This window comes from Macrotis lagotis, chromosome X (assembly GCF_037893015.1).
Source record: "Macrotis lagotis isolate mMagLag1 chromosome X, bilby.v1.9.chrom.fasta, whole genome shotgun sequence".
In the NCBI taxonomy this organism is placed as follows: Eukaryota; Metazoa; Chordata; class Mammalia; order Peramelemorphia; family Peramelidae; genus Macrotis; species Macrotis lagotis.
This window is the reverse complement of record NC_133666.1, coordinates 82,147,758-82,265,722: the sequence shown is the minus strand read 5'-3', so window position 1 is coordinate 82,265,722 and position 117,965 is coordinate 82,147,758. Positions and strand designations below refer to the sequence as shown.

At 38.8% G+C, this 117,965-nt stretch overlaps 1 protein-coding gene across 1 annotated transcript; it reads left to right on the top strand.

The window, feature by feature from the left end:
* Positions 1-30,477: 30,477 nt before the first annotated feature.
* MECP2 (methyl-CpG binding protein 2) lies at positions 30,478-105,359 on the top strand. Its single transcript, XM_074202907.1, has 3 exons — positions 30,478-32,274; positions 97,374-97,724; positions 104,114-105,359. Exons 1-3 carry the CDS (start codon positions 32,249-32,251, stop codon positions 105,222-105,224), a joined length of 1,488 nt encoding a protein of 495 aa, XP_074059008.1. The 5' UTR covers positions 30,478-32,248; the 3' UTR covers positions 105,225-105,359.
* Positions 105,360-117,965: the final 12,606 nt, after the last annotated feature.

Here is a 117,965-nt window from a genome sequence, read left to right as displayed (position 1 = left end):
AGCCAACTTGAAGTCCAGAAGACCTGAGTCCAAATCTGGCCTCAGACTTGTACTATCTGTGTGGTCTTGGGCAAGTCACTTCACTCTGTTTGCCTCAATTTCTTCATCTGAAAAATGAGTTGGAGAAGGAAATGGCAAACCACTCCTATATTTCTGCCAAGAAAACCACAAAAGGGATCAACAATGAGTCAGACATGACTGAAGCAGCTGAACAACAACCAAATGACAAGCACTGTAATAAGGACAAAATGCCAGACACACACTTGCCAAAAAACTATTTTTGGAGAACTCACACAGGGCAAGCACTCACGAGGGGGTCAGAAGAAGCAAGACTGAGACACCCTGAAGGTCTCATTGAGGAACTTTAGAATTGATTGTTCAGCAGGGGACATACTTGCACAAGATGTGCCCTCCTCAGTGAGGGTGATGCCCTCTATGAGGATGGCAGAATTGAAGCAGCTCAAAGGAAACATTTTTACATGGTTTGGGGCATGTTGTGTCCCCTCTAGAGTATGAACTCCTTGAGAGAAGAGTCTTTTTTTGCCTTTCTTCATGTCCTCAGCACGTAGCACAGTGGAACTTTCAATGAATGTCAGTTGACTGAAAAACACACTTATAAATTATGTCAGTATACCAGCATCCTGACCACTACTTCAAGCCACCAACCATGGATGGAAAAACACTTTACAAGATGCAAAATGTTATATACACCTGAGGCATGGCAGAGTAAGGATGATGGTGATGTTAATGATGCTGTCTCAACTCAATGACTGCATTTGTAGATTTTTTTTTAGGGTTTTTTTTTGCAAGGCAAATGGGGTTAAGTGGCTTGCCCAAGGCCACACAGCTAAGCATTATTAAGTGTCTGAGGTCGGATTTGAACTCAGGTACTACTGACTCCAGGGCCGGTGCTCTATCCACTGCACCACCTAGCCGCCGCCATTTGTAGAAGTTAAAGGGGAACCAAAATCATGGAAACGACTGGCAAAAGGAAAGAAAACTGGCTCCTAAGACAAAAGGAATCTGAAACTACTTAATGCCAAGAAGAGAAGGCTTATTTCAAGACTAGGGAGGGAACCCTAAGCAACCTGGGGACTTGTGTCCCTCAACTAAACAAAAGGCTTCTATATTATAAGTACATAAATTGTCCAAGATCAGAAAGAACATTCACCCCATAAGACAGAGATTATTGAATTGAGCTCCATGAACATTTAAATTTTTTTAAATAACTGTCATCTCAATATAATTGTTTTCCTTTGTGATCCTATGTATTTTATTTTATGAATTTAAAAAATTCTTCTGAGAAGGAGTTCATAGGCTTCAGCGGACACCAGAGAGGTCCATGATAAAAAAGGCTTTGGGGCAGCTAGGTGGTGCAGTGGATAGAGCACCGGCCCTGCAGTCAGGAGGACCTGAGTTCAAATCCATCCTCAGACACTTAATAATTACCTAGCTGTGTGACCTTGGGCATGTCACTTAATCCCACTGCCTTAAATAAATAAGACTAAAAAAGTAGTTCTAAAAAGGTTTCAAACATCAGCCCTAGGAGGCAACATGGGAACAGATGATTAAGAAAAAGGAGCAAACCTCTGCTCTGCTTGGTTTGAAGACAAGGAACTGAGTCAGAGGAACTTTTCAGGTCCCTTCAGGGTCTAAGATTCATCTTATTTTATATGTTTAAGTTTCATTTCCTCAGCTAGATTCCAAGCTCCTTGTGAGCAAAGATTATGTGTCCTCCAAAGAACAACTGAGCATGGGGATGGGTCTACTTTAGGCACTCAATAAAGATCTATGGATACTATCAACTTCTTTTAAAATGTGTGCTCCTGGGGTGGCTAGGTGGCACAGTGGATAGAGCACCAGCCCTGGAGTCAGGAGGACCTGAGTTCAACTTCAGCCTCAGACACTTAATAACTACCTAGTTGTGTGGCCTTGGGCAAGCCACTTAACCCCATTTGCCTTGCAAAAACCTTAAAAATAATAATAATAATAATAATAATAATAATAATAATAATAATAATAAAATGTTTGCTCTGCATTTACCTGTCTCTAATGTTGCCCTCCTTTGATGCCTTCTCATTTCTACCAAGCCAGGAAGGCTTAGGGTCTGGGCCCAATGATAGATAGTATGTAGAGTGGTCAAGGACAAGCCTTGCTAATTATACATTGGCCACAGGGTAACACGTTTTCCAACCATACTAACCCTGAAAAACAATCTACCAAGACATGAAAGGCTCATTATCTTCATTGGCAGAGGTCTGTCAGACCCATGAAAGCTTTAAATCCTGAAGTCATTCATCTCCACCCAGTTACCATGATTTCATATATCTTGGAGTCCAGGCAAATCTATTTAGTGGTCTCTTGGCAGCTAAGGAATTTATTAAATCTTAAGACTGAACTCCATGACAATGTTGGTGATGACTCCCACACTTGAAGCTCCCATTCCCTGGGAAGATAATTGTCACTGGGTAGAGAGAGAGGTAGGAGGCAGCTAGATGGCTCAGTGGATAGAGTGCTATACCTAGAGTTAGGAAGATCTGAGTTCAAATCTAGCCTCAGACACTTACTAATTAATGTGACCCTGGACAAATCACTTAACTCCTGTTTGCCTTAATCCACTGGAAAAAGAAATGGCAAACCATTCTAGTATCTGCCAAGAAAATCCCATGAACAGGGGTCACAAAGAGTGGGCATGACTGAACAACAATAGAGGGGTGTTGGGGAAACATGAGCCAATCTTATGATGAGCATGAACTCATTCCCCTTTTCAGAAAAGAGTCTGGGTAAACTCTGAATCTACTCCAACCTATCTAATTCATTTTTTCCACAAAGCCCAAAAGACAAATTTAATCCAACATCCAACTCTATAAGCTCTGCCTCTAAAGCAAAACAAACTAATCTCCTTTATTTAACACATCCTGTGGTCTCAGCCTCAGAATGTTAGAGCTGGCAAGAACCTTATGATATGGAACCAAAATAATTCTTTTTTTAAAGCTTTTCTTGATGCTTTTTTGTTACATCCTTGTAACTTTCCCCCTTCTCCCATAGAACCCCACTTTTCAATAAAGAGTTAAGTAATATAAATTAAATAAAACAAATCATTACATGGATCATGTCTGATAACACTGACCCATTGTGCCCCTTATAGCTCACTATCCTTTTGCCCAGAGGTAGTCCTTTCAGGCAAGATGGGCAAGAGGTCTGAGGTCAAATGTCCTTCTGTGTCATTTATATTATTGTAGTTATTGAATAAATCATTCTGATCTTATACTTCCTTCTGCATTAGCTCATATTAGCTCTCTCAATTCTTCTTATTCACATTTCCAGCAACTCACTAATATTCTACTATTTTCATAAACTACAATGTGCTTATCCATTCCTCAATCCATGGACACTCAACTCACTTTACTTCCAATTATTTTCCACAACAAAAGAGTGCTACTATTAATGCCTCTTTAGCATTTATGCATACTAGCAGAGAGAGATCTCTGGGTCACAGGATTTGGATATTTTGGTCACTTGCTAAATATAATTTCAAACTTTTTCATAATGATTGACCCAATTCTCAGCTCCACCAGTGGTATATTAGTGTATCTATTCACAATCTTCGCAACACTAAGTATTTTCATCTTTTATCATTGTGGTCAATCTGATGGCCAACTCTTTGATTTTATAGAGGAGGAAAGTAAAGCAAAAGAGGGGAGTAGACTCATAGCCTTGTCCAAGGTCACATACAAGTTTATTTCCTTTTCAGTGTGAATCTCCTACTCCCCATCCTCTTCTAAGCTGTAAGCAAGTTAATGAGAAGTGTTCTAAATCAGTTCACTTCATGGTGGGAAGGGGGAAGACCTCCTCTTCACCTCCCTGACCCCCCCTACCTTCTGTTCAATTAAAGGTCCAGAGCCTGATGAAAAGCGACACCTAGCCACCAGTGATTCTCTAATCCTCCTTGGAATATCCAGTTCACTCTGGGCTAGTCAGATTAAAGACAGCTCCAAATTGTAATCCCATGGCCTGGCAGGAGGGGGATGAGGATCTTCCCTGGTTTGGTGGGTATCAGAAGAAAGGAAACTGTTTGCAGGAAGATGGTGAGGATGAGAGGGTAGGATAGGCCAGAAGATAACATCACAGTTATCTTCCCTAAATTCAGAAGGCAAAAGTAATCATGTTCCCCAAAATAGGGGAAAGCCAAAGAAAGCTCATTTCCTTACCAAACTCAGAAAAGTACTTAGCTGAAATGGGAACCTAAGCACAGATGTCTGTGGAGAATTAAATCTCAAGGATAAGTGCAGAGATGTCCTAGTAAATAGTTAACAACCAGCTTGGGGGGGGGGGGGGGAGGGGGGAGGGGAAGTATGTCTAATGTACTTTTGATCTTTAATTTGCATCATTAACACCCTCTCATCACTTTCTTAAGTTTAGACAACCAACAAAACAATAAATCAAGCCCTGATTTGTAGTGTTTACCAATTTCCAAGAAACAAATGATCACACAAAATATTTAACAATTGGTGCTCCTAAGCTGCTAAGAACTAGTTCTATCCCACGCCTGGATAAGGGTATCAGTCCTGGGGGAGTAGGAATGAGAAGAGATGTTAGATATTAAAATGTACATATTCTGACCTAGTAATAGTGATATTACATCTATATCCCAAAGAGAGCAAAGAAAGAGGAAAACAACCTATACATACAAAAATAGTTATTAAATAGTTATTAAAGTTCTTTTTGTGGGAGAATAGAACCAGACATTAAGGTAGGTGCCCTGCTACTGAGAAATGACAACAAATGTGTATGAAATATTATTATGTCATCAGAAATGACAAAATATACTGCTTTAGAAGAAACTGGGAAGACTTATATGAGCTGATACAGAGTGAAGTGAGCAGAACCAAGAGGGGGGAAAAAACTTTGAAAGAACTCTAACCAAGGCAATGATCAACCACAATTCCAGAGGACTGGTGATGAAGCATTCTACTCACAGTGTAGATTGAGACGTAATTTTTTTTAATGTAGCCAATGTGTGAATTTGTTTTGCTTTGACTAGGTATATTTGTTATGAAGGTTTTAATTTTTGTTGTCCTTTGATTGAGGGTGGGAAAGGTAGAAAATAAAGCAAATATGTGCTTATTAATGAAAAATAAATGAGTCTAATGGGCTTTTCTCAGGTCTCATTCTCTTTGATCTTTCTGCAGCTTTGTTTTTGCCAGGGAGAGAGATTAAGTGACTTGCCCAAGGTCACACAGCTAGGTAATTATTAAGTGTCTGAGGCCGAATTTGAATGTAGCTTTTAACATTGTCTACTATTCCTCTTGGCTTGAATATTTTGTTCTCCTTTGGCTTCTGGGATGCTGTTCTCCCTTGGACAGTTCCTTCTCATCACTTAACTCTATTCCACCAAAGGAAATACCTCTAGGCCCCAACCCCCAAGTCTCTGTCCTGGACTCGACTTCATCTGGCCAATCTTATTAAGTCCCATAGTTCAATCTTTTACAAAGATGGCTTCACCAACTATGTATCCAACTCTAATCTTTCTCCTGAATTCTAGTTCAGCATCACTAACTGTCCATTGGACCTATTGGCATCTTAATTCAATGTATCCAAAACAGAACTCATTTCCTTTTCCCCAAATGTACTGTTTGCACTATTTCTATTTTTCTTTACATTGCTTTTTGCTATTTTGTGAATTAGCCTGTCACTCTCTTCCATAAAATTTTACTCCAAAGATCTACAAACTTTTTAAATTACAGACCTCTATCAGTAAAAAAAATTTAACATGTACCTGCAATATGAATTTATTTGCAAATTATATATAACCTTTTATACTAAGAATATTTTACATCATTCAAAGTGTGTTACCCATATAAGATATGTATACCCACATGGATATTAAACATATAAATAGGTGGTAATCCTTGTACAGTTATTGCTACAATCTTGCTCACCCCTCTCTAGGGGAATCTGTGAGTCTTTGTTTGAGAAGAGAGTGAGAAGGATTCACAAGGCCCTAGTGTCTGAGCAAGAAAGATACTGGAGTAGATTTAATGTCTACCTATCTAATGGTAACATTCAAAATCACAATCTTCTCAAGGGTCATTATTTGCCAGCATCTTAAATTATTTATTCCACTACTTTTAGTTAGCTCTCTTTCAAATATTCATAGTGACAAATGTCATCTTCCCATTCCCTTCTTTTTGGAGCCCATGAGACTCTAAAGTTGAGATATGCCCCTCTGATATCCTTCTATACTTGAATAATAATATGCCACATATCTATTTCTATGGTTTCCATTTATTAAATATTATAACTTGATAGAGGGCAGCTAGGCAGTACCACAGTGGATAGACTGTCAGCATCTGGAGTTAGGAAGAACCAAGTTGAAATCTGAATACAGACACTTAACTAGCCGTGTGATCCTAGAGTAAGTCACTTTTATTTATTTATTTTTTTTTTTTAGGTTTTGCGAGGCAATGGGGTTAAGTGGCTTGCCCAAGGCTACACAGCTAGGTAATTATTAAGTGTTTGAGATCAAATTTGAACCCAGGTACTCCTGACTCCAGGGCCAGTGCTTTATCCACTGCACCACCTAGCCGCCCTGTAAGTCACTTTTTTAACCTTGCTTGCCCCAGCTTCCTCATCTGTAAATGAACTGAAGAAGGAAACCACTCCAATCTTTTCCAAGCAAATGCTAGGTGGAAACACAAAGAGTCAGACATGACTGAAAATGACTGAACAACAACAAATAATTAGAATATTGTCTGTTTGAAACTGTTGGCAGGCATTTCTCCAAAAAGTTTCTCAAATCCTTCTTATCTCAATGCAATCATAAACCTCCTCAAACCTCCTTTCAATACTCTAAATCCTTGATTTTCAAACCCTCTATTCACAGTCAGAGTAAACAGATTCTAATTTTCTTCAAATTTTCATCCATTCTCCTCTTACCTCTACTTCCTTAAATCTTCTCTCTTGCCTCCCAGTAGACTTTAATAAAAGCCTACCCACCTCAAAACTAACCTTTCTTTTTACACTCTTGTTCTCTCACTTCAATCTATGCTCAATACTTTCTAAAGTCTATCCCTCTTAATTCTCAGGCATGGTCTAACCTAATATTCTCTTGAATCTCTCCTGTAGAGATTTCCTTTATATAACGTCAATTAATTGCAATACTTTTATTCTGGAGTCAAATAGTCTATTTCAATTTAGATGACTTTGCTACTAATTTACCCAATAAAATTCCATTGAATCAAACTATTTTAAGTTCTTATTCTCTGATAGGTGAAATAACCTTCTACTAGAAAATGCAACTGCCACTCTCCAGGAAGGAAAAAAAAAGAATATTGTATGCCATTTGTCTTAATCTTGATTCTACCTGCAAATTTCCAAAAATACACTAAGATATTTAATCAGTTAAGAAAAACTTTAAATCATAATTTGGAAATTCACGGTAAAGTTATTGTATTCCAGTTACAATTTTTAGTCTAGTTTATAAGTCCATAAATTTCTACAAATTGGGGGAAAAAAGATTTCCCTTCTTTTCTCTGCAATCTTCAATCTGGCCAGAATTGTGAAAGCAGAGAGGAAGAAAAAAATCTTAAGTTCTCTTCCTTATCTCCCACTAAAGTCTAAACAAAAAAAAATCAGTGAGAATAAGTTCCTTCTTAAAATCTCTCACTGTGAGAACTCTTAGAGGTATGAGACTTCACTGGTCTCCCTGACCCATCTAAATTCTCTTTCTGTTCTGTCTCATGGCAGTTTTTATCACTAATGAAGTATTGCTCTTTAAAGTTCTCCTAGGTAAACAAGACCTTGTGACAACTAGAGAACTTCTAAAGTGGAAGCCCCATCAAAACCCATAATATTAATAAATGATCATCCACAGGAGAAAACATGCGAACAAATATATTCATAGAAAATTCTATTCAGTATAAATAGGAAATAATGAACAGAGGGGAGGTATTGGAATTAAGAGAGATGGGGGAAAGTTTCCTATGGAAGGTAAGATTTTAGTTGGGACTTAAAGGAAGCCAGGGAGGTCATTAGTCAGGGCCAAGAAGGGAGAGCATTCCAGGACTGAAGGACAGTCAGAGAAAATGTCCAGAGCTAAAAAATAAAGAGAGTTGTTCATGGAACAGCCTTTGAGCCATTGTCACTATATTGAAGAGTATATGTCGGGAAGTAACTTATAAGAAGACTGGAAAAGTAGGAGCAGGTTAGGTGATAAAGAGTTTGAAAACCAAAGAGAGCAGTTTGTATTTGCTCCTAGAACCAAGAGTTTATTGAAAGGGGGAGGGGGGAGTGTATGACATGATCAAATTTGTGTTTTAGGGAAATCACTTCGGTAGCTGATTAGAAAATGGATTGGAGTGAGGAGAGACTTGAGACAGGTAGAAACCACACCCCACCCCAAGCAAGGCTATTACAACAGTCCAAGCATGAGGTAAAGAGGGCCCTGCACCATAGTAGTACCAGCATCAAGAGGAGAGAAGGGATGGGGGTTGGGGTGTTTGAGGGATGTTGAAAAGATAAAAGTGGCAGACTTTGGCAATAGTTTGAATAAGGCAGGTGACAAATAGTGAGGAATTCAATAAGTTGTGAGCCTGAAAGAGAATAATATTGTCTACAGTAATGGAGAAGGGAGGACGTAGGGAGGGTTTAGGGGGAAAGATAATGAGCTCTGGTTGGATAGATTTGTGAGTCATCTACATAGAGATAATAATTAAACCCATGGGAGCTAAGGAGGGAGAAGAGAAGAGAGCTCAGAACAAAACCCTGAGGGATACCTACGGTTCAAGGGTGTGATCTAGAGAGGATTCAGCAAAGGAGTTTGAGAAGCAATGATCAGATAAGTAGGGGGGAGAACCAGGAGAGAAGAAAGTATCAAGAAGGAGATGATGAACAGTGTCGAGGAGAAGGAGGATTGAGTAAAGCCACTGAATTTGGCAAATTAAAAAATCATTAGTAATTTTGAAGAGAGCAGTTTCTGTGGGATTATAAGATTGGCAGACAGATCTTAAAGGGATATGAAGAGAGTAAAGGAAAGAAAGTGTAGGCACGTATTGTAGATAACATCTTCAAGGAGTTTAGATACAAAGGAAGAAGAGAAATAAGATGATAACAGGGATGGAAAGAGCAAATGAGGTTTTTTTCAGGATAAGGGAGACATGGCCAGTGAAAGGGTCTTTGCCCCCGACCCCTGTGACTGTACCCTTATACCAAGTTCATCTTTACTTTTTCCTTTTTGAGGAATAGCTCTCAGGTGTTGAGTTGGTCATTATCTGCAGAAATGCTAAGACAGATTCGGACAGATGAGAACCTCAGCATCTTGACAGCATCAAGTCCTGTGACCTCACTTGTCCCTAGATATAGCTTCCAAACTAGTGCTGTATCAAGTTCATCAGGGCAGGGCTGCTACAGCAGGTATAGTTGGTTCCATAACTAGGATCAGAACTGTGTTTGAAAGTCCCATCATTGATTATGCCAGGAACTCTACCTAGAGCAGCAGTTCTCCCACACCATCCTGGACTTTGCCCTGTATGAGGCCATGGGCTTTTTTGCCTGATATTGGACTTCCACTTTGTCATGTGATGGAGCCATTTCTATCCCCATCATTTTTTTTAGGTTTTTTGCAAGGCAATGGGGTTAAGTGGCTTGCCCAAGGCCACACAGCTAGGTAATTATTAAGTGTCTGAGACCGGCTTTGAACCCAGGTACTCCTGACTCCAGGGCCGGTGCTTTATCCACTGTGCCACCTAGCCACCCCATCCCCATCATTTCCAAACATTCCTCTTCTTCTTTTTCCTAGTCCTTCCAAATCTCGTCCAGTCTGTGTGTACCTCTCCTTCCATCTTCCCAGGCAGCCCTGGGGAAAGCCATTGACTCAGAGTTTGAAAGAAGGAAGACAAATAAATACTGTATGAAGAAGATCAAGAACAAAAGCAAGGACAAGAAGGAGAAGAGGAGAAGGTAATGGAGAAGAAGAAGGAAAGGAAGAGGAAAAAATAAGAACCTAAAGAACAAGATCAAGAAAAGAAGTGAGAGAGGATGAAGAGACAGAGAGGCAATCTATTGGGAGGGACAGATGAAATGGAATTAGTTGAACAAGTAGAAGGGTTAGTTTTGGCAAGGAGTAAGGTTGCTTCAATATGTGAGATAGAGATGAAAGAAGAAGAGAAGGCAACTGAGTGATAGGAGATGCAAAAAAGAAGAGAAGGAACTCACAACTGAATAGTCTCAATTTTTTTCAGTAAAATAGGAAATAAGGTTCTCAGCTGAGAGAATGGGAGGAATGGGGAGCCATGGGAAGTTTGAGAAGAAATAAAAAAGTTTGAAAGGACCATTGTTGAAAGTGGGAGAATGAGTTGATAAGAGAAATATAATAGGATTGCATAGCATTAGTGAAGGCCCAGTTGAGGTTGTATAACAAATCCATTTAGAATGATTTTATGTTTTTCCCCACCTTCATTCAGAAGCATATGTGTAGAAGCAAAGGCAATGAATGGTGAGAGTGATGCAAGACTGAGGCTTGGCTGGGCATAATCTGTGATATGATAAGGGGCAAGATGGTGAGATGAAGCTAGAATGGTTTGTGCCAGGGAGATGGCCTGGGAGAGAAGTGAGGGATTGTCAAGGGATTGAAGGTCACATTGTGGATGAAGAGTAGAGTTTTGTTAGAAAAGGTAGAGGAAAAAGCAAAAAAACCAATGAATGATAACAGATATAGGGATTTCAGAATTCTTGAATGTGGGTGATGGAAAGATCAAGGGTATCATCACTTTTGTATGTGATTGAGGTTAGGTAAAGGAATAGCTCATGGGAAGTGAGTAGATTGAGACATTGAGTGGTTAGGGTGTTTGAGAAGGACTCAATATGTATGTTGAAATCTGCTAGTGTGATGGGAGGAGCTAAGGATGAGAGAAAAATTTTGTAAGTCATTGTAATTCATTGAGGAAGGAAAGAGAGTGACCTAGGGTTCTGTAGCCAACCAGGATTTTGATTGGGTGGTAGACATGAAGAACATGAATCTCAAAGGGAGAGAGGCTACTGAGTGAAGGAGGAAGGGGGAGAACCTACAAATGGCAATGGGGATCAAGAAGTATTTTAATCCCCCCCCCCATCTCGACCAGTGAACTGAGGAGAATGAATGAAGGTATGGCCAGTATTGGAAATGGTGACTGGGGAGGAAGCCAGGTTTCAGTAAGAACTAGTAAATGGAGTAGGAGAGGAAGGTGAGTTTGTCACCTATAGCATTCCAGAAGACATTGTAGGGCTGAATGGTAAAACTTGAAGGTAGGAGGGTTAAAGAGGGATGGGATTGGATGGTAGGAACTGTTGAATTGGGTTTGGATGATGATCTATAGGAGTTCAGAGTCACTGCAATGTGAAAAGGTATAACCCAGCAGTTAGTTCATCACTGAGAGCAGAGCATCACTGCTCAACCCTCAAAGAAGAGACCCAGTAGGAGATAAGGGGCCTGGCTTTCAAGTATTTCATTTTTTTCTAACAGTTCACCTGAACTAAGAGTGTGCTGGCCCCAGGGTCACACTTCCAACACCACTATTCAACACAATTCCTGCTTAATAAATTTTTCTTGACTGGTGGTATTGTTTGTCTTTCATTCTTGAAGTAGTCCATCACTGGTGATGTCTTGACTTGTGCCTGAATTGGATTGAAATGAGGCAGAGTTGCATAGTGTTCAGCCTCACTTTTTCCTCTAAAGTCCCCCAAGTCCAGTGACAGGACTTAACTGACTGACTGATGATGTTTGTCCTTCATTTTTGAAGCAGACCATGACATCAGGGAGGTGATATCATGACAGGCACATGAATTGGATTGGGGGGGGGGGGCTGTGCTAAGTCACTAGCCTCACTTTCTCCCCCAGAGCTGTCTGGGTGCAGTGTCCAGATAAGAATCAGGACAACTAGAGATAGCCCTGGATGTAAGGCAATCAGGGTTAATTGACTTGTCCAAGAACAGACAGCTAGTAACAGTCAAGTGTCTGAGACTGAATTCAAATTCCTGTCCTCTGAACTCCAAGGCCAGTGCCCTGTCCACTGTATCACCAACTGCCCTAAACTAATTGACTAAATATCAAAGAAGGGATTTGAACCCAGGTCTTCCTGGCAGCAAGGCCTGTTCTCTTTCTTCTGCATCAGACTGACTCTCAAATGAATAGTCAAGCAAAATACATCTGGGTTACATGGGTCATGTCTTATTCTGTACCCATAGTCCATCATTTCTCTGCAAAAAGATGGGATCTATGAAAATGACTTGTGGTTCCTCCCATATTCTTCCCTGTTCTCCTCTATGCCTCTTCCCCATTGAAGTAGTCAGATGGAATTGTTTTGGAGAAGCTTGGCAGTTTCTCCATTTAATTTCTCTACTTCTTGAACCTCTGTAACAAACACTGGCACAGTGACAAGGGCCTTTGGGGGGGGGGGTCTTTTCACTGAGGTTCAGCACAGCTAGGCAATGAACAAGTGTTCCATGAAATTTCATTTCATGGTGCCTCTGGGTACATAATAAACCTAACTCTGGCCATGGTTCCAAAGGAAAAGAGAGGAGCCAGGAAGCCTCCAAGTAACTGTGGCTAGGAGAAGCAATGAGTCCAAGCAAGGCCAAGCTCTATGGAGACACAGAATGAGGAGGGGCAGAAATGTGGGCTGGGCTGGGAAATAGCAGGGCCAGAGAAAGTCATCTCCCCACATGGAGGCAGGAGTCTGGGGGAGATTGTGTCCAAAATATCTCTCTGAGGGGAAAAAGAGGAGAATGTATTTGCTCAGGAAAGCATGGGAGATTGTTTCCCTGTTGTTTCATTGCTCATTTCAGTCACTATGAAATGTTGGACTCTGGAACAAGGTGGGGACAGCAAGGGAAGACAGCTGATTAACCAGCCGAAATAAATTATATGATGGAAATAAGGCCCCAAGCTGAATCCCAATGCCGATGAATTTCAGAGTAAGCAGAAAATGAGTCCCAAAGGTCCTTTTCAGCTCCGAATCTTGCATTCATCTGAGAAGAACCTATAAACCTTCCTCCCATTTAGCTGCAACTCCTTTATGTTGCTGCTTCTTCTTTCGTCTCTAGCCAGACTGTGACCTGGGTGTGGTTTGTTTCCTCTTTCCTCCTGTGATGAGTGCAGCAGCTTATTCATCATTGGACAAAGAGCTCAAGTGTAGAGAGTCTCAATGGCTAAATTAGCATTCAAGATGATTGCTGAAAATAGTGTGCTTCCTAACTCACTTTCCTTTTTCAAACTTCAACGAAATGTTTTTTAAATTTAAAAAAAAAAAAATTGATTTTGGCTCCCTCCCACCCACCCCACCCCCATTGAAAAGAAAAAAGAAAAGAAAAAGAAAAATCATTATAACAAACAGTTCTAGTCGAGCAAAATAAATTCCTGCATTGACTCAATCCAAAAAAATGTATATCTCATTATGTAGCCTGCACTCATTACAGGAGGTGGGTAACCTATTTTCCTTTTCTTTTTTTTGGACTTAATTTTTTTTTCAAATTGATATTTTATTTTTTCAATTACATGTTATGAAAGTTTTTTTAACATTCATCCACATGCATATGCATATTTTTAAGTTACATAATGTCCTTCCATTCTCCTTTCCCACCCCACCCCTCCTTTCAGTGGTGAACAGTCAGGTGAATATTGTACTACACATTTATGTTTAAAATGTTTATTAATTAGCCATTTTCGGTATGAGGAATTAGAATTAAGGGGAAAGAAAGAAAACCATAAGCTTTTCCTTTTCTTTAAATTAATTTTTTTCCAATTAACAAAATCTATTTTCTCTCCCTCCCATTCATTCCCACCTTTAAAAAAATAGAAAAAAGGGGGCAACTAAATGGCACAGTGGATAGAACACTGGCCCTGGCGTCAAGAGGACCTAAGTTCAAATCCAGCCTTAGAAATTTAATAATTACCTAGTTGTGTGAGCTTGGGCAAGTCAGTTAACCCCACTGCCTAGCAAAAACTAAAAAAGAGAAACAAAACTTTCAGTTTTTTTTATTTTTATTTAATTTTTCCCAATTACATGTAAAAATATTTTTCAACGTTCATTTTCTATAAGGTTTAGAGTTCCACATTTTTCTACCTTCCTCCCTTCCCCCCACTCTGACATAGTAATCTGACATAGGTTATGTATGCATAATCTTATTAAATATACTTCCATATTAGTCGTATTGTGAAAAAAAAGTTAGAGCAAAAGGGAAAAACCATGAGAAAGAAAAAACAAAACAAATTTTAAAAAAGTAAAAATAGTATGCTTTGGTCTGCATTCAAAACACATAGCTCTTTCTCTGATGGTATTTTACTTCACAAGTCTTTTAGAATAATCTTGGATCATTGTACTAAGAAGAACTAAGCCTATCGTAATTGATCATTACACAATGTTACTTTTTCTGTGTACAATGCTCTCCTGATTCTGCTCATTTCACTCAGCATCAGTTCACCAAAGTCTTTCTAAGTTTTTCTGAAATCCACCTCCTAATGACTTCTTACAGAACAATCATATTCCATCACATTCATATAACTTGTTCAGCCATTCTCCAATTGATGGACATTCCCTCAATTTCCAATTCTTTGCCACTACAAAAAGAGCTGCTATAAATGTTTTTGTATTTTAATGATCTGTCTGGAATCAGACCCAGTAGTGGTATTACTGAACCAAAGGGCAGGCAAAGTTTTATTTCTCTTTGGACATAGGTCAAAATTACTCTCCAGAATGGTTGGATCAGTTCACAATTCCACCAATAATGCATTAGGGTACCATTTTTTCCACATTCCCTCCAACATTAATCATTTTCCTTTTTTTGTCATATTAGTTAATCTGATAGGTATGAGATGGTACCTCAGAGTTGTTTTAATTTGCATTTCTCTAATCAATAATGATTTAGAGCATTTTTATATGGCTATAGAAAGCTTTAATTTCTTCTGAAAATTGCTTGTTCATATCCTTTGACCATTTATCATTTGGGGAATGACTTGTAATCTCCAAATTTGACTAAGTTCTATATATATTTTAGAAATGAATCCTTTATCAGAAAAACTGTTATAAAAAATGTTTTTCAGATATCTGCATTCCTTCTAAGCTTGGCAAATTGACTTTGTTTATACAAAACTTTTTTAATTTAAAAAATAAAACTCTTGTAAAAAATATACACAGTCAAGCAAAACAAATTCCTTGGCTATAACCAAATATGTATCTTTGATTGAGCACCTTTCTGTCAGGTTGTAGAGAGCATTTGTCATCATTAGTCCTCTGGAATCAAGGTGTGAGTTTGTGCATATGTGTGTAAACATGTACATGTATGTGCATTTGTGTATACTTACATATAGTTTCATATGTATAATTTTTCTGATTTCTGTTTTGCTACCAACTTGGATAAATGAATTTCCTTGCTGCTTACTATGTGAGTTCATTATGGAACTGGTTTTTGATGGTCATGTAGAGAATGTGAATGTAACAGAAATAAAATCTGTTAAATGGGTAGAGATTCCCATTGAATCTTGAGACTCTACCTCCCTTGGACACTGTTGATTATATCCTGTCTCCTCTTGACCCTGTTGTTTGTATCTTATCCCCCATTTTCCCCTTCACCTAACCTTGGCTGTAGACATTGGTGGGCAGGAAATGACAAATTGAAAGGACAGGAAGGACCAGTACCTGGTTTGCCATTGGGGGATTAACTAGCTCCAAGGTGAAAGACCATTTCCCAAGCACTATCCTATGTCCAGCCTACAATGGATGGGTGTTCCTCTGACTTTTCTTTAATCTTCATGTGGCCTGGTTGACCCAAGCCACATGGCTGCCTGTCTCTCTCTCTCTCTCTCTCTCTCTCTCTCTCTCTCTCTCTCTCTCTCTCTCTCTCACCTTTCCCCCCTGGCAGCTGACCTGCAGTCCACATGGCTTTTCCTTCCTAACTTTCCTATTATTTTCTTTGTGTTGCAACTTCTTTAATAAATCTCTATTTTCTTTTGCACTCGCATTCTTAGGTCTCTGAATTGTGATTCTTCACAGCAGATAATCAAACGCAAGCAGCAACAGTGGGAAGGATGTCAAGTCTTGAATATACATCTTGGGACTCTCCTTTTCCTATGAATGAATAGCAATCATAAGTTTAACTTCAATATAAAAATCATATCACCTAGACTAACAATATTTAAGGGAGCAGACAGATATAATTCTAGCCTTGTACCCCCCTCACTCTCTGGAGAGTAGAGTGGTGGCCTCTGGCCACAACTTCCTGCTTCCCTACTAGCAGGAATTAAAATCTCCTTTGAAGAAGGATGAGGGGGAGAAAAAGCTAGAGATAGCCATTCTGCCTTCCTTTCAGTGACACGAGGACACTCCCATGCTACCATGGAGCTATCCATCCCCCCATGTGAGGGATAAACTAGCTTCAGTAACAATGTCAGATATTATCATTACACTGAGCAAATTGAAGTTTCATTCCCAGTGAGTCATTCCATAAAAGTCAAGATCAAAACTGCAGGGTCAAACTCCACTCTGGGATGATTAAAAAAAAGTTCTGTATTGAGAACTGGTAAAAACAGTTTGAGCCCCTGCTCTGCCATTCACTCACTATAGACCTTGGCAAGACCTTCCCCTTCTCTGGGTTTCAGTTTCTAAGTCTGTTAGATCAACAAAGTGGCACCCAGGTGGGGGCGGGGGAGGGAGCAATCCTATTTCACATTTCCATAGATCACAGTGGGAAGGAGAGAATGTGAGTAGTTTGTTGTTCAATCAGTCCAATTGTGTCCAACTCTTTATGACTCCATTTAGGGTTTTCTTGGCAAAGATACTGGAGTGGTTTGCCATTTCCTTCTCCAGATGAAGTCTCAGAGCTGAAATTACTTGCCCTAGGTCAACTAAGTTATTTTGAAACCATCTTGGAAGTCTTGGAACAAGGATATGGAGGTGAGGGGAAGGGTGACTCTCACTCGCGCTTCCAAAGTTTTCTCCACCTCACCACTGGAATACACACTCTCTTTACTCTGGTGTAAGCTTTCCAGGTTGCAGTGACAAAGGAAGACCTCAGGGTGGTGATATAGCACTACCCATGAACATTAGGCATTAGGGTAGGGATGGTGCATAGCTGAGATGGGAGGAGAAGAAAAAGGAAGGACGGCAGGAAAAGAAAAAGGAAGGACTAGAAGTCACCTAGGAAAGAATAGAAGAAAGGGAAGGATGAGAGGAGCAACAAAAGAACTAGATAAAGGGAGGTATGGTTTCCTCCTGAGGTTTTGTCCCCAGGGATGACTGAGTCTCATCAGACCAACTGATCCCACTAGAGAGCCCTCTACTGACTGGTACTAGATTACCAATAATTTACTAAAATGACCAACTAGAAAAGACAATTTTCACTTTACATAAATTTGCATTACGGAAATTTAGCATTAGTAAGGAATTCTGGGGGGGGAAAATCTTTATTTCAAAAAACTCTTTGTTAACTTTCTAGTACAATACTGTTCTCTCTCTGGGTCTGTGTCCAGTCCCCATGCATCTGTCCTCCCCGCCATGTTCTTCCTCTTGTTCAGGATGCAAGACCCCACTCCACCCACGCCCATCCCCATGTTTCTTCTGCTCTCACTTCTCGGCATTACATATAAATCTCTTTACTTAGAAGTCTGTAGAATGACCCACTTATATAAAGAGAGAACTGTCTGTATAGTTGTAAGAACACTGGACTGGGGAGTCAGAATACCGGAATTTAATTAACTATATGACCTTAAGCCAGTAATAACTTACATCTCTGTTAAACCCTTTTGGCTAACCTAAAGAGCTCTACCATACTTCCCAAGGCTAGGCCGGGAACTCTGAGACTTTCCAGCTAGGTAAATCTACCAAAACTTGAAGGCATATAGGGTTCACTCAGTCTCTGTTTCCCTAGCATCTAGCCCAGGACTATGCACAAAGCAGGTGCTTCAAAACACTGATTATACTGGACTAGAGAAATTCAAAAGAAATACCAGACCTTTTAGGAGGAAGCCTGTGGGAAAGGGTTTGATTATTTTAATTAGGGTAGGGGTCCTCTCTCCTCCTTTCCCTAGCTTTATCATGGATTAAAGTATAGACCAAAGAACATAGTAGATAATAAAAATTTCTTGAACTAAAGAATGAATATGTTCTCCATTAGTATTCAAAAATCCCAGAGATTGCTCCCTCCCAACTCCTCTTATATTCCTTGTCTCCTCTCCATTTTCCTAGTTACTGACTTAATTCATCACTACTCCCTTGGACTATTACAACAACCTCCTAATTGGTCTGCCTGTGTCCACTAAATTCATTCTCCCCATAGTTGCCAAAATAATCTTCCTAAAGCACAGGTCACTCTCCTGCTGAAAACTGTTCAATGATTCCCTACAGAAAGAGGAACTAAGGCAATATTTGAATTCAGGTCCTCTAGACTGCAGGTCCCCAGTACTTTATCCACTAAATCACCTAGCTGCCAAGGTAATCCAATATGAAATAAGGCTGAGAAAGTAAAGCAGAACCAGGACTTACAGTTTAAAAGCCAAGCAAAGGAGTCAATATTCATTCATTGTTCAACAGAAATCATGCTAGTTTTTTGAAGTCAGAAAATTCATATCCACAGCTTACCTGTACCACTGGTCGCTGTCCCTTTGGACTCTTCAAATGATATATCCCCAGTTGACTAACCCCAGTGGGTCATTTTCTTCTTTTGGCTCATTGTGCCAAAAAGCCAGAGAGTTAGTTTCTGAAGGAAACTTTCTAATATACTCACTGTATAACTTCTACCTAGATTTCATTAAAGACGTGTAAAAAAATCTTCAGCTCCCATACAAGTGTAAGGGTGTGTTGAATTGATTTATTCAGTTAAGTCACTGAACCCCATCTGCACTGCCCCCCTTTAAAGCAAGTGAGATATCCTGATATCTTAACAAGGTGAGAATAAGTCTCAATCATAGACTTTAAAAGTGAAAAAATTACTTGGAACGAGAGTAACATTACTCATGAATCACAGGCCAGCTTTATTTGACACCCCAGAAAATGACAACAAAAACTCATTGGAATCAATAAACAGATATTGAAAACTCATCAAGTACTCAAATAGCCTGGCAGCTATGTGATTCCCTAGGTCTTCTGAAGTGACTAGAACTGAGAATTGTTACTAGGGTAGTCAGTCCTTTGGCATTCTACTGGATCTCTAGCCCTCCCAACAACTTTCTGTCCAGTCCCGCTCAGACTCAGTGTCATTCTGGTCATTCATTCACCAAAAGACTGGTGAACTCTGGGGGCTTGTGAATAAGTAGTTCCATTGCTTTTGGATGAACACTGTCCAATTAACTAAGTGATTCTGCTTTCCAAGTAGGATATTGCTGGGAAAAGTTGTGAACAACAAGGCTCTCCTTTGTCCAGGGAAATATGCTTCCCACTTTTTAGAAAATTCCATTCCTAAAGTTATGAGGTTAGGAAATTCTAAACTTGGGCTACATGCCTCTACAGAAACTCCATCAATGCCTTGACTGCTGCTATCTCATGGGCAGGAAATGTTCCCTTTCAGGAACTCTAGTCTCTGATCGTATTCAAAAGATGGCTATAAGGATCTGCAACTCCCATTTGAGAGGCAATGTGGTGTAGAGGATAGAAAACTTAGCTGAGGAGGTTGGAAGACCTGGTTCTCAATTCAGCCTCAGGTGTCGTTTTAACTATGTGACATCATGCCCTCTTTGGGCCTCAGCTTCTTTCTGCCAACCCTGAACAGAAAACAGCCATTCGCAGAAACAAATGTAAGCCTGAGAGGGGAGTTCCTAAACTGACACCTTTTCTTCTACCTTTCTGTGAACCTTACCAACCCTCCACAATACAGCTCAGATAGCATTGGTATAAGATGAACAGCCAATCTGTTGCCAAAGCTAGTCAATTTCATATCTGTAATCTCTCTGTCTCTCTCTGTCTCTCTCTCTCTCTGTCTCTCTCTGTTTCTCTCTCTCTTTCTCTGTCTCTGTCTCTTTTGTCTGCAAACTCCATCTTTTACCCTCTACTTTTGTCTCTCTCATACTACGAAAACACAGAGACAAAAATAATTTTCTCTTTGTGTATTACCTGCGTTTATGTCTGTCATTTCATCTGTCCATGATTTTCTCTATCACTGATTCAATGTATTACTGTCTGTCTGTCTCTCTCTGTCTGTCTCTCTCTTTCTCTCTGTCTCTCTCTCTCTCTCTATCTCTCTGTCTCTCTCTCTTTCTCTCTCTCTCTGTCTCTTTTGCCTGCAAACTCCATCTTTTACCCTCTACTTTTGTCTCTCTCATACTACGAAAACACAGAGACAAAAATAATTTTCTCTTTCAGTGTATACCTGCATTTATGTCTGTCATTTCGTCTGTCCATGATTTTCTCTACCACAGATTCAAATGTATTTCTCTCTCTCTCTCTCTCTCTCTCTCTCTCTCTCTCTCTCTCTCTCTCTCTCTCTCTCTGTTTTGCAAGGCAATGGGATTAAGTGACTTGTCCAAGGTCACACAGCTAGGTAATTTTAAGTGTCTGCTATTACACTGTTGGTGGAGCTGTGAACTCATCCAAACTTTCTTGAGAGAAATTTGGAACTACACCCAAAGGGCAACAAAAATGAGCATACCCTTTGATCCAGCAATACTACTACTGGGTCTATACCCTGAAGAGATTATGAAAAAGGGTAAAAACATCACTTGTACAAAGATATTCATAGCAGCCCTGCTTGTGGTGGCAAAGAATTGGAAATCAAGTAAATGTCCTTCAATTGGAGAATGGCTTAGCAAACTGTGGTATAAGTATGTCATGGGACACTATTGTTCTATTAGAAACCAGGAGGTATGGGAATTCAGGGAAGCCTGGAGGGATTTGCATTAATTGATGCTGAGTGAGATGAGCAGAACCAGAAAAACACTGTACACCCTAACAGCAACATGGGGGTCATGATCAACCTTGATGGACTTGCTTGTTCCATCAGTGCAACAATCAGGGACAATTTTGGGCTGTCTGCAATGGAGAATACCATCTGTATCCAAAGAAAGAGCTGTAGAGTTTGAACAAAGTTCAAGGACTATTCCCTTTAATTTAGGAAAAAAAAGATATCTTATTGTCTGATCTAGTTATCTCATACTTTTTGCTTCTTCCTTAAGGATGCGATTTCTCTCTCATCACACTTAATTTGGATCAATATACAACACAGAAACAAAGAGTGACAGATTGCTTTCCATGGGGGGGGGGGAGGGAAGAAGTAAGATTTGGAGAAAAATTGTAAAACTCAAATAAAATCTTTAATAAAAAAGAAAAAAAATGTAAGTCTCTTAGGTCACATTTGAACTCAGGTCCTCTTGACTCCAGAGCCGGTGCTCTTCCACTTCACCTAGCTGCCAGTAACCTCTCTGGTACGGGCCCTCAAGGCCTCACACCTGTGCTATAGCAATAGTTACTGATAGGTCTACCTGCTCAAGTCTCTCTCTACTTCATCCTGCCCCCCATTAGGGTCATCAAAGTCATTAAAGACTTGCTAAAGAGCAAGTCCTACTCATCACCCAGCACCTCCTACCTTTCCAATCTTCTTCTAAAACCTTACTCCCATACATTCTTTGGCCCAGTGACACTGACCTCCTGGATATTCCACAAACAAACCCTTTCATCTCAGCTTTAGGCATTCTTCTGTGACTGTCCCCTGTGCCCAAAATGTTCTCACAATAGGGAAACCTAAGAGAAATAGAGGGAATTAGCACTTATCTAGTGCCTACTATGTTCCAAGTACCATATTATACTTTAAAAATAATGTCATTATAATCTAGTATTAAAACTAGAAAAACCCAAAGATCCTCACTTTGGGAGCAAGAATTCACTATTTGGGTGCGGCTAGGTGGCACAGTGAATAGAGCACTGGCCTTGGAGTCAGGAGTACCTGGGTTCAAATCCGACCTCAGACACTTACTAATTACCTAGCCGTGTGGCCTTGGGCAAGCCACTTAACCCCATTGCCTTGCAAAAAAAAAAAAAAAAAGAACTCACTATTTGACAAAAACTGATGTAAAAATTGAAAGACAGTCAGGCAGAAACTGGGCACAGACAAGCATGTCACACCATATACTAAAAGAATGTCAAAATGAGTCCATGATTTAGACATAAAGGATGATAGCATAAGAAAATTAAGAGAGTATAGAAAACTTTGACTTGTCAGATCTCTAGAAAAGGATTCATGTGAAATAAAGTGGATAATCTTGACTACATGAAATTGAAAAGGTTTTGGGGGGTAGCTAGGCTGTGCAGTGGATAAAGTACCAGCCCTGGAGTCAGGAGTACCTGGGTTCAAATCCGGTCTCAGACACTTAATAATTACCTAGCTGTGTGGCCTTGGGCAAGCCACTTAACCCCATTTGCCTTGCAAAAACCTAAAATGTTTTGGTTTGTATACAGACTCCATAGTTCTGTCTCTAGATATGGATGGCATTTCCCATCACAAGTCTTTTAGAATTGCCTTTGATCAGGAGCAGCTAGATAGCACAATGGATAGAGCGCCCTGGAGTCAGGCAGACCTGAGTTCAAATTTGACCTCAGATGCAAGTCACTTAACCCTACTGCCTTGCAAAAAAAAAGAAAAAAAATTGTCTTTAATCATTGTATTATTGAGAACTAAGTTTATCATGGGTGATCATCACACAATGTCCTTCTAAATGTGTACAATGTTCTCCAGGTTCTATTCATTTCACTCAACATCTTTCTGAGCATTTTCTCTGACTGTCCCCTATGCTTAGAATATTTTCCCTCATCCACTAACTACTGACCTCCATGGCTTCTTTTAAGTCCCAACTGAAATCCGAATTCTTCATAATTGCTGTGCCTTCTCTGTTATTTATTTTCTATTTATCTTGGTTACTTTCAATCTAGTTTAGCCCTCTGTCAAGATGGTTTTTTTCAGAATATGACTGCTGTTCATGCTACAACTCTTGGAGAGTTGAGTAGTAGCTGGATACCCAAGGTAGATGAGAAGCCCTTAAGAAGGCTTGGCAGCCCTCACATCAAAAGTGCAAGCCTCCTTGAACACCAGGTTGAGGGTATAGACCTCAAACCCATTGTCTACCCCAAGCATGTGAAGACTTCTCCCAATGAAATGGGCCAATGGGATCAATTTATTCTAGCAACTATGAAGATGGCTGAAGTAGATGCCATGGACCCACTTAGAACTTGATCAGACATCAAAGATGCTACAGTCATTCGCTGCACCCCCAACCATCTCTGGTTGTCTTGACTTTTGTCTTGCCACTGGACTTTGACAGCTGGAAAGGAGAACAATGCTGATGACTTTATGTAACTGTCTCACTCCAATTCATGCACAAATCAAAACATTATTCCATAATGTCACTGGTCATCTTCAAGAAAGTACAATCTTTCCTGTATTGAGCTTGTTGTGTATATATTTGTTTACAGGTTGTCTCCTCCATTAAATTATGAGTTTCTTGAGAGCAGGGACTATCTTCTGTCTCTTTTTGAATCCCCAGCATTTAGTACATTGTGGGTACTAAATAACTGTTGATTGATTGCTGAAATACCAGCATTATTTGATTTGGTCCAGTGTTGGGGTGCACTGGAAAAGAACCAGCCCTGGAGTCAGAAGTACCTGGGTTCAAATCCGATCTCAGACATTTAATAATTACCTAGCTATGTGGCCTTGGGCAAGCCACTTAACCCCATTTGCCTTGCAAAAACCTAAAAAAAAAAAAAAAAGATCTGATTTGGTCCAGTGTTCTAGCCTGTTGAGAACTTATGGGATCTGACTGACATCCAATGTATCTGCTTTCCTGCCTAGCTTCACATCATCTACACATTCAATCATCCTATGCCTTTATTCAAGCCATTGATTTTTTTAAAAAATTGTAAATATGAGGTTGTATTGGAGATTTGTAGTAGGTTTAGAGATCAAAAGGAAGAAATATATGAGTCCAAAGGAAGGACTTTTCCTCAAAATTTTGCTTTGGACTAGGCCTACTTATGGACACTACAGTATTTAAACAATACATTATAAAATCTCATCCATATTCTCCAATGGCATGTATCCTAGCTATTTTTGTCCATAATTTGCTGTAAATCAAGTCAATATGCTGGATTGGGTGTGGAGGAGTGCAGTAGATCTTTTTCTGGACCTCTACACATTGAATGCATACCAACAAAATATATAGGCTTTCCATGCTCTTACTATACTACCAAATTAAACCCTATACTCTTCTTACCCTGAATAATTCTTAGCTGATGTCAACTGACAACAAGAATTTATTAAGCACTTTCTGTATGCTAGACATTATGCTAAACACTAGGAATACAAGGAGAAAGCAAAGTAGTTCCTTCCCTCAAGGAACTTAAATTCTAATGAAAGAAGATAATACCTCAAAGGAACCTGAGAAAGGGCTGGGGGAAGCAGGGAGGAGGCTCACAGCAAAGAGGAATGGAAGAAAAAGATTCTTGGAGATGAGTCAACAGAGGATACTCATAGACCTGAGCCTCCTCCAATTCCACACACATTTATTAGTAAAGATGTTACAGTCACTGTGTTAGAAATCGGGGTGTCACGCTAACAGCAACATTGGGTGATGATCAAATATGATGGACCTATTCATCTCAGCAGTACAATAATCAAAGACAATTCTAAAAAACTCATGATGGAAAATACATCCATATCCATATCCAGAGAAGGAACTGTTTAAATGCAGATCAAAGCTTAATATATTCAAGTTTTAAAAGTTGTCCTATATATTGTCTTTTTTTCTCTTTAATTTTTCCCCCATTTTGATTTAATTCTTCTTTCACAACATGATTAATATGGATATATATTTAACAGAGTTATACACTCATAACCTCCTTTCAGGGGAGGGGAAAGGAAGGGAGGAAAATGCGAAACTCAAAACCTTACAAAAAAAATCATCATTGAAAACTGTCTTTGCATGGTAGTTGGAAAAATAAGTAAAATATTTTTAAAAAAGAAATTGGGGGGACAGCTAGGTGGCGCAGTGGATAAAGCACCGGCCCTGGAGTCAGGAGTACCTGGGTTCAAATCCGGTCTCAGACACTTAATAATTACCTAGCTGTGTGGCCTTGGACAAGCCACTTAACCCCATTTGCCTTGCAAAAAACTAAAAAAAAAAAAATTGGGTTGTCAGCAACAAAAACAAAGCCATCCTTGCCTTCGGAGACCTTATTTTATCGAGAATGTCTGGCATGTAACCAAGTAAAGAAATACAAAGCAAAACAAACGCATTTCAAGAGGAAAGACTGCTGATTATCTGGGAGCACCTCATGTAGGATGCTATCCTTAGCTGGCCAATTGAATGAAAGAGTTCAGAGCTCTTCTCAAAAGAATGTTAGAGTTCAACATGCATAGAAGATCAGAGATGGGAATATCTTAAGTCAGTCCAAGTATGTGGGAAAGATGTAAGTCGACTGCCGAGGGAAGTTGAAGTCTTGACAGGGTTTTGGAATGAACCTGTTTGCCACTAACATAATCAACTCCAAGCCCTGTTCAATCTCTAATTAGCTGAGATCTGGCCCTGGAGCTAGGCTGTGGTAGCTGGTTCTCAGACAGCATCAGCAGCCAGGAACCCCCATCTGGTGTGCCAGCCATGACACACTGCTCCATCATCAGTCCATAAAGGACTCCCTCCCAGCTCATACCAGGAGCTAACAGGACCAAAAGGCCTTGCAAGCAAACTCAAGCCAGTGGGCATAGGCATTACTCCAAATGTTCATTTGAGTTTCCTGGCCCAGAGGTAAACTTCTCTCCTGGAGTTGGCCACCTAAACCTTCATCCAGGATACTGTATCACCTAAACATGTAGCTGTATTTGCCACTCCATGGATTCTGAGAAGGCAGACAGGTGCTCCACAGTCTTCCTGCTCATAGTGAAACAACATCTATGAGGCAAGCTGAACAAATCATCATACCAGGCCCCTGGGTGGAGAAATTTGGAGTGGAGAGTGAGTGAGGGATGTCTAGGATAGGGATGGTCTTGGTGATATTGCTAGGGGCAGTCTGCCACTACTCTCCTCAGGCCCAGGTCTACACAGGGAGAACAGGATTGAGCAATTTGAACACCTGGCACAGTCCTCCTAAAATGTGCCCGAAAATCATTTTTTAAAGACAAATTCAGTTGCAGGGGAGGATCGGCAGAGAGATATCTTAGGACACTGCTGGGTGACTACTTTTGATGAGGGGAAAGGTAGGTGGACCATTTAGTAACTTCCTATTATTTCACTATTCTTGTTCTCTAGGCACTGAATTCAATTGTTTTTACATTGTTAAAGGAGTCTAAGTATTGCCAGTACCCTTTGATTGTAGGTACCCCAAGCAAAGTCCCAGTCACTGAGTCCTTGTTCTAGCCCTAAGATCAGCTTTCCATAGGCAAAGTGGGTGGCAGCTTCTGGGATAAAATTTGAGGGAAGTCTAAAAGATCTTGACTGTATGAAATTCTCCTCACTTCCTGTCTAACTGATATTTGTCTTTTGGGCTAAGATATTGAATGCAAAATTAAAAAGCTAGGAATTATGGTAGGAAGGGGTTTTTTTTTGTTTTGATTTTGGTTTTTGCAAATTAATTGGGTTAAGTGACGCCCATGATCACATAGCTAGGTAATTATTAAGTGTTTGAGGCTGGATTTGAACTCAGGAGCTCCTGACTCCAGGCCACTGCTCTATCCTCTTTGCCATCTAGCTGCCCCCAGGAAGGGGGTTTTAAAAAGCAAGTAGGAGCTGCCCCCCCACCATCTCTCACTCAAATTCTTCTACCTTGAGACCTGGTATGATGACAGTTCAACCTGCCCCAAAGATGTTGACCCACTATGAGCAGGAAAATGATGGAGACCCAGCCTCCTTAGCAAGAACAAAGGGGAATATTCTACCACAAGTCTATGTGGATGCAGTATTACCCCAATTATGATTCAAATCAACACTATCTACCACAGAGGCCCATGAGAGAGAAATGGTAGACAATAGAAGTAGGTCCTTATGAATTCAGAATTCTCCTGTTGATAAGGGCAAGACTCCATGGTTGCTGGGCCACAGTTTGGAAAATCTCACCTAGGCTTACCTACCTTCAGTTAAGAGGTCAATCAGTGGAATAGATTAAGTACACAATACTCAGTAGTAAATGACCATAGTAATCTAGAGTTTAATAAAGTCAAAGATGCAGGCTTTGGAGGTAAAAACTCATTATTTGATAAAAAAAAAATTGCTGGGAAAACTGGAAAGCACTTTGGCAGAAACTAGGTATAGACCAACATCTCACACTGTATATCAAGAGAATCTCAAAATGAGTACATGATTTAGATAACACAAGTATCATAAGCAAATTAGAGGAGCATAGAAAAATTTACCTGTCAAATCTATGGATAAGGGAAGAGTTTATGAGCAAACAAGAGATACAGAGGAGCCTGGGAAGTAAAATGGATATTCTCAATTACATGAAATTAAAAAGATTTTGCATATGCATATAAACACACACACACACACACACACACACAAACATAATACAGCTAAAATCAGAAGGAAAGCAGGAATCTGGGGGAAAATCACAGTAAGATTTCTCTGGTAAAAGTCTAATTTCACAAAAATATAGGGAACTGTGATAAATGTATGAAAATAAGAACCATACCCCAAGTAATAAATGATAAAGGATATGAATAGGCAGTTTTCAGAAGAAAAAAAATCAAACTTATCAATAGTCATATAAAAAAAGATGCTTAAAATCACTAATATTTAGAGAAATGCCCATTAAAAAATAACTCTGAGGTACCACTTCACACCTGTCAGATTGCTAATATGACAGAAAAGAAAAATAAATTCTGTAGGGCATGGAGAAAAATAATGCACTGTTGGCAGAGTTGTAAACTGATCCTACTATCCTGAAAAGCATTTTAGAACTATTTGCAATGGAGTATAAAACTGTGCATACCCTTGACCTGGCAATACTAGGTCTGCAGCCCAAAGAAATCAAAGAAAAAGGAAAAACTTATGTGTACAAAAAATATTTATAGCAACTCTTTTTGTGATGACAAAGAATTAGAAAATAAGGGAATGTTCATCAATTGAGGAATTACTGAACAAGTTATGGTATTTGATTGTAATTAAATTTGTCCTTCATTTTCAAAGAAGGCTATGACATTAGGGAGGTAATGCCATGACAAGCATGTGCTGTAAGAAATGAAGAGCAGGGGCGGCTAGGTGGCATAGTGAATATAGCACCAACCTTGGAGTCAGGAGTACCTGGGTTCAAATCCGACCTCAGACACTTAATAATTACCTAGCCATGTGGCCTTGGGCAAGCCACTTAAACCCATTGCCTTGAAAAATCTAAAAAAAGAAAAATGAAGAGCAGCATAGTTTCAGCAAAATCTGAGAAGACTTATATGAACTAATACAAAGTGAAGTGAGCAGAACCAAGAGAAGAGTGTACACAGTAATAGCATTATTATATAATGACCAACTATGAAAGACTTAGTTACTCTGATCAAAAGAATAATTCATAATAATTCCAAAGGATTCACAATGAAAAATACTATCCATTACCAGAAAGAGAACTGATGAAATCCGAGTACTCCCCGTTTTTTTTTACTTTTCTTGGAGGGTTTTTTGTTTCCCAACATGACATATGAAAATATGTGGTACATGATTTCACATGTGCAATGTATGATAATCCTCTAATTATCAAGGAAAACTGCCCTGATACCCTCAACCACAGGATGTGGTTGAAAAATTGAAAGAATCCACTGATAACCAGGTCAAGGAGAGAATATTGCAAGCAACCAAAAAAGAAACAATTCAGATATCATGGAGTCAGGATAACACAAGATTTAACAGTTTCCACATTAGAGATGCAGTTGACTTGGAATATAATAATCCAGAGGACAAAGAAGATAGGATTACAACCAAGAATAACCTACCCAGCAAAACTGAGTATAATCCTTCAGGAGGGGAAATGAATATTTAATGAAACAGAGGACAATCAAGTATTTCTGATGAAAAGACCAGAGGTAAATAGAAAATTTGACATTCAAACAAAAGGCTCAAAATCATACCAAGGTATATATGAAAGAGTAATCATAAGGGACTCAATGTAATTAAACCTTTAAATTCTGATATGAGGTGATAATACATGTAACTCCTAAGAACTTTATTAATATTAGGGCAATTAGAAGGAGAATGCATAGGCAGAGGGTATAAGATGAGTCAATTATGTTGTGATGATTTCCAAAAAATAGAATGTAGAGGTGAGAAAGAAGAATAACCTGGGAGAAGATAGAAGGAAAAGGTAGAATGAGGGAAATCTTCTCACATAAAAGAGGCACACAAGGAAGAGATTTTATAGTGGAGAAGGAAAAGTGGGATAGGAAATTCTTGAACCTCATTCTCATTGAAATTGGTTCAAAAAGGAAAGAATACATATACATACTCAGTTGGGTTTATTCAATAGGGAGATAGAGGAAGGAGATAAAAGATTGGGGCAGGGGAATAATAAGAGGGAAGGGTGGTTTGGGGGAGGCAGTGGTTGGAAGGAGAATAGTGGTTTGAGGAGGGTAAGAATAAGAGAGAGAGAAGAGACAAGGAAAGAGAGAGAAGGATAACAAAGGAAAATGGGTTTGAAGGGAAATACAAAGTTAGTGATCATAATTGTGAATGTGAATGTGATGAACTAACTCATAGAACGGAAGAGGATAGCAAAAAAGATTGAAAACAGAATCAACAACATGTTCTGTACAAGAGACACCCTAGAGACAGAAAGACACATGAAGTTGAAACGACAGACTGGAGCATCTATTATGCTTCAGCTAAAGTGAAGGCGAGGTAGGGGAAAGGGCATCAATCATGAACTCAAAGCAAAATTAGATCAAATTGAAAAAGATAATTAAAGAAACTATGTTATGAAAGAGACAACAAACATAGATAATGAAGTAATATCCAAAAATTTTACTGTAAGTTTCTCTGATAAAGACCTTATTTCTCAAAATATATATCAAACTGAGTCAAATTTTTAAAAATAAGAGCTATTCCCTAATTGATGAATGGTCAAAAGATATGAACAGGCAGTTTTCAGAAGAAATCACAGTTATGATATAGTCATATAAGGAAAAAGCTCTAAATCATTATTGATTAGAGAAAGGCAAATTAAAACAACTCTGAGATATCATCTCACACTTTTCAGAAATGACAAATGCTGGAGAGGATGAGGGAAAATTAGGTACATTAATGTACTATTGGTGGAGTAGTGAACTGATCCAACAATTCTGAAGAACAATCTGGAACCAGGCCCAAAGGGTAATCAAACTGTGCAAACCCTTTTATCCAGCAATACTACTACTAGGTCTGAACCCAAAAGAGATCAAAGAAAAAGAATAAATGCAAAAATATTTGTAGCAGCTCTTTTTGAGATGGCAAAGAATTGGAAATTATGAGGATGCTCATCAATTGGGAAATGAATAATAGGTGGTCCTCCTCTTTGCAGGTTTGTCTAATTATTGAATGATACTGTGGTGTGGGGTTGCCAGGAACATCCCATTTCCGTAATGATCTTTGGGCAGCTGCACCCTTTCGTAATAAGATATTTCTTAAAGGATAGCCTTGTGAACTTAAACTGCTCACACAAAGCATTTAACTTGGCTATAATCACATACTTTATCTTTGTAGTTGTTTGCCATTAAAGTATATATTTATTTGTATGTATATCACTACCTAGTTGAGTGCCTAGGATAATTCAGGGTTCAGTTGCATTGTTTGATTTGAGTGCTAGAAGTCTTCAGTAGGTCTGCCTACAAATCACTTTTTGATTGGTTCAGTTGTTTGGAGTTTTTTTGTTTATTTGTTTTTTACTTAAATCTGGATTAGATCAAAGCCTTTTGGAGCTGGAAAGTACCTTCCTTAGAAAACATCTAGTCTGTAACTGCAGCTTTACATGGGAAGAAAGACCCAGAGAATTTAACTAATTTGCCAGAGGTCACCTAATTAATATTTGCTTATCCGTCAGTTTCATTTTTGTTTATATAATTAACTTTACTGCCCAGATCTCAAAGCATTCTCTAATCTTGAATTCAAGAGAAAGAAGCATTCTTTTCTTTCCCACTGTTCTGGGGAAGTGATGGCTTAGATGATGTAGTCCTTTGCTGAGCTAATGTGCATATAATTGTTCCCATGAACAGTTTCCAAAGCACATTCTGGTCCTCTTTCATGTAAAGATAAAGGTGCAGTACTTGGGTAACAGGGACCCAAGAGATTAGCTGTTTTCTTGGCAGTTTGGGTCATAATAAGAAAATGAGGACGGATATCTTAGTAATATCTAAAAATACAGTCATCCAAGCAGCCCTAGACCTCTCTTTTGGTAGCTGAGCATTTTATTCAAAACCGAAAGGGAAAAGTAATAATTAACTTGGAATCTTTTCGTTATTGCAATATAATAGTTTTTAAAGAGGTTTCAATGTTGTCCTGGTAGTAAAAGATTAAAATATTTTCAGTGATGACTCTTAATTGCCTAGGTCACCACGTTTTCATGATTGCTGGTGATTATTTTGAGTTCAGTCTTTCTTAGAATTGTAAAGCCCATTCCCTTCAAACAATTCTATAGTAGTTTCTTGTTTAAATGTATTGAGTTGTTCAGTCTTGTACTGTTTGGAAAATATGGCCTGCTTTGTTTTTGGATTTAAAATGTTCCTTGTGGAATGATCCCTTGATATAGTATGTTGTCTATATATATACATACATATATATGTTATATATATATTTATGTATATTCACTCTTTGAGTGTTTCTGTTTGGTTCATGCCTAGAGATATAGGGGCATGCTAAAGATTGCTGCTAATGAATGACCTGTTCTATAGTGTCAGGGCTTTGCCACAGGTAATAAAATGTATGCTGTTCTCTCTCTCTCTCTCTCTCTCTCTCTCTCTCTCTCTCTCTCTCTCTCTCGCTCTCTCTCTTTAACAAGAATGGATATTCTTTTCATTGTAGCAGTATACATATACTCACACTTGTGGTTTGTATTTAGCTTCCTGTTAGGAAGTCACCTTTCCTGGTGTACATAGGATTTTTCTACATTTTTATCTTCTAAATATTCTAACTAGCCCTGGGGAAGAAGATCTTGAAGCACATGGGGGCTTTCAACTTACCATTTTCTTTGTTTTAGGCTCCATAAAAACACAGAATCACCAGTTCCTGCTTTGATGTGACATGTGACTCCCCAGAACACATCTTGCTTCTGTAGACCAGCTCCAGCAGGATTCCATGGTAGCTGGGATGTTAGGGCTCAGGTAAGTAACCTTCTTTTTTTTTTTTTTAGTATATGTCATGGTTTGGCCAACTGTTTAAAAAAAAATGTTGTGCTACACTTGGACAGTATAAAAATACCCCAAAGACTAAAGATATAATAACTGTGCCAAACTGCGCCATATAATAAAAAAAATTTACTTCCCTGAGCCCTGAAAGGTCAGTTTTTGTACGGTTACTACCTCATAGTATGTGTTAAGGAGTAAGATTAGAGCAAAAACTGGTGATCTGTAATTTGAGTTCACCTTTCAGCAAGTCAGTTAAGCTTAAAATCACCGATTGCTGACCACCTGCTACAATAGTTTGACATGTGTGATAATTTTTTTAAAAGATCTGTGATTTTTAATTCATAGCTGCATAGTTCATTTTTGGGAATAGTAATTATTAGTAGTATAGCTCTGAGAATGTTACTTTCTCTAGGTTCTCACCAAACAGCAGAGGACCTAGCTGTGGGGGGATGCTTACCCCATAACTGCTTAGGTGGCCTTGCTGAGGTGAGAAGCACACAGAGATGAGTACACTGAGTAAAGTCAGGGAAATAACGTAGAATGCCTTTTGAAAAGTTTAAGTAGTAGTTAAACTGGAATTTGGTGCCTTTGGCATCGTTATGAGGATTATGTTTTGGGGGGGGTAAAATGCTTTCTTAATGATTTCTCTATTGTGTTATGCACAGCATCTCCATTTTTTAAAAAAAAAATTAGCTATCATGCCACTTTTTATAATTTAACAAAATATGTAGTAATTGCCATAAGTTTCTTGGGAATCTGTACACTTGGAGCTCACACACCCGGTATGTTGAGGCACAGATGATTTGACAGCTTCTTTTCCTCTCTTCATGGTAAGTCTCCCCTGATGTTGCCAGTTCATTGAAGAGATCTTAACACTGACTTAGGACCAGGCGACACTTTAAGCCCTTCATTCAATCTCAAAGGTGTGTTGTTAGGATTGAATGAAAGAATTGTCCTAAAGCATTTAATTTAGCACCATGCCTGCCACATAGTGATTTATAAATGTTAACTATTATTATTTTGTGTTGTACCATCTTCTCCCAAAGCCCCACTATACAAGTGTTGTGTTAGAGGGCAAAATTGATGCAAAGAAATATCTTTTTTTCCTATGTAGAAAGAACCATGTATAAGAAAATGGGTAGCATTTTCATCTTTCAAGACCCAAATTTGGCTCTGCTTATGAGTCTTATGATTGAAACAATAATTCACACCATCTATTGCCGTGGAATATGATCTGAGCTTTGTTCACTGGATTCTCTGTGATTCTCTTTCCCAACTGGGGTAATTTTGTGACTTCTGCTGTTTTATCTCAAACAAGATTTCCTTAGGTTTTAGGATTTTATTGTTCTACAGATTGTTGGGGTTTTTTAATTATTTTTAAACAGTAGGTAATGCTGGTATTTTCAGGGTTTCCTTCTAAGATTTTAGAAAACAATAGAAAAGTTTCCTATACTTGTATTGTGAATGGGAATACTTGTATTATTAAAATGTTAAATTGTTAATGAGAGAATACTCTCAGGGTAGAAAAATCTGTCTTTAGTAATAAACATATAATGTTTTTTAAAATTGTAAACTGCTTTTAGCAATAATTTACAGAAATTAGAAATAATTTAGGAAAACTTAAATTATCTTACCCTTATTCTAGTAATAACTGAAATGGTATTTTCAAATCCTTCTTTTGGAGGATAATGGGAGTTTGTACTAACCACTTGTAAACCACAAAAAGGGAACATGTTACACGTATAAATTTTTTAAATCTCCAAACTCTTTAAAATATGAACATTTATTTTTGTAGTTATTTGCAGCTGGAAAATGGGTTAAGTTTATTATACTATCCATTTTTAAAATGTCCTAGGGTTTATTATACTATCTGTTTTTTAAATGGTCCTAGAAGCCACTAGAGTTTGAAAACTGGAATTTAGTTAGATAAATTAAGACTTTCTTTAGTTTTACTGCTTCTCAACAAATTCAGAGTTGAGGGTATAAGCATAGTTCCAGATGCTTTTTTATAGTTAAGTCTTCTAACATTATTGTCAGTTGTCAACTGCTTTTTGAATGTTTGCCCATGTGTCTAAAGTGTTAGTGAGTTTAAAATTATTCCTTAAAGTGTTTTTATTCTGATTTACTTTAAACTTTAAAAAAGTTTTCTCATTTTACAATTGCTTTTTTAATGTTTATAACCTTTAAGGGATTTTTTTTCCAATCTTGACAGCAGAAAGGTTGATAGTGCTATGGTGATATTTCTGCTAACAGACGACTGTGGTGTATAAGTGACCCAGTAAAAATATTGGTTATATTGCATGAAGACCATATTAATTTTTGTGTCAGCTATGTAAGATTAGAATTTTTCTGTTTGACACAACTTGTATCTTTTGAAATGAGGCTAACACAAGCTGATGAGGAATCTTTTAGTTCTTTACCAATGACCTTTTCTCCATAAACTTTGCAAGTACAAACTGGTTTTTGTCAAAATAAAAACTTTGTTGTTCTTGAGGCATGGTTTTATGTTCAACATTCCCTTTAATGTTACAGATGAATAGTTTAGTATTGATAGATGGAGGATTTGTTTTTACAGTTTTTGAAGGTGTCTTAAATATGTGGTATGGGAACTGTGTCTCTTGAGTTTCGATTTGAAACACAAGATATACCAACCTTTTTTGTAAAATGAAGGCAGTTCTTTGGCAAATAAAATTTTTAGGGGATCAATCCAAATTCATGTATCAGCATCACAGAATTACCTATTGAAAACACTACCTGATGTATCACTCTGATTCTAATTTAACCAAAAAAACAAAATCTTCCTGGGAGGAGGGAAAATGAGTTCTCTTCTCTTCTTTTCTCTCCCCTCCCCACCCCCAGCCTTTGAATTGCAGAAAATTCTGCAGTGTAGGATAATCCCTTAGATTTATGACTGCAATAGCATTCACCTGATGGGTAGAGCCACTGCTGTTTCTCCAGCATAAACAAATCCTTTTTTTTTTTTCAGCAACTTACACTCGAAAAACCTTCTTGACATCTAGAGTGCTCTATGCACCATTTTTTCTTATGTTCCAAACCTCTTCCACCTTCTTTCCTAGTGCTTGCTAGAATCATGGGAAAATTTTTTGAGTTGATATAATAGTAATACCATCGTCATTTTCAGAGGATTCTGTTGACACTAATCTATGTGCAATAAATGAAATTTTTTTATTTGCAGGGTAAATTTAATATATGTCCAGGAATTATTTGAATTACAGAAAAATCAGACATAAAAATTAAAAGATATTTTGTTGAATTTATACACATTGGTCTCATTCAGAAGAGAATAATTGGATTTATGTGTTCACAAAATTTTTTCTCCCACAAAAAAAAAATTTTAGTAGAAAGTAGTTATTGTGGTAGACTTATAAACAGGGTAACCAAATAATTATCTTTGAATTTGAAAGTGAACCCCTGTAGGGTGCATGTTCCTTTCTAAGCTTATGCCCTAGCCATCTGATTATGCCACTTGGAGACCTTATTTCCTTTGCTCTGCTTGGTATTGTCATTGAAAGAACAGCTAGAACATTTTGGTTTAGAGGAACTGTACTTTGTTCTCTAAATGAAATTTAATTTTTGATGATTTTAAAACATCATTTTCATTTGGAGCTTCTTGTGCTGCCTAAGCTTTGACAGTTGTGTTGGTGAATTGTTTTTAAATAATTATCTCATATTTAGTTGCTAATTTCCAAATTTAAATAACTGCTTGTTTTTTAATATGTGTTTTCTAAACAATATAAGGAATTGGTTCATATCAAGGCCTGATGTCCTGTAGTATTTTTGCTGTTTGAGATTATAAAACCTGGCAAAAAAGTATAAATATCTGTGAGTGTGACAGTTTGCCTTGACTCTCAGTAACTGTGGAATAACAACAAACAGAAATGATTGTACTAAGCCTGAGATAACAGCTCTTGCAGTTCAATGTCATTCTGAGGTAGTCACTATAACAATTCCTTAGCAGTCTAGAAATGTTAGGAGGCCTTTTAAAGTTGTCTGTGTGACCCTATAAGGGAATGACTAAAGCATAGTGTTAAATCTCAGTCACCTAAATGAGTTCTCTCTCTTTCCACCAAAAGTGTGGTAAAGACTTTTGTTTACAATCTCATGCTATTGTCTCAGTATTTCAATTTCTACAGACAGCTTGCCTCTCAACCCATTTTAAGATGTATGTAATCCAGATCCAATTTTGCCATTCTTAATACTAGCTTTATGCTTCATTTCTTATGAAAATTATATTACTTTAGGATCTGTTATACACACAAAAAAAATCAACCATTTTAAATTAGGTTATACTCTGAAAAGCAACTTTGTGAAAATCCTTTTTTTTTTTTTTTGCACGCCATCCAAATCCTAATGCTTTGTCTTAAGTCAAAGGATGCTTTTTTTATAATGGCTGGCGCCACCAACTCCACCCAGAACCCGAAAATGCCACTCTAATCCTTTTGTCTCTTTCATTATCTCCAAAAGTAAAGGTTGTGCAAGGAGCACTTGGCTTATGATGTGTAGAGCACAATGTAGTGCCTTCTGCTATAGTTGTAGCAGTTTCTTCTTCCTTGTATAGGCCAGTGACATGCAATATAATACAGAAAAAAAGGTACAGGGAGGGTAGGTCTGGGCAGGTGTGGGTGGAGCCAGTTTATTTTGGGGGGCACTCCCTCATGGTTAAAGTCAAAAATAAGAGAACTCCTCTCTATTACAGTCTGAACAACCATCCCATAATGGAATGTCTGGTCAAGGATTCAAAACTCCTCCAGTGGCACTTAGTGAGGCCATGACTAGAGTGAGTTGCTTAATCTCTGATAACTCTACATGGTCACTGAACCTCCACCTGTCCCTCCGTGGTGTCCAGTCCAGCCACATTACTGCTGATCACTTCAGTGTCAGAATTGTTTGAATAAAAAGTGTCAAGTAACATTGCATAGTAGCACTTATGGCGTGATCTGTTGTATGTTTGCATAAAAACATTCTACCAACAAGTGTGCAATAGAGAATCTCTTTTTTCTTTGGCTTTTGTGGTTTCTTAGCCATCTCTAAGGCTTGGGGCAGAAACCACAGGACTTGAGTACTGAGAAGTAATTCAAATGGTGCAACAGTAAGCATAATGGAGGTTGAGTTAAGGGGGTCTCTCTTCTCATCTCTTTCTCTTCCCCTCCCACTCCCTCTCTCCTCCACTATCTTTCCTCTTTTCTCTATCTCCCCTTCCCTCTCCTCTAATAAAATATAAACTTTTTCTCATCTTCTCATCCTCAGCACTTGATACATATTTGGGGCATAATGAATACTCATTGACTTGATGTTCATACCTTGACTACTGACTCTTGGAGGGGTGTGTGTGTGTGTGTGTGTGTGTGTGTGTAGTCACATCAAGTTCTAGTTAAATCGGATCATGCCTTGGGACGTTATTTTCCTTTCTTTGACTGATTGATTTATACAAGTTTCAGCAATTTGAACCAAATTGTGTTTTCTTTTGCAGTTGTGCCTTGAGAGGAGAAATGCTATGTAAAAGCTCTGTGTGTTTGCAAAAATTAAATTGTTGATAAGAGATTTATTTGGAACACTTAAAGCTGTAATGCTATAAAACCTCAGGAGGTGTGTTTGACCTCTGACCTTCTGGATACTCTTTGCTATCTACTGGATTCATTTACCTCAACTCTTCTACTTTTTAGTCTCTGAAATGGGGGTCACTGAGGGAACAGAGAGAGAAATGCAAGAAGTCAGAATTTTAGTATGTCTTTATTTTTCAGCAACTCGGATTGTAGTGATTATGATAGCTTAATAATGAAGTAGTGAGCTCCATTGGACCGGAATGTTGAAGGTATATAACCTAAGAAGGTATTATTCTTTTGAATTTCTCCCCTGCTCTAAACAGATATAACAAATGGAGTTAACATAATACTAAATGAATTTTTATAGTTGATGTGATCAGTATTGTAAATACAATTATAACATGATTGAAAATTAAAACATCTGATTTCTGTCTTCTCTACATCATGATATTGAGAAGAGCTGATTTTTCATTAAGAAAGATCTTAAGATAGAATTTGACAACGTTCCTTCAAACTTGGCATCTAAACCCCAAATATTTGAACCAGATGGATTTTTTCACCATTTAGGTACAAAAAAGAACAAAAGGAGGTGGAAAGAAGGAAGCATGTTACCACAGGATATTTATTTCCAATTTCAGATAGAATCACAAATTAGTGCCACACAGGGCAGTTATTGAATGCCTGTTATATACAGGGAAGAACAAAGATTAAAAAAAAACAACATAGCCCTCCCTTGAAGGAGCTTATTTATATACAGCAGATACATAATTGGTTTACAAAGTAAGGGGCAAAGGAAAGAACTAAACAATTTCTTTTAGAAAAATTTGAAAAAGAAGGAAACCCATTCAGCTAGGAGACATTAGGGAAGGTTTCCTGAAGTGGCCTCCAAGCTGAGCCCTGAATGAAGAGTTTTTCAACAGTTAGAGATAAGGAAGGGAACACATCCCAGGTTTATGGGAATGCATGCAATATGAGATGTGGGAACAGCTAAGTTGTCCCCTTTGACTGGAACATAATATACAGAAAGTAGAATAATATGAAATGAGACTGGAAAGATGTAGTGAGGATGGAGAGGAAGTAGGGTATAGTAGAAAGAGCGAGAGACTTGAATTTAAAAGAATTTGGTTCTAGGCCTAGGCAATTCATTTCCCCTTTGTAGGCTTTCATTTGTCTCACTTGTTAAAGGAAGGAGTCAGACTAGCTAATTTTGGGCCCATCCAGCTCTGACATTGAGGATCAGAGAGGAGGCAAAGAGGAGCTGAGCTATATGCTGGCCAGCCCCATTCTGCCCCCAAATCAGTTCCTTTTCCCTACCCTTTTCTCATGTGTGGGTAGGGAGCTGAACCTGAGTTGGAACAGCTATGGCGGTAACTAAAAAGCCCAGAGCTCTCGAGGGAGTCCCAAGTGCCACCAACACTGAATGGTATTTGTTGTCTGCTCTCACTATGACAGTAAACGACACTTAGGTAGTTTCAAGAAAGATTACACTGAAACCAGGGACTGTGATGAAATCATTGACTCTCAATTGGCTTCTCGTTGCTACTAAGCCATCCTTCTGCACCTTCCTGATCAATTCAGTTTCCCATTCTCCATAGCAGCCCTTCCAAGCCTCATCCTTCCTCAAGCCTCCGATGACACCCCCCCCCCCCCACCTCTCAGCTGATAATCTTTTCTCATATTTTACAGAAAATAATTTTCTTCATCCTCATTCTCCTTGGACCTTTTTGCCTTTGACTCTGTTGATCCCTTTCCTCCTTGATACTGTCTTCTCTTTAGATTTTCAGGTTGCTATTTTCTCCTACCTGATTCACTACTTTTCTGTCTCTTTTGCTGGATCCTCTTACAGACCACTCCCTGTAATTCTAGATGTCTTTCAGTGTTCTGAACTGGGTCCTCTTCTCTTCATTTCATCTTTCACCTGCCACATTTCTCTTTCTTATACTTGGTGATCTTATTAGCTGCCATGGATTTAATGACCATTATGCTAATAATTCTCTCTCTCTTTTTTTAATTTTATTTAAGGCAATGGGGTTAAGTGACTTGCCCAAGGTCACACAGCTAGGTAATTATTAAGTGTCTGAGGCCAGATTTGAACTCAGGTACTCCTGACTCCAGGGACCATGCTCTATCCACTGTGCCACATAGCTGCCCCATGCTAATAATTTTCAAATCTACCTTTCCTGCCCTAACCTCTCTACAATGGTCTCCAGTACTGCCTTTCACATATCTCTAATTGCATATCCAGTAGACATCTTAAACTGAATATGTCCAATACAGAATTTATCTTTTCCTCTGAATTCTTCCATACCACCACCACTTCCTTATTACTATCCTGACATGTATTCACTTTTCAGTCCCTGCTTGGCCTCCTTGCTGTTTTTTACAGATTAATTATTAGTTATTTCTGCCTGTGGTAAGCAGAGGGACTCAGATAAATCTGATTTTGCAAGTTTCTTACAAATCCATTTTTTTATCATTATTACAGGCCTTTTCATGATTAATTACTAAAGTCAATGAAACTAACTCTAAGGTTGAGGAGTAATTGTTCCCTGTTTCTCTGTCTATACCCATAGTGAAAGATTTAAAATAGGGAAATGACTATTAGAGATATCAGAGATCATCCATATATGATTTAGTCATGTCTCTGAGAATATAATGAGTAGATGATCATCTGTGTCATTGACCTTGCAGTTGTCCTTTTCTAGGAAACTTCAACAGAAAAAAAACAGTTTTATCTATTGGTTTTGAATTTTTCCCTCTTCCTACTTTGAGAAGTCTTTTAAAGAAGGTGAAATATTTGGGTGAGAGACATTATGGAGGCTTTTAACCTTGCTTTGCCTGATATCTGTTCTGTAACTAAAGAGTTTCACTTTCTGAAAGTATCAACAGGAAGCTTTCACCAATTTTCCATTTAATTTCTTCTACACACTAAATATCTAAGAAGTAGAGAAAAGCAGCACATGAATCTTGAGAGGGGGGAAAAACTAAATTTAGGAAGAATCCCATATAAGTAATGAGTAGCTCTTGTCAAAGTTTTTCCAGTTGCTACATTGCATATTGAGGGATTGGTTAGGGAGAATCATGTGCTGAAAGAAATCAAACTTATTTCCATCAGTTGACAGGTAGTTAATTTACAGTAGACTCTTATTTCATGAGAAGCCTTGACAGATGTGGGGTTATTGTCATGTCAGAAAGTCCTGAGTTCTAGTCCTTCCTCTGACAGACTAGTAAGTGCCCTTGGACAAATCACTTAACATTCAGGTGCCCCTGTAATTCTAGAAAATTCTTTAAGTTACAGAGTAATATCACATAAAATTGTTGTGAAAATCAGATGGAATAACATATTTGTAACCCTTTGTAAACCATAAAGTTCTACTCAGTGTTAGTGATCACTATTATTCCTGTCTGTATCAGTAGAGGGAGTTTTCCACATCTGTTCTCTATGCTCCCAATAAAATCACGAGTCTGCATACTCCTCTCTCTCCCCTCCAATGAGTTTTAGACTTCACTTCCCAAAAGCCTTGGCTTTTACATAGGCCAGGTTTAAGGAAGTTGTCAGTACTAACAACAGAGTCACAGACTCCAGGCCCTGCCATGAGTATGTGACAGAGGCTTAGAGAGGTACAAAGGGGCTTAGCTTAGTGGCTTTTTTCTTATTCTGACTTGTTTCCAGTGCATGATCTAGAAACTCATTATTGAAATTAAAGATTTTATTTATTTTGAGTTTTACAGTTTTTCCCACAATCTTACTTCCCTCCCACCACCACCACCCCTAGAAAGCAATTTGCCAGTCTTTACATTGTAGAAACTCATTATTGAGGCCTTTCAGCTTTGTTGGACCTTTTTTTAGGGAGATTGGATAAGGATGACTGGCTTGCATATCCAGGCATATCAGATTTTCAAGTTGATAACTAATGTGTTGCTTAATTCCTTGGATGTGGGATTCTTTTAGGAGAGAGCTCTAGATCTGGAAAAAATGAACTGTATTTCTTCTCCCCTTTATACTGTTGTCTTTTATTTAAACAATAGGGCATGGTAATTCTTAGACCTAGATAATTGTGTGATTACTACTTAATGTGGTTTTTACTTGATATTTTACAAGAAAATTGACATGTGGAAGCTACAGGAGATGATAGTGGAACTGGACCAAATGAATATTGAATAGTAGTGTCTTCCTTCTGTATTCGTGATAATGTACACCCTTGAATATCACTGGCATCATAGAGAAAAAGTCCTACAACTTCTGATAATGCTCCTTCTGTTTTCTCCTAACTGTGACTCTGGCCTACGTTGGTCTTCATTTTGCTGGGATTGAATGGAGATTTTTTGTTGTTGTTGCTTTTTAGGTTTTTGCAAGGCAAGTGGGGTTAAGTGGCTTGCCCAAGGCCACACAGTTAGGTAATTATTAAGTGTCTGAGACTGGATGTGAACCTAGGTACTCCTGATCCAGGACTGGTGCTTTATCCACTGTGCCACCTAGCCACCCCTTTAATAGAGATTTAATAGAACTGCTCTCCTAAGAAGTTATCTTAATAACATTGCTCTTTTTAGAAGTCGATGTATTTCTGACTGGCCCAAAGTTTTGTTAATGAAAAAAATTGATCTTTATTAGGAACTTAACTTTCTGAGAAAATAGTGAGTTAAATAAAAACTTTTAAAATGAGATTATTTGTTCTTAAGTTTACAGTTAAGAAAATTTTATGAGTAATTTATGATTCTTTTGAAGATTAAATCTAGAAAATGATAGGCTTTGCAACACAATTTCTCAACTTTTATTTCCTCCCTGAGTGTGTTTTGGTGTGTATTAAACTGTGTTTTGCTAGATCTTGGCACAATTTTGTTTGGGGTTCACTTCATGCTGTTAAAGTGTAGTGTATTTTGTTTGCTTCTGCAAGCTTTCTAAGCAACTAGAGTTAGAAGGAAGAATTTCTTGGTAGAACCCCATAGAAACCTGAATAGTCCATTATTAATTAAATAAGAGGATATTAAGAGAGGAGTTTTCAGAAATCCCCAACGTTGTTTTTTCCAGCCAGTGAATGAGACTCCTTCAATAAGGCTGTTGTAATGAGTGCTTGCAGCAGGGGCCCTGGCTTTTGATTCACACTGCGCCTGAAAGGATCAGCTTTCTCATTAGAAAACTCTAGAGATGAGGGAGTGCCAGAGTTAGGCTAAAGTTAGTTTTATGTTTGGGGGTGAGATAGAGTGGATGGAGGAAAAGAAAGGGGTCAGTTAATAAGGGCAAAATATAAAAAGTGAAAGATGGCTAGCTCACATACTCAATCAAATGCTGTGTTCATTAGAATGGAAACATTATTAACCAAAACAAACTTAAGAAATGTGAAAAATGAGCTGTATTTCTTCTCCCCTTTGTATTATTATCTCTTATTTAAATGATAGAGCACAGTTCCATTAGGGATTGTAAAGTGCCGAGGCCTTTGACTTCTTGACTGCTGGTTTATTTTGTGGCTCTTTCTTTTTAAGACCCCAAACAGAGGCTCCTTAGTTACTTTCAGAAGCTTGATATGTTTAGTAGAACTGACTTTCTATTTCAGGGATAATCTTTTGAGTTTGCAAATACTTGTCTATTCTCTCTTAACCATCGAGCATCTAATTTAGCCTCCACTCTATGCCAGGCTCTGGGATCATAATGAGACAGACATTTTTCCAAAAATGATGCCAGCTATCCCTAATTTTGGATAATCCCTTCTCCAATCCCTTAGCTTTTTGGTATCAGTGAATGAAAATGCATTTGAGTGCTTAACTATGTGCAGAGTACACTGAGGATTCAAATAAAAAGACAAAGCAAACCCTGCTCTCAAGGAGTTCACACTCTAGCTACACCAAAGGTGTCCAAATGACTTGTGCTGAACAGATTAAAAATGTAATTGGAAAGCATTTATCAAAAGAAATAATTCTACAATTGATTATATTCATTTGTAGTTTTTTTAAGTCAAGATGAGATCCACAGGTAACTTTTTTCTATTTGAGTTTGATCCCACTGGAGGAGCCAACATACATCTTAAGAGGTTTCAGATACAGGTCAGATGGAAAAGTGTCATAGTCCTTAGGGCACAGTGGCAAAGCAGATGATAATTATTTTTTAATATTATTTTTACTGATAAAATCCAATCCAATTTGCATGTTGAACCAATTTGGCTTGAGTGGTGAAAATTTTCTTTTCCTGGTCTTCAGTAGCTCTGGCTGCTTCAGTATGCAAACTTGCAGCACCTGGAGAAGAGTAGCCATGTGATATTTCCATAGAAGTTGTCAAAATAACTTGTTCATAATAGAGTTCCAAACTTTACATGGGTTATCAGGGCCTTTCAGTGGGTTTGAAGTGGAGGGGGTAGAACTGTTCACATAATTTCAGGGGTAATTTTAAGACTTGAAGTTTGGGGTGACCTGGATACAATTGAACTAGGTTAAGAAATCTAAGTAACTTATTTCTGCTTTAGTATCTTTGGCAAGATAAGATTATCTCTTATTCTGTCTCTCTCTCTCTCTCTCTCTCTCTCTCTCTCTCTCTCAAGGCAATGGGTTAAGTGGCTTGCCCAAGGTTACACAGCTAGATTGGATTTGAACTCAAAGTACTCCTGACTCTAAGGCAGGTGCTCTATCCACTGCACCACCTAGCTGCCCCTAAAATTATCTTTTAGAAGGACACTTTTAACCTTTAAAACAGTGGTGCTTAATTTGTTGGCAGTTGCCAGAGAATGAGGTGTTTTCACATGTGTGAATTTTCCAGACAACTGAACCTTCCCATTTGGTACATTGGCTTTAGTTATCTGGAAGTTAGTTATTGGGAAGTGGTGTGGTGCAGTGGGGGGAAAAAAACACTAGATTTGGAGTCAAAGGACCTGAGTTCAAATTCTAGCCACTTTACCTCTCTGGCCCTCTTTAAAATGAAGAGATTTGGACTTAAATGATCACTAAGGCTCCCAGGCTAATGAACTTTGTGAGTTTTTGTATATGCTTTTTATAGTTTTTCTGGCTCCTCCTTCAGTATTGGGGGTTTTTTTTGTTTTTTTTGTTTTTTTGCTGTTGTTGAAATGCCTGTTTCTAGTTGCACCCTACCACTGGGCAAGGGTGGGGAGTATAGCACTGAGCCTGAAGTCAGAAAGTTCAAATCCATCTTCAGACACTTATTAGCTGTGGGACCCCTCTCTTAAGTTTCTTCCCTATCTGTAAAATGAGGATCATAGTAGTACCTCCCTGCAAGAATTGTTGTGAAGAGTAAATGAAAACATATTTGTAAAGCATTTAGAAAGTGCTGGAACGTGTTGTTGTTCAGTCATTTCTTGCATGTCCAAGTCTTCATGTCCCCATTTGGGGTGTTTTTGGTAGAGATATTGGCATGGTTTGTCATTTCCTCAGCTGGTTTTACAGATGAGGAAACTAAGGGTGGAATGACTTGTCCGGGGTCACCCAGCTAGGAAGTATTTGAGGCCTGACTGGAACTTACTGTCTTTTTTTAATTAATATTTTATTTGTTTTTCAAATTTATACAATAGTAGTTTCTACCTATCAATTTTATAAGGTTTTGAATTTTACAATTTTTTCCCTTACCTCTCCCCTATAGAAGGCAGTCTGATAATCCTTACATTGTTTCCATACTCATTGATTGAAATTGAATGTGTTGAGAGAGAAATCATATCCTTGAGAAAATAAAATATTAGAGATAGCAAAATTATGTAGTACATAATACACCTTTTAAAAAAATGGGAAGACTGGTCTTTGTTTAAACTCCACAGTTCTTTTCTCTGGATACAGATGGTATTCTCCATCACAGGTGCTCTAAAATTGTCCTGATTATTGCATTGATGGAATGTGCAAGTCCATTAAGGTTGATCATAACCCCCATGTTGCTTTCAGAGTGTACAATGTTCTTGTGGTTCTGTTGAGAAGAGGAATCTTTCTGACTCTGGACCTGGCACTCTGTCCATTGTACCACCTCACTGCCCCACCTGGCACATAGTAGATGCTTAATAAAAACTTGCTGCCTTCTAGATTTTCTTTCTAATCTGTGGAATGAGAGACCCCAAGTAATTTAATTTTATGTGAATTGTTACAGAGCTGACAGCCTCAGAAGGGCTGTCCTAGAAGTCAAGTTTGCTGTAAAACTTATTTCATGGACCTTGTGGCATAGATTCTGGCTGCTCAGTGGCCTTTTTTGCTTCCTTTTGAATTCTTCAATGGGTCCCAAGGAGATTAATTTGTCTGGTAAGTAGATGTGTTAGGGTTTAGAGATAGTTTTCTTATTCAGGTGCTGAAATATAGACATTCTATAGCTCTTACTGTCTATCTAAAAAGAAATACCATCTTGTTTGTGCCAAGAGTATATTGCCACATAAATAACCACATAAATTATGTCTGAACACCACTCTTTCACTTTGGTAATTGATCATAGCCCAACAGTTGGTGTTAGAATTAACAGAGGAGAACTTTCTACATTTCTCTGTGTGTTAAGTAGGATACATGTCATACTAACTCCATAAAAATAACATTTATTCTGTATTGTAAACACATTAAACAGGGATTTTTTCAAGTTGTTAATAAAGTTGTATGTTCCTTGCCAACAATAGCCTTTCTAATTTGCTTTTGGATAATGAACACAATAGTCTTTTGGTGCCCATAAATTAAAAACATAGAACCTTACTTCAGCCTCCACTTGCTATTATGTGATATACAATGATCTGTACTGTTAAATCTGTTGACAGTTAGTGAATGAGGTATTTTCTGTTCAGTGGAGGGAACAGAAGATTGTTCCCATTTTAAAATCACATTTTTAATAACCTGAACAGAAACACAGATTTTCTTATTCAGAGGTTGTAATTAAAATTCATGTTTAAAATGGTTTTGGCATTTTTAAGCTAATGATTTCCAACCTTTATGTATTATCACCCTCTACTTTTCATAAGATAAATTATATAAATAATTTTAGATTCTATACAAGTAAAATTAAATATTTATCCTAATTGTTATAACACTGAATTCTTGAACATACATATTTTTATTAAGAATGTGAAGTTACTTGGCAGTCCTTTATATTCTGCACATGTGTAAATTGTAAAAGTAATATTTTTGTAATATTTGGATTTTATTAGGGAAAATGTCATTAAACTTGATGTCATTGATGTTATTGCTTCTTGTAAGTCTTTTTCAACCATTAAGCTAGATGATATTTTATCTTTAAAATATCTACAGCAGAAAACCTTGTTTGACACCCAAAAACCCCACAAAAAACCTTAATAAGATTTTCACAGTTATGCTTATTTCAGTGCAGTGACTTAGGGTGAGTATTCAATGTTCTTGTTCAGCTGGAATAAAATCAAGTAAAATGCAGCATGTCTCTGTGTGGCAAACGAATGGGCTCTTAGTTCATCTTTTAGAATATCAAAGTCTTTAAAATAAAATTAGAGTTGCTCCTGTAGGTTGCTGGTCAGCTGATTAAGCAGGGCTAGCTTTGCTTGAATTTCATCTGCAGAGCCAGTATTTTTAAAATTGGGAAGTGTTAAAAAATATTTTGAAAATGTATCCTTGAGTGCAGTTAGGTGGTTGTAGTTGATAGAGCACCAGCCCTGGAGTCAGGAGGACCTGAGTTCAAATGTGGGCCTCAGACACTTAATAATTACTTAGCTGTTTGACCTTGGGCAAGTCACTTAACCCTATTACCTTGCCAAAAAAAAAAAAGAGAAAATGTATCCTTGATATTTGTTCATGAATGTGGTCACTTTGTCTTTCCGAATCAGTTTGTAGTTCTTGCAATGCCTTATTTAGTAAACTTAGCTTTTCTTTTTTCTTTTTTTTAATTTTTTTGAGGTAATGGGATTAAGTGACTTGCCCAAGGTCACACAGCTAGGCAATTATTTCATGTCTGAGGTCGAATTTGAACTCAGGTCCTCCTGACTCCAGGACCGGTGTGTGCTCTGTCCACTTCGCCACCTAGCTGCCCCTGTGAACTTAATTTTTATTTTTCTTTTTTTTTTTAAGGTTTTTTTTTTTTTTGCAAGGCAAATGGGGTTAAGTGGCTTGCCCAAGGCCACACAGCTAGGTCTGAGACCGAATTTGAACCCAGGTACTCCTGACTCCAAGGTCGGTGCTTTATCCACTATGCCACCTAGCCACCCCTAAACTTAGTTTTTCAAAAATATCCACCAGATATTCAAGTCTCAAGAAGAAATTTTTATTATTTAATGATGTTGCCTCCTCTTTATTACCACTAAGGAAAATGGCACAAATACCCACAACAAGAGTGACCTACCACTCCAGTATTTCAATAGAAGTTGTTATTGTTGGTCCTTAGTTCTCAAAGACCATGACATCAGGGAGGTAATGCCAAAACATGCGCATGAATTGGATTTTAGTGAGGGGGGTACTATGCAAAGTCTCCAGCCTCTGGAGCCTTCTGGATCCAATGACTAGATATGAATCTGGAGATGGCCCTGGATGCAAAGCAATCATGTTAAGTGCAAACAATGGTTAAGTGACTTGCCCAGGGTCACGCAACCATTAAGTGTCAAGTGTCTGAGGTCAAATTTGAACTCAGGTCCTCCTAACTTCAGGGTCAATCTTCTATCTACTGTTCTGACATTGAATGAGTGCTGTCATTGAAGAGTCCAATATTAATTCTTCAACATTATATCATTTACATGAAAAGTCCTCAATTATATCGAAATTTTCTCTTAATATGGTATTTCCATGAGTTTGTACAGTAACAAATTTCCCAACAGCAGTTTCAACAACCTATCATATGTAAGTAATCAAACAAGCATCTTAAACTCCATCTGTTACTTCATCTGATTGCAGTACAAGATAGGAAGATTTTTGTTTCTCATTTACTTGATTGCAGAGGTCCTAAGCTGTGTGGATGCTTCTCTTTATTATGCTCCACCAGATCACCTGTAAATGAAACTATACTGAACTGCTTTGCACAGAATTTTCCAGGTACTATCAATTCATCCAGAGCACCAACATTTCTTTTGTGGAATAAGTTCCTTTGCACTGAGAATTTCTGTAAGCAATTTTTTATGTCAGTGGCCCTTGGGCCATATAAAGTCCTCGAAATCATTTGATCAGGAGCTGCGAAAACAACCACAAGCAGGACTCAAAATTCAATCAATCTAGGAGCTTTTTAGGGGGCAAATTAATTAAATGTTTGACCAGATATAGCAGCTGAATGATGTTATCAATATCCAAATGACCCTTGGCAGAAACAAAGGTTCCTCACCCCATATAAGCAGTCCTTTCTACAGCAGAGCCCTGATTTTTTTTTTAAAGTTTGTTTTGACTTATTAAAAGAATCATCATCATCATAATGATGGTTAACATTAATATAACGCTTTGGAGTTTTCAAAACACTTTAAAAATTTCCTCATTTGGTCCTCACAACAACCCTAGGAGATAGATACTATTATTAACCCTCCTTTTATAGATGAGGAAACTGAAGAAGATAAGAGAGTAAGTGATTTTGCCTATAGTCACCCAGCTAGTGAGTATCTGAGTCTGGATTTGAATTGATTGGGCTTTTGGTCTCTCGACTCAGGATTCTATCAGCTGAAACAGATAACTATGTCTGAAAGCACCTAATTTTCCCTGGAAAAATTGTCTTTGCAGCCCATCTTGTACTTCAGACTTTCAAGCTTGTAAGTAGTTCCACACTAGTCACAAAAGCAGTTATATAAAAGAAATGTAGTTCTCTTCCCTCTTCATCATTAATAGTACTTGTGAACCTCAGTGATAAATATCATAAATAGCATTTTCTGGATTTGAGCTTTTATTTCATATTTCTGTACTTCTACTCCTTAAACTTTTATCTTTGCTTATACTAGGTTTACCCATGTCAGTGAATTTTATCTTTAAATTAGTTGGGTGTTTCTCATGTAGGAATATTTCATTTTTTAATAAATTAGAAGTAAAAAATTTAGACATTTAAAGTTGAAAATCCCAGAATATTTTCTATAATTCGAGTAATTTCATTTTTTTAAAAGATGCAGGAATTATTATGTTGTAATTTAATGGATCATTGTTAAGAAATGTAACATTGGGGTGGCTAGGTGTCGAAGTGGGTAGAGCACCGGCCCTGGAGTCAGGAGGACCTGAGTTCAAATGTGGCCTCAGACATGTAATAATTGCCTAGCTGTGTGGCCTTGGGCAAGCCACTTAACCCCAATGCCTTGCAAAAAAAAAACTTTTTAAAAAAAATTTAAAAAAAAAGAAAGAAATGTAACATATTGTGGTACTTTTGTCTTCTATACCAAGAATTGTAAATTTTTGAGTTTGTATACTTTGTGTTCAAATAGAGCAGGGGATACACTGACTCGGCTTACCTATGCCATGATCTACTCAGATTCATTGTGATAGTGATAATTGATGTTAGCATGAAGGGTTGACATATAACAAACCACATTAAATAATTGCCACACAGCCCTAGAAATTTGTCTGTTAGTTTCATTTTTGTTGGCTTTGATTTGAACTTTGTTTTCATTAAAAAATGTAAATAAATTTATATGGGAGTTATGCTCACAAATATTTAATGATTTTTGGCCATTGCTTTGTGCTGGATATCTCAAATGAGGAGAGGAGTTGCCTACAGTTGGAAAAAATTGACCTTGTTGATTAACAGGCAAATAAAATTGAAGTCATTTGTAATTGAGTCAACTCTCAGATACTGTACCCCCACCCTCCGGTATGTGTCAGGGAAAATAGGTAGAATGAAACTAGTCTGTCTAATGGTTTTTGTCTTCTGTAATTTCTGCTTTTTTCCTCCTGGTACAGTTAGTCTTAGTTCTCACACGTGCCTCCATCATCATCCTCTTGGTTTATTTTGATATATGAACATCTCTCTTTATGCAAATTAAGTTGCATTTGTTTTTTTCCATACATCTTTGAGTCAGACTTTTGATAATATGAGTTCAGATGGTATTAAAGATTGGCAGACATGAAAAGATTTATATCGGACATAGTAGGATGTAGAAGTTTTATTCTTATGAAGTCTTTTCAAAAGATAAATGAAAATAAGTTACCTTAATTCTGTGCTGTATTAAATCCCTTAAAAGAGAACCCAAGGATCAGGTAAGTACTATTAACAGACAATCATTTGAATTCTTTTAGTGAAGATGTAATGAATGAATAAATTCTACACACTCTGTAATGCTGAAGTGATAGAAAATGACAAGTGCTTCCCTGAAGAGAATTTAGAAAAGAATCTCTAAGTTTACAAAGCTCATTTCAAAACAACAACAACAACCCACACTAATTAGAGCAGTTTCCAAAGAATTTTAAGAAATGGAGAAGATAGCAGTAAATGGAGCTAACAGCAATCAGAAATTGGAGGATGGAGAGGTTCACAAAACTGCATATAATAGATTTGCAAGAAGTTTTAAAAGTCAACTTTTTTAGGCTTCTACCTAAAAAGGAAGCCACTTCTATAGAACACCCTACAAAGTGACCATCTACTTGAATACCTCCAGTGAAAACTGGTAATTCCCTACTCAGTAGATAATGTCAAATTTCTCTTAATTTAGATTATGATTTCTAAACACAAATGTAGAAAAATTAATCAGGAAATGAATAAGTTATTTCTATAATTCTTTAAGGTTAAAAAGCACTTTTCTTAAAACAATCCTATGGGATTGTTAGAGGACATAATATACCTATTTTATAGATGAGGAAACTGAAAGTTATCGAATGATTTGCCTGAGATCAACAGGCCATTAGGAATTTGAGCCCTGTGCAAGTGACTCTTATTCTTCTAACTGGCTTTTCTCTATACCATGCACTCACATTATGTTGAGATGGTTTTACTATATGACCTCAGTCAAGTCACTTCCACTTGTGTCTTAATTTCCCAAATTGAAAAATGAGAAATTTGGTGTAAATAATCTTTAAGATTCTGTTGGAGCTTCAACATTCTGTGATGCTTTTATAATTCTTCATTGAAATAACTGGTCAGTTATAATGCATTATTTGGTATTTCTCAGAATTCTATGATTGGAATTGAGTTTCTTTCAGATTTCAGAGCAATTAAGAATTTCCTGTCAAAGAAAGAGATGATCGTAGTCCTGATTTAAATGTGATAATGAATGTTATTTCATCAAGAGTAGGTGAGAATTTGGATCAATGTATACCATGAAAACAATGTAAAGACTGGCAAATTGCCTTCTGTGGAGGGTGGGGGGAAGGAAGTAAGATTAGGGGGGAAATTGTAAAACTCAAAGTAAATAAAATTTTTTTAAAAAGAGTAGGTGAGAACAGATCTCTCTTGTTAGCCATCAAAACTACTGCTCTGGTATTTGTCTCAAAAGACTTTGTATCTGACTTTCTGCAGCAAGAACATGAAAACTGGGCTTTTTCCTAGGTAAGTAACACCCCAATTTTCCTTGTGGATGAAACCCAGAGTTTAGACAAATTTGGGAACAAGCAGCATACTTTTAGAGAAGACTGGTTTTTAGGAAGTACAGCTGTGTGTGTGTATGTGCGTGTGTGCATAATATGTATAACTGAATATAAAATATACAGATACATGACTACATATCATATTGATGATAAGCCCCAATCAAGTTTTAGATAAATGAGATTCGGTAATGCGGAGTATAGAACCTGGGTATGAAATGGATATTGGACTTGGAGACTGAAAACTTGGGTTCAGTCCTTCCTCTGACACTTAGTTTTATAAACATGATCGAGTTTATGGTCAACTTGACCTCTGAGTGTCAATTTCCCCATCTGTAAAATGTGATTACTCATAATTTTAATTGCTTGGGGCACTGGGAGGTTGTGATTTGCCCAAGGTTAGACAGGATTTATTAGACAGAAATCTGACTTGAGCCCAGTGAAATAAAATAATAATTATTATTTCAAATGAAAGGCAGTATTGCTAAGTTGATAGAGTCAAAGAAACAGTTCAAGTCCTGCAACAGACCAAGAGGGCACACTAATTTATTTTTGAGTTTTCTGCTATCTTTTGTTTTTCCATCACCTATGTTTCCCAGTCTATACCCTCCTCAGCCATTCCTTATACAAAGAACAGAAAAAGGAAAAAAATTATTCAGCAAAATTAACCAACAGATTAACTGAATCTTATGTTATATATAGTGTTCTATTCTCATGGATCCCCAGCTCTGCAGAAAAGGGAGGAGGGGACAGTATTTTTAGGGCTCTTTAGGGGACCAAGCTTGATCATTGCATTATTACAAAGTTCACTTTTGATGACTTGGCTGTTCTTTCTATTCTAGTTGCGTATATTGTTTCCCTGATCCTCTTCCTTTATTCTGTATCAGTTCATATAAGTCATGATTTTCTTTACTTCTCATATTTATTAATTTATATAGCTTAGAAATAGTCTACTACATTCACATATTCCAATTTCTTTAGCCATACCTTAATGGATTAGCTAAGAAAGGGACTGTAAAATGTCCCATGTACATCAAAAAAAGAGAGGTCCCATATATGCCAAATATTTTCAGCAAATATTTTAATGATGATATTAGACATTTTAAAACATACACTGTCTCTGGAGAGTGGGGGCCTGGTATAGTGGCTAGAGACCTGGCATACAAACCAAGAAACCTTGACCAGTTTTTTAGTCCTGCCTCTGATCCATCCTGGCTGGCTGTGTGACTGTGCGCAAGTTTAATTTTCCCTCTTAGTGCCCTAGGCACCCTAGGATTATAGATTGCAGACAACATGCTAAGAAGGATTTGCCTGAGCTGGTGTTCCCTATATCAACGAAGCCCCATATTCAGTCCCTATCACTGTCTACTAATTGTTTAAGTCCCTTGAGTTGCTATGGCTAAGATATTCCCATTGACTCTGCTGAACTTCACATATTGAATGGAGAGTATGGTGGCAAAAGGAACTAGCTTAGAACTTAAAAGTGCAGATACATGTATACACAAGGAGATGGCATCTCAATAGAAAAGCTCCTATGGCCTGGAAGTGTGGCCCTGCCACTTTGGGTGGAATTTTGTCTTCACACTGTTTAGGAATACATGAATTCAGCTTTTCGTGACCAACCTGGCCAGCTCAGCACAGTAAAAGCCTCCTGGAACAACCTCCAGGGCAATTATTCATCCAATTATCCTCAGCAGCCGTAGCAGCACTGCCAAGACTGGTGGGGTTTGAATACTGGCTGCATCATATTTTTTTTATGTAACGAATTTTGCTCTTTTTTCTGAGGTTCTGGTTTTTTTTTTAATCTTGTTCTCCACAATTAAGGAATCTGAAAACTACATTTTTATTTCCTTGGATTTTCCTGGAGTCCTTTTTCACAAAAGAAGTTTTTTAATTCATTAAGATATTGTATTAGAGCATCAGCCCTGGAGTCAGGAGTACCTGGGTTCAAATCCCGTCTCAGACACTTAAGCCACTTAACCCCGTTTGCCTTGCAAAAACCTAAAAAAACAAACAAGCAAAAAAAAAGATATTGTATCAGAGAATTCCTGTGTTTCAGTACCCCAACAGCCACAGGTATGGAATGGCTACAAGTCAAGAGTGGGAGGATTTGGGGGTAATGTGGCTCTTGGTGTTTCACCAGCTTCCTAATTGCTCGTTTCAATTTACATGGAAAAATTATCTTGGCTGGTACAGAGCATCTTGTCTCATTTTAGGACCTATTAAGGGTTAACAGAACTTAGTCCTGATGTATCCATCTACCACTCTGGAATTAGGGAAGGAGGGAATACAATCTAAGATTAGTCGATCTGAATTGAAAATAGGATGTTATATACAAAGGCAATGGAAGAGCGCAAAGTGGAATTTGGTTTATCCAGGATCCCAGTTGAACTCTTCTTCAATAGGGTAACTATTACAAATACTGTTTAAAGACCTCAACAGTTAGATTATAAAATCCCTTGGAACAGAGCATGAGTCATGTAATTATTTCATTCATCAAGAATTTATTAGTAATAGTACCTGTGTCCTAGGTCTGAGATTACAAAATATAAAATGAAAAACTGTCTCCATCCCTCTAGAAGCTTACCTTTTACAATGGAGAGATAACAAATACATAGGTAAGTTAATAATAATATGATTTGAGATAGAAAAGACCATTAACAACTAAAAGGGATCAATCAGGAAAGCTTCCCTATGGAAAAAATCAGGAACCAATTTCCTTCAGGTTGAATTTTGAAGGAAGCTAAATATTCTAAGAACCAATAAGATCTTCCAGAGTTCTAATACCACCCCCTAAGGGTTTGGAAACTCTCCTGATAAGGTATTTTGTACTTGGGATCACTAGAAAAGCAACCCCCTCCCCTCCCCTCTTTGGATCTACACCATGCAAAAACCTCTTAATATTGGAGGACCAGATTCATTAAGTGTCTGAGGTTGGATTTGAACTCTGGTCCTCCTGACTCCAGGGCAGGCACTCTGTCCACTGTGTCACCTAGCCACCCCCTGGTCCATTGATTTTTAAATTTTGTTTAAATGGAAAGTTGAACTTTACCAAGTGTTTGTTGTCATTGCCTTAAGGGTATTACAAAAAAAAAAAAGTGGGTTTTTTAATTGTCTTTAGAATTCTGAGATTCTTAACTTTCTTGAGTATCATCATGGGCCCGTTTGGAGGTCTGTAAAGGTTTTTAAGTGCGTAAAATATATAAGATTACAAAGAAAACCAATTATATTGAAATATAATTATCAAAATATCAAAGAAAAAGAGATAACTGACCCCCTTAACCCCCAGCCCCCATTAAAAACCCCTCAGTCTGTGCAGGACTAGAGCTCCATCATGTGGCCAGAGGTTTTAGTGGCAGTGGTGTCCATATATTCTGCTAGCTTATCTTTGTAAACATAGCATACATATATACTTTAAGAAAAAATGAGACACTGGTTCCTCATTCTCATTCTTCTTTGGCTCCATGTAATGTGATCAAGGATTAAAAAGTCAAAATTCAATTAGAGCTGATCATTAAAAAGATGTATAGAGGAAACTTTTGAAATAATTGGATAACTCATTCCTTAATTGTCTATTTGAGACTATGGATGTAGTAGTCACTCTTTTAGCCAAATTTTAATGCATTATTTGGTGGTGCTTATACCTTTCTGATCCAACAAACGTGGCTAGGAGCCTTAAGAAGACTGTGTACTCTCAAGAAATTAAAAATAGAAAGTGGTCTCAATGTAACATGTGGCTCTTGTGACATGGTTTGTGTTAACATTAGTCAAGTACCAGCTGAAGGTGGTCTGACCCTACTAAAAATCTCAACAATGAAATTCTACCTTTGGGAGATCTGTTTGAAAAATCAAAGCCTTTCGTTGAAAAAAAAAAAATTAAAATATATTGCCAGCTTGAAAAAAGATTTTGAGCCTTAAGAATTTGGGTAAATACATGAGGTTATGAATAGGCACAAACTGGTACTGCCTTTTAACTACTGAACACTCTGCTTTTGAAAGTCAAAAGCAGGAATTAAATTACATTTATCAGTTAAAAATAATTTGGCTGTGGATAGAGAACCAGCCCTGGAGTCAGGAGTACCTGAGATCAAAAAAAACCTAAAAAAAATAATTTGGCTAAATAAATCAGGAAGGAAAAATAAAGTAATCAAATGAAGAAAAAGAATGATTATTGCATTTTTAAATTTCTGTAGCATTTCAGATTCTCCCCCAATGTTCTATATACTTATACATGGTATTGCACATAGTGGCTCTAGACTTTCTCTGCCAGCAGATTTTAAGTTCTAGCAGGTCTTCTCAATCAAGAACAATTTCTAATAGTTCCCTTGATGGCCTTGTTTCTCTGTTGTCCAGAGACCAGCCTAGCTAATCATAAGATTCCTCACCAGCCTAAGGATTGTTTTGGCCATAGTTATTAAGATCTCCTCTTGGTTCCTTGGAAAACTTGGAAGAATGATGGATAATCTGTGGATGGGATTCTCTACACCATTAAAATTTTGGATATGTTGGGATTTTCGGGTTGCACAATGGCCTAGTTCATTAGTTAATCTTTATAATATCGAGTCTGTGAGAATTTATTTTGCCCAACTGTACATATTTATAACAGTTTTGTTTTTCTTGTTTTCTCATTGAAGAAAAAGGAGATGGGAGGGAGAAAAAGGCAGCTTTTCTTTTAAAAAAAATAAAATAAAAATTTAATGAAAAAAAGAGAAGCCAACACCATTAAGTCAATTAATATAGGACTTCGGCTGCTAGACCAGTACTTGCCTTTGGTTTGTGAAGATGGTGGCCACTTCTATTCTTGACTTTGAGTCAACAAGGTAAAGAGAATGATAAACTGCTTTCTGAGAAATCCCAGTATTTTTGAGGAGCCCCTGCAGAGCTCAGGATTTTGGCTTAAACTCAAACTCAAAATGTACTTACTCAAAGTCAATAGAACTTACTCCTTTTAGTATGGTTTTATTTCTTATTTTATTTCTTGCAACAATGCAAGGAAAATATAAGATGTAACTACTATATATAAATTTAAGCTACTCTCTTATTGCCCAAATGATGATGGACATTTTAGAGAACAAGGAGATGAAAATAATATCAATACATAGGAAAAAGACAATCCCAATTCTGGAAGGGTATGACAGAAAGTGAGAATGGGTGATAGAATAGCTGTTATTAAATACTTTCCATATTATTAAAGAATACAATTCTAAATTAGTTATTTGGGAGCCATTAGCTAACTATCTGGTAGAAACCAAAAGATGAGAGTGATAAATTTGTTACTTTACTCTAATTAATAATAGTGTACACTCAATGATTTACAAAGTTCATTGTTCCTTCCCATATTTAGTCTTCCAGATTCCTCATGAGTTAGTTGATCAGGTTGGAGATGATGGTGGTGGTGATGATTGATTATCCATAATAACTTCATATAAAACTTAAAATGATCTTAGAAAGTGCTTTCATACCTTTCTTTCTGACAACTCTTATGTGACAGTACAAATAATCCAGTCACTATTTTACATATGAGGAAATGAAGGATCATGCTGGTAGAAGAAATTTGCCACTGTAATATAATAGAATGAACATTGGATTTAAAGGTAGAAGGACTGGCTTCATATCCCAATTCTTGGTTTTGCTGTCAGTGCCACTATGGCTGTAATAGGTAGTGCTGCAGTAGGTAGGGAGCTGGGCCTGGAGTCAGAAGTTCAAATCTTGCCTCAGATATTTATTAACTGTGTGATCCTGAGCAAGTCACTTAGCGCTGTTTACCTCAGTTTCCCCATCTGTAAATGATCTGGAGAAGGAAATGGTAAACCATTCCAATATCTCCACCAAGAACACCTCAAATGGGATCCTGAAAAGTCAGGTATGACCCAACTCCACAACAATTTATACCCCAAGATTGTTGCAAGAAAATTATAAGATATAAACTACTATATACAAATTTAAGCCACTCTTATTGCCCAAATAATGATGAACGTTTTAGAGAATCTGTACTTCTCTTCCCTGATGTTTATATTTGTCTTGGAGAGAGGGTGATCCTTAGCCTTTATATGGAGTGATAACTCCAGTATTGCCAAAAAATTGCTCGTACCTCAAAATGAGACATGACTAGCTCCTGAATAAAAAAGAATGAATAACGCTGTAGGTGGCATTTCACTTAGAAATTTCTTTGGTCTTTTGAACTTAATACATTTTAACCTTGAAATCATAGAATTGAATTGAAAGAGACCTGAAGGATTATCTCTAACCACCAATCATTTCTCAAAGGAACAAAATTAAAGACAGATAAAATGACTTGCCCAAGTCTAACAGGAAGTTAGTAGAAAACTGGAAATAGAGCTTGGTTTCTGTGGTATAACAATCTAAAAGCAAATTGGGGTAGTTATAGTTAGCAAAGGCCTGCATTTTCTCACCTACAAAATGGAGGTGATAGCTGTAGTACCTGTTTCCTAGGCATCAAATAAAATGATAATCATGAAGGTCTTTAAAAACCTTAAAACATCTTTTCAGCTCTTGTGTCAATCCTTGAACCTAAGTGGGATTTTTAAAAAATTAATATGAGCAGTAATCCTGAACTACCACTTAGAAATAAGCATAACCAGTACTTAGAAAAACTGAGGTATGGGTGTAAAATGTGTCTTCAGTGATATGTGTGACAGATTCTGGACTTGATTGTTAATGCTTAGGGCTCTGGCCATGGTGTTTTTAGCTCCAATGAAGAGCAGGAGTTTTAAAATGCCCAAATAACCAGAACCACGTACGAGCAAGCTGCCTGTAGGAGAGATAGCAAATCAATGGGTTATAGATTTAGAGCTGGTACAATTCAAGTATTGAAGTACCTATTATGCTTAGCAAAATATCTGGCACACTAAGAATGCCCTCAAGGTGCATACTCTACTGAAACAACAATACGACATGTACATGGCTAAGTAACGTAGTATAAATAGGAAACATTGGAGGCCCATGACAACTGAAACCATTGCCTTTGTATTTTCCTCCCTCATCTTGACCCATTGTCTTAAGTCCACCACCACCCCACTCCTCTCTGGTCATGCTTTACCAATCCTCAGCCTTGAATTATTCCTACTAGCCCCAACTGCCTTTGTTCCTATTTATGTTACAGAACAAAGGTGGAGAAAATCATGAAATCCTGCTGACTGAGACCACAACAAATTTGTTACATAATCTCAATTTGGGTCCTTTCTGTGGCAAAGCAATCTTTTTACACCTCCCTAATTAATTCATTATCTCATTCACATCTTTTCTAAACCTTTCTAAAACTTCCCATGGCATTCCCAACCTTCTCTGCTGAGAATCTTCCTCAGATTTCACTGAAAAAAATTGCGACCATCTGCTCATGGTCCCTTTTCTTATATCACTCAAATACCCTCCTCCACTATAAAAAGGTGGCATTTCAGTGATTTCATTCCATCTCACTCTATCTTCTCCAAAAGATTGCCTCTTAGCTGTCATCCACACTCATTAATCTTCAGTCTCCCTATTTCCCCTCTTCTATGCTGCCAAAAGATCCACTATCTCCCTAGATCTTTTATGACTACACTTTTTGAGGCCTTTGCCAATCAGTGCTTCTACTTCTTTTCCTCTCCTTAGATCTTTGCAGTTTGCCTTCTGACATCATGATACAGTTGATATTACTCTCTGCAAAGTTACAAAAGCCCTCCAAATCACTAAACACCTTGCTATTCCTCACATATAATATTGTATCTCCTACCTCCACTGTTGCAATGCAGCCCCTTCCCATTTCTACCTCTCAGTCTACTTCAAATCTCAGCTCCAATACCACCTGCTTGTCTCCCCCAGATAGAGCTAAGCATTCCTAGCAGCAAATCCTATGCCCTGAATGAGAAGTGCTTAATAAATACTTATTCATTTATTGTAATTCAACTTACTAATATGGAGTCTTTTAACTACTGTAGAAAGATTTAGTGTGTTTTCTGCTAGGTAGTTTATCTAAGTTCCAGTAACTTCAGAAAAATTTGCTCTTAAAATTATACTTCACTGTATCAGCAGTTCTGTCAGTTAAAAGTTTTTATCCATAGGGCTCTTAACTTTTTACCCCCCCCCACATTTAACAAAAGAAAGGATTCCGTGAAAAATGGAACATACAAAGAAGTCTGGGAAATTCAGACGTGATTTAAGACATTCAAAGAAATTGATTTCCTAATCAATAGCTTGTCTAATGTGCAGTAGCAAAGAGTTTGTAACCCTGAAGGAGAAAGAAGTCTCAAGACACTATGATCTTAATGGGCCCTCACGTATATCCAAGAAAATACTCCAAGTCATGACCATTGGGCTTTAGAGAAATGGGGACTTATCTTGGAGGAACCTTGGTTTGTCGACCTCAAATCTGGTGGGAATTGGTCCCTAGGAAGCCCTGGAGAAGGTGACTTAGGCTCCTGAGTTGGTGGACAGAAGATCCAAGGGAGTCAGTTTCATTGTAGCTACTCATTAATGAGTAGTGTAGTTGATAGGAAAAGGAGATCCTAAGAGATCCCAGGACATGGTCGTGAATCCTGTGTAAAGTAGAATATAAGTTCCTTCAGGGCAGGGACTTTTTAAAATATTGTTTTTGTATCCCCAACACAAAAACAGTGCCCATCAGTCAATTAATGAGCTTTTATTTTGTGCCTACCATATGCCAGACACTGTATTAAGCCCTGGAGGAAAAAAAATCAGCCCCTGTCCTGAAGACGAAGTCTCAGTCTTCACAGAGCTTACATTTCAGTGGGGGACACAACATGAAATTATGCATTTATAGAAATAATCTGTCCAAAATTCAGATCACTATAGGAGAATCCAGTAACAGCTATGAGGATTAGGCAAGGCTTCTTGGTGAATGTGGCACTTGAACTGAGTCTTGCAGGAAACCATCAGTTCTAAGAAATGATGGAGAAAAGATGGATGTGTGATGTGTGTATGTGTAGTGCAGTAGTGAGACAGCATGTGAGGAAAGAAGTAATGTGGAAAAGCAACAAATTAATAATAGACCTTGAAGAGTTTGAAATGTCACAGAGTTTATATATGATCCTGGAGTCTTTTGAGCAGGAGGGTAACATGACTAAACCTGAACTTTAGAGAAGCCACTTTGGTGGCTTATGGGGAGAGAAATTGGAGGCCAGGAGACTAGTTGTTTAGGAGGCTACTGTGCCAAAGTAGACAAAAGCATAGGGAATGAGAACCTGAACTAGAGATGCTGGTGGGATGAGACCTTGGGTTCTAGGCACTAGGGATACAAAGAAAAGCAAAATCAGCATCTGCCCTTAAGGATCTCCCCTTCTAATCGAAGAGACAAAATCTAACTAAAGAGTTAGATGGAAGGTTATCTCGATGGGCTGGGGGGGAGGGGTGCTAGGAAAAAGTTTCCAATGGAAGAGAAGATGGAATATCTTATAAATGGAACAGCAAGTAAGACAGTTTAGCTTGATTGGAGAGCATATGGAGAGCGATATTGTAGTAAGATGTGGCCAAGTTTTAATGTTAAATGCAGATTTTATGTTTGATCCTGGAGGTAATCATACTAGTGGAATGGATAAGTTATCATCAGACCTGCCCTTTGAGAAAAAAATAATTTTGGCAGCAGAATGTAAAGTAGATTGGAGTGAGGGGAGCCTTGAGGCAAGAGATCAGTTAGGACTATTGCAATAGACAAGATGATGATAAGGGTTGAACTGAGGTTTTAACTGTGAATTGAGAAAAGACAACATACAAGAGATGTTGTCAAAGTAAAAAACAAGGTTTGGCAATGGTTTTATAGAACCAAAATGAGAAGTCCTACATGATTCTCTGCTTTCAAACTTGAATGACTGGAAGAATTATGGCACCCTCAGTCAAGAGTAATAAGCAAGTTCAAAAGAGGGAGGGAGTTTAGGGAAAGGTTGACTGTATCAGATATGTTGAGATTGAGATGTCCCCAGAGCATCTGCTTAGAAGTGTCTGACAGGTGAAGTAAAGCTGCAGTTCAAGAGAGAGATTTGGGCTAGATGCATAAATCTGAGAGTCAACTGTATAGAGATCTTTGAACTCATAAAATCTTAGAAGGTCATCCAAAGGGAGAAAGTGGAGAAATAAAAGAAGAAATCCCAGGAAAGAGGCTTGAGGAACAACCAGTGTGAAGACACAGAGATGAGAGATGGAGTGGCTACATCCAACATTGCTGGGCATAATTTGGATGTTGATTCAGCAAAGGAAACTGGGAAGACAGAAAGGAGTAATGAGAAAATTCAATAGAGTAACAAGAGAAAAGAATATTCAGGAAAAGAAGATGATCAACAGTGCCAAATACCACAGGATTCAAGGAGGATGAAGAATGAGAAGAGGTTATTGGATTTAACATTTAAGGTATAGTTGTTGGTAACTTCACAGAGGGCAATATCACTTGAGTGATAAATTTAAAAGCCAGATTGCAGAAGATTAAGAAGTGAGAGGAACAGATATGAAGGCACCAAGTATATAGATAGCAGGAGCAAAAACCTGGAAACAAAGTAGATGCTAAACTTACCTTTTTCTGGCAAAGGCACTACTATCCTAGTGGTATGTCGGGCTCCTAGTCTTGGTAACTCCTCATTTTACCTCACTCCACATATCTAATCAGTTGACAGATCTTGCTTTTTAATTTTTAAAGTCCTCTATAACATCACCTAAACCTACATTTCTAGTGATGTTGGACATTACCACCCTCTTGTCCCACATACCTCTGTTCCTCCCTCCTGATATTCCATCTTCTATCTTCCATGTCTTTTCACTGACTTGCCCCCATGCTTGGAATGCACTTTCTGCTTTCTTCTGCTTCATAGAATCTTTCTCTTTAAGATGCATGTCCAGGGGCAGCTGGGTAGTGCAGTGGATAGAGCAGTGGCCCTGGAGTCAGGAGAACCTGAATTCAAATGCTGCCTCAGAGACTAAATAATTACCTAGCTGTGTGGCTTTGGGCAAGTCACTCAACCTTTGCCTTGCCAGAAAAAGAAAAGAAATAGACAAAAATGCATGTCAGATACCATCTTCTTCATGAAACCTTTCCTTATCAACTACTAGTATTCTCCCTCCCAAATTGACTTGCATTTACCTACTTTGTATATGTTGTGTGCATGTACTTTTACAAAATCTTTAAGAAGCTTAATTTTTTGTTGCAGTTATTTCTATAAAATTAGCATTGAATTCACAAAATTTTGACATGAATTCTTTCATTCTTAATCATGAAGTCACACTTATCACATTGGATAGTAAATATCTTTGAACAGTCTATTTTTTCAAGTTTAGTCTTAATTATAGCCCATTGATTTTTTAAATTTATTTTTATTTTTATTCCCCCCCCACTTAACATGCAAAAACAAATATCAACATTAACTTCCAAAACCTTGAGTGAGTTCCATATTCTCTCCCTTTCTCTCACTCCACTCTCCCTCATTGAGAAAGCAAGTTACTTGGTGTAGGTTAAAAACATCTAGTCATGAAAAACATTACTACGATAGTCATGTTGTAAAAGTAAACATAACCCACCCCCACAAAAAAGAGACCTCAAGAAAAATAAAGCAGAAAAAAAGCATGCTTCAATTTGTATTCATACAACATCAGTTCTATTTTTGGGATGAATAGTATTCTTTATCAGAAGTCCTTCAGAGTCTTCTTGGGTCACAATATTGCTGAGAAAAATTAGGTCATTCACACATCCTGCAATATTGCTGTTACTTTGTATAAGGTACATTTCCCATTGCAGCTGCTCATGTAAATTTTTTACTAAGATCATCCTGTTCTTCATTTCCCATAACAGAACAGCATTTCATCTCAGATACCACACTTTGTTCAGCCATTCTTCAACTACTAGACATTCCCTCAATCTCCAGCTCCCCATCACCAGAAAAGACCTGCTATAAATATCCCTATACCTATAGATTTTTTTCTTCCCATATTTCATCTCTTGAAATATAGATCTAGCAGTGATATGGCTAAATCAAAGTAGCCCATAGATTTCCAGTGGGATTAAGTGATTTCTCAGACCAGTGGAATATGGTTGTCTCCATCTCTTTAATATATTTAACCTTTTTTGATGTATGGCAAGGTGAAAGATTGTATTGCAGTAGCCATCTTCATTTCAGAATTCTCTAATTACAGAATTTTGCTTCTCAATCTGTTCCTTGTTACCTCAATAGGAATAAGATTTTCAGGTTTGCTGGAAGTAAAAAAAAAAACTTGTAACAATTAGCTGTTTGGGGGGGGTAGTTTTTTTTAACTGATCTTCTTACTGGTCTTAACTTAAAGCTTAGGCTGCACTATAGAGGAATAAATAACAATTTCTCCAACAATATTTTTGGTTCTTGACATTTTTCAGTTTTGACCACACCTTTCTTTGCACTTTGGAGCAACTGGTCCTTTTTTCTTTACAACCTTGAATAATCCTTGAAATGTCTTGACTTCCCCACAACTACCAGAGCAGTGTTTCTTAACAGTCATTTAGATATGTTGTGTAAGAGCTATAAATTTTGTGTGTTCCTTAGAGTAGCACCATTCTTAAGAATCACAGAACAAAAGAAGAATGAAATGTGTTTAGGGCAAGAAATCCAGCAGTCAAGTTACAGAAAAGTAAAGGTGGGTAAACTAGCACAATGTAGTCTTCCCTTGTTAAGATAATATTTTCTGAGTCAGCCTAACATCAGCTGAAACATACACACATACACACACTCCACTCCTACTGTCACAAGATAAAACCAGATCAATAATTGCCTGTTCCACATCATTCAAACACTAATGTAAATAAAAAGGGCAACAAATCTAAATTAAGCTCCTGTATAATTATAATGACCAAGCTTAACTCCAGAGAAGAGTTGAAAAAATATACATATACCCCCTCTTTGCAGTGATGGAGAAACTATGGGTGTGGAATATTGAATTTACTTTCAGATGTGCTTGATGTGTTGGTTGATTTTGCTAAACTATTCTTTTTCTCTTTATTGTTTGTTACAAAGGATAGTTAGATGGGTAGGAGGGGGAGGGATATATTTGGAAATGAAAGTGATATGAAAACAAGATAACAATAAAAATATTTTTGAAAATAACATCTGGTGTTAGATATACTTTTCTTCAAGTATTTGGAAGGCTGTTATGTAGTTTGATTGTCTATACCTTTCGGTAGAAAATTTTTTGGCACACATTTCAAAATATTTGTGATTATACTTAGTTATAAATTTTATACAGTATATGTTCTGTGCTAATTATCATGGACATCATAAAAAGTTGAAATAACATTTGGTCTTAGAGTCAGTAGGACTCACTGGAGTTTTCTAAGTAGAGGAGTCACATAGTCAGACCTGCACTAAGAACAGTTATGCAATTCAATGGAGGAGAGATTTAAGAGGAGACCTATGGAGAGGCTAAGAGATAAATGACCAAATTATGATATCTATTTGAGTAGAGAAGAGAAAACAGATATGAATGATGATTTGGGGTGAGTGAGATCAAGGAGTGAAAAATGACACTCAGAGCTATGAACCTTGGTGACTGGAAGAATGGTAGTATTAAGGAGAGTAATGGAATCATAAGAGGGATATGTTTGGGGTGGGGCTAATATAAAGAAATGTAACTCAAAACCTATCTCTGTCTCACCCAAAATGAAAAAGATGGCATGGGCTTTTATTCACCAGTCATTTTTCCAATACTCATATATCCAGTAGTCAAAAGTCCACCTTCTGAAATCTGCCTTCCACAACCACCAGGTGATCTGAGGAAAGGGGAAAACACAGGTAGTTTTTAGGTTGTAACTACACTGAGAGGAAAGGGGGATGGGGGGTCAGAATTAAGATATAAGGGGAGGTATGGTTGTGTTATAAGCATGGGCTATTATAGGTGGAATGGAATGATATCCCTTGGAATCAGGCTTTAACCAAGGGCTCTGACCTCTAATTTAGAGATTACTGATAGAGATAAGGTAACTGTCTTCTTTTTGCTTGACCCTACAGGTCAAAACACAGAGGAATATGTGGAACTTATTAACAAAAAAGTGTAGTGAATTGCCTCAAGAGGTTAGTGAGATCCTAGATGTAGAGTCTTTGAAATTGAAACAATCATCCCTACTAGTAGTAAGTAGCAGAACTTGAATCTGAACCTCTGTTTTCATCACACCACTTTTTAAGTTCCCTCTCACTTAAAGTCTTCAAACAAAGGTATGTTATAGTGGAGGTGGATCAAACCAGAATAAGATCATACATTTGTAAAATTAAACCAAATCAGATGGATCACAGTTCTTTAAGTGATTAATGGTTTGGTTGCTGATTCTTTTATGTGGTGGTGATTGGTGGTAAATGGTCTGACCTGATCCCCCTTTCATTTGGTCTTAGTGCTGTCCTGATGAAGGAACTACATGTTCCTTTTGCAATTTTCTCAGAATACATCCTCACAAAACTTCTGAAATGGCTAATTCTAAATTTTACAGCTTGTCCTGAGTTTATCTTAGAGATAATGTTGGGGTGGCTAGGTGGCACAGTGGATAGAGCACCGGCTCTGGAGTCAGGAGTACCTGAGTTCAAATCGGGCCTCAGACACTTAATTTACCTAGCTGTGTGGCCTTGGGCAAGCCACTTAACCCCATTTGCCTTGCAAAAAAAGAAAAACAAACAAACAGAGATAATGTTAACTTAGCTACTCAGTGTTCCTTTTTGTTCTCTAGATAGGCTTACTCCCTGGAATATAGGATAGTGTGGTACTAGAGGTCTTGTCCTTTTCTCTATCAGTATTTAGTACACTGTCAGATACATGGCCTTTTTCCAAATAGCAAATTGCTCAGTTCCATGAACTTCTTTGCTGGATGGTTTTCAGAACCTCCACATTCAGATTTTATGAGTGTATGAAAGGGCTTTGAATGTAGATGGTCAGCCAACTCCTTGTTTGGATAGTGTGCTGTTCTTTTTTAAATAATAGGTTGAGGTTTGGAGGGTTTTTTGGTTTGTTTTTTTTTTCTCTTCTCTGAGTATTTAACTGTTCCCATACCCTACCTATGGTATTTCTTTTGTGTTTGTGGCTTTTTTAAACCAGATTACTGGAGATATCCTTTTTTGTAATATAATTACTTTTTATACAATTTTAAGTATTTAGACAGTTTTTAAATTATTTTAATTACATGTAAAAACAATTTTTAACATTCATTTTTTAAAATTTTGAGTTCTAAATTTTTTCCCCTCTCTCCCTATCTATCCCCCTCCTTGAAAAGGCAAGCAGTTTGATTTATATATGTGCAGTCATGCAAAACATTTCCATATTAGCCATGATACGAAAGAAAACAGACAAAAAAGAAGAAAAATAAAAGTTTTTTTCCACTGGAAGAAGATAACATTTTTTATTATAAGTCCTTCATAGAGGCAGCTAGATGGTGCCTCTAGTGGATAGAGCACCGGCCCTGGAATCAGGAGAACCTGAGTTCAAATCTGGCCTCAGACACTTAATAAATACTTATTAGCTGTGTGTACTTAGCACAGTAGTACTCCATCACATTCATATACTCCCAACTTATTTGGTCATTCTCCAATTGATGGGCATCCCCTCAATTTCCAGTTCTTTTTTATCAACACAAAAACTGCTACTATAAATAAATATTTTTGTACATATAGGTCTTTTTCCTTTTCTTTGATCTCTGTGGGATACAGTCCTAGTATTGGTATTTCCAGATAAAAAGGATACTCTTTTTTTTTTTTTATTGCCCTTTACACATAGTTTCAAACTGATCTCCAGAATGGTTGGATCAGTTCACAACTCCACCATCAATGCATTAGTGTACCAATTTTCCCCCAGCGTCTCCAACATTTGTCATTTTCATTTTTTTTCATATTAGTCAGTGTGATAGGTATATGGTAGTCCTTCAGAGTTATTTTAATTTTTATTTCTCTAATCAATAGTGATTTAGAGGATTTTTTCATGACCATAGATAGCTTTGATTTCTACAGAAAACTACCTGTTCTGTCCTTTGTTCATTTATCCATTGGGGAATGATTCGTATTCTTATGAATTTCTCTCAGTTCTCTGTATATTTAAGAAATGTGGGGGTGGCTAGGGTGGTGCAGTGGATAAGAGTACTGGCCTTGGAGTCATGAGTACTGAGTTCAAATCCAGCCTCAGACACTTAATAATTACCTAGCCCTGTGGCCTTGGGCAAGCCACTTAACCCCATTGCCTCGAAAAATCCAGAAAAAAAAAAAAGAGTGAGGAGTCCAACTCTTCCTCTGTCCAAACATTGCTAAGAAATGTGATCTTTATCAGAGACATTTGCTGTGCATTTAGACAGTTTTAAATGTACTATGAGATCCTTGTCCACTGAAATAGACATTGCATTCTACCAGAAAAAAAAAAGCACATAAAGTATGCATATTAACCCTATTAAGGGTAAGCAGTTGGATAAGTGTTCATTGAGTTAGTTCATCAGTTTGTAGCTCTTAGATGGCCCTGTAGTTGGACAGTGATCTAGACCCACTGATGAATAAAAGGAGGCAGGTGCATTTAGAGAGCATCAGGCAGATTGCCCAGGTCTTTCAGTGAGCCCTGAATGCTACTGTAGTAGGTAAGATGTACTACCTTGAAAGTTAGGGCATCCCCCTTACTAAAGGCTTTCAAGCACACACTCAGTGATCACTTAGTAATATTCTAGAAGGAATTCTCTGAGTTAGATGGTTTCCAACTCAAAGATTTTGTGATTGTGCTGTAGGACTGGTGAATTATGGAATACCATAGTTAGAGAAATAAGAATTACAAAGTGACTTGAGCAAATGAAAAACAGTCTGCAAAAATGCATTAATACAGGGGGCAGCTAGGTGGTATAGTGGGTAGAGCACCAGCCCTGGAAGTCAGAAGGACCTGAGTTCAAAATCGGCCTTAGACACTTAATAATTGCCTGTGTGACCTTGGGCAAGTCACTCTCAACCCCATTGCCTTAGAAATTTGAAAAAAAAATGTATTAATTCCTGGGACTGGACTAAGTTCTGGGGATAGAGAGACAAAGATAAAAGAATTCTTGATTTCAGAATGCTTAGACTTTGTCAGTGGAGACAACACATACATATGGATGTTCATACAAGACATAAATAACCACGATTCGAAAGAAACAAGTAACTAAGAGGACCAGGAGATGGAGGTGAGTAAAGAATATTTCAGTCAGGGGAGCCCAGCATGTGTAGAGGTACAGCAAAAGACATGATGGGCATAAGAAGGCCACAGCCTAAATCCTAGCATGCTTATACTCTGGGAAATTATAGATGTCGGTACTATGTGGAGACAGTGGGAAAAGGAGGTCTGAGGGCTGCACTAGTAGCCACAAAATATTCAAAGACTTTAAAGGACTCCAATATATTGTATAAATCCTCTGTTGAGGATTTGTGGAAGGATATAAAAGAGAATTTCACAGGATAAAGTATTCATCTTTCTCCCCAAACTCTCCCTTCCCAGTTTCTTCTTACTATCTCAAGTACTACCATACTGTTTCCCAAAGCTTACAACCTCAGTGTCATCCTTGATTCCCCACACTCTCACTAATCCCATATAGCCCAACCCATTATCAAATCTTGTAGCTTTTACCTTCACAATATCCCTTCCATACATCCTTCTTCTTTGTACCTGGAATTCTCTTTCTCATTCACTCTTTCTCTGACTCTGTCTCTCTGCCTCTCTCTCCTTCTCTGTCTCTCCCCTCCAGAATGAAATCTAAAATCCTCTGGTTTGAAGCATTCACAACCTGACCCCCTTTCTACCCCCCAATTTTCTTATAACTTTATTCCCTTCCATACACTTTGTGGTCTACCTACATGGACCTCTTTATTATTCCCTACATACGACAGTTCATTTCCCTACCCAGCACCTTTTCCTCTGCTGTTACTTTAAAATTGAAGAGAAGATGGGGACCTGCAAAGTTAAGAACTAAACAAAAACCTTGCCTGGAGTTCCTTTGGAAGTTAGAGGTGTAGTCCCAATCCTTATCTTTTAAGATCCCTTGGAAATAATTAGAAAAACTTCCAGAAGTTACAGAATAGGTGTTTTCTGATTCAGAATCTGTCTTGATTCCAAGCTTTTTACTTACTTCTTGGTTTGGGTTCCTGAGATAATAAATTGAATATGCCATATTCACTTGTTCAAAGTTAAGCACTAGAAACTTAATTTACCCTGCTTAGTCCAGCATACAGTCAAAACTCTTGTCCTGCTGCCAATGGGTAATGTGAAAGACTAGTAATTGTTTCCTTAGCATCCTTTAGTTTAACAGTTACAACCACGAAATACAAGGATGAAATTGAGGTAGATGCTTACCTGTAAGGTAGCCCTTTCAAGGTAAGGGAAATATAGATTGGCTGACTTCAACTTCTTAAAGGCCTGATAGTCTTTGTCCTTATAAGTAACCCATAAAGTTACTTTTATCTTGTCTGACTGCCTTGATGAAACTTGATTCTTAGTCTCCCTTCCGTTAACACTAATCTTGTGCTTGGTCCAGTTTTGTCTTTTACCCCAGAAGGTGGAGACAGAGAACACTGAAAGAAAGGAAGAAACTAAAATTGACTTCAGATAACATCAGTTATGTCTCCTATAGGAAGAGAATTGTGGAATGTGCATTTATTTTTGTTGCATCTATGAGGAAAATTGTACTTTATGGAAGATTAGGAAACTTTAGCTATTGGCCTTCCAGTTCCTGATTATCTACATACATTTTTAATAATAATATTCAATTTTGTAAATATGTATAGCTCTAGAAGTCGATTAAAAAAACTGCCAGACTTTCTTACATAGTTTTCTGCCAGAGGCATGAGTGGGTGCAGAGAGAACAATACTACTTTTTTTCTTGATTGCTCTTGAGAAAGATATTTTGAAGTTTGTGGTTGTGGCACCAGGGTATTGGCAAGCTGGAACACATCTAGGAAGGCAACCAAGTTGGAAAGGGAATTTGAAACTATTACAATAAGATTAGATGAAAGAACTGAAGTTATTTAGCCACAAGAAGAAAAGGCTTAGGGAGGACAAATATTTGAAGGGTCCTCATTTAAAAGAAAATGAATTATTTTGCCTTGCCCCAGAGGACAGAACTTGTACTGATAGGGAGAAGTCACAGGGAGGCTGAATTTTGGCTCAGGATAAGGAAGAACTTTTGAACAATTAGAACCTGTGCACAAATGAAATAATGGGTAGGTTGCCTTGGAAGGTAGTGTATTTCCCCTATAGTGGAGATTTTCAAGTAGAATTTCGATGGGGACATGGCATAGGATCCTAGATTTAAAGCTAGAAAAGACTTTATTTTATTTTATTTTAATTTATTTATTATTTTTTAGGTTTTTGCAAGGCAATGGGGTTAAGTGGCTTACCCAAGGCCACACAGCTAGGTAATTATTAAGTGTCTGAGGCCGGATTTGAACTCAGGTACTTCTGACTCCAGGCTGGTGCTCTATCCACTGCGCCACCTGGTTGCCCCTAGAAAAGACTTTAAAGATTGTTTGGTACAATCCCATCATTTTTTAGTTGAAAAAACTGATCCCGGGGTGGCTGGGTAGTACAGTGGATAAACCATCGGCCCTGGAGTCAGGAGTACCTGAGTTCAAATCCGGTCTCAGACACTTAATAATTACCTAGCTGTGTGGTCTTGGGCAAGCCACTTAACTCCATTTGCCTTGCAAAAAAAAAAAAAAGAAAAGAAAAAGAAAAAAACTGATACCTAGGGAGGGGAAGTGAGTTGCTCAAAGTCAAGCAGATTGTGACAAAAATGGGATTTGAACCTCTGATTCCAAATCTAGTCCTTTTTCCATATACTACCTCTCTATATAACTCCACTATGATGCCTCTCTGTAATGTTATTTATAAAAAACAACGAATACTTTTGAAAGATGTTAGATTAGATTATGGAATCTAGATCTAGAGTCAGAGGTATCCTTAAAAGTCATCAAAGCTAGCGCCCTCATTTTTAACAGAGGGGAAGCTGAGGGCCAGGGAAGTGGCAGAGCTGGGATTCTGGTTCTATGGCTCTTGAGTTCAGTATCCTTCACAGTGCACCACACTGCTTCCCCACCTCTGGTGTCCTTTCTTGCTCTCTTTAACATTTCTAAAAGTAACAGCATTTGCATTCTTCAGACTTACTAGTTTAGTGCCTAGTCTTAGATCACTGCCACCAGACTCTGGATTAAGTATAAAGTAAACCTAGGAAAAGGAAACCTCAGAGGCAGAGGGGAGAAGGAGATTGCCAAGTGATGGTGAGAATGAGGGAACAAGGAATAATTCCACTACCTCTTCAGTACCATTGTATCATGGCAGCATGAAAGAAGGTACATGAAGTACTGGAGAGGATGACCAAGTTTGCAAGTGTCCTCTGGGAAGACCCAAGTCTGTTGCATGAGCGGAGATGGAAAGAGCACTTGAGGAGTAAAGAGAGTTTGTTCATTATAGAATGGAAGGCTAGGATGGAAACAATGTAAGAGAACTTGAGAGGAATTCATAAAAGTCTTCCCAGGCTTCTCTGACTCCATCCCTTTTGTTCCTTAGAACTCAGCTTTACTATGTGCATTTACACCTCAAGAATTGAGAAACACTACAAGTCAGGACTTGATTGCTTATTTTGTTTATTTTCTAGTCTAAAGAAAGTGATGGAGAAAATGTTAATAATGCATATTAAATTTGAAAGTGTGTCTTGTATATGTTTTTTTCCTGGACAGCTGGTTGTTAAATATTTACTAGCACAGCACAGTGGATTTAGGAGAATCTTTCTAATGCAATAGTTTATAAATTTTTCTTGCTGTGATATTACTCCCCATGATTCAATTAGCCAGGTTTAATGAGCTTTTAGGAAGGAATATTTACTATAATGGGATAGTCCTCCTCAAATTCTCTGACGTTCTTCAACAGTATTTACTTACCAAGATCAGAGGAGAGTGAACTCAAGTTTAGAGGGGAAAAAAATACACATGCCCGGGAGCAAATTCTTGATATACTTTCCTGAGTTAGGCTGGACTTTCCTGCTGAGCTTTTGAAGCAGTGAATCTGCCTTTCCATATCCTGTATGATCGGGCTTGTCTGCAAGAAGATTTAAGTTCCAGGGAGGCTAGGTGGTGCAGTGGATAGAACACTGGCCCTGGAGTCAGTAGTACCTGAGTTCAAATTCGGCCTCAGACACTTAATAATTACCTAGCTGTGTGGCCTTGGACAAGCCACTTAACCCCATTGCCTTGCAAAAACCTTAAAAAAAAAAAAAAGATTTAAGTTCCAATACGACTTCAGCCACTTAATAGCTATGTGACTCTGAACATATCATGTTACCACTGTTTCCCTACCTATAAAGTGGGGGTTTGACAGCACCTACCACAGAGGGATACTCTTTGTAAAGTGCTTAGCATAGACCTGGCACAGGGGAGGCATTTAATAAATGCTTGCTTTCTTCTTCCCTTTCTCCCTACCCCCTTCCCCTACTTCCTATCAGCTCTGAATGCTGCCACCAGGCATTCCCTCCCAGGGAGGCTGCCAGAACCAAGATGGAAAAAGTGCAACTCCAATCCCCAGAAGTTCTTAGGGTCCTCTCCCTCATAGTCCAAGAAGTTGAGGCTCCTATTTGAACTGAGTCTTCAAAGAGGCCAGGGATTCTAAGAGGTAGAGATGAGATTTGAGGTCATTTCAGGTATAGCGGACAGCCAGTGCAAAGTTACAGAGATAGAACATGTGTGAAGAAGCCTGGAAAGTCAGGAAGAAAGCAGCTTTAAATTCCAATCCAAGAAATTTCTATTTGATCCTATGAGTAATTGAGAGACACTGGAGAATATTGAGTAAGGGTATGACATATTCAGAGTTGTACTTTAGGAAAGTCATTTTACCAGCTGTGTGGCAGAGAGATCAGTTTAGAGTCTATTGAAGTAGTCCAGATAAAAGGTGATAAGAGCCTAATCTAGATTGGTAGCTCTGGGAGTGAAGAGAATAGGACTTGTCAGAGCTCAAGACTCGGAGAAAGAAATGCCAAGGTTTGGCAGCTGATGGTATATGTCTTTTACAAGATCATTGCCCATGGGCGGCTAGGTGGCACAGTGTATAAAGCACCAGCCCTGGAGTCAGGAGTACCTGGGTTCAAATCAGTTCTCAGACACTTAATAATCACCTAGCTGTGTGGCCTTGGGCAAGCCACTTAACCCCATTTGCCTTGCAAAACAAAAAACAAGATCTTTGCCCCACCAGAAGGTTTTCCTTTTTGACTTCAGTCTCTTTCTTATCTAAGAAAGGAGAAGATGGTTTTTGACAGCCATTTGAATATTTATAAGCAGAGGATACACAGTGAAAATAAACTTAATAACTTGAAAAGGCCCATACATTGTGCAGGGGGAGGGGTGTTCAGTTATTGTCACTATTACTATTTCTGGTCATTGGGGCTGAAAGCCTGAAGAAGCTTCATATTTGCATATTCTGACTTTGCTTATTTAATTTCTTTTAAATTAAATTGTTATTGGTGTCTTGTTTTTATGTTGTTGTTTTCCATTCATTTCAGTTATGTCCAATTCTTTATAACCTCATTTGGGGTTTTCTTGGCAGAGCTACTTTAGTGGTTTGCCATTTCCTTCTCCACCTCATTTTACAGTTGAGGAAACTGAGGCAAACAAGGTTAAGTGATTTTAGGGACTGATCACACATTTGGTAAGTGTCTGAGGCCAGATTGGAACTCAGGAAGATAAATCTTCCTAATTCCAAGCCTGATATTTTCTCCATTTTATCACATAGCTTTCCTTTTTTTTTTATATCACCTTTCTTCTTACCTCATATCACAAAAGATAAAAAAAAGGGGAAGAAAAAAAATTTGGCAAAAACTAACCTATGCAATGAAGAAGTGTGCTATTCTGTAGTATCCCCACACCCATAGTCCTCCCTCTGCAAAGTAGAGGTGATTTCTCCTATCTCTTGGGGCCAGGCTTGGTCACTGATTATCAAAGCATTTAATTGTGATTTTTTGTGGTGATTGTTCTTTCCATTGACATTGTGGTAATCATTGTGAATTTTGTGTTCTTTGTTCTGCTGACTTCATTTTCTCTGTTTTTATTTAATATACTTGATATAGTTTGTACCCAAACTGGAAAGAAAGGGACTACTCATCTATTGGAGAATGATTAAACAAATTGTGGAATATGAATGTTGCTCCATAAGAAATGATAGTTCATGTAAAGACTAACAGACTACCTTCTGTGGGGAGTGGGGAGAGGGAAGTGAGATTAGGGGAGAAATTGTAAAATTCAAAATAAATTAATTAATTTTAAAAGAAAGAAATGATAGTTGACAGTTTCAGATGGAACTGTAAAGATTTCTACAAACTGGTAAGAGTGAAGTAAACAGAACAAGAAAAATTTAACTTTGACCATGAGACCAGACAACTACAGATGAAATACTCTACCCAACACCCACCAGACAGCTGTTAGACTTAAAATGAAGAATGAGACTTACATTTTTGGAGAATAGCCAATGTGATGATTTGTTTTGCTGGACTGTGCTTATTTCTAATCAATGTTTTCTTTTTATTGTTTTTCAATGGAAGGTGAGTCAGTGGGAGGAAAAGAGAATGCTTATAAATATTTTCTAAGACAAAAACAATTGATTTAATAATCTTGATAATAAAGAATCATACTATGGATTTAAAACTGGAAGGGATCTGAGAAGTCATCCAGTACAAATCTTTCATTTTTACAGATGAGGAGACTGAGGCTTAGAGAGGTTAAGACCATAAGTCTATGAACACATAAAAAAAGCAGCTTGAAAATTTATCCCAGGTCATCTGACTCCAAATCCAACATACTTTTTACATATTGTCTTAAGTTTGTGTGTGTGTGTGTGTGTGTGTGTGTGTGTGCGTGTGTGTGTGTGTGTGCGTGTGCTTTTCTAGAACCTCCCAACTATTTCATTACCATGTACCCACACATCCCTTAAAATATGACAAATGCTTTTGTAGATACTATTTATTCTTTGGGAAACTGTGAATCCCTTTCATACTGATGTATTGTGTGTATATGTGTAAATATATACTATTATGTAAAATATAATTACTTTCAAAATTGTTCTACTTCCCTTTGCTTCCTTCAGAATTTCCTTCAGTTCTCATCTATACATTTTTAGGTTTGTGTTGGTGGTTTTTTTTTTGGTTGTTGTTGGTTTTGTTTTGTTTTTGTTTTTGTTTTGCAAAGCAACGGGGTTAAGTGGCTTGCCCAAGGCCACACAGCTAGGTAATTATTATGTGTCTGAGGTCGGATTTGAACTCAGGTACTCCTGACTCTAGGGCCAGTGCTCTATCCACTGCGCCACCTAGCTGCCCCTTTTTTTTTAAGGTTTTTTTTTCATCTGTGCATTTTTATAATGTGACAGCGGCCCTCTTTTTGTTGTGGTGGGTTTTTTTTCAGTTATGTCCAACTCTTCATAACTTCATTTGGGGTTTTTTTGGCAAAAATACTGGAGTGATTAGCCATTTCTTTCTCCAGTTCCCTGTGTTTATATGTTTAACCCTCCTTTGTCCATTTCAGATGAGATTGATCTGATGCCTTCTCCTCTAACCCCTTCCTTCATGTTTGTGCACTCTTCTCATGTACCCCAATTATCAATAGCAAGTATACCTCTTTCTTCTTTCTATACTAGTATCTTCTTCTTTTTCCCTTTCAAAGTCCCTTCTCATTTCGACCTTTTCCATCAGAAATGTTTGAAAGTCAGCTGTTCCATTAAAAGCCCATTTTCCCCAACTTTGCAAGGTAAGTTATTCTTAGTTGTAAGCTTATTTCTTTTGTCTTTTAGAATGTTATATCCCAAGATCTCTCATTTTTAGTAAAAACTTGAAAGATCTTGTGTGATCCTGACTGTGGTTCCTTGATACTTTAACTGCTTCTTTCTGGATGCTTACATTATTTTTCTTTTTGGCTATAAGTGTCTGAGATCAGATTTAAACTCAGGTCCTTTTGACTCCAGGGCTGATGCTCTATCCACTACACCACCTAGCCACCCCCTCATTTATGATTTCTTGAAATAAAATGTCTAGACTTTTAAAAAAATTATAGTTTTCCTCCTTAACATCAGGAGGGGGGGGTGGAAAGAAGAGAAAATTTGAAACTCAAAAATTTTAAAAATTAATGTTTAAAATAACCTTTAAATGTAATTGGAAAAAAATTTTTAAAAAGAAAAACATGGAAAGACTTGTATGAAATAGTGAAGAGTGAAATGAGCAGAACCAAGAAAACTTTATATATAGTAATAGCAATATTGTTTGAAGAACAACTGTGAATGACTAAGCTACTCTGAGTATTACATTCACATCAACTACAAAGAACCTATGAAGGAAATTGGCAGAGGAAAGAATTGACAGAAGAAGTAAACATAATAAGGGTTGTGTATGGTGTGTTTGTGTGTATGTATGAGAGAAAGAGAGAAATTGTGGCCTTCTTTAGTACTAGATACAGAGGGAGCAAGACAGTTTGAAATATTAAATACCACAAAAAAGAATAAATTAAATTTTTTTAAAATCATGGTTTGATGGTACTTCAATGAGTATTAAATTATATTTCCTTGATCTGTTTTCCATATCAATTGCTGTTGATATTTAATATGATATATCTTACACTTCCCTCTGTTTTTGTCAGTCTTTTGATTTTGTTCTAATATTTCTTGCTGTCTCATGGAGTTTTTGATTTTTGTTTCTCATTCTAGTTTTCAGGGAGTTCATTTCTTGAGTAAGATTTATTACCACTTTATAAACTACTTGTTCTCATTTTTTTCTCCACAGTTTTCATTTAATTGTTTTATCTTTTTTTTTTTTTTTTTTTGCAAGGCAAATGGGGCTAAGTGTCTTGCCCAAGGCCACACAGTTAAGTAATTATTAAGTGTCTGAGGCCGGATTTGAACCCAGGTACTCCTGACTCCAGGGCCAGTGCTTTATCCACTACGCCACCTAGCGGTCCCTAATTGTTTTATCTCTTGCTTCATTCTTCTAGGTAGTCATGTAGTCCCCGTGGACAATTTATTTTTTCCTTTGAGTCTCTGTAATTGTTATAAAGTTACTTGCTCCTTTAAAATATTTTCAAATGATTGGTGTTTTATTTGTGGTTGGGGTTTTTTTTTTAAATTTCTCCAGATTAACTTCTGAACTGGGGCTTCAAGCTAGGACCAGGCTCCATCCCCTTCTATGCTTTGTGGTGTTTTCAGCCCTTTTTGATTTCAGCCTGAATTCCTGAATCTGTCCTAAAGTTAATTAATCAAGCCCCCTCTTTCCTCCTTGATCTTTGAGGTTTACATAAGTGGCTTCTCCTAGGTGGCATAGTGGATAGAGCACCGGCCCTGGAGTCAGGAGTACCTGGGTTCAAATCCGGCCTCAGACACTTAATAATTACCTAGCTGTGCGGCCTTGGGCAAGCCACTTAACCCCATTGCCTTGCAAAAACTAAAAAAAAAAAAAAAAAAAAGTGGTTTTTCAAGGCCTTCTAGTTTTTCAGAACAACCTTAGAGACCACTGGACCCCATTCAGTCACCTCCAGCCTTTCAGGGAACACTTCTTCAGCAAGTAAAACAAATTAGCAGTTCTGAAGTTCTTCCTCAGATAATTTACATTGTCTCTTCTAATGGTCACAGATTGAATTCAGTTGTTTCTGTTCCTCCCTGCCCTAAGTTTCTCCCTGCTTCAGTTTATCCTCCAAACTACTTTCAAAGTTCTTTTCTTTATGTATAAGCATGATAGGGCCAAGAGACTTGAATTTCTCAGGGGCAACAAGTTACTCTATCTTTACTTACTAGGCTTTTATTCACTGCTAGCCATTTTTCAATACCAGTGCAAAGACTGTTCTGAATTGAATAACTCTTGCCCTCTCTGATTCGCATCCACCCTAATCAGCAGAACAAAATCCCTTACTGTTGACCTTGTTTTTCTTTCCCAAACTCAGGTCAATCTGAGCATTGGTGCCACTCACATTGTTCTTCCATGCTCTTATAATCATTCACTGTTAGCAGCCTTTGCTTTTATCTTCTGTACATATCATCATCATCATCAACAACATGAAAGCACCAAGTACTATGCTAAACCTAGAAGAGATTCCCCCCCCCCCGAAAAAAAGACAAAAAACAGTCTACTCCAAATAGCTCAAAATCTAGTGGGGGGGGCAGCTAGGTGGCACAGTGGATAGAGCACTGGTCCTGGAGTCAGGAGGACCTGAGTTCAAATTCTGCCTCAGACACTCAATAATTAACTAGCTGTGTGGCCTTGAGCAAGCCACTTAACCCCATTGCCTTGCAAAAAAACCCAAAAAAAATCTAATGGGAAGAAAATATACAAACGACTATGTACATAGTATGAATGGGAGGTCATTTGAGAGGGAAGTCACTAGCTTAGAGAGAGTGGGGGGAGGGGATCAGTAAAGACCTTTGGCAGAAAATGAGATTTGCATTGAGTTTTCAGGGAAGCTAGGGTATCCCCAATGAGGAGGGAGAATAAATAGTACAGACATAGGGGACAACCAGTGAAAAGTCCTTAAGTTGGGAAATGTATGTCTTGTTAAAAGAACAGCAAGAAGACCAGTGTCCCTGGATGATAGAGTACATGGAGGAGAGTAATTGTAAGAAGACTGAAAAAGTAAGAAGGGTCTAGATTGTGAAAGGGAGTTTGGATTTAAAATCCAAACAAGGGGGCAGCTAGGTGGTGCAGTAGATAAAGCACCGGCCCTGGAGTCAGGAGAATCTGACTTAAAATTCTGCCTCAGACACTTAATAATTACCTAGCTGTGTGATCCTGGGCAAGTCACTTACCCCTATTCATTGCCTTGCAAAAACTAAAATAAAAAAAAATCCAAACAAAATTTTTTATTTAATCCTGGAGGTAGTGGAGAACCACTGGAGTTTACTGAGTAAAGGGATAACATGTTCAGATCTGTGTTTTAGGCAAATCACCTTAGAACTGACAAATTGAAATGGGGAGACACTTTTGAGGCAGGGGAAATACTTGAGACAGGGAAACCAAGCAGAAGACTATTTTTAGTAATCCAGGTAGGAGATGATATGGACTTGCCAAAGGTCATTGTCATTGGAGAGAAGTTTTATCAGAGCTATGTGAAGGTAGAAATGATATGCTTGGCAACTTATTTTGATATACAAGGTGGGGGCAGCTAGGTGGCATAGTGGATAAAGCACTGGCCGTGGAGTCAAGAGTACTTGGGTTCAAATCTGCATAAATAAATCTGAAAATTATCTGCATAGAGATGATAACTGAATCCTAGGGAACTGATGAGATCATGAAAAGTGAGGGAGAGAGCAAAGAGATAAGAGCCAAGGACAGATTTTTAGGGAGCTTTCTAATCTTTTTTGAAAATTACAATTTTTGATGGTTTTTGTCTTTGCAGCATCATCATTTTGAAGGAAGGAGACTGAAAAAAACCTTCCCTTCCTTGTGATAAAATCAATTAAGAAAAAATCCAGTGTAGTGATCACACCTGACCATGTATAAAAAAAAATATTCTGTCCTAGCAGGCCTGGTACCTCTTTGCCATGAGAAGGGAAGGAAGTTTTGTTATTAATTTGTTCATTGTTAATAATATTTCATTATTCTATTAGACATACTATAGTTTTTCCAACTACTCCCCAGTTGCAGTGATACTTACTTTGCTTCTAGTTCTTTTCTATATCAAAGCATATTTTAGACATTTATTTCTTTCTTTGGCTTCCTTGAGCTATATGCTCAGAAGTGGGATCACTGGATGAAAGACTATGAACAATTTAGTTACTTTAATTGCATAATTACTGAATTGATTTCCAGAAAATTGAACCAATTCAGGGGGGTGGAGCCAAGATGTAGACAAGAAGGGATCTAGTCTTAGACGCTCTCTGATAAAACTTGGAAACTAAGGACTCTAACTAAACTTTTGAGAGACAGAACCCACAAAGGGACCCAGTGAAGCAGTTCTCCTACTCAAGGTAACCTGGAAAAGAGCAGAAAGGCTCTGCTTCCCAGGGTCGGAGGGGCGGCCCGCCAGAGTGAAAGAACTTCAGCCTCCCGGAGGCAGCCCCAGGGCGTTGGGGGCCACGGCTTACAGCAGCCGGGGAGTCTCCTGAGCTGCACCCCGGGGAGCACCGGGCACAAAGTGGGGGAACAGTGGGTGACCTCTGCCAGAGTGAGCACGTGGAGCCCAGCCCTCAGGGCACACAGCAAGCAGCTTGGTCTTTCTGCAGCCCAGATCTGGAAACAGAAGCAGGCGGAGCCGGTAAGCAGGAGCCTCCAGGGCATGAGCCCATTGAGCAGAGGGAGGGGAGTGAAGAGAGACTGCAGAGCTCTGTCTGCCTCTGGAATAGGACTCTGGGGCTCTGACCACATTCAGATTCTGATAGCAGTCTAGGCCCCCCCATAGAACAGCAGGGCCCCCCCCCCACCTCAGCCCCATGGCAGAGGAGGGTGCTTATGGTCATTCACAGACCAGGAGGGAGGACAGAGCCTCACACACTGAGACCCTTGTGGGGTCAGGAAGCTCAGGAAGCACCCCAAAACCAGGCCTAGGCTGGGAAAATGAGCAAGCAGAAAAACAAGAGGAACCATTGAGAAATATTTTGCATATGAGCCCAAGAAGGATCAAAATACTCAGTCTGAAGATTAGGAAGCACAAGCTCCTGCATCTAAAGACTCCAAGAAAAACAGAAATTTGGGTTCAGGATATGACAGAGCTCAAAAAAGACTTTAAAAATCAATGAGGGAGTTGGAAGAAAAACTGGGAAAAGAAAGGAGAGAGATGCAGGAAAAGCATGAAAATGAAGTCAGCAGCTTAGTCAAGGAAATCCAAAAAAAATGCTGAAGAAAATAGCATGCTAAAAACCAGCTTAAGTCAAATGGATAAAACGGTTCAAAAAGTTATTGAGGAGAAGAATGCCTTAAAAAGCAAAATTGGCCAGATGGAAAAAGAGAAAACTCTCTGAGGAGAACAAATCCTTCAGACAAAGAATAGAATTCAGGGAGATTAATGAATTTACCAGAAATCAGGAATCAATACTTCAAAACCAAAAAAAATGAAAAATTAGAAAATGTTAAATATCTCATTGAAAAAACAACTGATATGGAAAACAGACTTAGGAAAGATAATTTAAAAATGATTGGAATACCTGAAAGTCATGATCAGGAAAAGAGCCTTGACATCATTTTCAAAGAATTACTACAGGAAAATTGCCCTGATATCCTAGAAGCAGAGGGCAAAATAGAAATAGAGAACCACTGATTCCCCCCCCCCCACCGAGAAAGAGATCCCAAAAAACCAACCCCTGGGAATATTATAGCCAAGTTCCAGAACTCCCCAAGTCAAAGAGGAAATATTACAAGCAGCCAGAAGGACACAGTTCAAATATCGTGGAGCTGCAGTCAGGATCACACAGGACTTAGCAGCAACTACATTGGAAGCTTGTAGGGCTTGGAATACAATATACCAGAAGGCAAAAGAGCTTAGAATGCAGCCAAGAATGAACTACCCAGCAAGGCTGAATGTCCTCTTCCAGGGAAAAAGATGGACTTTCAGTGAACCAGGGGAATTTCAAATGTTCCTGTTGGAATGGCCAGAGCTGAACAGAAGGTTTGATCTTCAGATACAGGACTCAGGTGAAATATGGAGATTGGAGGAGAGGGGGGAAATATGAGGGACTTAATGAGGATGAACTGCATGTATTCCTGCATAGAAAAATGACATTGATAATACTTATATGAACCTTCTCAGTTAATAGAGCAGGTAGAGGGAGATTTTATAGTTGAAGCACAGGAGAAAGCTGAATTCGAAGATAAAATATGGTGTAAAAATGGAGTCAATTAAAAAAAGGGAAATGTAATGGGAGAAAGAAAAAGGAGAGGGGGAATAGGCCAAGATATTTCATATAATAAGATTTTTTTATTACAATGAGCTATTGCAATGATATGGAAGGGGGGAGGCAAGGGGGAATAAGGGAACCTTTGCTCTCATCAGAGATGAGTAGGAGAGGAAACAGCATATATACTCAATAGGGTATAGGCATCTGGAGTAAAAAGGATGGGGGAGCTGGGGGAAGGGATGGGGATGTGAATAAAGGAGGAGAGGATGGACCATGGGGGGGGAGATTGGTCAGATATAACACATTTTCTTTTTTACTTCTTGCAAGGGGCTGGGATTGGAAGGCCTGTCCAGGACCATGGGGCCAGGTGGATTCTGGGCCTAAGGGGTGGTAGGGCAGCTCAGGGCTTCTTGGCCCCAGGACCAGGGATCTGTCTGCTGCGCAACTCAGCGACCCTACAGCAGAGTCAGGGTGAAAGGAGAGAGAAAATATAGTACGTGGTAGTGGAGAAATAAGAAAGGAGGGAGTTGCGATCAGCAATGGCAACGTTGGAAAAATATGGAAGTAACTTTTGCGATGGACTTACCATAAAGAATGCCATCCACCCATGACAGAGTTGGTGGTGTTGGAACAAAGACTGAAGCACATTTTTTATTATTATTATTTGGGGGAGGGTGCAGGGCAAATGGGGCTGGGTGGCCTGCCTGGGGCCACATAGCAGGGTGATCTTTGGGTGTCTGAGGCCAGATTTGGACCCGGGTGCTCCTGGCTCAAGGGCCAATGCTCTGTCCACCACCCAGCCCACCCCTACTATTATTACTATTTTATTTTATTTTGGGTCTTTTTTTTTTCTTTTTTTGGTTTTTGCAGGGCAGTGGGGATCAGGTGCCTTGCATGTCACACGGCTGGGTGATTGTTGGGTCTATGGGGCTGGATGTGGGCTCAGGTGCTCATGGCTCCAGGGCTGGTGCTTCGTCCATTGTGCCACCTGGCCATACCTACAATTATTACTATTTTTTTTTAATTTTAATTTTTTTTCTCTCCCTTTTACTTTATCGCCCAAGCAAGTCTATATTCATGGGGGGGGGGTATTTTGTTTACTCTTAAACAAGAATATTTTAATAATGTAAAAAAAACATTTGTACAAAATGAGAATAAAAAAATAAAATGGAATGGAATGGATAAAAAAAAAATTGGACCAGTTCACAATCCCAGCAGCAGTGTGGTAATATGCCTATCTTCCCATGGTCCCTTCCATAGTGATTCTTCCTGTTTTTAGCTTTGGTTTTTTTTATGTTATTAGTAATTCCTCATTAATGGAGAATAACTGAAATCCCTAGCCTGAATGGAATTTAGTGGGATAGGGAGTGTGCCTTTCTTCCCAGGCTGTGTGAGCATGGAGCAGAGATCGCTTTGACCTTTCTCAGTCCTTTTCCTCATTTGTCAGATTAAAATCTTCTAGTACCTTCACCCTAAAAGTAATTGTCAGAATCAAATGAGGTAATTTGCAAGCCCTAAAGTGCTATATAAACATCATTTGTGATTTATGACTCATGTCTGTACTACTTTAAAATTTATACTTTATTCAGGAAGTATTATTTTAAATGTGATAATTTAATTTGTATTTGTTAATCAGTCACACTTAAAAACTCTGATCCATACAGTGCCCAACCCCAGCTCCAGAGGACTCGAGATGAAACCTACTACCCACCTCCTGACAGAGAGGTGAAGATGCATTTTTAGATGAGAACAATGTAGGAATTTTTGCTTGATCATTTTTTAAATATTTTATGATATAAGTTGCTCAATTATATTTGTTTCATAAGGGTTTTGTTTTTTTTTCCTATGGGGAGACAGAGAAGGCAAATTTTCATTAATTGAGAAAAAAATCTTTTTAATTTGTGTCAGAATCAGAGCCAGTAAGAACCTAAACTAGATTGGTGATTATGAATGGAGGGAAGAGGATATATTTGAAGGTAGAAATTACATGTTTTGGCAACTGATTGGCTATGTGGAGTGAATAAGAATGACAATGAGTATAAGACTGATCTCACAGACATAGGTGACGAGAAGAGAGGGTTTGGAAGGCAAAGATAATGATTCTGTTTTGGACCCAATGAGTTTGAAAAGCCTACCAGAGATCTTTTTGGAAATGTCTATTTGTACTTGGTGATGCAGGGCTTTAAATGAAATAAGAAACTAGAATTAAATATATGGTTAAGTTTTGAGTTAAGTTAGGGGAAATTATCTCATAATTGGGGTGTGCAAGTAGAAGTCTATGCAAACAAGAAGCAAGGTGGGGAGAGTTGCTGAAGCTTCAACCTCATTCTTATCTGAACTGTTCAAAGGAGGAAAAAATATATATTAACACAGAGTTGGCTACAGAAATACATTTTGCTCAGCAGAAAAATAGGAAGGAATACAGAGAAGGGAGAATTAGAGAGTAGATTAAGCGAGGAAGCTGTCCTAAACAAGACATACTCCAGTGTTACACAAAAATATGTCTAGGTATGTCTTTTTGTGGTGACAAAGAATTGGAAACTGGAAGTACCCATTAATTAGAGAATGGCTGAACAAATTGAGGTTTATGAAGGTAATGGAATAATGGTATGATGTTAAAGGAGTTGGTTTCAGAGAAACCTGAGTAGACTTGTATGAACTGATGCAGATGAATTGAGCGGAACCAGGGAGAACAATTTATACAATATCAATATTTTAAAAACCAATAACTAAGACTTTGGTAACATGCTATACCTCGTGATAAGAGATGAAAAACTGAATGCAGATTGAAACAGTATTTTTTTGGACACAGCCAACACAGAACTTTGTTTTGCTTAGCTATACATGTTTGTAACAGGAATTTGGGGGGGTTTTGTTCCTTTGGGGTAGGGAGGATGAGAAGGTAGTGAGGGTTTTTTTTGTTTTGTTTTGGTTTTTGCTAATTGGAAAAAAATTCATTTAAAAAATAAGGAAGAAAGAAAACAGAAGAAAGAGTGATCAGGATCAACAGTATCAAATGCTACAGTGAGCCAGAAGGATAAGGATTGAGAAAAGGGCCATTAAATCTAGTGTAGACAGAACAACTTGGATCGTGAACCCAGCAGTTTTCTGTTTTGTTTACTGCTTGTTCATCAAGTTCCAGGTCTATCTGGACTAAATAAGTTTTGTTTGTTAGAGTTGCTTACCCTCATTCTGAGCTTGCAAGTTAACTGTGAGATGAGTGTGGTACCATCCAGGGAATGGCAGTCAAATTAGCCTCTGTCCCACTTAATCTTATGTGGATACCTCCTTTACCCCATGAATACTTGGCAAGTATTACAAAATTTGCTTGTAAGGTGGGAAATAGATGATCTGCCCACTTATTAGAATAGTCTTAGTCTCTGCTATGCTTAGGGTAGTTTCCTTGCTTGAGTGGGGGCAGAGGGGAGGTAATTGTGCTAATAAACGATACGGACAAAAGAAGGGCAAAAGACAGTCTATTCTCAGCTCACAGTGAAGCTCACCGAGAGAAGAGTTTATCCTGGTGGTAATGGTCACTTTAAAGGGTGGGGGGGGACAGAGCAGGTAGATTTGCTTTTGGTAGATGTGAGCTGTTTATTTTATGAAGCCCAGGCCTTTTCTTGTACCTTCTACAGATGAAAAATTATATTGTGGTTGACAGCAAACAAGAGAAAACACCAAAAAGCAGGAACTTTAGATTCCCATCCTATTTACCTGCCCCCCACTGTTCTTAGTCTTAGTTATCTTTCCAGTGTGATAGGAATCAAGACAAGAAATCTGGGGAGCCAATGTTTCTGTTTGTTGATTAATGCAGGGAAGGAATTCTGCTACTCCCAGGGTAAACAGAATTTACCTCTTGCTGATGACAGGATTTACAAACCATCATAGTTTTTTGGCAATGAAAGTTGTTGATAATTTATTTGAGAGAAAGAGAATAGTCATATGTTATACATTAATGAGAAAGATATGAGTTCTGAAGTGCAGAATTCAGCAGAAGCTAAAGCCCCATGGAATTCTCTGTGGATACTTCCATTAAAATTATGTACAAAAAGATGTCCTCTTTTAGATTGTTTCTTGTTAGAACCTAGTAACATAGAATTCATTTGGCCTGTGTTATCTTTGGCATTATTTTTGCTATAATGAAAGCTGTATTGAAATGATCTGTTGAACATTTTGGAGAAAATATTTGGAATTTGCCTTTTAATGGCAAATGGTTTTCTGAATGCTAGCCATGATGACATTTCCAGTCTGATGTGGATAAAACCAAAAGAATGAGTACATTATATTCTGTTAAATATGCTGGAACATTCTTGATCCCTGGGTCCCTTTTCCTTCTTAAAGTAGCCACAGCAGAAGTAGACCACTGGGCATGTGGCTAGACTTGACTGTTTTTCTTTGTAACAAGGGTGACTTCTATTGAGTGGGGAGGGGGTGGAGCTCATAGCAAAAGTCTAAAATTGGGAAATGGCTATGATATTTTAAAAAGAGAGAGGAGAATGTAAAGAGAAAAAGAATTGACATTCTAGGACCAGTTAAATTCTACCTATTACTCCTCTTACTACTGGCTCACCTTTAGTTGATCTTGTTTGCCATAGTTTATGACTTCCTTCTCTCACTGTGGCTTCTGGCTATCTTTTTGATAAGGGATTAAAATTTTGATTTCCCTTTTTTCCTTTCTCAACCCCTCATTTGCTACTGAAATTCCAATTCTGCCAAGTTGGAAAGTGGCCATCCCAACCTACTAAAGAAAGCTGTGGTGGTAGTAGAGCTGTGGCCAAAAGCCTCCTCTTCAAGAAAAAACCTCAATGGGAAATAATTATTGCCCTTTTAACTTTTCTCTTTTGTATTAAGGATAGTAGTTGCCTTTGTCAGCAACTCATCCCCCTGGGTTATTCAATTATTGACAACTGTCACTGAACTCTAGATATGGTCTGCTTTTTTCCAATCTACCAGGCTATTTTTTTGTATTTAAAAGAGATGGCTATATTCTCTGTGTCCTCCATCTAAATAATTTGGGTTGTACTTCCCTACCCATCAAATGTCAAACCCCAAGTTCTGTAATGGGCATATTAGATGGTGATTTCCCCCACACACACCTCAGATTTCTTCATCCTGGAATAGCCTTTCATTGCTGACCACCTTCAGTAGTGTATCTGATCTAGCTTGGATTTGTTTTATAAAGAATGTAAGCCTAACCTATATTGTTTGGCATATATTTGGACTTCTGTCCCCTGGTCATTTATATTTCCCACTAATTAAACTATGCTCTGATCCTGAGCTCCAGTCAAGAAGGTTGCAAGTTGTAAGAGCTGCTGATGTAGTAGCCTCAGGCTAGGAACTGTCAGAAGTTGGCTTCCTGGCTCACTGATGAGGATTTTTTAACACCAAGAGAGGTAGGTCAAACAGCACTGAACATGAAACCAGAGGAGACAGAAAAATTGGGGGTAGTTAAAAGTTAGACTTATGACTGAATTTGGAGGAATGGAATGGGTAATCAGTTCCTTTAGAAATTTGCCTTGCTTTCTCTGGAGCCAGAAGACTAGCTATCATCAGGTAACTGGAATCCTTGATTTGAATCTGGTGTGTCAGCTCCAAGACTCCCTTAGGTGTAGGATGCAGTCCCTCCCCACTGATTTCATTGTGTGTCAATCTAAAGCAGTGTTGGGCACAAAAAGCCAGCCTCCCTCCCATCCCCCCTCACTGCAAGAAATCCTATGGAAATTGTTGTCTACCATGTCCACAGTGAAGCCCTTATGCTCTTTTTTCCATCTTGATTCTTCTCTGCTTCACTTAGGTTTCACCTGTCTTCCTGTGGCTTTTGTGACTGAATTCTTTCTGCTCTCCTAAGCTCTCTGAACAGTCCTCTTTTCAATTCTTTTCCTCCCATACTCAATATGAGCATGTCCTTTATGGTCTTGACCTCAGCCAGCCCTTTTATTCAATGTTTTCACCCTTTGTATGCCTCTCTGTTACCATGGTTTCGGCTGTCACTTGGAATCAAAGGACTTAGAGCTGGAAAAGGACATCTAAGAACATAGATTTAGAATTGGAAGGGACTGATCCTCGCATTTTACAGATAAAGAAACTGAAGCACAGAAAAACAAAGTGATTTTTTTTTCTAGCCTCACACAGGTATTTAGTGACAGAATGGGTGTTCGAACCCAGGTCCTTTAAAAAACTAATTCATTGTTCTTCCTATTAGGTCACATTGTCTTCTAAATCCTTTATTCAGTTCAACCTTGAATGAGCTCCTGAGTTCCAGTTCCACACTTTTTTAAAATTGTATTTATTTAAGGCAATGGGGTTAAGTGCCTTGCCCAAGGTCACATAGTCAATTGTTAAATGTCTGAAGTCACATTTGAACTCAGGTCCTCCTTACTCCAGGACTGGGGCTTTATCCACCTAGCTGCCCCAGTCCCTAATGCCTAATTGGAAAGCTTTACCTTGATATCCTTTTGGTGTCTCATATTTATCACATCTAAATGGAACTCTCTAAGTGTGTTCTGAAACCTGCTCCTCTACCTGACTTATTTTTGGAAATAATAGCACCATCTTTTCAGCCTTTTTAGTCTAGAAACCTCATTTTTTATCCCTCTTCCCTTACATCCTGTTATTTACCAAATTTGCTGACTTTGTGTCTCCGGTTATCTTTTAGATCCATTCCCTCTTTTACTTTCCCATAGCCAACACATTAGGCAAAGGCTTTATTGCCTCTTGTCAGTACTATTTACTCTCATCCAACCCTGCACCCTTACACTGCTGCCATTACCTTCTGTAGTTTCCTATTAGCTACTGAATAAAGCCAAAACTCAAGGCCCTCCTGGGTCTGACTGCAACCTACTTTACTAATTCATCTCATACAGAACCCTTCTCATTCTAGTCAAAGCATATTGTTGGCTTTCACAACTGCATGCACCCCAAACTTCTTTACCCCTATAGCTTTATTCACACCATTCCTTATATTTGGGATGCTATAAAATCCTAGAATTCACTGCTGTAAGAGCCCTTGCTTATAAGGAAACAGACCCAGAGATGAAAATTTGAACCTAGGTTCTCTGATTCCAAATCCAGTGTTTTTCCACTATACCAAATAGTCCCTTCAATATAAAGCTCTTTAAGATCTAGCTGAAATGACACTTTCACCCTGAAGATCTCTCTGTTGTCCTAAATCAGAATTATTATCTCTCCCCTAAGAATTTCTTTACACTCTGTACTTCTCTTTGGAGTTTACCATGCTCTTATTTTGCATTATAATTATTTGTACCCAAGTCTTATCTCCCCTTCCTCCAGCTAATTTTTAAGTACCTTGTGGGCAAAAATTTGTTTTATTAATTAATGAACCTGTGTATCTCTCCTAGAATTTAGCCTCTCATTTAATAAATGACTTCTTTATTGTTGATTTCTGTCCTACATCCCTGGAATAAACAAATTGACTATGCAGCAGAAAAAAGACACCACTGTAGCTCTTAATTAGCATGTTCTTTGCCTTTTGCCTGGGTTCACTTGAGCCTGCTGGGGTTTTCCAGGCTGAATTCCAGTTCCAAGCTTATCTTCTGTTGTACTGTGCAAATTAAAGGGATACAGTTTCTTAGGAGTAGAGCACTTTTTTAATCTGATGAATCTAAGATTTTAGGAAGTAGCTTTCATTTTATTAATTTCCTTTTATCAAGACTGAAAAAGATTTAGAAAAGAGAGAACTGTGTTTCCCTCTTGCAGATTTTTAAAAATTGGAGTTCAGAAAGAGACTTTTTCCCAGGTCAAAGCCCATCTCCTTCTAATCACTGGTTGGGGAAATTTTATTTTTATGAACTCAAGAATATCACGGTGGCGAGGTACATGTTTTTCTTTTTAAGTTTTTTGTTTAATGAAGAAACCGGGTAGTGGAGTTTGTTGTTTGTTTATTTTTTGATTTGCTATACCCTCTCTTTGACTTCTTTTTTTGCTGTTCTGGTGGAAAAAAAAATCTCTTTCCATCCCCTAACCTCTGACTTTAATTAAATGACTTTATACTTCAGTGATCTGTGATTTGGGGCTAGTTCTGTGAGCATTAGTACAGAGCAAATCCCTTAGGATATGTTTTTCATAAATTTCTATAGCCTGAAATGTTATCACTCTGCCAAATTGATAATGACCCACTCTAGATTTCGATAGGTTCTTCCTTGGGTAACAGTCCAAAGTCTTTCTAGCTTGATAAGATCTGTCATGTTTGTACTTTTGGTTTAACCTTTTGAGACCTAGTTTGTTTTACCTCCATGTTACAGTTGAGGCATCAGTAGAGGACTGTAGTGAGAATTAGAGATTTACTGGATTTCAAGCTCCTGAAAAATAGAGATTGTATTTCTGTTCTTTAGAGCCTAATGGGCTGAGTTTGAAATCCATTTTTTTTGTCAACTCTGCTTTGCCCAAGATAATGTGCTTACATTCATCTCACTCCAGAGTTTGTATATATGAACATGGGGATACAGTGGCTAAAAGTTGCTATAACCACATTTGTTAGCTCAACAGCTGAGATGCACAAATCCTTTAGAGATATGTTCTAATCAAGAGGGAGAATATATATGAGATATTTGCAGCTTGCATGTTGAATCCCAAACTCTGCTGTGACTTTTGCTTGCATAAAATCAGTATTGACCTTTATTTAATTCAACTTGTTGACCACTCCCACTATATTCTCCTAAAGAAGTAATTGCCCTTACCTAGAAGGAAGTAGTTACCTCCCTGACTGTGGATTATCTTTAAGCTAACAAATAACCACTATTCTTGCTTTGAGAGTTTTGGTGTTAGTTCTTCAAGTTAGAGCTGCTGAACAGGAAGTTTTGGATGATAATGATTATGATGATGACAAAAATTATTAATTCAGTAAACATTTCTTCCCGTATGCCAGACACTGTGCTATGAACTGGAGACTTGAAAAGAGCAAAAGACAGTTCTTATCTGTGGAACATCCAGGAGGCCAGTGTCACTGGAGTAAGGAGTAGGATATAAGGAAACTGGAAAACGGGGCAGCTAGGTGTTGAAGTGGATAGAGCACCGGCCCTGGAGTCAGGAGTACAAATCTGGCCTCAGACACTTAATAATTACCTAGCTGTGTGACCTTGGGCAAGCCATTTAACCCCATGGCCTTGCAAAAACCTAAAAAGAAAACTAGAAAAGAAGGAAGGAGCTAGATTTCAAAAGAAGGGAGAGGATTTTGTATTTGATCCTGGAGGTGAGAGGGAGCCATTAAAGTTAATTACATTTGACAATTCATTGGTTTACACTTTTTTTAAAAAAAAAAGTTTTTAATTGATGTGTTTTTATATTACTATAAATTTCCCTAGTATCCTTTCCTCTCTCCCTGAGAGTCATTCCATATATTAAATAGAATGTTTTAGTCAAAAAAAGAAAAGAAAAAAGGAAGAAAAAAACCTGTATAATATCACTAGACAGGAAAAGTTTGAAATTATGTCTAGTGTGCTACACCTGAGAACCTCCCACCTCTGCAAGTATCTTCTTATATCTTTTCTTCCAAGCCATACTTGTTCTTTGTAATTTTGTGTGTAGTTGTTTTTTTTTCCATTTTCGTTGTTGTAGTAATTGTGTATATAGGGCAGCTAGGTGATGCTGTGGATAGAACACTGGTCTTGGAGTCAGAAGGACAGGAGTTCAAATCCAGCCTCAGATACTTGACACTTACTAGCTGTGTGACCTTGGGCAAGTCACTTAACTGATTGCCCTTCATCCTGGACCCAGATGGTTTTGGAAGAGAAAGTAAGACTAATAACTTAGCACGGTACCCCCTCACTCAAATCCTATTCATGTGCTTGTCATGGCATCATCTCCCTGATGTCATGGTTGTCTTTGAGACAAACATCATCATCATCATCATCATCATCATCATCATCATCATTGGGGTGTGTGGGTGTGTATGTGTATAGGCTCTGCTTACTTTCCTCAGCATCATTTCATGCTGATCTTTCCTTTCCATGCTTTTCTGTATATAACATATTTTGTCATTTCTTACCACACATTAATACTCCATTATATTCTTTTTATTTAGTTTGTTCAGCATCCCTCAATCTATGAGCATTTACTTTATTTTTGATTATGTTATTTTAAGTGCTACTAGGGGTGGCTAGGTGGCGAAGTGGATAAGAGCACCGGCCCTGGAGTCAGGAGTACCTGAGTTCAAATAAGGCCTCAGACACTTAATAATTACTCAGCTGTGTGGCCTTGGGCAAGCCACTTAACCCCGTTTGCCTTGCAAAAACCTAAAAAAAAAAAGTGCTACTATAAATTTTATTGGTATATACAAGGATTTCTTATTAATGCTTTCCTTGAGGTAGAAGTCTAGTAATGATTCCATTGGGGCAACTAGGTGGCACAGTGGTTAAAACACTGGACCTGGAAGACTCATCTTCATGAATTCCAATATGATCTCAGACACACTAACTAGTTGTATGACCCTGGCTAGGTCACTTCCCTCTATTTGCCTCAATTCCTCATCTGTAAAATGAGCTGGAGAAGGAAATGGCAAACTGCTACTGTATCTTTGCCAAGAAATTCTCAAAAGTGGGGTCTTGAGTCAAATGCAACTGAATAACAATGATTCTATCCTCCAGGTCAAAAAGCATGGAAATTTTAGTCACTTTTAAATATTTCCAAATTGCTTTATAAAATGGTTGTACTGATTCACAACTCTACCAACCAATGCACTAGTGTATATATCTTGACACAGCCCTTGCAACTTGGATAATCCTATATTTTATCATCTTTACCAATTTTCAGGGTGTGAGATAAAACATCAGGGTTGTTTTAATTTGTATTACTTTTATTATTAGTGATTTGAAGAATTCTTTCCTATGGCTATTAACAGTTTGCAATTTTTCATTTGAGAAATATATTTATATTTATGCACAAATACATATATATGCATATAGACAAATTTGGTGCAAATTTTTCCCATTTGACTGCTTTCCTTCTCATTCTAGGTACATTAATTTGTGCCAAAGTATTTCTGTAATCAAAGTTATCTATTTTATCTTTTATAATTGCTTCTCTCACTTGTTTGGTTAAGAATACATATCCAACCCATTAACATGAGAGGTATGAGATCAGTTTCTCTTCTAATTTTTTCATAGTATTGTCATTAATATTAAGGTTGTGTATCCATATAGAATGTATTGTGAAATATAGTGTAAAATGTTACTCTTTACCTAACTTCTGCCACACTGCTTTTCAGCTTTTCTCAAAACTTTACTTTATCAAATAGGGAATTCTTTCCTTAAGTAATTTTTGTTTTCCATTTTATGGAATACTAGATTATTGATTTTCATTGTTTCTGATTCTTCCTTGTCTAATCTGTTCCATTGATCTCTCTTTGTTGACTGCTGCTTTATAATTCCTGTTTCTTTTCATCATTTCCCTTAGTATTCCAGAGCTTTTATTTTTCCAAATGAATTTTGTTATCATAGAATTCTGTATAATATCCCTTTGATAATTTGATTGGCCTAGCATTAAAGTTGTAAATTAACTTTGATAGCACTGTCATTTTTATTACTGGCATGACTCAGTCATGAGCACTGAATATTCTTCCAGCTATTTAAATTGAGTTCAGTGTTTTTCAAGGAGCTCAACTCAGGCACCAAAGATGATTTTATTGGTTTTCTAAATGACTCATTAATGGAAACTTCTCGGTTGAGTAATTGATAGTGAAAGAAACAAATTTTAAAAATATTTAGAAAGAAACTTTCAAAATAAAGCAATATATACATATTATGTATATATATATGTATATTTAGAGTATATTTATGTGTGTATAAGAAGTGTCAACAAATGAGGCAACTAAGTGGTATAATTATAATTCACTGAACATCTTCTGGTTTGTTTCTTTTTAAAGATGGGATTCAGAGGCAGCTAGGTGTTGCATTGGATAGAGCACTGACCCTGGAGTCAGGAAGACCTGAGATCAAAACTTAGCTGAATTCAAAACTGTGTGAGCCTGGCTGGGCAAGTCACTTAACCCTGATTGCCTCCAAAAGAAAAGAAAGATGGGTTTTGCAGCAAGGATAGCTTGAAATTGTTGAAAGCACTGCCTACTCTCTTCCTCCTTTTCAAGACTAAGCCAAACCAACACATAACTTGATTTATTGCTATTTGCTCCATATGTGTTCCTATAACTAAGGCTCTCCTATCATATCATCATATCAAGATTTAGCAGGTTGGTTTTTTTTTGTTGGGTTTTTTTGTTGGGTTTTTTTTTTTTGCCAAAATGGTTCCAATTTGGTTGAAAATTCCCATCATAGCATATCTCTTAAGTCTCTACCTATTCGTTTTTGGGAGTCCAGCCCTGCCAACTTTCACTTCTTTGAAATGTTATCAGTGTCCTAAGGTATGTGTAAAAGGTAATTCTAAAGAAGTGAAATATAACTTCTTAATGTCAGTGTTGCTTTTACAGATACCATAGAATTCTCACAACTAAAGAGCAAGTACTCTAACTTTTTGTGTTCTGAATTGCGAGGAAGTGGCGACTATAGTCTACCCACTATTAAGAACTTTTTACCCAGCAAATTTGAGAACAATACTACCTTTAAACAATATTGAAAGAGTGAAACCACTTATTCATGAGACAAACCAAGAGGGCAGGGAGAAGTGGTAGCATTTAATGTATTGAACTGTAGCAAAATATGCTATTTCTCTGGTCCCTAGAAAATATGGGAGAGAAAGATGGACTTCTGTTTTACCTCAAAAGTAGAAAAATAGATAGTTGTAAAAGAATTACGAGACAGTAGATTTTAGTAGGCATCCAATTTTTTGTTGCTTCTCTAAGTTTCTCTTAGCCCAAATTATGTTTTTGCCCTTTTGACCTAGCTAAGCAACACCAGTCTTAGCAGTGGCAAAATGCAGAAATGCCTCCAGTTTTTCCTACTACTACTTTGGAATCATGTCACCATTCTTTCTTCAACTGAATCAAAAGTACTACACAGTAAGTTGGGACCTCACTGGTGAGGCCTGACCCCCAAGCTTGGCATCCACAGGGTAGAGTCCAATCCTAAGGAAAGAACTTTGCAACTCCCAGTATCTAGGGCAGCGACTGCTTCTGCCCAGAAGGAAAAGTATGTGCTATTTACTTAGTGCTGAAATATTGAGATTTCACATGCCAGCAGAAATGTGACATCATGTCACATGTCTCCATATTGACCCATTCAGTAAAATGAAACCATACCAACAGCAGTCTTTCTCCAATTAGGGCAGGGATGGGGAACCTTTTTTCTGCCAAGTGTCATTTGGATATTTACAGCATCTTTTGTGGGCTATATTTGGCCAAACATTTAATTAACTTACCCCTAAAAAGCATCTAGATTTATTGAATTTCAAGTCTGGCCTGTGGTTGCCTTGGCAACACCAGACCACTACAGGCCACAGGCTGGAGGGTTCTCCACCCCTGCATTAGAGTATTGTTATTAAGGCAGCCAGGACCTGGGATCATTTCCTTCCAACCTGTATCCAGAATATAGGGTAACCTTTTTTTTAATGTTGAACTTCCCTGTTTGGTGGTACCAATGATACCACAAGACAGAACGCAATTCCTACCATAAATGTTATGCTCAGAGATGGAAAGTTGAATCCATTTTTAAGTGGACCCAGTCTTGATGGGTGGTGTCTTCATACTTGGAGACCAAGTGGAACCGTTTGGGATCTAAACCTACAACCTGATGCTGACCACTTCTCTACTTAAGTTGAACACCTCCCTCGCTGGCAGCCCAGGGCAGCTTCTCAATAAGCTAAATCTCTCAGACTAACCCCTGAATGACTTTGGAAGCCAGACAGACTATCTTGGTGTCTCCCACTTCTTCCAAAGTCTTATAATAGAATGGATTGAGTGAGTGACAAAGTGGCATAGTGAATAGAGTGTATGACTTAGAATCAGGAAGACTTGGGTTCAAATTCCATCCCCTGATACTTTCTGGTAAGTGCCTCTGGACAAGGCACTTACCTTTTCCATACCTCAAGTAATTTTCTCAGACTTGTATCTACTAAGTCATGTGATTCACATTACTGAGGGTTGAGGGTAGGGGAGTTCCCACATTGAGAGTTCTCTACAACAATGAAATCATAGATTCTTCAAGTAATAGTTGTAATAATAGTTGCTGCACCATGATAGGAAACTGTCCTAGGACTGAAGCCTCCATTTTCCTGGACTGCTTAGCCGTCAGGTCAAAAATAGAAATTTTGGAATTATTGGATGGGGACAAGTATACCTTGAATTTCAGTTATAGTTGCAGAGTTCCCTGGGCTCCCCAGTAGTTAACATTCTATAGATTGTGGTATTCTTTATGATACTTACATGATTATTTAACACTTCAGGGAAGAACAGTCTGAAGACCAAGACCTCCAGGGCCTCAGAGATAAACCCCTGAAGTTCAGAAAGTTGAAGAGGGAAAAAAAGGAGGAGAAGGAAGGAAAACATGAATTCCCACAGCCATCATCACACCAGTCTGCTGAGCCAGCAGAGGCAGGAAAAGCAGAAACATCAGAAGAGGCTGGGTCAGCCCCTGCTGCACCTGAAGCTTCAGCTTCCCCTAAACAACGGCGTTCTATCATCCGAGACCGGGGGCCTATGTATGATGATCCCACGCTGCCAGAGGGCTGGACAAGAAAACTCAAGCAGAGGAAATCAGGCCGTTCGGCTGGGAAGTACGATGTCTATTTGATCAAGTGAGTAAGAACAAGATAGAGGAGAAAGGGGATAACTGGGTGGGGAATTGGGAACCTGCTCAGAAGCTGATGGGAATGGCATTTGAGTAGCCTGCCTTTCTTGACCTTTCATTTGTTTTTTGAGTATCTTTTATTTTGCATTCTGTGATGTAATAGTTGCCACTTGCATGTCACCCAGATCTTCCACTATATTCCATTGGCCCCCGTTTATTTCACTCCCAAGAAGTATATAGTCTGAACTCCATTACCAGCCCCCAGTAGGACACCCAAGGCAGTCACCTTTCTTATAAACCTATTTCATTTCCCTGAAGGTAACATATGGGTGAATACAAAAAGAGAGAATAATATGAAGAATAAAATAGGAATTTGTTTTAACTAGACAGAAGTTTTCATTGCTTATCAGTCTTAAGATGTGATCCTGTATTCAAGCTATTTGCCTAATAGTAGCTGAAAAAAATTATTCATTCACAAGTAGAAAGGAACTGTGACAGAGCTGCCCAAACTACCTTGGAAGGATTTGTGTTTAGAGGGAGAGCTATAATTTTTCCCATTATTGGGGAACCCTCAAGTACCTGGCCAGCCAGTCAGATTGTCTTGCTGACTGTGGCATATGGAAAGAAGGACAGATGACTTAAGACTTAGAGGGAATTTATAAAGGTTATGGAAAATTAGGCTTAGTGTGGAAATTCTTCAAAAGGTTACTGGACAAAAACTAACCACTCCTCACCTCCCTACCTTGGAACCATGCTATTTAATGCTTGAAAGGATATTTGACCAGGGTCAGAATAGGGTTACAGCTCACTGCAGCCCTTCATCAGGTGTTATTTTAAAAGATAATTGTCTGGTAATTGTCAAATTCAGTTCTAATAGATTTCAAACTAAAGAAGTGTTTCTGAGATAATTTTGTCCCTTTAAATACTATGTAATTATCTTTATTAAAATATCAGGTATGAGAGCCAAATTTATTTTCCAGTTGATGAGTTGGTGACCAGTGTTTTTTTCCCCTAGTCTCTGGCTGGTGTGACCCTCACTACTTTAATACAGTCAAAGTTCTAGCTATGCTGATACTCAGTTTAGTTTAAATAGTACCATTTGTCCTGGTTAGTTGGATGTTTGTGGGTTTAAGGCCAAGGAGACATCCAATAATAACAGATTGTGAAGTGGAAGGCGTCCTTGACTATCAACGTTTAGACCTTTTTCTCTCATATTGGTCTCTCATATTATAAGAAATAGCCTCTTGTAGTCTATTGTTTCAATGTTATCATAGTCCAAGTAAACCCTGCTGTCCTTCAGTTTGATTGTTACTTGTCCTCAACATTATCCTCCCCATCCAAAAAATGTGAGTATTCCTAGTTGCTCCTAACAAAGAATCGTAATTAACACCAGTCTCCAGTGACTAGATGTGGTTAGATGAGCCCCAAGACCTAAAATCTGTTGTAAAATTCTACTTTACCAAAAAAATTGCTTTACCTCAATGAGACTGTAGGGGCAGCAAGGTGGTGCAGTAGATAGAGCACCAGGCCTGGAATCAGGAAGACTCATCTTCCTGAATTCAAGACATTTACTACCTGTATGATCCTGGGCAAGTCACTTCACCTTGTTTGCCTTTGTCCTTTATCTTGAAATGAGCTAGAGGAAGAAATTTGGCAAACTATTCAAATGTTTTTGCCAAGAAAACCCCAAATGGGGTCATGAAGAGTGGGACATGCTTGAAAAACAATGAAACAGTAACAATAAAACTAAATTTTTCAGTGATCCAAATGTTTCTCAAAAAAAGCTTTGGCTTTTGTTATCCATAAACACTGTGATAGCAGCCAACCTTTTTAGCTTCTTTAAAACACAGATGAAGACACTGAAACAAAAAGTCTGATGTTCTGGCCTCAGCCCAGAGTCTCTGGGAACTCTCCTTCCAGCAGTTTGGAACCAGTCACTCAAATGGTAATGATAAAGTGGTGTTTCCCAAATAGACAGATGACCATATGTCTTCTGTCTTGTCTTCTGTGGTTCAGGATTGCCAGTGCCAGAAACAGATTTAGAAATAAACATGCCCTTTATTATGTTATTAATTATTCTTTGGGCACACTATTTTATTTGCTCCCCTGTGTTTTAGTCATCTAGTTTATTCATATTTATATATCCTAATAAATTTTGTTTTGATTGCTGAAGATCATAGTCTGAAAATCCTCTTATCTTGTAAAGCAGTTATTTTAATGGCAGAAGTGATTAATTTCATACACAAAGGCACTTGTGACCCTGCCTTGCAACCTCTTAGGCATTCTCAAAAGTCTGATCTGGTTCACTTTAATAAAGAATTTATCATCTTGCCCAAAAAGACCTACTAACTATGGTGGCATCTCTGATCGTTTTTCTCTAGTAGCTAAGATGGTGCTATCTGTTTTCCTCAGACTAGACTTCTACTAAAACAGCCAAAAGAATAAAGTTTAGTGTTCAAAACACAATTCTGTGACAAATAGAGGAAAGAGTTTTGTCTTCACTTCCTACTTCCTCCTTTTCCCCTTTAGGCTCCTGAAAGAACTTATGTTTGATCAGGCATTTTCTCCTCCCCATTTCACTGCAGTAAGTCATTCAATAGGCATTTATTAAACATCTGCTATACACCAGGCAGCTACCATCCCAGCTAATGCTTTGACTTGTGATGGCTCTTGTAATGAGCTAGAGGCCTCTGTGGAACCAAAAAAAAAAAACAAAAACCCCAGACTAGGAAAATTGTTTTAAATAAGCCAAGAAACAGTGTTTCCTTTGCCAAACTGAGACCTGACAGGTCTAGTGATCCTAACATTCAGGTTTCAAATCCTAGAAAAACTATGTCCAAGGTAAATGGACCTAGAGAATAGGGATTGATTCAGGAGACCATGATAAGAGCCAAGACTATCCCAGAATCTTAAGTGCTGGAAAGGATATCAAAAGCCATCTTGTTCATTCCATACTTGACTAGTAATCCCTTCCTCATTAACATACCCAATAAGCATTAGCCAGCCTCTTTAACTTGGAAACCTTCAGTGAAGAAGAAAATACTGCCTTCTAAGGCAACCCATTGCCCATTTAGGCAGCCCCTATTGTTAAGTTTTCTTAAGTCAAGCCTAAAGCTGCCTTTCTACAACATCAACTCATTTTCCTGCCCTCTGGAACCAAACTGTATGAGTCAGGTCTAGCCATATTCCCCATGACAGCCCTTCAGATATATGAAGACAGCTTACATAGTTCCTCTTCCCTACTCAACCCACCCTCTAAATCCTCTTTTCTCCAAATACCTCTAGTTACTGCAAGTGGCAAAAGTCTTGCTATGGCATGTTCTCTTCACCACCCTGCTCACCTTGGGGGCATGCCCTTCCATACCACAAACTGAATTACTCAACTCCACAGATGCTTTGACCATATAGTAGAGCTATTCATTCAACCCATCAAACATAATGTTCTAGGCACTGTCCTCCTAGGAGTCTCATTCTGTTCTAGGCTTTTCCTGCTCCCCTCAATTATTAATGTTCTTCACCCTCAGAATTATTTCTTTTTTAACTTAACTATGTATGTGTTGTTTTCTCCTATAAAATGTAATCTAGGGAACATGTCACATTAACCATGACTTTACTCTCCTTTCCTATCACAAATTGTGGATTAGAGTGGCTCCTTGCCTCTAAAGTTCCTGCCATTAATACTTAAGCAATATTGATTACTCACTGATCCAAATCAAGTCTAGAATAGTAATTCCCTTTGTTACTTCCTCTTCCTTTTAAAGGATGAAATTATCATTAAGGCAAGTCACCAATTTATTGGCTGCTCTGTTCTTGGCCATGAGAGTGTGCCAGCAGATATCTGGACAGATAGTTGAGCTCCCCATTTTGTAGTATCAATGCTTCCATTCCAGTTTGGGGATCTCTTTCCCATACTCCTAATCTAATTCCCCACTCTGTCAAAATGATGTTGATCTATATTCAGGTATTTTCTACTATGTTTTTCCCCAGGTTCAAAGTTAAGGTTCACTACTATTCCATATCACCCTTTTCTCCCCTCAATCCCCTCAACCCCCTCTCCACCATCAACACATACACTTTGTCTATACTGTTTCTTTTGAATAAGTTATCCCCTCCCAGAACTAAATTGGAGTCAGGAGTCCCAGCCCACCAAGTCTGAGTAGTACCTGTTCCCTGTGAGATCAAATTTTCATCCTTTCATCAGTATCTCTAGTTCATTGGGGGGTTTTTATTTTATTTATTTAAGGCGCAATGGGTTGTGACTTGCCCAAGCTCACACAGCTAGGCAATTGTTAAGTGTCTGAGGTCACTAGAAAACAAAAAAGTGTGTGAGGTCAGATTTGAACTCAGGTCCTCCTGACTCCAAAGCTGCTGGTGCTCTGTCCACTGCGCTGCCACCCAGCTGCCCTAGTTCATTGTTTAATAACCTTACTTTGTATATTTGTATGTGGACATCTGAGACCATGATGTTAATTGTGGGTTCTCTTCTCTTCTTGTGGGTTCTCTTCTCTTCTCCCATGAGTTATTGGTCTGCTCTTTTGCTGTTCTTCCTTCTGCACTGTACCTCCTATTCTCTTTGGTAGTAGGTCTGTCAGCTCTATGGGAAGGGTTTTCATCCTCTTTTTTTTTATTTAAAATTCTCTTGTGAAAGAATTTACAAGACTGCAGGCAGATATTTTTGTGTGTACTCGATATGAAAGACATTCTATCCCTTGCCAAAACCTGTTATTCCTATTCTCAGACATCAACTGTTTAGACAGCTCTTAACTTTCCAAATCTTCACTTCTAAATCCACTAAATGCAATGAACAGTGGGTGATGTTAGCCATACCTGAGTAACCAAGGTCTTCAGTTTTTTTACCCAGGATTTTATATGCACTCCTTAGCAATACTTTCTAAGTTCTTTCTTGTGGTATCATTTGTACACATATGAATCACCATAATTGGGTAGTGGTTGTTTGATTTGACAGTTCTCAAGAGGCTTTCTGTCACATCCTGGATACATGCCCTGAGAAGGCAAGCAAACCTTGCCGTTATTTGTGTCAGGTTGACAAATAGCTGTCTAGATAGGAGACACTAATTACTTATTTTATTGCTCTTCTGACTATAGTTGGAAGACCAAGTGAGTTTAGTGTGAGTAAGAGAGTGAAAGAGGGAGGAGGGTAGAAGGTTGTAGACAGAGTAAAATTTCAAAAGTTCCAGGTCTTAAAAGTAATGCAATTGGCTGCCATTGCTATATTGCCTTAAGGTTTACAAAGTGTTTTATACCTCCCTTTTACAGATGAGGAAGCTGAAACTTAGGAAGGTCAAGTGGCTAATGAACATTCAATGATACATTGAGACCTTGGTCTCCCTAACTTCAATGTTTTTTTTCCAACACTGAGAGAGACAGTAATGTCTAGGAAATAGGTATGCTTAGCCTGTCTAGTTCATAGGGTCATCATGTGAATTGAATAAGAATGTATTCATTGTCAGTCTCTCTCTCTTTGCTTCCTGCTCCTGTCTCCAAGCATATTCAGGTTACCCAGTCCTTTACAAAGCTTCTTCATGACTCTTCTCTGTCCTCTCCAGCTACTACCTTATTTCTCTCTTCTACTGGTTAAGAATTTTTTTTAAATCCTCTTTTACCAGTATTCTACCTTTCACTCCTTTGCATTCTGGCTTTCCCCTACCACTCTACTGAAATTATATTCTTACTAGTCACTGATGACCAAATCCAGTAGCCACTGACCACTTCTGCCTGCTATCTGACTTCAGAGATACCACATGCTCCTAGAGGCATCACAGCTACCTTTTCAGCTGCTTCTTCTCTGTCTCCTTTGCTAGATTGTCATCCATTAATTCTTCAAGATGACTACAACCTTTCTCCTTGGCCCTCAGTGCCCTCCTACTTCACTTATAAGATTTTAAATGTTAGAATAATCTTTATTTGTGTGTTTTCTCTCTCTCCTAGACTGTACTGTCGATGAAGACAGTATCATTTTCAAATTTTGCATTTCCTCCAACTCCAGGCACAGTGCTCTGCATACAATCAGTGCTGAGAAACAAAGGTTGGATGAATGAGCTTTCATTTGACACATTAGAAAACTGAGGCATAAAGAGATTGTGGCTTACCCAAGATTATATTGCTCAGTAATGTTAGAGGCAGGCAGGGTTAGAAACCAGGACTGTTGACTCATCTTCCAGTTTTCTCTCCATTGCACTGCACTGGTCCTCACATCATGACCCACTTCTGCCTCTATTTTTAGCATACTTTGACTTGAAGAGTACGATTTTTTTCCAAAGCTTTCTGTAGTTTTCTTCTCTAAAAAAGAATTCATTGCCCATATTCTACTTCTCCCACCTATGACATTTCCATGGATGATATTTAATGATCATTCTTTCTGTCTCTCTTCCACAGTCCACAGGGAAAAGCTTTTCGCTCCAAGGTAGAGTTGATTGCATACTTCGAAAAGGTAGGCGACACCTCCCTGGACCCTAATGATTTTGACTTCACGGTAACTGGGAGAGGGAGTCCTTCCCGACGAGAACAGAAACCACCCAAGAAGTCCAAATCCCCTAAAGCTCCAGGGACAGGCCGAGGAAGGGGACGACCCAAAGGGAGTGGCACAGTGAAACCCAGGGCAACAGCTTCAGAAGGGGTCCAGGTCAAAAGGGTGATTGAGAAAAGTCCTGGGAAGCTCCTAGTCAAGATGCCTTTTCAGCCTTCACCTGGGGGAAAAGCTGAAGGGGGAGGGGCCACCACATCCACCCAAGTCATGATGATCAAACGTCCTGGCAGGAAGCGGAAAGTTGAGAGTGAGCCACAGGTCATCCCTAAGAAACGAGGTCGTAAGCCAGGGAGTATTGTGGCTGCAGCTGCCGTTGAAGCCAAGAAGAAAGCAATCAAGGAGTCTTCCATCAGGTCCATTCATGAGACTGTGCTGCCCATCAAAAAGCGGAAGACCCGGGAAACCGTCAGCATCGAGGTGAAAGAAGTGGTGAAGCCTCTGCTTGTCTCAACTGTGGGGGAGAAGAGTGGAAAAGGACTCAAGCCTGGAAAGAGCCCAGGTCGGAAAAGCAAAGAGAGCAGCCCCAAAGGGCGAAGTGGTAGTACCTCCTCTTCCCCCCCGAAAAAGGAACAGCAGCAGCAGCAGCAGCAATACCACCACCACCATTACTATCCTTCCTCGGAATCACCCAAGGCCCCACCCCTTCCTCACCCTGAGCCAGAGAGCTCCAAGGACAGCAAAAGCCCCCCTGAACCTCAGGACTTAAGCAGCAAAGTTTGCAAAGAAGAGAAGATGCCAAGAGGGGGTCCACCTGAGAGTGATGGCTGTACAAAGGAGCCTGCTAAGACTCAGCCTACAGCTGCTGCCACCACCGCCACCGCTGCCGCCACTACAGCAGCAGAAAAGTTCAAACACCGAGCAGAAGGAGACCGAAAGGACATTGTTTCGTCCTCCATGCCAAGGCCAAACCGAGAGGAGCCTGTGGACAGCCGGACGCCCGTGACAGAGAGAGTTAGCTGACTTTTTAAAAAGTGGATTTAAAAATCAAAAGAATAAAGGCAGCTGTTGTCTCTTCTCCTTATGGGCAGGGCTCGGACAAAGCTTCCCGATTAACTGAAATTAAAAAGGGTTTTTTTTTTTTCAGTCAACTTAGAGTTTCGTGGCTTCAGGGTGGGAGTAGTTGGAGCACTTGGGATGTTTTTCTTACCGACAAGCACAGTCAGGTTGAAGACCTAACCAGGGCCAGAAGCAGCTTTGCACTTTTCTATAATAGGCTCCTTCAACAAGGCTTGCTGCATATACTACTGACCAGACAAGCTGTTTATCAGGCTTTTTAGGGTACACCAGCACCTGCCCTCCATTCTTCCCTGTTGGGAGAGGGATGGTGTACTGGTTGTCACTAGAGACCTAACAGAGTAGGGTTAGTGGGAGCTTACATTTTCAGTGCCATTAACATTCTAGTCCAAGGTCTTAAATTATTATGTTGTGGGGGGGGGGGGGTTCCCCCTAAGGGGGCGGGGGAGGGAGGCAGGGGTGATTAGATTCCTTAGGAAAGAGGGTTGAGACAGACAGCAGAGCACAGAGCAATTGGCATCAGAGGAGACCTTGACTAGGGGTCAAGTGGCATCATCTAATTCCAAGGGGCTCCTAAGTGAGTATTAGGGTAGGACTAGAAATAGGATATCTAAATCTAAAGAAGAGGAGTTAAAACCCTACCCACAGGGAGTTGACTTGGAAGAAGCCTCTACAGAGGGATCCCCAAATACCAAAAGCAATCTGGAGCTAGAGCTGCTTCACTTAGTGGACCTTGTGTATGTCTGGATGTGTATGCACATAGATGGACAGTGAGAAAGAAAAAGGTTCTCCCAGTTCTTTTTCCAGTGCTACTAGCTTAGGAACAGATTAGAACTATTTGCACAATTGTGTGACTGTTCCATTCCCACTTCAAAACAAACTGACTGAGATGCGCAACTGATAACTGGCTTCTTTGGGCACCCTGCCCTTGCCACTTAAGACACTGGTGTGAGGGGATTTTGAACTCCCTATACTTGTAGGTATCTGCGCTTGTTTTATAGTGGGATTAGTACACAGGGTTCCCACGAAGCTTCGAAACTCTAAGTGTTTGCTGCAGTTTTATAAGGACTTCCTGACCATTTACTTTTCTTTCCTTCCCTTTCTCCTTTCCTTTACAAACTCTTTTGCCCCTCTTTAGGCATCAGCAGTGAGTACTATTGGTTTAGTTGCACAGTGAGCTGGCCTTTGGAGGCTCCTAGTTGGTTAAGACTAACGGAGCCCTTTTTTCTGGGACACCTGGTCACTTACTTTCCATACCATTAAGAAAATCACTTGTTGTATCTGGTCATAGGAGTTTGAAGCCTAAGAAATGCAAAACATGACCCTATTCAGACCCCCAAAACATGCCTTCCCAATCTTCAATTACATAAAAGCAAAAGAGAAGTTTGGAAAACACTCTGAGATGTGCCAGAGTGACAGAGGAAGCCTTCTGCCTACCAAAGCAACAAAACCAACCTCCTAACCAAGTGGACAGCACAATCATGATGCTTTTCTCTCCTCTCCACTTTGGCCTTTGAAGGGTTGCAAACTGTTCCTCCTAAGGCACAGTATTACAAATAAGAGAACACTCCCAAGATCTGTTCAGTAAGTTAGAACCTGGCCCCCAAGTGCATCCCTGATCCTCACACTCCCACTGAGCTCTCCTCTGATGGCAGACTTAGGATCTCACCCTTCTGCAGAGTCTGAATGAAGCCCTTTCATCCATTTCAGAATCTTGGGGGGTGGGGAGAGGAGTTGGCTTTGCTTTCTTTTGGGTTTTTGTTTGTTTGGGGAGGGTACATATATTTTTAATCTCTTTGGGTGTTCAGGAAGTCCTTATTCTGCTGCATATCTTCATCATATTGGTATATCCTTGTCTGTGTTTACAGAGATGTCTCTTGTATAGAAATCTATCAAACTGCGAAGCACCTTATCAAAACAGTAAAATGAGAGCGCAGCTTTCTGCTTATACATACAAACACACATACATACATACACATACATACATATAACACACATGTGAGCTGCTGCAGTGAACTGTCAAATATGTGTCATCTAGTCTCTTTCAGTAATGTTTCTCAGCTTCCTTAGGAGGATGTAATCATGAAGGATTGAACTATTATAAAAATAATGCTTTTTCTTGATTAGTCTTTGATAACCAGGAACCATAGTTGACAGTTCCAATCAGTAGCTTACAAAGGGAGTTTGCCCTCTAGGTCTTTCTGCAGTTGTTTGGCCTTTCGTAGATTTGTCTCAATTTGCTAAATATCATACAAGTACCACAAAAAAAAAAACCTCTCATCAGTCCCAGCCCTTAGGCCCTCACCACTTTTCAATCTTCCTGCTTCACTGCTGATAACCCCTCCCAAAAAAGGGGGGGATCCTGGGTTGTCCAAGGAGGGTGCGATTCCTTGTAGCACCTCTTCTACTTTCTCTAAAGAGAAAAGGCTCCAAGCCTACCAAGTCTCCTCGCTCTGGATTTGTGTGTTCCTTATGTCCTTTTTAATGGTGGATTTCTAATGGGCCTCCAAAGGACACCCACATGTGCACTTTAACTAGTCTGTTTCTTGAAGCCCCTTTATCATTGGAAAGGGATATTTTTAGTGTTTTGGGCTGGCTTGGTTTTTGCTTATACTTCAAGTATTCTTAGACCAGTAGAATTGAGCTCTTGGGACCATCATCAGGGAATGATAATTCAGTGTTCCACCCTCTGGTTCCCTGGAAAGAGGAGTCTCTGGTTCCCACAGAGTCTCATTGGACTCTTTCTGGCACACGCTACACCTCATTCAAGGCTATTTTAGTCAGAGGAGGTACAGCATTTGAAAAGGAGAATCTTACTTCTGGATAAGTCAGCTTCTGCAGCCCCCTACCGCCCTCCACTTCCTCCACTGAAATTTCCAAAGCTGCAAGGAGTGACTGGGACTCTTTACATTTCTGTTGTTTGTATGTTTGTTTGTTGGTTTCCATTCTCTCTTTATTGCACCTTTCCCTCTTCTTCCCCAGCCAGAAGTGGCCTGAGTCAAGCCCCTGAAGTGAGGCTGAAGATTTTTCCCTCCTTTGATGTACAGTTGGCATGGTCTTCTTGCATTTATTTTTCCCATGGCTTGAAAATTCTCTTCAGCTCTGGGGTACTTTTCATCTTTTGCCCTGAGTTCCAGTGTAACCTCTGGGAAGTTAGTAGCATGTGTGAGAATCTGTACAAGTTTGAACAGGACAGGGTGTTTGTACAGTGGATTCCAAAAGCAGAGCATCTGGCACTGGTTAGCAGGTGGCCCATATTGTGTATATATATATATGAACATTCAAAATGATTGGGCAGCCTCTCCTAAGGACTCTACTAAGAAGGAAGTGAATACTGATGATCTTCAAATGTCCTTGGGGTGGACATAATTGAAAATCTTCAGCCTCACTTTTGTCACTAGGTTCACCCTACTAGACCACTGGATATTGTACTCTGGCTTCTCCTGGGTAACAGCTGTAACAGGTTTAAGCATCACTCCTCTCTCTGCCCAGTGGGTAAGAAGGAATATTCACACAACCTCAGGCTGGTGAGTTTTTAAACACTCAGTTACATATTTGGACAGGGGATCTGCCTGAGCACTTGGCTGTCTCACATCCCCAGGAAGAGACATAAAAAGAATCAAAGGAGGGCTTTCTGGCTCACAATCTGGAGCCCAGATTATTAAAGACCCCAATACAATCCATGATCTCAGAACCATTTGATAGTATATGTGAGCCCAGGGCTCTGCCAGCATGTCGATTATGAGGCTGAAGTACAAAGGTGTCTTGATATTTGTCCTTTCTCAAAGAAGACCATGACATCAGGGAGGTGATGCCATGACAAGCACATGAATTGGATTTGAATGAGGGGGTTGCTGTGCCAAGTCACCAGCCTCACTTTCTCCTCCAGGGCCATCTGAATCCAATGGCCAGATATGAATCAGGACTACTGGAGATGGCCCTGGATGTGAAGCAATCAGGGCGAAGTGACTTGCCCAAGGTCACACAGCTAGTAAGCGTCAAGTGTCTGAAGCTGGATTTGAACTCCCAACCTCTTGAGTCCAAGGCCAGTGCTTTATCCACTGCACCATCTAGCTGCCCCTTAAAAGTGTCCTAAGGCAAGTTTGGATGGCCACAAGTTCCAGACTTGTGAGTTGAATGTTCCTGGGCTAGAGATTATTCAGTGATGAAAATTGGGGGAATCATCCCCACATCACTGAGCTGAGTGAAATCTGTTCTCTATAGCAGTCCATCAAAAAAGAATGGGGTTGTGGCACACTCCCATTTATTCATAAATGTCAACAAGGAAAGGAGTTTTCCTTAGTTGAACATCTGAATTTTTAATTATTTAAAATAGAGACTCAAGGCCAGGAAAGCAGAGAATATGAATTATATGATCCATGGTAAACAAACTGAGATCCAGCTGGCCAGAGGGCAAAGTTTAGTCACAACCCCTTGTCTAATGATCCTAAGATCATAGCCTTAGAGTCCAACCCCGTTATTTTACACATGAAGAAAGGAGGCATAGAAATGAAATGACTTGCCCAGGATCACAGTTAGTGTCCAAGGTAGGATCTGAACCCCAGTTTGGTTTTTTTCTGACTCTTTAAGTTTAGCTTAATAACCTATTTCACACTGCCTCTGATTTATCAGCTTGAGTTTGGAGTACCTTCAGGTCTTCTTAGAGTTTGCAGTGGCTTAGTGTCAAGGTAAATTGAAATCCTGAAGTATAAAATCAGGAGCCATTGTTGAAATCACTTGAGTAGAACAGACCTGACCAGATCTTTTCTAAATTCTCATCACTTGGAGTTGACACAGAAAATTGTTTCTTGATTGAGGGTACATTTCATGTGAATTTGAATTTGGGGGCCAAAATTTTCCCAAGGGGTCACTCAGCAAGTCTTCTAAGTCAGTACGAAGAGAGGATGGGGCCACCATGTGAGAAATAAATGCAGATTTCCTTTCCAAACCCATTGGTTAAGGTAGACACATCAGTCAAGTCACTTCTGGTGCTGTGGAATAGAGGGAAAATTACAATAAGGAATCCTGAACACCCGTCTGACTATTCCTTTAACAGCAAGAGGAAATGGGCCCTTTTCACAAGCAAAGAAATGCTTACTGAGTTCCCACCACTTTCTTATTCACAGAAGTAGTTAGAATTGAGTCTGCCTACCTTTTGCTGTGATCACTGCACTCTATCCATCTCTTCACATCAACCCATCTCCTTTACCTTTGGTAATTGATAGTACAGCATCTGCAATGATTGCACTTTAATAGAATTCATTGAATGTCTCCATTTGTGTATTTCTTTCTCTTTTCAAAGAGTGTCCTTGTACCATTGTAAAGAAGGGTATTATTGCCTGCTTCTCACAGGCAGTTCAGATTTTGACTCCTCCAGGGTGAGGGAAGGTTTCGGTTTTGGTTTCCACTCCTGGCCTAGTCACATTTCAGGAAGCACATGTGAAGAGGAAATGTGAATGCTGTCAGCAATCCAGAATCAAAACCTAGAAACCCTTTGGGTTCAGCGAGTCACAATTGGATGTTACTGAATGAACAAAAGGCCTGAATCTTGCTAAAGTCTTGGTCTAACGATAATTTGGAATTAGAACTATAAAGTGACAGTTGAACAAAGCAGACAAAGGAGGAGCCAAACCAAGTCTTTGCTGTCAGAATGGTCACTGGGGATTGGGGCAAGGGCACACATGGGTCTGGAACCTGCAATGTTCTACTCAGTTCTCCACTACCCTTGGAGAAGGTTTTGGCACTCATACCATTTGGAAATGAAAGCTGTCTTCTACCTGGTTAAAGGAAGGAGAGTTGCCCTTGTTCACATTTTCTGGATTCAGAGTCCAGAGTCCATCTCCTGAGTGGGCATGAGCTCCAAAATTGAGAGGCAGAAAACCTGGGTTTTGAATCCTGACTGCTCGTTCTTAATTTCTCTGTCCCTGTTTCCTCATCTATAAAATGAGGGAGTTAGGGAAGGTCCCTTCCAGTTTTAAACCCTATGATCATTTCTTGCTGTCTCTCAATTGGGGGGGAAATTGCCTGCCTTGCCAAAAAGGTAGTAAAAACTCAACTCTTAGAGACATCCCAGTGACCTGGGAGCAGACAGGAAGGGAGCTGAAATGCCAATGATTTGTTCCTAGATCAGCGACAGGGCCTTGTAGAGCCCTCTGTTCAATCTTCCCTTCCATCCCTGCCATTCAAATCGTCCTCTGCTGGATCATGCAGGGAAAGGGCACTGCAGAACCAGGCCTGAGGACTTAAGGGGAATTAAATAAAGCCTGAAGGGAGTAAAGCTGAGTGGTTTGGAAAAGACCAAGTGTGTGCAGAATCCATGGGTTGCCAAGTGTCCAGAAGGCACAAGACAGAAAGCTAAGGAAATTCAGCTCCTGCCTGAAGGCCCTGATCCTGAGTGTCTCTGTTTTGAGTGGAAAAGCTCCTCTTCCTGGCGCAACCAGTCCTATTCAAGAATACCTAGACTCTAAGCATAGGCCTGAGTTTTCTCTTTTTATTCTGGGATTTTGTTTTTCATTTTTAATTCTGTTCTTTTCCGTCCCTTTTTTAATGCACCAACTAGACATAAAAAACGGTCTAGTTTTTATATATCTGTATATTGCATTATAAACTCATTTTGCTTGTAGCTCCACAAAAAAAGGCCTGTTGGAATTATACCTGTTGCTTATTTACAATATTCCTGATTATCCATAGTTTAGGACAAGGGAAAATAAAAGTGGAAAAAAAAACTTACAAATCTGCCTGCTGGTCACTTTGTCTGTTCAAGCAGATCTGGGGGATCTGCTTCAGTGCTTCTCTTTTCTTTCAAGGGCTCCCAAATGCTAAGCAAAGGCAGGCTCCAAGCACCAGTCAGTTTTTATACTCCATTTCACTGTCCCCTAGGGTTTTAACTTTGGGAGGACTTGGTAGCTTTATTTGGGGGTGGGGGTGGGGGTGGAAGAGGGAAGAACACAAAGGAGACACCTTGGCTGTATGTATGCATGAAGATACTGGACAAGCCTACATTCCCTGCTACCCACATCCTGGGGCCCAGTTGCCTAGGCCATCTTCTTGGCCATTTTGGAATTTTGCTTCCAACTCTGGGGGTTAACATTGGGGTGATCTGGCTACTCGTATAGACTGATGTGTTCATTTATGGCAGCTGTGAGTTGAGATGCCACAAGTCTACTGTGTAAGGTTTGAATGTCACTACAACATTTGGGGAGCCTACCAGCTTTTCTCTGGACAGTACAACACCAACCCCACGGGCTGGGGATGGGAAACCCTTTAGGTTTCTAAAACACAAGGCCCTCCAGGACCATCAGTAGCCCATGGGCCACCTTCAAGTACAGAGGTATCCTCTCACCTTATATTCTGCCCCTACCATCTATTACTGCTTTTGACGGGCAGTACTGAATTAGCAGTACCAGGGAATTCAGCTATAGAAATTATTTTTGACCCTTAAAAATCAAAGGCTTGTCCTTCCAAAGCAGAGTCTACAGGGCCAAAACCTTCCATCAAGACAGTGTTGTTTCTTCCAAGGGCTCAGTCCACCTAAAGAGGAAATAAGTGTCACTCAGATTGTCCAAAGGCTGGGCAAGTTAGGCCTCGATTTGGGAAACTCACCCCTAGTGGGCATTCAGTATTAGGTGAGGAGGTCTTCAGCACCTAGAGAAAGGTGGGATGGGATTGCCTCTGCTGCTCTTCGACCACTAGTGAGCGGGTGTCTGAGCATATATGTGTGTGTGCATGGGTAAATGGACAACACCAAATAAAACATTTGCCAGTGGTCACCACTGATGACTGAGAACAAAGCTCTTAGTTCTAATTCCAGCTAAGTGGAGAGAGACACACCCAGCTCTCCATCCTCTCTGAAACATTATTGACAGTCAAGTGCAAAGAGGGCTGAACCACTTGAAGCCTGCTTCTTCCCTTGACATCCCAGCATCCCTTGTGCATTGCTTCAGTCAATACTAACAGCGCTACCGAATCTGACTTCGCTTCAAGAATCACTAGTTGATGACCATATGACCAAATATTCCAAGGACTGTTATTAAATGTATGCTGAGTTCTTTCTCTGTACAGTTAGTTAGTTCTTCTAGGTTACCTATGTACCTGGCGCCGTGATGTGTGCTGTGCTTTCTCTCTCCTTCCTTCCTTCCTGCCTTTTGTTGTTGTCCTTAGGTTTTCTTTCTGGTTTGGCTTTTGATTTGGGTTGGTTTTTTTTTTTTAAATTTTGTATTCCAAGCCTGGGATTTTCTCTGCTAGTCTCTAACTGTGGTGTTAAAGTTTCTATTTGTGTGTTGTTTGATGGGTAAAAGGAGCGTTGCTAAGTAGATCTCTCTTCTGTGTTTGAGCTAAAGTCTGTATTTGTAACCATGTTAAAGTAATTGTTCCGGAGACAAATGCTTCTAGACATTTGGGGGAGGGGTGGGCTAAATGAATCAGTTTTGGTTTTGGTTTTGGTTTTCAATTAGAGACTAAAAGTGAGAAGAGCTCCTTCTTGCCTCTTAAGAGAGACCCGAGGCTTGCTGGGGGCGGGGGGACTGAAAACTCCCCAGCCTCAAGCCACCACCAGTAAAGCAAAGCCTGCTGGGGCCTCTCTGCAAATCCCTTTCATGCATCCAGGAGCTGATCTGTCTCTGTTCTCAAGATCTTGGCTAAAAGCAGTCTTTCTTGAAGGAAATTTCTCCCATCTGTGGTCCCCAGTGAATGACTTGGTCAGTTTCCTGAAGATTATCTCCATTTCCATCATTATTTCTGAGGAAAATGCCAGAGGTTTAGTTTTGCTGAGGGAGGGGAGACAACCGTTTTTTATTCTTTTGGGAAGAGAGGGAGGAAGACTAATCAAACTTTAGAGCAAGGATCTATGTAGAAGATTATTCAAAGGGTTTATAAAGAGAGAGCTCTATTTTTACTGTGATAGGTCAGTTAGGTTTTTGAAAAGGAAAATCATTGTCAGTTTAGACGGGGATTCCAACACTACCCTCCAGAATGATGTTCCCAAAAATAAGTTAGACATTTGACTACCATCCCCATTGGGTATCTCATTCCCATTGGAATTCACCCCTTAAAACTCCCTCACCCAATTTTCATAATGCACAAAATTAACATGAAGTCTTTAACCATCTTTTTCAAATGGCAATTAGTTGTTTTTCCAGAGGGACCCCCTTCCTTTGAACTCATTTGAACCCCAGTCACATTTATCTTTTCCATAGCAAAAGTAGATCCTCCTGGGTGCTACTACCTCTAGCAAAAGAGGCAGGTTTCAGGCACTCAGCACAGGATTGATACCCACTCCCATCTGCCCCAACAGCCACTTTCTAGAAACCTGAAAACCTTCAGGAGTTCCAGTGCCCCTTGGGACAAGTCAGCTCCAGAGCCTCCACTATGGGATGGGAGAGATGGCAGCCCCTGGGCCTTGCTAACAGGATTGCACCCCTGCTGGAGAGGGAATCTAGGAAATAGGGCTTTGAGGGGAACAGACCTCGACCTCCAGCCCTCGATTGCATTCACTGTGGGTTTTTGTGTTTGGGGACAATTACTTTAGAAAATAAGGATTGCTCTTTTGTAGTGTTCTAAAAAGGTTCTTTGTGTATAGCCAAATGACTGAAAGCACTGATATATTTAAAAAAAAGCAATTTATTAAGGAAATTTGTACCATTTCAGTAAATCTGTCTGAATGTACCTATATACGTTAAAAACAAATCCTCTTCCCCCACAAATCCCTGTAACCTATTTATTATATAAAAAGTTTGCCTTATAACTTTACATACAATGTCCTTTTTGTGTCTTTTGTTGTAAGCTTAGTGATTTCCCCCTATGATTCTTTTCTTCTTGGAAAAGATGGACAGCACGCTATTTGGTTTTCTTTTTGTGAGTTTCTACCTGTAAAAGCAGAGTACTCAGCATGCATTTCTAAGTGACTAGTTTGCATCTTTTGTTGGTAAGTACTGTATCCTGTGCTGTTAGAATTTATCTATAAATCTATGTAAAAAGTAATTCAAGGTCTGGGCTTTCATTGCAAGGCAGAAATATTCTTCTTCCCCCCCCCTTTCCTTCCCCCAATCAAATAACACAACAGGAGGTGGTTTTTCAGACTTGAGTTTTCCCTGATTCTAGTGGTTTTCTGATGTTGTGGGAAGAAGAAAAGCCCTCTGGGGGAAACAGTGTCCTTGGCTAAAATGATGGACAAACTGAAAATTGGCTGTTCTACTTCTGTTGGCCCCTCCTGAACCTGTCTACAGCCTTCACTTCCTGGCCAGGAAACAAAAAGACTGGAATCAGGACACAAGACCTAATCCCAATTCTTCAGCTTTCTACCTCTGTGACCTTGGGCAAGCCATTTAACCTTTCTAGACATCAGTTTCCTCATTTACAAAAAGAGGTTTGACTAAGATGCTTTCTAACCATAAATTCAGTGATTGACAATAGATTTAAAGGGGGGGGGGGAATATAGCACCTACTATGGACCAAGCACTGGACAATTATTTTTTCAGTTGATTCTCACAATTGGGGGGGGGGTGCTATTATTATCCCCATTTTACAAATGAAGAAACTGAGGCAAACAGATTGTCACTTGCCCTGGGTCACACAGCTAGGATGGGGCTGGATCTGAACTGTGGTCTTCTTGACTCGAGACCTAGTCCAGCCCTTGCATCATTAGCTATCATAGAGTAATAACTTATTTCTGTAACATTTAGGTTTTTTTAGGTTTTGTTTTTTTTTTTGCAAGGCAAATGGGGTTAAGTGGCTTGCCCAAGGCCACAGAGCTAGGTAATTAAGTGTCTGAGACCGGATTTGAACCCAGGTACTCCAGACTCCAAGGCCAGTGCTTTATCCACTATGCCACCTAGCCGCCCCTTATTTCTGTAACATTTAAAGGTTGGCAAAGCAGCTTCCTCACAATAACTCTAAAATAGGCAGTACAGTTATCTCCATTTTACACAGAAGAAAACATTTTGAAAGGCCTTGCCCAAATCACCTGAAGATAGGCTGTGCCTGGAAAGAACTCAAGATTTGGAGTCAGGGCTCAAGTTTGAATCCTGATGTTGTCACTTATTTCCACATCTGTCAAGTTGGCAGATTCAATCAAATGACTTTCTTGAAGGTCTCCTACCCACTCCTGCCCCCAAGCCCAGTCCTCCATCCCCTATAACACCCAGACTCTCTTCATTCTACCCAGGAAGAAACTAAAGCCAGAGAGGGTAAGACACTTGTCCAATCACATCTAAGAAGCAGTAGGTCTTCTGCCTCTGATATTCTTCCAGCTTTAAATCTATGATCCTATGAAGTCAAAAGCCCTTTCCCCCCTACCCCCTACTCTCTCCAAAAATACATGGAGCAAGAGATAGAGGGCCCCTCTTGGGGAATGGCCTTCAGGGCCTGCAGCACATCTTATTCCTTTGGGTAGATTTTTTTGGACTTATCCCAGAATTGTTTGGGAGGTTAAGAATGGGAATAATGAAGGGGTGGGGATAGGGAGTGGTTGTTAGGCTGGGGAATTAGCACATCTGAGATCAAATGAGAGTGTGACCAGAAAAGACCATTCCTTTATGCTTGACCCCTAAAATTGTCCTTGACACATTGTTCCTAAGGAAAGGGTACTGTTCATTGGGAGGGATTTAGTCATCAGACATTTTCATAAATGTCATCTATGCCTTTTGTTTTCACATCACTGTCATTTCCAAATTTATTCTCTCTGTTCTACACAATGAGCTATCCCTTGTAACAAAGAATAAAGAAAGGAGGAAAGGCTGTTCAAAACAGCTAATTGAGAAAATCAACTGATATTCCATATTTATAGTCCCCCACCTCTGCTAAGGAATTCAAGGTCCATCTCCTCCCTTTTCTGGAGCCAAGCTTTGTCAATATAATGACACAAGCTTCTGTTTCTGCATAAGCGTTTATTAAACACTGTATGGGCCAAGAGGCAGGGACACAAACAGAAAATCCAACAGGCTCTGCCCCATACAGAGCTCACACTGTTAGGGAAAAGCAACATCTATTCAGACAAATACAAGGCAGATATGAAGGGAGTGGAGGCATCAGAAAAAACTTGCTCTCAGAAATGGTATCTGGGCTGTGAAGGAAGATGTACATTCTATAAGGCAGTCAGGTGATGGAATGTGTGCAGTGAACAGTAATTGGGCCTCAAGAGCAGATGTAGTACACCTGATAAAGGAGACTGGAGCTAGAATGACTTCAAAGTCAGACTCAAAAATTTGTATTTGAAAGCAGGAAATAGGGAGTTGAGCAAGGGAATGACATGGTCAAACTCTGACTTTAGATATATGAGTTTGGTGAGTTGTGTGGAGTAGGAATTAGAGGGAGAAACTAGGCTTTGATTGGAAGGTTGTAGCAGTAAGTCCAGGGGATGAGAGGAAAGGAGGGGGGAGATACAAATACATTGTGGAAGTAGAATGAGCAAGACTTGGGTGCAAGAAGTGAAAGAAAGGGAAGACTTGAGTTTGGCTCCTAAGCTCAAATCTGGCTTACTAAAAAGATGGTAGTGCCCTCAACAAAAATGGGGAAGTTAAGAGTCTAGTAGCCCGGTGGTGGATAAAGCACCAATCAGAAGCTCAAATCCAGCTTCAGACACTTCCTCATTGTGTGACCCTAGGCAAGTCACTTAACCCCGTTGCCGAAAGGGGGGGGGGGGGGGGGAATAATTCTATTTTGCACTTGTTGAATTGTGGGAATGGAGCTAGC

Coding starts and splice junctions, on each gene's coding strand:
- MECP2 (XM_074202907.1), top strand. CDS start 32,249: ATGGTAGCTGGGATGTTAGGGCTCAG. Junction 32,275..97,373: donor GCTGGGATGTTAGGGCTCAG/GTAAGTAACCTT, acceptor TTAACACTTCAG/GGAAGAACAGTCTGAAGACC. Junction 97,725..104,113: donor TACGATGTCTATTTGATCAA/GTGAGTAAGAAC, acceptor TCTCTTCCACAG/TCCACAGGGAAAAGCTTTTC.